Source organism: Callorhinus ursinus, unplaced genomic scaffold, assembly GCF_003265705.2.
Source record: "Callorhinus ursinus isolate GAN/ISIS: 27379988/994484 unplaced genomic scaffold, GSC_fseal_2.0 scaffold14, whole genome shotgun sequence".
NCBI lineage: Eukaryota > Metazoa > Chordata > Mammalia > Carnivora > Otariidae > Callorhinus > Callorhinus ursinus.
In genome coordinates this window covers 19,449,423-19,593,601 of record NW_027397076.1, presented here as the reverse complement: position 1 = coordinate 19,593,601, position 144,179 = coordinate 19,449,423, and the positions used below count along the sequence as shown (strand labels likewise).

The following is a 144,179-nucleotide window of genomic DNA, read 5'->3' as shown; positions in this document are numbered from 1 at the left end:
AATTATTCCATTTTCCTGGAGAAGAAACAGGTCCCAGAAGTTGAGTCCAAGCTCAGGTAACTAGTAAGTGGAAGAAGAGAATTCAGTTTGTCTGGGTCCCATGCCTACATTCTTTCCGGTAAGTCTCCTACCTTGCTTTCTATAACCACTTGATTGCTGTGGGAACTACCTGGATCTCCTTGTTGCAGCTTTTTTCCCACGGCTCCATCATACGTAGCTGCGTGTCCGTGCTCTGGGGCCCAGATACCTAGGTTTGAATCAAAGCTTCTTCTACTTATAAACTGTAGAGTTTTTGCTCAAATTCTCCCCCCTCCTTTTATTTTTTGCAAAATCAGCAATATCTGCTGCATACAGTGGCCTCATGTGCAATACATAAAGCAACCCCAACACAGAGTAGGTACGCGATATGTATCTCTTGGCCATTAACATAGAAATTTTTTTCTTCTGATAGCCACATTTAATTTCGCAAATACTGCCTCAGTGTGTAGTGTTAATCCACACAATAAAAAGCAGGAACTGAAACTCATTATGCAAGTAGCTGTAAATATTTTTAAGGATTATTTTAAAGTTTATTGGCCTCAAGTAAAATAGTGTATAGAACTGTAAACCACAGGTGTGTGAGGTTAAGATACGGGAACACTTCAGCTTTTGCCATTTTAAGTCTTGGAGTATCACAGCTACTTTTTATTTTGCAAAGCGTGTTCTTGTATGGGATCTCACTGAATTAATTCTTCCCATATTTACTGGCCTATAGACAATCAAAATCCCAAAATGGAGCAGGAGTTGATTCTGTTATTTACTACTTTGTTTGTTTTCATCGCTCTGTTTTTTATGTCCTTGTAACTCATCTTTTCCATTACCAATGAATAATTGTAGGCCTCAAATCTTTATTTTTTCTCTCCATCCTCCTCTCTCTCCTTGCATCCGTTTGAATGTCCCACATCTGTGCATATTGTGTCTGGGCACTATTTCACGACTTCCCCCTTGTTTGTTAACTGTGTCTATCATCCCAGAGTGTGCATACCATTCCTGAGATGAAGCAACAGACTAGATGGATTGTAAAATTTATATAACAATGACTGATAATCCCTGGCCTTCAATTCCAAAATCCGACGTGTCTCTTGCTTACTCTGGTAGCCAGGGACCAATCTGTTGGCCTTTTGGCATTTTAGTAGTAATTTTAGATATTCAGGTGTTTCTCCTTATCCTAGGTGACCTTACAATAAATGGAGTGTTACTAGTAAGTATGCCAAGACCATAGGTATGAATAGGGTGACCCCAAATCCCTTCTAATCCCCAAATCTCCCCAGCCATCAATAAAGGAGATAATATTCCAGACTAAGAATTTTGTGTTTCGACCTCCTCCATTTCTCTTGGCTATTTGTGTCCTTAAGTTTTTAAATCTATCATCTTTTAGCTACAGTCACAATAAAATTTAAACTCAGTAGTACCATTATAATAATCAACAACTCGTATAATTTGTAATTTCATTTGATATTTAAAGACACAGTGATAAAACTTACTCAGAGCAATTTTCTTTTAAAATTTAATATTTATAAGCCAGTTCACTGCTGCATATATATTCAGCTGAAATGTGTACACGTATTCACACATCAGTGTGAGAGTATTCGTAACAGTGCTATCTGTAGTAGCCCGAGACTGAAGATTATCCAAATTCCCATCAATAGTAGATCCCATAAATTCTGATCTGTTCACACAATGGAACACTATAGAGCCATGAGGATAAACACACACAACCATATGGGAGCCAGATACAAGTTAGTGCATACTATATGATTCCATTTAGACAATGTTCAGAAAGAGCTAAAACTAACCTCTGGCATTAGAATCCATGAGAGTGGATGAGGGGGCATGGGGGGGCCATGGAGAGACTTCAGGGTGCCATGGTAGAAAGAATCCGGGATTCTTCTGGGGGCTGGCTAAATGAGTGTCTTCAGTTTGTGAAGCTTGTGAAGGGTCCTCATGCTATATCTGTATGATCTGTGCCCTTTTAATATATGTCTTGTACTTTGACATTTCAAAGATAGACAATGATATATAATAACATAATCTTTATACCTATATAAATATTCCTTTTAAGAAAACTGGCATTACTTGTTTTATGATGTGGAGGCCAGCTTTTAACAGATGAAAAGGGAGAATGGAAATTTGAATAGATTGAACACACTAAGCAACAGTCACCAAATGTTGAGGGGATCCCTCTATAAATAAAAAAAATACAAAATTAAGCACAAATTGGGTATTTAGAACAAAAAAAATCATGAAGTGTGATAAAACATTTTTAACTGCCCAAAACACATTTATGAAACTTATTTTCACGTGTTATAACTGCAAATTCTTTCATTGCCTCTTTCTAGGATATGCTTTGTAATATTTTCTACAAGGAGACTACAAAGATTTCCCCCTCCCAATGTGATTGATTCAATACCTTTTTATTAAAAAGAGAGAGAGAGAGAGATTTCACATACATTCACTGTTTGTTGTGTTGCTACAAACTTAGGTTCTACAAACAGAAATTCTGATACATTTTATTTCTTGCAATTCCCATACAAAGGAGTGGTGCTTTTTATAATTTTACACCCCAACACCAGAGAACTTCCATTTGACTAGGAATTTTTAAGAAGTTAATCCTCCACTTGAAATGTTACCAAACAACCAGGAAGAATTTCCCATAGACTAGCCTCTTCTGTCCTCACTGCCTACGTTCTCACAGCCCCTGAGCACAGGACATGTTTAGAATGCAAACATCTTTGTGTTAAGGCGCTGAGTGAGTCTACCCAATAGGCAAGAGAGCTAGTCTTGGTTTCTCTGCCCCGGGACAGCTAGCAAGAACTTAAATACAGACAGAAGTGATAAATATATCCCACTAACTCCAAACTAAATATGCCCGAGTCAACTTCCCTCTAATTGGATCTCAGAAATGCCCAAGACCGCTCCAGTCCCCTCCACACAAGAAGTTGACAGAGACTAAGGTGGGGTGGGAAATAAGAGCAATCTTAACCACCTGCTGTTAAAATACTGTACTTCTGAAAATCTTGCAGAAGCAAATGACCATATGAACCCAAGTGCCATCTCCCTCTCTGATGCCTTGGAAGACACTGCTGCAAGCTTCATTTGCTTCTGTGTAAACCCACCTCGGCTTCCTCCTTTGCCTCCCTGGCTGCATTTTGCTTCTCCTGGAAGTGAGCTCTTCGTCTCTAATTACTGTCAAAACACTGCACACACCTACAGTTGGCTCCTTTGTCAGCTGCGATTGTTTTCCCACAGTCAACAATCTGTGTGGCATTATTAAAGTTTCTCCTTCAGTGACTTTTTATAGAATTTCATCTGCCTGCCCCCTGGGCAGCCCACTTTAGCTTAGTGGACAGCAGCTGGTGAGGTGTCCGGCTTTTGTTACCAACCATTGTTAGAAGATGACCAGCTAAGCACGGCTGAGAGGCAGCCAGTAAGCTTGGAGGCAGTCTGAACTGGCTGTTCTTCAAGGCCTAAATGGTTTGCTCTTGCCATTTGGTGCCGATTTGATGCTCGTGAATAGGGTGGAGCCTCTATGGATACACAGGCAGCAGCTGTATTTTCAGCCTTCACTCCGATTACACAATTACTAATTCAACTCATCACTTGCCCGGACAGGAACTGCTGTTATTTATTCATACTGACTCCTGACTCTATTTTACACCTTAAATAAGTACTCAGAGCTTTTATTCCCTTTCACCCCATAATGTAGATTTACTAATACGATAAACATTTGTGCTTGCCGTGGATTTTACAAGCACTTATCAGAGGAATAGTTGCATAGGGAAAATATTTACTTAATAAATTAATTTCTGCCATTTAGTGATAGTCTGTGCTGAGTATCTTCTTTCTCTTCAGCCTAACAAAGTATTTCATTATTCTAAATTAATATAAAGCATTTGCATGCAGCACTGAAATTCATTTAAACTATCAACACTGGATTAAATAAAATGAATTTTTTTTTATGCTAGCACTCAGAGAATCTTTAAATTATTGAATATGTCAACAGTGGCCATTGGAAGAAGTTTTTTGATTTCTAATTCTTCCTCTTGCTTAGTTGTACTAAACAAGCACTTGTGCTCAGTGTTGCACACATAGTATTTCATTTAATTCTCACAACAAAACTTTAAGGAAGGCAATATCGTCTATGTTTTAAGGAAACTGAGCTTTAGACAAGGTATAAACTTACCCAAATTCTCACTGGAAATAACTGGGGAATCTGATATTCAAACATGGGTCTGCTGACACAAGGCTGGTGTTCACACCACTTTTTATCTTGTAGAGTTAGTAGTTTGGTAAGCAAGAAGAAACCAGAAATAAAAGATCATTGTTTTTAACAATCCTCTCAAATCTAGAATGAAGTAGAATTATATTCCTACCAAAAAATATTAATTTATCATCTCCTAATTGTAAAAGCAATTTCATCCTCATCATATTAAACATGCCTTGAGTTACCATTCAATTGGGCTTGTACTTCTTAGCAAATTTATTTTATTTTGGCTATTCTAATACGTGTCAGGCACTTTTAGTCAAAGTGTGGTCACATGCCTGAACATGTTCTGAGATGTTTGTTCAAATGAGGAGTTCTAGGCCTCATTGCAAACCTACAGAATCATACTCACTTGTGCTAGGGTCAAGAAATCTGCATTTTTACACTAACAATTAGATTGCAATTCTGAAGAGCATTAAAAGTCTTTAGTGTTTGCAGTGGTTCATATTTCTTGACTAGTCACATATATGTTCCCTTAAGGTATTGATATGGACTCTCAATGTAATTGCTTCTCTGAGAAAGACTCCTCTGGTAGTCATTAGCCTTCTTCAAGGGTATCCTGATTCTTCTCTATCAAGGCACAAGATGAGATTGCATTCCCCCGCACCCTTGAAATCAGGTATAACATATGACTTCCACTGGCCAATAGAAATGAGGGGAAGTGATGTGTTCTCCCTTCCCTGGCTCCAGGAACCATCTACACGCCAGACAGTGGAGGCTTTATCAGTCTGCATTCCTGCATGAATATGAGATGAAGTAGAGCCCCAAATTGATCCCCAATGGATCTGGCAAAATGGAAGACTAGCAGGATATTAGTTCTTTTCCAATATCATTCTGCACTTACACCTTAGTTGTAAAAACACCAATTTTTTTGTCAGTCACATTACTTTTCATCTAAAAGATTAAAATTTCCAGTCTACTTTGTAGCTAGATATAGTTATTATGTTAAATACTGGCTATGAGATATAAGTGGCAATTATATTTCATTGCTAGCAAGTATCCTTAAAAGACAATGGTGCTCTCACCTTCTTTCCTTTTACAAGCTTCCTGGAATGTAAATATAATGACTAAAGTTCCTGCAGTTCCACTGAGCTATGAAGTGAGTTTTAAGATGCAAACCACATTAAACAGAGCAAAAAAGGGAGAAGGAGCCTGGGTCCATAACAATGTGAGGCTTCCATATTTCCCTGGAAAGCCTACCCCTGGATTTATTTTATATGACTGAGAAATAAACCTGTACAAATCACTATTTTCAGATCTTTATTTCCTACCCCAGAATCTTATTCTCTCTGGTACAAAGCATTATATCTACTTGTAATTACTTATTAGCCAGGACTCTGCCATTAACTAACTTTATGAGTTTGGGCAACTACTTCATAAATCTAGGCATTGTTCCTCACTTGTAAAGAAGTAATAATGAGTACTACAGCTGTATCCGATGTAGATGAGATAATGCAGGCGCTGCAGGTTACATGCCTTCCAGAAGAGGGATGTGATTCCTGTACATGTCAGCCAGGCTCCTAAAATGATATTCTGCATTTTCTGGACCACTTTGCCAGCTAACCCACAATCAGTGCAGCACTGCTCAGCATCCTGTCAAGATAGATGGAGTTTCTGAAGGATTGCTAGCCTTACTCAAAAACAGCTGCAGGAGTGATTTTGAACTCACCGAAGTGATTGAACTCACCAAAGCCCCATAAGCATTTCCTATAGGAACTTCGAACTAGCTGATGAGTACATTTATTTTGGCACTCATTTATTTAATGTAAATCATACTGATCAACTTCAAATGAAACGTTGCTGGTTTGCAGAACTTCTCTAATCAGCAGAATTCTGCTGTTGGAAGATTTAGAAGTGGCTGAGCTCAATAACTGGATTTTACATTTGAGGAAAATAAACTTCAGAGAGCAGACACAACGCGACTAATCAAGAGCCACCCAGCTAAGCTCAGGTACGAAGGGAGAGCTCCTGACTCTCAATCCATGTCTTTTTTTCTAAACTAAGCTTCCCCAATGGACACTGCACTCTCCTTTCCTCTGTCTGAACTTTTATCTTAGCTCCATAGCACATACCCAGCGATTAGCTGGAGTCTTTCAAGCTGAGTCCGAGTTTTGCATTTATTCTTGTCTTAATAACCTCTCCAGCATTAAAAAAAAAAAAAAAAAAAAAAAAAGTGTCCCCTCCTGATGTTTTTCTCCTGAATTCCTGAAGCAAATGGCCTCTCTAATCATTTGGGCATCTATACTCTCTCCCAGCCAGTTGCCTGCCTCCTCTTAAAATAGACCTAGTTCTTTTCTATCTTTACATAATCTATGGCTTTTAATGTTTTAAATAGAATTTATTGGACCATGTAAGCGTTCGAATTCTTCATTTTCTGGGCAGCTTTGTTCAGAGATTTTATTCAAGATATTTTGCCTCGTTACTTTGTCTTTTCTTTTTCTATCGTTTGTCATTCTCTGGTTCTCCCTTTTTCACCTCACCACATTACCTGTTGTTGATATAAATTATCTTCGAATCCCCAGCGGCTTGCAGAGTGCCTGGTGTATGTGGAGTATTCTGTAAATTTTTTGAACAAAGAAATAATAAATGGCTAAGAAGATCATGATAGTCACTAGGAAATCTGGCTGTTCATTAAATATCCTTCAGGTGGAACCATAGCTGTTTATACAAACACACTTGTGAATATACATACAAAGGAGGAGCTTGATAACTTAAGTGTTCTTTGTGCACCTGTCTCTGTTTTATGCACTGCACATGGTATTGCCTCACTTGATAATAATCATAATAGCAAATACAGATAGTGCTCCGGATGCGCCAACTACCTATTCAGATCAGTTTAATATGTATTAATTTATTTTATTAATATATATTCATTTATTTATTCTCACCAGAATTCTATAAGGTGGGCACTTTATTATCCTAACAAAGACATAGAAATAGGGGCGCCTGGGTGGCTCGGTCAGTTAAGCATCTGCCTTCAGCTCAGGTCATGATCTCAGGGTCTTGGGATCGAGCTCTGCGTCGGGCTCCCTGCTCAGTGGGCAAGTAGTCTTGTGTTTCCTTTCCTTTTAATAAAACTAAATTCAAGATTAGACACTGGGTGGCCTTTCTTTCTTTCTCTCTCTCTCCTTTCTTCCTTCCTTCCTTCCTACCTTCCTTCCTTCCCTTTCTCTTTCTCTCTCTCTCTCCTTCCTTCCTTCCTTCCTTCCTTCCTTCCTTCCTTCCTTCCTTCCTTCCTTCCATCTTTCCTTCCTTCCTTCTTTGATAATTTCTAAATATGCACTCTTAGGGTGCTAGCAGTTACATTGATTTCAGACGAACTTTAACGTTCATTTTGCAAGGCACTATCATAGAAAGAGAGCATTTGGAGAAGTGTGACAGGACACCAAAATACGGCTCTTCCTGTCTGGGGATTTAGACCAAGTCCCCAAAGCTGAGAATAACAAGTACTCCCTTGTTAGGCAAGATGGACCATTTATAAAGGAAGTGGCAAAAAATGGCTCTGCCAATGTGTATCAGAGAATTCAGTAGAAGGCAAATGATGGGAGAGTGAGGGTTATTTAAAGAAAGAGTTACTTATGCCTTGACTTGAGGAAGTCTTCTCAGGAGAGGCAGACTTCAGGAGAGCCATGAAAAGTACTTGGCCTGTGAGGTCTGAAACTAAGGAAAACATAGAGATTAAAATGTGGCTCATGTCTGGAGAAGTCAAACAACTGGCAAGGTTTGCCAAAAGTCAAAGAAAAGAGAGGATTTGAGTAGAAGCAAGGTGAATCTCCACATGAGATGAACAAAGGCATGTATTTTCTATGGGCCAGAGGTGGCCCATGGAAAGTAGGCTGCTGTGAGCCCTTTTCACAGGTTTTCCCCCAAAAAAGATCACTGGAAGGCTAACTACCAGCACCAGAGGATGGATTGCCAGAGGCCAGGGCTTGACAGAATCATATCTGGCTGGCTAGAGGAAATTTCACTAATGCCAGGGAGCAGCAATGGGATATTCCAGCAAGATAATCTCCAGGGACCCACAGAAGTATCTCATTGAAGAAGCAGCTGATCATCTGACATACCCAGGAGATATCAACACCTGATTACAGTCAAACAAGTCTAATAAGAAGTTGTCCATCCCCTTCCATCTCCCTCTTCCCCCTGCTCTAACACTGGAGAGTCTAGGGTTAGGAGAAATGAGAAGAAGAGCAAAATGAAGAAATAATGAAGAAGTCTATAACTCTGCTGCACAGCCTGGAGTAACCAGGGGAAGAGGCAAAGACATAAAGCAGATAAGAATGAGAAATTTAAGTTTTAATTATGGGTTGAACTGATTTGTTATTATATAAAAATGAAATTATGTTTTCACATCTGATAGGGTCCTAAAAGCTCTGGCATATTTTCTGGAGATTTTATCCACTATGAAGAAGGATGAGTCAACAGACTAAGTTTAATGGAGGATGTAGAGAAACAATAAAGTTGCCTTCCTCTTGAAGCCTACTGAGTGCGACTCAGTAAACTCATTAGAAATTATATAAATTTAGAAGGAAGAGAGCCAAAAACCCTATGGTTATATGAAAAAAAAATCAGTCTCTAAAACATCTCAATATTTCTTATCACATAGGTTCTCCATAAAATGAAGAAAATTAATTTTAGGAAAGCCTCTTTGAACTCTGAAGCTCAGATAAACTATTCAACCAGAACATTAGAACTGAAAAGTGTCATTAGCAGTCAGAGAATTTTGTGGTGGATATTAACTATAAAAATAGTGGATATCAAATAATCAATACTTATCACTTTGAATATGATCTGAAAATAGTCATGCATGAAACCAAAACATAGCAAAGAGTATATTAATGTTTTTATTTGTGTCCTGCTGCTGCCATGACAAATTTAGTGGCATACCAATACAGACTTTATGATCTCACAGTAGGTAGGAACTCTGATGAGCTTATCTGATTCCTCTGCTCCAGTTTCACAAATCTGAAATCAAGGTGCTGACAGAGGTGCATTCCCCACTGGAGGCTCTAGGATGGAATTCAGTTTGTTGTGGTTATAGGACCAAAATATTTGTTTTCTTACTGGCTGTTAGCTGAAGGCCATTCTCAGCTTCTAAAGAATGCCTCATTCCTTGGCTAGTAGCCATCTTGCTCTGTCTTCAAAGTCAGAAATGGCAGGGCAAGTTTTTCTCATGCTTCCAATCTCTCTATACCTTCTATCATCACATCTCTCTGTCTGTAGCTGGAAAGGTTCTCTGCTTTTAAGGACTACAGTGGTTAAATTGGGCCCAACTAGAAAATCCAGTATAATCTTTGCATCTCAAGGTCTATACTCATAATTGCATCTGCAAAGTCCCTTTTGCTGTGTAGGGTAGCATATCTGTAGGTTGTAGGGTTAAGAGTATGGTCATCTTTAGAGAGCCATTATTCTGCCTACCACAGTGTTAATGCCCTGACAACTTTTATTTTCATTATGAAATGAATGATTAAGGCATCCCTGGAGAGCAAATTAGGCAGTGGTGTAATGGAGAGAATAACATTTGGAATAACTAAGATGAGGAGTGAGAATCGGGGTAAATAGGAATTATTGAAAAAAAAATACCTGTGGTGGAGATAAGGGATTAAGTGAGGGCTAAGCACCGTTTGGCAACAAGCCATGCATAACGAGGAATCATGCAATTATTACACATGCTGATCTGAGAAAGCGTCATTAATTTAAAATTATATCTACTTGCTCTTCTTAGGGAATTTACTTGTGTCTGAGTAATTTTCATCATGAATTCTTAACCTTTGTTAAATGGTCAGACTCATTAACTTTCAATTAATACATAGCTATGGCTGCTGAAAAATGGAATTAATTATTTTTTCTTTTTTAATATTTTATTTATTTGAGAGAGAGAAAGAGTACAAGTGGGGGGCACGGGGAGGGGCAGAGGGAGAAGCAGACTCCCTACTGAGCAGGGCGGGGCTCTATCCTGAGCTGAAGGCAGATGCTTCACCAACTGAGCCACCCAGGCGCCCTAATTCTACTTTCCATTTGATAACCAGAGTATTGATTGTCAGCAGAAGGAGAAATAGTACCAGGGGTTGGGGGAGAACATAGGTGGAGTAGGAGCCTCTGAATCTTCAGAAGACTAAGAAGATTGAAAAATTATATTCAGTATGTAGTTTAATGTTATATTTTAGAAAGGAAAAATACTTATAAAATTTCTAATATAAAATTAGAAATGTAAAATATAGACTGGGGGGAGCCTGGGTGGCTCAGTTGGTTAAGCAACTGCCTTCGGCTCAGGTCATGATCCTGGAGTCCTGGGATCGAGTCCTGCATCGGGCTCCCTGCTCAGCAGGGAGTCTGCTCCTCCCTCTGACTCCCCCCTCTCGTGCTCTCTCTATCTATCTCATTCTCTCTCTCAAAATAAATAAATAAAATCTTTAAAAAAAATATATAGACTGGGGAGCAATTGAGATTCTTAAATTTATCAAAAAGGTTTTTTTTAATTGAAAAACACTGATTTAGAGAAGACCCCTTAGCTTTCATTAATTTTTGTTTATTTGGCTGGGAATATACAGGTCTCTGTAATGAGTCTGCATAAGTAGCCTAAAATCACCCTTTCCTGAAGTTGTGTGTGTGTGTGTGTGTATGTGTGTGTGTGTGTATGTGTGCTTACCGCTTATTGTTTTAATTTTTTAATTGTTTTATTTTATTTTATTTATTATATTATGTTTGTCACCATACAGTACATCATTAGTTTTTGATGTAGTGTTCCATGATTCATTGTTTGCATATAACACTCAGTGCTCCATGCAATACGTGCCCTCCTTAATTCCCATCACTGGGCAAACCCATCACCACATCCTCCTCCCCTCTAAAACCCTCAGTTTGTTTCTCAGAGTCCATAGTCTCTCATGGTTATTTTTTAAAATTTTCTGGAGCCATGGTCTTTTGTTGGGCCACAAGTTATAATTGGGCCTAATTTAGGATTGCCTTTGTCCACCCCAACAGATTTTCCTAAATTCAAATTGGAATAGTGTACAGCTAATACTAAAAGTTTCTTTAATCTCAACTACCCTGGACCCATAGTTTTAGTTTGATCAGTAATAGCTGACTATGGAAAAAGTTAAAAGGGCTATAAACTCAAAGTTCAATACGAGACACCACTGAACACTGGGCAGGGACCCAAACCGTCAGGTGAGCATCTCCGGCAATGGAATTGTGAACATGGTAGAGGGGTCTGAAGCAGCAAATTTATGTGGTATCCAGAAGCAATAGCCAGCTCTAGAAGACAGCGTCCTCTTATTCTATTAAAATATAAATTAAAGATGTGATATATATGGTGAGAACTAACAAAACAAAACAATGGTGCCATCATGATAAGGAAAATAGTGTAGACTCCCAAATGTTCCCCCAAACTTTCCTTATTTCCCAGCTCAGGATGAAAATGGTCACTTCTCAGGTTGTTAGGCATATTTCAATATTATGAATTGACTTTCTAATAAGATTTTTAAATCTTTATTGGAGAAAGAATCTCTCCTTCTTCATCTTCTTCTTCCCTCTCCTTACTTTCCCAAAAAGTTCAGTCCTAAAGCCATGAAGTAGGGTTGATCAAGGTGATGTCTATGCCAGAGTGAGCGGGGCTACAATGGCTCAGTATCATAGAGTGCAAGAAAGTGAGGAGGATTTCCTCATGGAGAGACAGCCTGATGCAATGTGCCAGAGCCCAAGCGGGATGAGGAGGATATCACACGGGAGGACATCCCGGAATAGGGTATCAGAGCATGAGCAATTTGAGGAGGTGTCCACATGGGCAGCGCTCAGGCATGGAACACTAGAGCCTAAATGGGAGTATCAAGCATGGTGCAAGTGTTCAGAGCCTCAGTGGGATAAGGAAGGCATCCACGTGATAGGGAAACTCAGCTTAGGTGTATCAAAACTTGGGTGAGGTCAAAAATGGTGTCTACATGTGGAGGTAGCCTGGCATGAGGTATTGGAGCCAATAGAGATGATAGAGAGTGTCTATGCAGGTGATCTGGTGTCAGGACCTAAGTAGGGTGAGGGAATGTCCTTACAAGAAATTATTGCAGCCCAATGAGGTAAGGAAGCTTCCTTACTGAGGGATATCAGAACCCAGGCAGGTGAGTTGGGTGCCCATCCAGGGATGGGGTCTAGTACAATGAATCAGAACTCAAAAAGGGTGAAGAGTGTATCCATGCAGGGAAGAGGCTGGTAGAAACAATGGGAGATATTACTTACTGAGGAACTGAACAAATAAGTAAATGTATGAAGATAATGAGAAGCACATTTCTCACCTTTGCAGAGGGGAATTCCAAGTATGGGAAAGGAAATAAGCTAGAAGGAACTCTTGTCTTGTTAGTTTAGAATTAGATGTATCAGTGTGAACTCATGGTTTTCAAGATATGTAGATAAAGAAATATGTAGATTTTAATGTGAGTGTGTATGTACGTGTGAGTATTGCTAGGGTTGAGTAGCAATGATATTTCAGTGGGCTCAAAGACACCTAGCAGCTGGATTTTGAATTCTAAATACCACTCTCCAGTATATAACTGACTCCAAGGCTGGGGCAGGGAAAAGAACAAAATGATTCTGGGACATCTTTTTCTGCCAGAACTCTGCTGGCAGAGTGATGTGGACATGTTAAAAGGAGAGAAAAGGTAGATTGAAGGGTCTCACACTGGCCAAATGGGGGACAATTTGAACATAAAATACCAATAACAGTATAAATCTTGAATAAAGTAGGAAACCATGAATCCACACTCTTGGATATCATCAGTCTCAAAGTAACTCTCTCCATAGAATGCTTATGAATGGCAAAGGGAAAATTAGTAATGCTACAGCGGAGAATTCTGGCAGCTATTATCTTAGCCAGGTGACCAGAGAACATGATCAACAAGGGGACAAGTTGAATTGTGTATCACCTGATAGGATGCAATGAGAAGAACACAGTGTTTCTTCTCTAATATTCTTGCCAAAGATGCATAACCTGACTCTAATTATAAGGCAACATTGGAAAAACCCAAACTTAGACTAATTCTATAAAATACCTGGGCTGTAATCTTCAGCTACAAGCAACGCAAAGCAAAACTAGAGTTTGCTAAAACCATTTGTCTCTGATAATAAGAAGCAAAGAAGTAGGCAGCCTAAGGCAGCAAGGACAATCACAGGCATGTTAGCTTCCATTCTTTATTGCTGCATCGCCACAAGATGGTTACAGGACATTGAGATTTTATAACCCTACAGACATGAAGAGAGGCGCACATACAGGGATTATAGAGCACACCAACTGAGTCTGTCTTTTCATTTTTTTAAAGAGAGCACAATTTCTCAGAAGCTTTTGTCCCCCAGACCTTTCCTATATCACTTTGATCAGAATTGAGTCACATAATGCCCCCGAGATAAATCACTGTGGGGCAGGAGAAGTGGGAAGAAGGATGGTATTACTATAGTTAATTCAGGTCGCTTATGATTTATCTTCCAGAACTGGGGCAGGGATCAGCTTTCTCAGTAGGACCATCCTTGATACGCTAGCTGAACACACCAGGGTTCTATTAGCAGGGAAGAGGAGGGGGAGATGTAGGTGTGTAGGCAATGGATGTTTTCTGTCACAAATGGCCACAACTGTTGGACAGTTACCTTAAAATGTAACATAACAATTTATCACCAGATCCTTCTGAAAATATCAACCTAAGATATACTAGTAAAATATGGTTCTAACCTGCTTATGATTTAAGCAATTATGAGATCTACAGAGTTTTTGTTATATATTGTTAGCATATTTTTAGACACAAATATAAAATATGAGCACATAGAATCCTTTCCTTGTTGAAGATGAGCTAACATCTATTAAATTAATCTCAGTTTGTGATTAAAAACTCTCAATCTTGGAAAGAAGGAAAAGTTTCCATTATGTAAGAGAGATGGGATTCCATATAAAATCTTTGAGGAACACAGGGGACCATGTTCCTGTCTTCATGATTGGGAAAGACCTCAAATAAGTAGAATATAAATCCAAAAACTATTTATCAATATGACCTTATAAAGATTATCTAATCTTGCTGCCTGTTTGCAGATAAGAAAGGGACGGATGCCCAGAGAGAGAAGATTAGGCATGTTGCCAGAAGTTGCTCAATTGTTAGGGGAGGTAGAACTTGAGCTCAGGGCTCTTTATCCCCATTCCAGTCTTCTTTTGTCTGTATCCTTCTGAGGCTGAGACAGTTCAATAATCTGGAAAAAGAAATGCGTAGTGAGTTGTTTTGATTTTTGTTGAAAAGAGAAGAGATAGGAAACTAGAGAAATTTCCTGGCTAATCTAACCTCTGGCTAGGAAGAGAGCACCAGAGCTGAAAGATTCTTATATCATGAACAGAGAGAGAAATAACAGAGATGAATGTTTGGTTTTATGTAACCAGCAAGTCTATTAAAACTCTAAACTTCTCTCCCCCTGCCTCCATATATATACTGAACACCTATTTTCTATCTGGCACAATAGGATATAAAATGAAGTCCTATCTTCCATACAAACTAGGTTTTCAAATCTGCCACAGGATTATACCCATGATCACAAAGAATCAAAATTATGGTTCACAGTCTACTAGGAATCAACTATATCACCATAGTCCAATGCAACTTGTTCTGCCTCCAAAATTAGAACGAATTTCTGATTTCTCAGATTAGCACTGGATGAAGCAGTTGTCTTTGGTTTAGGGGCCATGATTGTTAACAAATGCTATCTTTGCACACTTGCATCCCACTCGCTGTTGTGAGGCACATGCATGGTGTGACAGAAATCAAGGCAGACTCTGAGGCTTGAACACCAGCATCCATTCTCTCACCTTAAATTCCGTCCGAGGCCTGTGTTTATTGAAGAGAATGATGTGCAGGATTGTTATTTTTCAGTCTTTTATTCTTTTAAAATTATTCTTAGTAAAATGCATATATACAGTGTAGCATATGTACACTGCTAAATACAAATTAGTGTGTATATGACTATGTAAATATAGAATTATAACTCAATAGTTCGTGGGTTGCTAGAAATGAGTATCAGTTTAGATCCAGGGTGAGAAAGGGTAACAAGCAACTAGCGAGTAAATGACTGCCGAGAGGTCTATGGTGAGAGGTGACCATTTATTAGGAGAAGAGAACTGATGAGGAGCACCTCCTCCCTGCCAGATGTTTTACAGATCTCACTTCTTTAAGCTTCATAAAAGTTGCATGAAGTAACTTTTATTATCCCCAATGGAACAAAAATGGAACCGAGTCAAGCACTTCTCCAAGATCATATAGTTGGTAAGTGGTAGAGCCCAGATTTGAACTCAGTTTTGTATGATTCTGAAATTTGTGTTCTTTGGATAATAGTGCCCTATTCCCCAACAAGACTGCACAGCTTAAGATCCAATGCATGAAATCACCTCCTTTATGTCCAGGCCTAGGAGAACTATCCTTCCTGGTCTCTAGCCAGGAATAACTTTTTAAGAGTCTTATGAGCAAATGGTATGTTTTTAACTTGAGAGTACTCTGAGTATATCTTCTTATTCTGAGATTCCTGTTACAATCCTTAGCATCAAAACTGTGACTCATCTCTAGCAAGCTGGAGAAACTACTCTATGCCTATTTATTTTTCAAATGTCACTCTTGTCTTCACGTTAACTTTTCTTCTATGCTTTGTCCCACTTTTATATGCAATTATTTTATGCTAATTTATTTTATTGCACTGTAATGGAATAATTGCTTTAAATTCTGCCTGTAACAAGGCATAATCTTAAGAATGAAATAGAAACCCAAATATAAGATCATTCACAGACAAAACATGACTTTAAGACTGAAGGATTAACTTACAGATAAAGTCATAAGCTATAGAAATGTATTTTAACAACATAATTTACTTACTGTATTCTTCATTGTTGTTAATATGAACCAAAGCATTTCCCTGTTATGTGTTAGAAATGAGAGAAGCGCAAAGGAAGGAATTGTTTGTTTATGGGAATAGATACTCATTTTTCTTTTCACAGCCAGTAATATGTGGTACATGCCAGGCATCATGCTAGATGAATGAGACATAGTCTCTCCCCTTAGTTATAGATAACAGCCATGAAGAGGAATTAGTGCTATAATAGACACTTGTGCAAGACCTCCTGGCATTAATGCGATAAAATGACTAAAAGCTTAGCCTTTAAAGTCAGTTAGACCTGGATTTAAGATAGTTCTTTGCTGTATTACTTTCTTAGGGCTGCTATAATAGATTACCACACACCGGGTGGCTTAAAACAAGATAAATTTATTCTTTTGGTTTGGAAACCAGAAATCTGAAATCAAAGTATCAGCAGGGTTGTTTCCTTCTGGAGGTTTTTTTTTTTTTTTTTTAAGATTTTATTTATTTATTTGACACAGAGAGACACAGCAAGAGAGGGAACACGAGCAAGGGGAGTGGGAGAGGGAGAAGCAGGCTTCCCGCGGAGCAGGGAGCCCGATGCGGGGCTCGATGCGGGGCTCGATGCGGGGCTCGATGCGGGGCTCGATGCGGGGCTCGATCCCAGGATCCTGGGATCATGACCCGAGCTGAAGGCAGACGCTTAATGACTGAGCCACCCAGGCGCCCCATCCTTCTGGAGGTTTTGAGGGAGTATCTGTTCCATGCCTCTCCTAGTTTCTATGGCTCTCACAGTTTTTGATGTCTTTTGGTTTATAGATGCATCATTCGAATCTCTACCTCCATTGTCACGTGGCTTTCTTCCCTTTGTGCCTCTGTGTCTTCATATGGCCTTTCTTTCTTTCTTTCTTTCTTTCTTTCTTTCTTTCTTTCTTTTTTTTTTAGCCATTGGATTCAGAGTCCACTCTACAATTGCATCTGTAAAGACTCTCTTCACAAATAAGGTCATATCCTGAGATTCTGAGTGGAGATGAATTTTGGAGCAACACTGTTCAACCCAGTACATTCACCTACTAGTTACATTAGTTTAAATAATTATTTCTCCATTCCTCATCTGTAAAATAATGATGATGGTAGTAGCCATCTCCTAAATTGTTAGGATATTTAAATAAAACATAAAATATGCTGCATACTACTTGGCACAGAATAATTGCTAAATAAAGTACTAGCTAGTAGTGGTTTTGAGAACTGTTGAGTCCATTTTTTTTGCAATGCTAATGTTTTATTAATTAGTATTCAGGAAGTTTATTTTCCAAAATCTATGATATGCATCCATTTGAATAATTTAGATTATTTCTAAACCTTTGCAGTGGAAAACTGTCGTATGTGAGCAAGAAGTCTCTGAGGAGTATTGGTATGTCAAGCACTTTACGGACATGAGGATTGGAAATATGAAAGTCACGTATCAAAAATGTGTGCATTTGGAAATAGGTCACTTAAATTTGATGTTTAAAGAGGGTACAACTATTTTCAACATCTCTAGTAAATTTGAATTTACTTAAGCAATAGACTCTTTTAGTCCATGTGATGAGGTTATAAATAACAGAGTCATTCTGATCTCAAATATCCAATTCTTATTAAATCAAGACAATTATTTCCTGAATATTTTATCTTGTTTCTTTTTAATTGACCTTAATTTTAGAGCAGTTTAAGGTTCATATCAATCAATTGAGCAGAAGGTATGGAGATTTCTTATGTATATCAATATTGAGCAGAAGGTATGGAGATTTCTTATGTATTCCCTACCCCCATGAAGCAATACTCCTCATTATCAACATCCCCCACAAGACTGGTACATTTGTTACCACTGATGAACCTACACTGACACATCATTATCATCCAAATGTAGTTTGTAGTTTACATTGGGGTTCACTCTTGGTGTTTTACATCCTATGCAATTGGACAAATTTGCAGTAACATGTATCCACTATTATAGTATCACACAAAGTAGTTTCACTGCCCTAAAATTCCTCTGTGTTCTGCCTATTCATCTCTCCCTCTCCCCTCAAAGTGATGGCAAATAGTTATCTTTTTATTGTCTCCATAATGTTTCTTTTCCCTTAATATCATAGTTGGGAATCACACATTGTGTAGTCTTTTTAGATCGACTTTTCACTTAGCAATATGCATTTAAGTTTCCTCCATATCTTTTCCTGGTTTGATAGCTCATTTTTTTAAGTGTTGAATAATATTCCATTGTCTGAATATACCACAGTTTATCATTTACCTACCTAGGGACATCTTGGTTGCTTCCAAGATTTGCCAATTATAAATAAGCTGCTATAAACATCTGTGTGCAAACTTTTGTGTGGACATAAGTTTTCCTTTGGGTAGATACCAAAGGGCATGATTGCCAAATTGCATGGTAAAAGTATGCTTAATGTTATAAGAAACTTCCAAACTGTCCTCTGAAGTGGCTGTACCATTTTGCATTCCCACCAGCAATGAATGAGAGCTCCTATGGATCCACATCCTCACCAGTATTTAAAGTTACCAGTGTTTTGAATTTTGGCCATTCTAATAGGTATATAGTGGTATCTTATTATTGTCTTAATTTGTATTTCCCCAATGACATATGATTGGAACATCTTTTTTTTTTAAGATTTTATTTATTTATCTGACAGAGAGAGAGAGACAGCGAGAGAGGGAACACAGCAAGAGGGGGAACTGGAGAGGGAGAAGCAGGCTCTCTGCTGAACAGGGAGCCTGATGCGGGGTTCCATCCCAGGACCCTGGGATCATGACCTGCCAAGGCAGACACTTAACCAACTGAGCCACCCAGGCACCCCTGGAACATCTTTTCATATGCTTATTTACCATCTATATATTTTCTTGGGTAAGGGGTCTGTTCATGTCTTGGGCCCATTTTGGATAGTAATCCCTTCTTAGATGTGTCTTTTGCAAATATTCCCTGTCTGTGGCTTGTCTTTCCATTGTCTTGACATTGCATTTCACAGAACATGAGTTCTTAATTTTAACAAAGTCTAACTACCAATTCTTTCTTTCATAGATCATGCCTTTGGTGATGTATTTTAAAAAAAATCATCACCATTCCCAAGATCATCTAGGGTTTTTCCTATGTTATCTTCCAGAAGCTTTATAGTTTTTGTGCTCTATATTTAGGTCTGAGATCCATTTTGAGTGAATTTTTGTGAGGGGTATAAGACCTGTATCTAGATTCATTTTTTGCATGTGGATGATGAGTTGTTCCAGCAGTATTTGTTGTAAAAATAATCTTTAATCCATCGAATTGCCTTTGCTCCTTTGTCAAATATCAGCTGTATTTATGCGGGTCTATTTCCTGGCTCTCCATTCTGTTTCACTAATCTGATTTGTCTATTCTTTCACCAATATCACATTGTCTTTATTACTGTACCTGTAGCAAATTCTGAAAGTCAGGTACTTCTAGTCTTCCCATTTTGCTCTTCTCCTTCAATACTGAATTGGTTATTCTGGGTCCTTTGCCTCTCCATATAAAGATGTTATTTATTTATTTGACAGAGAGAGAGAGAGAGAGAGAGCACAAACAGGGGGAGCGGCAGGCAGGAGATGCAGACTCTCCGCTGAGCAGGGAGCCCGATGTGGGACTCGATCCCAGAACCCTGGGATAATGACCTGAGCCGAAGGCACACACTACCGACTGAGACACCCAGGTGCCCCATGACTCCATGTAAACTTTAGAAACAGTTTGTCCATATCCACAAAATAACTTGTGGGGATTTTGATTGGGATTTCACTGAATCTGTAAGTCAAGAACCCTTTGACAATATTGAGTCTTCCTATATATGAACATAGACTATCTCTCCTTATTTAGTTCTTTTATTTCTTTCATCAGAGTTTTGCAGTTTTTCCTCATATAAATCTTGTATATACATTGTTAGATTTATACCTAAGTATGTAATTGTTAATTGCTAATGTAAATGTTATTGTGTTTTTATTGTCAAATTCTACTTGTTCATTGCTAGTGTATAGAAAAGTGATTGACTTTTGCATATCAGCCTTGTACTATAGACAGAATGTTTGTGTCTCCTCAAAGTTCATATGTCAAAATCTAACTCCCAAAGTGAATAGAATTAGGAGATGGGGCCTTGGGAGGTGATTAGGTTGTGAGGGCAGAGCCATAACGAAAGGGATTAGAATTCTTATAAAAGAGACCCCAGAGTACTCCCTTACCTCTTTTAAGGGCAGAAAGGAAGACGGACATCTACCAGCCAGGAAGTGGACCCTCTCCAGACACTGAATTTGTTGGTGCTTTGATCTTGGACTTCCCAGCCTCTAAAACTATGAGAAATAAATCTCTGTTGAAATTAGCCACCTTGGGGCACCTAGGTGGCTCAGATGGTTAAGCATCTGCCTTTGGCTCAGGTCATTATCCCAGGGTCCTGGGATCAAGCCCTGCATCGGGCTCCCTAATCAGTGTGGAGTCTGCTTCTCCATCTCCCTCTGCCTCTCCCCCCATTGGTGCTTGCTTGTTCTCTCTCTCTCAAGTGAATAAATAAAAATTAAAAAAAAAAGAAAAAAGAAATTAGCCAACCAGCCTGTGGTATTTTGTTATAGCAGCCACAACAGACTAAGATACCCTGTATCCTATAATTTTGCTATAATAGCTTATTAATTCCAGGAGGCTAGTTTGCTTTTGGAAATTGATCTGAAGATCCAGTAAAGGGAAGGAAAGACGGAGGACAGACACAGTTACCACAAAAGCAGGATTCTTCTCAGTACAATTCTTTTGTGCTAATAGTCTATATGCTATCCAGTTTCATTTCCTTCTTGGCTATTATCTCTCAGTCTGTCCCTTCAGCACTGACTAATCTATCAGTAACTTTTTTTTAATGCACACATTGACACTTTTTTTTCACCTTTCTTTCTAATAATTTTCCAACAACCATAATTAATTTTTAAGGTTATGACTCATTTAATACCCTAGTTCCATTTCCTTGATCTTTACATTAATAATCTTTACCTCTAACCACTCACATGTCTGTCTACACCTCTAATATCCAAACCCTGAGATTTTTCTCTCTGAATGAGCACTCCACCTCTTCTACTTCCTCAATTTCAGTAAGATTGATTTTTGCTTTTGTTGTGATCTTCCCTATTCTCAATTTATTTATTATTAGCTTTCGTTTATTAGAATCTGAGCTTCATTTTCTGCTTAACCCCTTTCAACAAGAAAGTATGCCCCTGTTCCTTGATGCTATAAACATCCTCCAAGTTTATTGGATAACATGCCTCATTCTACTCCAACTCCCCCAGATTTCTGAATTTATCACTAATTTTCACATTTATAGCACTTTATTACTCTCTGAGCTTGTGGCTCAGCCCTGTATTTAGTGTTATAACTGTATTTTTCCTCTTGGATCATAGACTGGGCTTTCCCTTGTCTGTGCTGCCTATAGGCATCTGGGTAAGTATCTTCCCTGGAATTGTTCAATCCTGAATCCTAGCTTTGCTACAGCCTTACGGGTGAAGCTGTTAGTTATTCTACCCATCCCCGTGTGTATGATCTAGATAGCCCCCTACACAGGTGGAATCCCAGGCTTCATCCTGTCAAGTGTATGTACTCATTAGACCCTTTTCATTCTTTTACTCTCTTGACTGTTTAGTGGAGTTTATACTCCATTATTTCTAAATCTGGATCACCCTACTGATTCACATTCTTTAATTCCATTCCAAGATTTTTAAATACTCTTAAAGAAAATTGCATAATCATGTTGGTTGGGCTCATTAATGTTTACAGTTTTAAGCTTCAATAAGATAAGCAATTCTTTTAATCATTCTTAGTCAATCCCTTACACATTCCTTTTAGTAACTGTTCAAAACAAAACAAAAAACCTTTATGATTCTTTTCAAGCCCCTGATTAATAAAAATAACCTACTTTTTATGTAACCCTAGAATTTGCATATTTATAAGAACATCCCCAATTTCACTATCTACTCTTTCTCACATTTTCTTCTTCCATCATCATCTTTCTCTCTCCCTTCTGTATCAGCTAGGATGACACAAATGGATTCTCCCAAAACAAAAAAGGAATTCACCAGAAAGATATTCTCATATCATGTGTCAGATAATACTATCAAAAGGAAGTTTAGAAATGTGGATTTGGAAATTTTTGAGAACCAAGGAAGACCCAGAGGAAATTATGAAGCAGTCTCTTGGATGGAAAAAATAGTTTGGTGTTCCACTCCTGACCTCTGGGATGAATCCAGCTATTTCTAGTCTCTTGTTACTCTGCCCAGTATTAAACTTCTGGGAAAAGAACATCCAAGTGACTTAGTTTGGATTACAGAAGTTGCTTCTCGGCTAAGTGGAAGCAGGACTCTCAATTACACATCCACCAGACACTAACTACTGGAGAAGTGATACTTCCCCCAAAGGGAATTGGGATGCTATGAAGAAGGGAAAAATGAATGCTAAACAATCAAAACACAACAAAAATCCACTATCCTTCTGAGAAAGAATTGGTTCGACTCTTTCCTAATTCTCCCACCGGATTCTGATTCAATCCCTTGTGGTATTACCATAAACTTCCTCTCCAATATAACCCTTCGAATCCTGCTCCTCTTTGTATCTGTTGAAAACCATCATATGTTCCAGTCCTAAAAATTATAGACTTCAGAGTTATCTTTGTCTTTGTCTTTTTCCTATTACTTACCAACAATCATTCAGTTGACCAATGTTAAAGTTACATTGATAATATGTGAAAAATAGTTCTCCAATTAAGTTTCTTTCTCTTTACCTCAGTTGAACCTGTCATAGGCTATTACAACAACATCTTATTTTGTTTATTTTTTTAGGTTTTTTTTCTCTTTTATTTTTTTTCTTTTTTTCAAATTTTTACTTAAATTCTAATTAAGTGCAGTGTTGGATTCAGGAGTAGAAGTCAGTGATTCATCACTTACATACAACACCCAGTGTTCATCACATCAGGTGCCCTCCTTAATCCCCATCACCCATCTAGCCTATCCCCCACCCACCCTCCATCACCTGTCAGTTTGTTCTCTATCTTTTGAGAGTCTCTTATGGTTTGTTTCCCCCTCTCTTTTTTCTTCCCCCACCCTCCAATATGTTCACCTGTTTGGTTTCTTAAATTCCACATATGAGTGAAATCATATGGTATTTGCTTTTCTCCAACTGACTTATTTCATTTACTGTAATACAGTCTAGCTCCATCCATATCATGGCAAATGGCAAGATTTTACTTGTTTGATGGCTGAGTAGTATTCCATTGTGTATATATACCACATCTTCTTTATCCATTCATCAGTCAATGGACATTTGGGCTCTTCCCATAGTTTGCCTACTGCTGATAATGTTATGAACATCAGGGTGCATGTATCCCTTCAGATCTGTAATTTTTTTTATCCTTTAGGTAAATACTTAGTAGTGTAATTCCTGGATTGTAGGGTAGTCCTATGGTTAACTTTTTGAGGAATCTCCATACTATTTTCCAGAATGGCTGCAACAGTTTGCAGTTCCACCCACAGGGCAAGAAGGTTCCCCTTTCTCTGCATCCATGCCAACATCTGTATTTCCTGCGTCACTAATTTTAGCCATTTTGACAGGTGTGAGGTGGTATGTCATTGTGATTTTCCTCTGTATTTCCCTGATGATGAGTGATGTTGAGCATCGTTTCATGTGTCTATTAGCCATCTGTATGTCTTCTTTGGAAAAGTACCTATTAATGTCTTCTGCCCATTTCTAAACTGGATTACTTGTTTTTTGGGTGTTGAGTTCAATAAGTTCTTTATAGATTTTGGATACTAATCCATTGTCAGGTATGTCATTTGCAAATATCTGCTCCCATTATGTAGGCTGCCTTTTGGTTTTGTTGATTATTTCCTTCACTGTGCAGAGCTTTTTATCTTGATGAAGTCCCAATAGTTCATTTTTACTTTTGGTTCCCCTGCCTCCAGAGATGTGTCTAGTAAGAAGTTGCTATGGCTGAGGTCAAAGAGTTTGCTCTTGTGTTCTCTAGGATTTTGATGGTTTTCTGTCTCACATTTAGGTCTTTCATCCATTTTGAATTTATTTTTGTGTATGGTATAAGAAAGTGATCCAGTTTCATTCTTCTGTGTGTTGCTGTCAAGGTTTCTCATCACCATTCATTGAAGAGACTTTTTTCCATTGGATATTTTTTCCTGCTTTGCTGAAGAGTAGTCAATAGCTGTGGCTCCATTTCTGGGTTTTCTATTTTGTTCCACTGATCCATGTGTCTGTTTTTGTGCCAGTACCATACTGTCTTGATCACTACAGCTTTATAATATAGTGCGAAATCCAGAACGGGCAGGCCTTCAGTTTTGGTATTCTTTTTCAAGGTTCCTTTGACTATTCAGGGACTTTTGTGGTTCCATACAAATTTTAAGATTGTTTGTTCCAGCTCTGTGAAAAATGCTGGTGGTATTTTGATAGGGCTTGCATTAAATGTGTAGATTGCTTTGGAAAGTACAGACATTTTAACAATATTCTGCTAATCCATGAGAATGGAATGTTTTTCCATTTCTTTGTTTCCTTTTCAATTTCTTTCATAAGTGTTCTATAGTTTTCAGAGTACAGATCTTGTACCTCTTGGTTAGATTTATTCCTAAGTGTCTTATGGTTTTTGGTGCAAATGTAAATGGGATCAAATCCTTGATTTCTTTTTCTGCTGCTTCCTCATTTGTGTATATAGAAATGTAACAGATTTCTGTATATTGATTTTATATCCTGCACTTTTGCTGAAATCATGTATTAGTTCTAGCAATTTTTTGGTGGAGTCTTTCAATTTTCTACATAAAGTATCATGTCATCTGCAAATAGTGAAAGTTTGACTTCTTCCTTGACAATCTGGATGCATTTTATTTCTTTTTGTTGTCCAATTGCTGAAGCTAAGATTTCTAGTAATACGTTGAATAGTAATGGTGAGAGTGGACATCCCTGTCTTGTTCCTGACCATAGGGGAAAGGCTCTCAGTTTTTCCTCATTGAGGATGATATTATCTGTGGGTCTTTTGTATGTGGCCATTATGAAGTTGAGGTATGTTCCCTCTATCCCTACTTTGTTGAGGGTTTTTATCAAGCATGGATACTGTATTTTGCCAAATGGTATTTCTTTATCTTTGAGAGGATCATATGGTTCTTACCCTTTCTTTTACTAATGTGGTGTCTCACATTGATTGATTTGCCAATATCAAACAACCCTTGCAACCCAGGAGTAAATTCCACTTGATTGTGGTGAATGATTCTTTTTTTTTTTAAAGATTTTATTTAATCATTTGAGAGAGAGTGAGAGAGAGAGAGCACGAGAGCATGGTGGGAGGCAGAGGGAGAAGAAGACTCCTCGCTGAACAGGGAGCCTGATGTAGGGCTTGATCCCGGGACCCTGGGATCATGACCTGAGCCAAAGACAGATGCTCAACTGACTGAGCCACCCAGGCGCCCCTGTGGTGAATGATTCTTTAATGTACTGTTGGATTTTATTTGCATCCATGTTCATCAGGAATATTGGCCGGTAATACTGCTTTTTAGTGGGGTCTTTGTCTGGTTTTGGAATCAAAGTAATGTTGGCCTCGAAAAATGAGTTTCGAAGTTTTCCTTCCATTTCTACTTTCTGGAACAGTTTGAGAATAGGTAGTAACTCTTCTTAAAATGTTTAATGGAGGGGCGCCTGGGTGGCTCAGTCGTAAAGCGTCTGCCTTTGGCTCAGGTCATGATCCCAGGGTCCTGGGATCGAGCCCCGCATCGGGCTCCCTGCTCCGTGGGAAGCCTGCTTCTCCCTCTCCCACTCCCCCTGCTTGTGTTCCCTCTCTTGCTGTGTCTCTCACTGTCAGATAAATAAAATCTTAAAAAAAAAAAAAATGTTTAATAGAATTCCCCTGGGAAGCCATCTGGCCTGGGACTTTTGTTCGTTGGGAGATTTTTGATTACTGATTCAATTTATTTGATGGTTATCCATGTGTTCAAGTATTCTATTTCTCCTTGTTTTAGTTTTGATAGTTTATAGGTTTCTAGGAATTTGCCCATTTCTTCCAGATGGCCCAATTTGTTGGCATATAATTTTTCATAATATTTTCTTATAATTGTTTGTATTTCTTTGGTGTTGGTTCTGATCTCACCCCTTTCAATTGTGAATTTATTTATTTGGGTCCTTTCTCTTTTCTTTTTGATAAGTCTGCCTAGGGAGTTTATCAGTTTTATCAATTCTTTCAAAGAACCAGCTCTTAGTTTTGTTGATCTGTTCTACTGGGTTTTTCATTTGTTTGTTTTTCTATCATTTATTTCTGCTCTAATCTTCTTTATTTCCCTTCTTCCACTGGCTTTGGGCTTCATTTGTTGTTCTTTGTCTAGCTCCTTTAGGTGGAAGGTTAGGTTGTGTATTTGAGATTTTTTTTGCTTCTTGAGGTAAGCCTGTACTGCTGTATACTTCCCTCTTTGGACAGCTTTTGCTGCAGCCCAAAGGTCTTGGACTGTCATGTTTTCATTTTCATTTGCTTCCATGCATTTTTTTTATTTCTTCTTTAATTTCCTGGTTGACCCTTTCATTCTTTTTTTTTTTAATTAACATATAGTGTATTATTTGTTTCAGAGGTACAGGTCTGTGATTCATCAGTTTTACACAATTCACAGCGCTCACCATAGCACATACCCTCCCCGATGTGCATCACCCAGCCACCCCATCCCTCCCACCCCCCATCACTCCAGCAACCCTCAGTTTGTTCTTTAGTAGTATGTGCTTTAACCTCTATGGATTAGTGGTCTTTCCAAATTGTTTCTTGTGATTGACTTCAAGTTTCATAGCATTGTGGTCAGAAAATATGCATGGTATGATCTCAGTCTATTTGTACTTGTTGAGGCCTGATTTGTGACCTCCTATGCAATCTGTTCTGGAGAATGTCCCATGTGCCCTCGAAAAGAATGCGTATTCTGCTGCCTGAGGATGAAATGTTCTGAATATGTCTGTTAAGTCCCCCTGGTCCAGTGTATCATTCAAAGCCATTGTTTCCTTGTTGATCTTCTGCTTAGATGATCTGTCCATTGCTGTAAGTGGGGTATTAAAGTCCACCACTATTATTGTATTGTTATCAATGAGTTTCTTTATATTTGTTATTAACTGGTGTATATATATTTGGATGTTCCCAAGATGGGGGCCTAAATATTTGCAGTTGTTAGAGCTTCTTGTTGGATAGACCTCCTTTATTATATATAGGGTCCTTCTTCATCTCTTGTTACAGTCTTTGGTTTAAAATCTAGTCTGTCTGATATGAGTATGACTCCTCTGGCTTTCTTTTGATGTCCATTAGCATGATAAATGATTCTCCATCCCCTCACTTTCAATCTGCAGGAGTCTTTAGGTCTAAAATGAGTTGTAAGCAGCATATAAATGGGTCTTGTTCTTTTTTTATCCATTCTGACCCCCTATGTGTTTTGATTGGAGTACTTAGTCCATTTGCATTTGGAGCGATTATTGATAGATATGAATTTCGCACCATTGTGTTACCTGTAAAGTTGTTGTTTCTGGAGATTTTCTCTGTTTCTTTCTAGTCTATTGCTTTTGGCCTTTCTTTCCCACTCAGAGTCCCCTTTAACATTTCTTGTAGGCTTGGTTTAGTGGTCATGAGCTCCTTTAGTTTTTGTTTGTCTGGGAAACATTTTTTTTTTTTTTTTTTGAGAGAGAGAGAGAGCACACAAGAGGGGACAAGGGGTGGCAGAGGGAGGGAGAATTTTAAGCGGGCTCTGCTCCTAGTGCAGAACCCAGTATGGGTCTCAGTCTCACAAACCTGAGATCATGACCTGGGTGGAAATCAAGAGTCAGACACTTGAATGACTGAGTCACCCAGGTGCCCCTCTGGGAAATGCATCATCTCTCCATCTATTCTGAATACCAGCCTTGCTGGATAAAGTGTTCTTGGCTGCATATTTGTCCATTTCAGCATGTTGAATGTATCATGCCATCTCTTCTGGCCCGTCAAGTTTCTATGGATAGATCTTCTGCTAACATTATTTGTCTTTCCTTGTAGGTCAGGGATTTCTTTTCCTTTGCTGCTTTAAGGGCTTTTTCCTATCTCTGTATTTTCAAATTTAACTATGATACGTCTTGGTGTTGGTCTGCTTCTGTTGATTGTGGTGGGAGTTCTCTGTGCCTCCTGGATTTGGATGTCTGTTTCTTTCCCCAGATTAGGGAATTTTTCAAGTATAATTTGCTCAAATAAACCTTCTGCCCCTTATCCCCCTCTTCTTCTTCTGGGACTCCTATGATATGAATGCTATTATGCTTTATGGCGTTGCTGAGTTCCCTAAGTCTACCTTCATGATCCAATATTTTTCTTTCCCTCTTCTTTTCAGCTTCATTGTTTTCCATAATTTAATCTTCTATATCATTTATTCATTCCTGTGTTTCTCCCATACTTGTAGTCATTACAACCAGTCAGCTTTATATCTCGGTTATAGCATTTTTTATTTCAGCCTGACTAGTTTTTAGATCTTTTATCTCTGTGGTAAGGGACTTCCTGGTGTCTTCTCTGCTTCTCACAAGCCCAGCTAGTAGCCTTACGATCGCTGCTTTAAATTCTGGATCAGTAATATTACTTATATATCTTTTGATTAGATCCCTGGCCGTGACCTTTTCTGGTTCTTTTTTTGGGATGAATTCCTCCCTCTTGGTATTTTGTCTAGGTGGCTGTCTTCTTCTTTGTGTTAGGAAAGCCTGGTATGTTTCCTGTTCCTGAGCATAATGGTTTTACAAAGAAGAGGTCATACACAGTCCAGGGCCTGGTGCTTCAGGAAGTGTTTCTGGTGTATGCAATATTCACTCTGCTGCTGTGTTTTGGCTCTTTCCTTCAGGTCCTCTGCAGAGTTTGCCTACAATGGGGAGTGGGGAGGGTTTGGACCTTGTCCAGTTTGTGTTGAGTTTAACTAGGTGGGTTTTGGTCCACTTGTTGAAAGAGGCTAGGTCCTATTTCCACTAGAGCTAAAGCTTGGCAGCCCTCGATGCTCAGTAGACTTGGTGTGTGCAGGAGGTTTGTGCTGGTCTTCTGCAGAAGGGCCCTGCAGTTGCTCTGGCTCTGAGCACACTCATTCTGGTAAATAAGCACCTGCAGAGCACAGGCCAGTGAGGCTTGGTATAAGCAGCTCCAGCCTCCATTGAGGGTGCTCTGCTGCTCCCTGAAGTCCGTTTGTGTTGCTGGGTGGGGGAAACATGGTGTCATGACGGGGAAGTTTGGCCTGCTGCTGTTCAGGAAGCTCTCACAGAAGAGTGAGCAGTCTCTCCTCATGTGCCCCAGGCAGCCCTCAGATCCCTGCCTCCATCCTGTCTGTGTCCAGATAGGCTTCCCACCTGGTGGCACAGTGCTCCTGTGTTTTGTCTGAGGTGCGCTGGTTGGGTTTCAAATCTCCACGTTTTAGGGACCTGGCATGGCATGGACTCGCACTGATCCTCTGGGGGAGGGTTTTGCCATGCTGTGGCTGGTGCTGGCAGTCTCATGAGTGTGTAGGAGCTTGGGGTTCATGGTAAAGTACAGCAAGGAGCCGGTGTTCAGGTTAGCGGCCCTCAGCTGCTTTCTCTGCTGCTATGCTACTGAATGGAGCAGTGCAAGGGTGTCCACCAGCTGCTTTGTCCCCAGAGAGACAGTGCTGTCTCTCCCAAATTCACTCCCAGAAGGGGAACTGTCTCTCCCACTGTGACCCAGGGGATCCTCAGACACGCTGCTGGCTCCTGGGCCTCTCCCCTCCTTCTTCACAGGAATATGGCTATGCCCACCAGCCTCCACCCCAGCAATGAAGGTGACTTCTGAAACTTCAGTCTTTGAGCTCCACTGCTTGTAAAAACTTGCAATTATCAGCCCCTCTCGTTTTCCAGTCAATGGTTTTGGGGACATGTTTGTCTTGTGCAATCCCCTGTGTGCTGCCTTCTCTCTCTCTCTCTCTCTCTCTCTCTTTCTTCCCTCCCCCTCCCCCCATCATCAGGGCTCCCTCCCTCCACAGCACCCACAATTCTTTTCTCCCCCAAATCACATCTCCATACCTCCTACCTTCCACCTTTTTTCCCTCCAGTTGTGCGGTTTGTTCTCAGTCTTCAGATCAATTTCTTGTGGGTTCTGAATGATTTGATATTTATCTAGCTGTTTTCAGGGATGAGACAAGCATAGAGTCCACCTACTACTCCACCATCTTAACTGGTTCTACCAAGTTCTTTTATAGGCACCCAAACACAGAAATAAGCAAGCTGACAGAAGTCTCAGCCCTTGTACAACTTATTTTCTTGGGGGGGGGGCAAAACAAAACTAACCACTAACAAAATGGTAAGGTGTAGAATGGTTTGGGCAAAGAATTAGCATCGGTCTCTCCTCTCTCCCACCTCTCTCTCTCTCTCTCTCTCCCCTCTCTTTCCAGTTACTTTGTGTATGGTTTCTTTCTTTTCTTTTCTTTTTTATCAGAGTATAATTGGCATAATGTTACATTAGTTTCAGGCGTACACCATAGTAATTCAGTGAGTCTGTACATTACGCTACGCTCACCACAGGTGTAGCTACCGGATGCCACCATACAACGCATCTACGATACCATTGGCCATCTTCCTCTTCCCTAGGCTTTGCCTTTCATCTCCATGCCTTGTTCATCCTTCTTTTTTTAAAGGATCATTCTGCTTGTTGGACTGACGTTAGAGTTTGGGTAAACATTTATCACACAATTGATTATCAGTTTATCTCTGAGATGTCTTCCCCCTTTGAGTGCAAAAGCTCTATCTCATTTATCTTACTATGCTGTGACATGTAATTGTTCGAGAGACTTAACGGGTAATCGTATATTTGCTGAATTATTTCCATTTCCTTCACCAGGCAAAAGAGAAATGTTTGTATTAAATTCAACCTGAAAAGATTACATTAAGCTTAATTTCATAAGAAAGCAACACTAACCTGATAAAGGCATTTGAGTGTAGAAAGGGAAAAGAGAAGAAAGTTAAACCTACATGAAGGTAAATAAATATAGGGTGCAGTTTTAAAATAAGGAATAATTTGTCTTTAGATTTTTAAATGGATTAAGAGCTAAGGGAGTACAGAATTCTACCTTAATCAAATATATTAAGCAAACATCTAAAATGACACTAACTAGACTATAATGCTGTATGTCTCCATTAAAATCAAAGTATTGATAAAATGTTGGAAAATTAGTCATTCCTCAAATGGTTGTGTAACAGCAGCGTAGACCGCTCATCAGATAAATATCCCACAGTTAAATAAACTTGTCCCTTGAATCTAAATCAAATTATGTGTTTGAGGCATGTGTATTACTTCCAAATGCGATTTGCAACTTCATTCAATTTTCAGACACTTCCTAGGTTTCACTAAATGTATTCCTTTGCACCATCATTTGTCTGGTGTTTGAAAAGCTGTATTCACAAGTTCAGCTAGAAAATATTTATAAGACCTATGGTGCCAGGCATTGGCCAATGTCCTCTCTGGACATGTGCTGAAGGGAACAAGCCACACAACTGCTTCCCTCCCACATAATCCCTCTGGCTCATTGAAATTGGATGACCTTCCTGGGAACTCTTTACTGTGGCCTCCATGGGTGCCAAAAGCCCAAGAAAGCTTGCTGGGTTGTTCTCATTCAAATACCGAGCTTGCTGGGTTTTCATTCAGGCATCTTTAGACACACTTCCTTCTTGCTCAGCGACACTGCTAATTGGCACAGGAAACATCCCAGCTTTGTCCATTTTCTATAGAAGCTGGAAATGCTTCTACCTCACTGTGCTGACAGAATTATATTTTCAATGGTATGAATGCTCCAGACATTTCAATGATAACTTTGGGCATAAAATAAAACACATAAAGCCGTTAGTTAGTCTTACACAGACTCATGCCACAGAATAAGTGGTTACAAGCAAGAGTCCTCCAAAATTGGGAGCTTAAAAAAAAAATATGTACTTGGGATATAGTTATTTAACTTTGATAAAAGCTGTACCTAGTGACTTTGTGTTGCTGTGCTCTTTACCTTAATTGGCCTATTTGCACAATTACACATTTAATCTGTTTGCCACTAGTTATAAATAAGAGGCTGTTGTGGTCTGTTTCCAAGGAATTTTTCCATCAGTTCAAGAAAGCACGTTACAGTGCCAAGAGTGAAGAAAATTGTCCTTGTATTTTTCATTGGCTAAGAGCCTATGTCTCCCATATTTATTAATGGGGGGAAAAAACCTCTCTAATCTGTATTTTTAGGTCTTTCCTGCTTGTAATGGACTTGTGAGGAGTAATAGGCAGAAAGGAGATATAATTACTTGTGAGAGCGCTTGGGCTGGGTGTTGAAATTATCGAAAACTTTTTAAGCCAGACTTAACATTTTGTAAGTTTGTTTATGTCAAATTGCCAAAAGCTACCTTAAATTCTTTGCATATGTATATGCATATGTGTCTTTTTTGAATTCAAGTAGATGCATGAAGCTTTTGTAGAGTTTTTTGAGGCTAATGATGCTCTTCAGTTGTGATATTTCACATTAAACATATTGATATGAGCAAAATCCATTCAAAAATATTGTTAAATAAATTATTAATGTTTTGCTTTGTGTTTCTAATTGTGTATTGTAAGGTTTTGGAGTATTCAGTAAGAATAAGATAGCAATTCATGACATCACTGTCCTTGTGTTTAAAAGATCATGACAGGGTAACTGACCAGGTTACTAGTCATGCACAGAAAAATCCAGTCATTTCTAGTTTTTACTTCATGTATAAGAAGTTCATTCATGCTGCCTTTTTTCCAGTGCTGGAAGGTATTTGATTCACTGAAATTCTATGTGCCCACAAAATGTCTGGAACTATGATAAATACTTGAATGCATAAAAAAGAAGTCTCTTGGAGACCTTTTGTTTAGGTCCTCTTTGAATTATGATGTCTAATTTTGCCAAGTTGTTTTGTTGGAATTAACTTTTAAAGGATAGTTTCAAAGGATAATATTTTATGCCTCCCCAAATTAAAGATCCATCAGTTTGTGAAACAAAACTAAAAACAATTTTCAAGATCATAGTAAGTCAAAGAGGCTGATGCTTGACAAGGAACAAAATGATAAATAAAACAGGATTGACAATTCTAGAAATAGAGCCAAAATACACATAGGGATTTAGTGTGTGGCAATGCTGTTATTTCAAAGCAGTGGGGAAAGATCAATTATTTAATACAATGTTGAGACAGCCAGCTAGCCATTTGGATGAAGATCAAGCTGGATCTCTATACAAGAGCCCTAATAAATTTTTGGTAAAGTAGTTTTTAACGTAATAATAGGAACCCTAATAAATTAGGGAAAAAATTGAATACAACTTTTTAAATTTATTTAGGATCGTGAGATGGGCAAAGTGTGTTTAAAAATAAAGTATCACCTAAAATCTATAAAGAAAAGGAAATGGCAGAATTAACTGGGTAAAATTTTAAACTACCTATGCAGCAAAATGTATCATAAAAATGTAAAAAAAAAAACTGGGAAAAATATATGCCAAACATATAATAAGCAAAGGCTGATTTTCTAGATATGCAAAAAAAAAAAATACTCAGAAACCAATATAAAGATAACACCTGAAAGAAAACTGGCAAAAATATAAGCAGTGTTTATAGAAAAACATAAATGACCTATAATCATTCATGTCACAAATATATGCTGAAAACCTGCATGTGCCAGTATTATTCAAGGTACTTATATCAAAGAACAAAATAGACACAAATTCTTGTGCTTGAGTTCATTCTATCATGAGGGATGGTGGTAAAGAAGACAATAAAGAAGGGTACCTGGGTGGCTCAGTCGTTAAGCGTCTGCCTTCGGCTCAGGTCATGATCTCAGGGTCCTAGGATGGAGCCCCGCATCGGGCTCCCTGCTCAGCGGGAAGCCTGCTTCTCCCTCTCCTACTCCCCCTGCTTATGTTCCTTCTCTCGCTTTGTCTCCCTCTGTCAAATAAATAAATAAAATCTTAAAATAAAAAAAATAAAAGTAGACAATCAATAGTACCCCTAAAAAATAATTATATAATAAGTTAGAGTCGTGGTTCCTACACTATGTGCCAAGGCATCTTGAGGTACTGCAGCAAAATTCCAGAGATGATGCATACACGTTACCTACATTTTTAAGGGAAACATGGCAGCATCTATCAGAAAATGTACAAATTACTAGCAGGGATAGCTCAGAGTTTCAACATTAAATCATGCTATATTTCTTTTGGAGACATCATATCTTTTCAAACTTAGCTTTTCAGTGGTTGCTATAATAACCAGCAAATCCTGTACAAAAATTGGTGTGCATCAGGAAATGAAGATGGTGTTGTCCATTAAGATCCCAAGTGTTGACAAGCCATTCAGTGTCCAACAGACACACATATCCTATTAAGTAAGTAATTATGATGAATTAAAAATGAAATATAAATATTACTACTTTTTAAAAGGGCTAGTAAGTTGTTTAGACATAAGTGCTATTCAGTTGTTTGGACCTATCTATTTAATGAATGGAATTGTTAGATATTTTTTTTGGCTAGAGGTGCTGTGAACATTTTTTGAGAAACTAAGGGTACTGTGAATTGATGAAGTTTGGGAACCTCTATGTTAGAGGGTGATAAATGCTATGAAAAAAAATGCAGAACACACTAAAGTGGTTTGAGTGCTGAGGGTAGAAAGGGTGCAAGTTGCTCTTTGAAATGGGGTGTATAGGATGAGCTTCACTGAGCAGGTGACATTTGAGCAAAGCCTTGAAGAGGTAAGGGCGTGAACCATGTGGAAGGATGCCTGAAAGGAGAATGTCCACGTAGAGGACACAGCTAGTGCAAAAACCCCAGCATGGGAGTGTGTTGAGAACATCCGAAGAGTTCCGTGCAGCTAGAGCAGAGTGATCCAGGGAAAGTGGTCCAAGGAAAGGTCAAGTAGGGGTCAAGGATACATGTCACAGAGGCCATTTCAGAATTTTGGTTTTTGCTCTGAGAGAAATACAGAATTATTGCATTTTAAAATAAGCCTTTTAATATATTTACCTTCCAAATAAATAGTTTATTTAAAAAACAAACACTTATATTTGACTCTTCTGATATTTCAATAAACTCTTCACCAGGTAGAGTTGAGATATATATAGTTTGAACCTATCATTGTACATATCTCAAAATTCACGTATTTTTTTTAAGAATAAATGTATCTTTTTGTCTTCAGAAACTTAGCTTTCTATCTTTGAAGTGAATCACATAATGACATTATTGCTTAGAATGTAGAAGTTGTCCTTCAGACTGTTAGAGGCTATAAACATTTCATTCCCCACCCCATTTTCTCCATTCCCCACCCCATTTTCTCCTACAAAAGAAACACTTCCAGTGGTTAAGCCTAGAAGTACCCAATCTTAAATTTAAAAACACTTGTGCCTGAAGAGTAGAGGGAGATAACTTATAGTAGTTTTCATCATCAAACTTCTAAAGAGTTATAAATAGTTAATGAGTTATTTTTGAACAGTATTCTTTAAGGTTATATTATTTCCTGAAAACTTTTAGAGGGAGGGTTATGGTAACACATTTTAAAATATTTCAAATGACAATTTTACATTATATGAATATTACATGAATATGTTAAATTACGTACATGGTTTTCTTTTACCTGAGATGAAAATCCTGGAGAGTTTTTTTGACCAAACATAAATACCATATTTGAGTGAGTTTATTTCAGAATGAGAATTAGGGTATTTACAAACAAATAGGACTAAAATCACTGTAATATTCAGAAAAAAGCAATATACTTCATTGTACTTAAGTGACAGCCAAAATACTATTTGTGTAAAAATTATCCTATTGAATAAATAATTTCTGACTGTAGCAAGTAATACTAGTCATAAAACAATTTCAGTTAATAGAAGTATAAACCTAGTGTATAATTTTTAATATTTCTAAGACTTCATTTAGATAATAGCTACAAAGAACTCCTTTTAAAAATGTCAAGTTAAAGTTTTTTTGGATTTTGTTTTGTATTTTTGTAGTAAGATCAGAAGTTCAGTTTGGGATGTTAAGTGTGAGATTTCACTGACATCTAAGACACAAGGGATCTGGCCTGGATAAATTAATTAGGTGTACTTGCTACATCTGTGTTATTTAAAGAAAGTAGACTGAATGAGATCACCAAGGAATGAGTATATTCTAACAGAAGAGTTCCAGGGCCTGAGCCATAGAACACTTATTCATTGACAGGACAGGAAGATGAGAAAGGAAGAGAATAAGAAAGAGCAACTACGAAAGACGTCAAAACAAGACTCAAAAAGTGTACGAGGGAGTGTACAGCACATGAGGATTCTGAAATGACCATTGGAATTCATTCCATAAGAAATCTTGATAAGAGTAGTTTCAGTGGAAATGAAAATCTGAGTTTAACAAAGAATGCAAGATGAAGAGGATTTCCACTCTAGTAATCCCATAGGTAAACTTGATCAACACTTCAGATAAGGAAAACAAAATAGATAAAATGGGGAAAAAAATTTCCAAGGTACTAGAAAGGTAAAAACAACAACAAAAGCCTCAGAGAGATATGGAAGGCATTCAGGGACACCCTTTTCTTAGGGATACCCACTGATAATAGAACTGCCCTAAAGGGTTCAGAAGCTGAGCAGAATTTTCAACAACTCTCAGGGCTGATGAGCAAACATTGGACTCCGGGCTTGCCAAGTAGTATGAGCCCTGGTCAAAACAAAAACAAAAACCAACGAAACAAACAAAACAAAAAAAACCCCAAGCATTAGGTTGGGACCCTGAAGGTGTGAGAGGCAATAAATGGACTGTCCAGCAACCCAAATTTAATGTCAAAATATCTCAATTTCTGATTAGGTTAAGGCAGTCATGGGGAGGAGCCTGATTTTGTCCCTCAGAGGATGTTTGACCATACTGTAGACATTTTTTATTGTTACACTGGGGGATGCTGTTGGCATCTAGTAGGTAGAGACCAGGGATATTGCTAAAGATCCTAAAATGCACAGGGCAGCCCCCAAAACAAAAGATTATTTAGTTGACAATGTCAGTAGTGCTGAGGTCCAGAAACCCTGGATTAAGGTGATCTGGAATTGCTAGTGCCCCTAGCTGCCTTAGGAAACTAATAAAAAATCTTCTTAAGATAAAAATAATGCTATTCAGGGACTCAAGCTATATCTATAATTGGTTTTTAAATTTTTATTGATACATATTATATTGTAGATATGGTTCTTCTGTTCTCAGTGCTTTACAGTATTCCATTTTGTGAATATACCATAATATATCTGTTCCATTGTTAATGGGCATTTGAGTAGTTTTCAGTCTGGGAAACTATAAACAGTACCGGCTACGAACACTCTTGTGCTTGTCCTATGTTGAGTATGCTTCTGAGAATGTGTAGGTAGTAGAACTGGTGGGTCTTAAGGGATGCAGACACTCAGCTTTCATTGATATTGCTCATGAGTTGTTTTTTTTAAGACTGTAGTTTATTTTATTTATTTATAATTTATTTGTTTTACTTGCTTTCTTTTTTTTAGTTTCACATTTTTATTTAAATTCCAATTAGTTAACATACAGTGTAATATTAGTTTCAGGTGTAGAATTTAGTGATTCATCACTTACATACAACACCCAGTGCTCATCACAAGTGCCCTCCTTAATCCCATCACCCATTTAGCCCATCCCTCCACCCACTTCCCCTCCAGCAACCCTCAGTTTGTTCTCTGTAGTTAAGAGTCTGTTTTATGGTTTCTCTCTTTTTTTCCTCATGTGTTCATTTGTTTTGTTTATTAAAAATCACATTATGAGTGAAATCATACAGTAATTGTCTTTCTCTGACAGACTTATTTAGCTTAGCATAATACTCTCTAGCTCTGTTCATGTCATTGCAAATGGCAAAATTTCATTCTTTTTGATGGCTGAGTAATATTCCTCTGTGTGTGTGTGTGTGTGTGTGTGTGTGTGTGTGTGTGTGTATGTGTGTGTATACCACATCTTTGTCCATTCATCAGTCTATGGACATTTGGGCTCTTTCCATAATTTGGCTAATGTTGATAATGCTATAAACATCGGGGTGCATTTATTCCTTCAAATCAGTATTTTTGTATCCTTTGGGTAAATACCTAGTAGGGCAATTTCTGGATTGTAGGGTAGTTCTATTTTTAAATTTTTGAGGAATCTCCATACTAGAGGGTTCCCATTTCTACACATCCTTGCCAACATTTGTTGTTTCCTGTGTTGTTAAATTAGCCATTCTGACAGTGTGAGGTGATATCTCATTGTACTTGTGATTTACATTTCCCTGATGATGAGTAATGTTAAGCATCTTTTCATGTGTCTACTAGCCATCTGGATGTCTTCTTTGGAAAAGGGTCTAGCCACATCTTCTACCCATTTTTTAACTGGATTGTTTGTATTTTGGGTGTTGAGTTTGTTAAGTTCTTTATAGATTTTAGATACTAACTCTTTATCAGATATGTTGTTTGCAAATATCTTCTCCCATTCTGAAGGTTGCCTTTTAGTTTTGTTGATTATTTCCTTCTCTGTGTAGAAGCTTTCTATCTTAACGAAGTCCCAATAATTCATTTTTGCCTTTGGTTCACTTGCCTCCAGAAATGTGACTAGTAAGAATTTGCTATGGCCCATGTCAAAGAGGTTACTGCCTGAGTTCTCCTCTAGGATTTTGATGTCTTCCTTCTCACATTTGAGTCTTCAATCTATTTTAAATTTATTTTTGTGTATGATGTAAGAAAGTGGTCCAGTTTCATTCTTTTGCATGTTGGTGTCCAGTTTTCCCAACACCATTTGTTGAAGAGACTGTTTTTTTCCACTGGACATTCTTTCCTGCTTTGTCGAAGATGAGTTGACCATAGAGTTGTGGCTCCCTTTCTGGGTTTCTATTCTGTCCCACTGATCTATGTGTCTGTTTTTGTGCCAGTATCGTACTGTCTTGATAACTACCACTTTGTAATAGAGCTTGAAGTCCGGCACGGTGATGCCTCTGCTTTGCTTTGCTTTCTTAAGATTGCTTTGGCTATTCATGGTCTTTTGTGGGTCCATACAAATCTTAGGATTATTTGTTCTAGCTCTGTGAAAAATGCTCGTGGTATTTTGATAGGGGTTGCATTAAATGTGTAGATTGCTTTGGGTAGTATAGACATTTTAACAATGTTTGTTCTTCTAATCCATGAACATGGAATGCTTTTCCATTTCATTGTGTCCTCTTCAATTTCTTTCATCAGTGTCCTATAGTTTTCAGAGTACAGAGCTTTTACCTCTTTGGTTAGGTGTATTCCTAGGTATCTTATGGTGTTTGGTGCAATTGTAAATAGGATTGATTCCTTGATTTCTTTTCTGCTGCTTCAGTTGAAAATTAAACAGATTTCTGTACTTGGTTTTGTATCCTTCAACTACATTTCATTGGTGTATCAGTTTTAGTAATTTTTTGGTGGAGTCTTTCAGGTTTTCTACATAGAGTACCATGTCATCTGCAAATAGTGAAAGTTTGACTTCTTTCTTGAGAATTTGGATGCTTTTATTTTTTTTGTTGTCCAATTGCTGAGGCTAAGACTTCCAGTACTATGTTAAATAGTACTGATGAGAGTGGACATCCCTGTCTTGTTCCTGACCTTAAAGAAAAGCTCTCAGATTTTCCCCATTGGGGATGATATTAGCTGTGGGTCTTTTGTATACGGTCTTTATGAAGTTGAGGTATGTTCCCTCTATCCCTACTTTGTTGAGGGTTTTTATCAAGCATGGATACTGTATTTTGTCAAATGCTTTTTCTGCATCTATTGAGAGGATCATATGGTTGTTACCCTTTCTTTTACTAATGTGGTGTCTCACACTGATTGATTTGCCAATATCAAACAAACCTTGCAACCCAGGAATAAATTCCACTTGATTGTGGTGAATGATTCTTTAATGTACTCTTGGATTTGATTTGCTAGTATATTATTGAGAATTTTTGCATCCATATTGATCAGGGATATTGGCCTGTAGTTCTCCGTTTTAGTGAGGTCTTTGGTTTTGGAATCAAGGTAATGCTAGCCTCAGAGAATGAGTTTGGAAATTTTCCTTCCATTTCTATTTTCTGGAACAGTTTGAGAAGAATAGGTATTAAATCTTCTTAAAATGTTTAGTAGAATTCCCCTGGGAAGCCATCTGGCCTTTTGTTTGTTGGGAGACTTTTGATTACTGAATCCATTTCTTTGTTGATTGTCTATGTGTTCAAGTTTTCTATTTCTCCCTGTTTCAGTTTTGGTAGTTTATGTGTTTCTAGGAATTTACCTATTTCTTCCTGATTGCCCAATTTGTTGGCATTTAATTTTTCATAAAATTCTCTTATAATTGTTTGTATTTCTTTGGTGTTGGTTTTGACCTCTCCCCTTTCATTTGTGAATTTATTTATTTGGGTCCTTTCTCTTTTCTTTTTGATAAATCTGGCTAGGGAGTTTATCAATTTTATTAATTCTTTCAAAGAATCAGCTCTTAGTTGGGTTGATCTGTTCTACTGGGGTTTGGTTTGTTTGTTTGTCTATCATTTATTTCTGCTCTAATCTTCATTATTTCCCTTCTTCTGCTGGCTTTAGGCTTTTAGCTCCTTTAGGTGGAAGGTTAGGTTGTGTATTGGAGATTTTTTTTTTGCTTCTTGAGGTAAGCCTGTACTGCTATATACTTCCCTCTTAGGACAGCTTTTGCTGCAGCCCGAAGGTCTTAGACTGTCATGTTTTCATTTTCATTTGCTTCCATGTTCTTTTAAAAAATTTCTTCTTTAATTTCCTGGCTGACCCATTCATTCTTTAGTAGTATGTGCTTTAACCTCTATGGATTAGTGGTCTTTCTAAATTGTTTCTTGTGATTGACTTCAAGTTTCATAGCATTGTGGTCAGAAAATATGCATGGTATGATCTCAGTCTATTTGTATTTGTTGAGGCCTGACTTGTGACCTCTTATGTGATCTGTTCTGGAGAATGTCCCATATGCCCTCGAAAAGAATGCGTATTCTGCTGCCTGAGGATGAAATGTTCTGAATATGTCTGTTAAGTCCCCCTGGTCCAGTGTATCATTCAAAGCCATTGTTTCCTTGTTGATCTTCTGCTTAGATGATCTGTCCATTGCTGTAAGTGGAGTATTAAAGTCCACCACTATTATTGTATTGTTATCAATGAGTTTCTTTATATTTGTTATTAACTGGTGTATATATATTTGGGTGTTCCCAAGATGGGGGCCTAAATATTTGCAGTTGTTAGAGCTTCTTGTTGGATAGACCTCCTTTATTATGATATAGGGTCCTTCTTCTTCTCTTGTTACAGTCTTTGGTTTAAAATCTAGTCTGTCTGAAATGAGTATGGCTCCTCTGGCTTTCTTTTGATGTCCATTAGCATGATAAATCGTTCTCCATCCCCTCACTTTCAATCTGTAGGAGTCTTTAAGTCTAAAATGAGTTGTAAGCAGCATATAAATGGGTCTTGTTTTTTTTAATCCATTCTGACCCTCTATGTGTTTTGGTTGGAGCATTTAGTCCATTTGCATTCAGAGTGATTATTGGTAGATATGAATTTCGCACCATTGTATTACCTGTAAAGTTGTTGTTTCTGGAGATTTTCTCTGTTTCTTTCTAGTCCTTGTTCCTTTTGGTCTTTCTTTTCCACTCAAAGAGTCCCTTTCCATATTTCTTGTGGGGCTGGTTTAGTGGTCATGAACTCCTTTAGCTTTTGTTCAGCAAAAAAATTTTTTTTTTTCTGAGAGAGAGAGAGAGAGCGTGTGAAATGGAGAGGGGTGGCAGAAGGAGTGAGAATTTAAGCTGGCTCCATGCCCAGTGCAGAGCCCGAATATGGGCCTCATCCTCATGACCCTGAGATCATGACCTGAGTGGAAATCAAGAGTCAGACACTTGACTGACTGGGTCATCCAGGCGCCCCTGTCTGGGAAACTCTTTATCTCTCCTATTCTGAATATCAGCTTTGCTGGATAAACTATTCTTGGTTGCATATTTGTCCATTTCAGCATGTTGAATATATCATGCCATCTTTTCTGGCTTATCAATTTTCGGTGGATAGATCTGCTAACCTTACTTGTCTTCCCTTGTAAGTTAGGGATTTCTTTTGCCTTGTTGCTTTGGGACATTTTCCTTATCTCTGTATTTTGCAAATTTACTGTATGTTTTGATTTTGGCCTGCTTTTGTTTATTTGTGCTTCCTGGATTTGGATGTCTGTTTCTTTTCCCAGATTAGGGAAGTTTTCAGCTATAATTTACTCAAATAAACCATCTGCCATTTTTCCCTCTCTCTTCTTTTTCTGGGACTCCTATGATATGAATGTTTTTATGCTTTATGGAATTGCTGAGTTCCCTGTCTACCTTCATGATCCGATATTTTTCTCTCCCTCTTCTTTTCAGCTCATTATTTTTCCATAATTTAATCTTCTATATCATTTATTCATTCTTGTGTTTCTTCTGTCCATCAATTCAGTTTTTCATCTCAGTTTTAGCATTTTTTATTTCAGCCTGACTAGGTTTTAGGTCTTTTATCTCAGTGGTAAAGGACTCCATGGTGTCTTCTCTGCTTCTCACAAGCCCAGCTAGTATCCTTATGATTGTTGCTTTAAATTTGGATCAGGCATATTTCTTATATCTCTTTTGATTAGATCCCTGGCCATGACCTTTTCTTGTCTTTCTTTTGGGATGAATTCCTCTGTCTTGGTAATTTGTTTAGGTCTCTGTCTTCTTTTGTTTGTTAGGAAAGCCTTGTATGTTTCCTGTTCCTGAGAGTAATGGCTTTATAAAGAAGAGGTCAGATTCTTCCTTCTCTACAGGAGCACCACAGTGTCCTCAGGGCTCCACAAGGGCCATGATTTGGACCTCTAAAACTCCAGTCTTTGAGCCCCACTGGTTGTAAAAACACACGAATATCAGCCCCTCACATTTTCCTGTCCAATGGCTTTGGGGAAGTGTTTTGCTTGTGCAATCCCCTGTACACTCCTCTCTCTCTCACCTCTCTCTGTGACCAGGGCTCCTTCCCCACCGCCACACCTGTGATCCATTTCTCCCCCAAACCATGTCTCTGCACCTCATATCTTCTGCAATGTCACCTCTTCTCTCCCTCTAGTTGTGCTGTTTGTTCTGTCAGTCCTCAGATTAATTTCTTGGGTATTCAGGATGATTTGATATTTATCTGGTTGTGTTCAAGATAAAAGGCAAACCTAGGGTCCTCCTCCTACTCCTTAGCTCCTCCCCCATATATAATTGGTTTTATACAACATCTGACAAGAGGTAAAAAATAATCAGGTACATGAGAGGTAAGACAATGAGATCAAAATTAAATGAAACATATGACACAATGAAATTGTATCATGAACTTTATATTTTTAAGTTTCTCATTATGGAAAATTTCAAACATACACAAAACTAGAAAAATAGGGGTGACTGGGTGGGTCAGTCAGTTGTGCATCTGACTCTTGATTTCATCTCAGGTCATGATCTCAAGGTTGTGAGATTGAGCACAGCATGGAGCCTCTCTTTCCCTCTGTCCCTCCCCTCTGCTTGTGTGCACTCTCTCTCTCTCTCTCTCTCTCTTAAAAAAAAAAAAAAGAAAGAAAGAAAAGAAAAAAAAACATGATAGAAAGAAAAAGGAACACCTTTCTATCTATATCATCCAACTTTGTTCTTCTTTCTCAAGATGGCTTTGGCTATTCCAGATCTTTTGTGGTTTCATACAAATTTTAGGATTATTTATCCTAGTTCTGTGAAAAATACTACTGGTATTTTGAAAGGGATTGCATTGAATCTGTAGATTACTTTAGGTGTTATAGACTTTTTAACAATATTAGTTTTTCCAATCCATGAGCATGGAATATCTTTCCATTTGTTTGTGTCATCTTCCGTTTCTTTCATCAGTGTTTTACAGTTTTCAGAGTGAAAGTCTTTCACCACTTTGGTTATATTTATTCCTAGGTATTTGATTCTTTTTGTTGGAATTGTAAATGGGGTTGTTTTCTTAATTTCTCTTTTTGCTACTTTATTATCATTGTATAGAAAGGCAACAAATTTCTATATATTTTGTATCTTGCAACTTTACTGAATTCATTTATCAGTTCTAATAGTTTTATGATGGAGTCTTTAGGGTATCATGTCAACTGCAAATAGTCATAGGTTTACTTCTTCCTTACCCATTTGGATACTTTTTATTTCTTTTTCTTCTCTGATTGCTACAGCCAGGACTTCCTGTGTTGAATAAAAGTGGTGAAAGTGGACATCTTTGTTGTGTTTCTGATGTTTCAGTTTTTCACCATTGAGAATAATGTTAGCCATGGTTTTTTATATATGTCATTTTTTAAGTTTAGATATGTTCCCTCTAAACCTACTTTATTGAGAGTTTTTATCAAGAATGGATGTTGTACTTTGTCAAATGCTTTTTCTGCATCTATTTAGATGACCATATTGTTTTTATCCTTCTTCTTGTTAATGTGACTGACTGATTTTTGAATATTGAACCACACTTGTATCCCTGAAACAAATCCCGCTTGATTGTGGCGAATGTTTTTTTTTTAGTGTATTGTTGTGGATTTGGTTTGCTAATATTTTGTTGAGGATTTTTGCATCTATCTTCATTAGAGGTATTGGCCTGTAGTTTTCTTGTTTATAGTATCTTCATCTGGTTTTGGTATCAGGGTAATCTGGCCTTGTTGAATGAATTTGGAAGTTTTCCTTCCTTTTCTATTTTTTGGCATAGTTTGAGAAGAATAGGTATTAACTCTTCTTTAAATGTTTGGTAGAATATTTCTGTGAAGCCATCTGGTCCTGGACGTTCATTCATTGGGAATTTTTTGATTACCAATTCAATTTAATTACTAGTAATTGGTCTGTTCAAATTTTTTATTTCTTCCTGATTCAGTTTTAGAAGATTGTATGTTTCTAGGAATTTATCCATTTCTTCTAGGTTGTCCAATTTTTAATATAATTTTTTATAATCTCTTATAATTCTTTGTATTTCAGTGGTGTTGGTTGTTATTTCTTCTCCATTTCTGATTTTATTTATTTGAGCCCTCTCTTTTTTCCTTAATAGGTCTGGCTAAAGATTTATAAATTTTTTTTATCTTTTTAAAGAACTAGCTCTTGGTTTCAATGATCTTTAGGTTCTCTTTTTAGTCTCTATTTCATTTATTTCTGCTCTAATCTTTAATATTTCCTTCCTTCTACTAACTTTGGGCTTTGTTCTTTTTCTAGCTCCTTTAGGTGTAAGATGAGATTGTGTATTTGAGATTTCTCTTATTTCTTGATGTTGTCCTGTATCACTCATTATACATTTCCCTCCTAGAACTGCATCTGCTATATCTCAAAGATTTTGGACTATTGTGTTTTCATTTTCATTAGTCTCCATGTATTTTTAAATTTCTTCTTTTACTTCTTTGTTGACTCACTGGCTTATAATAGCATGTTATTTAGCCTCCATGTGTGTCTGTTTCTTTCTTTCTTTTTTTTTTTTTTGTAATTGATTTCTAATTTCATACCATTGTGGTCACAAAAAGATACTTGATATGATTTCAATCCTCTTAAATTTATCAAGATTTGTTTTGTTATCCTGGAAAATGTTCCATGTGTCCTTGAAAACAATGTATGTTCTGCTGTTTTTGGATGGAATGTTCTTTATATGTTTGTTAGGTCCATCTGGTCTAATATGTTATTCAAAGCCACTGTTTCCTTGTTGATTTTCTGTCTGGATGATCAATTCATTGATGTTAGTGGGGTGTTAAAGTCTCCTACTATTATTATTGTATCACTGTCAATTTCTCCCTTTATGTCTGTTAATACTTGCTTTGTATATTTAGGTGTTCCTGTGTTAGATGCATAGATATTTAAAATTATTATAATCTTTTGTTAGATTGATCCCATTATCATTATGTAATGCCTTTCTTTGTCTCTTGCTACAGTCTTTGTTTTAACATCTGTTTTGTCTGATACAAGTATCGCTACCCCAGCTTTCTTTTTTTGCTCTGTTTGCATGGTATATGTTTTTCTATCTGTTCACTTTCAATCTGTATGTCTTTAGATCTGAAGTCTCTTGTAAGCAGCATATGGATGGCTCTTGTTTTTCACCCATGCAGTCACCCCATGTCTTTTGATTGGAGCATTTAGTCCATTTACATTTAAAGTAATTATTGATAGGTAGGTACTTAGTGCCATTTTGTTAACTGTTTTTTTTTTTTAGAAGTAGCTACTTTTTATTGAATTATAATTAACATACAGTGTTATATTAGTTTCATGTGTAGAACATGATTCAACAATTTTATACATTACACAGTGCTCATCACAATAAGTATAGTCACCATCTGTCATCAAACAATGTTATTACAATATTATACACTATATTCTCTATGCTGTACTTTTCATCCCTGTGACTTATTTTATAACTGGAAGTTTGTACCTCTGAATTCCCTTTGGAATTCTTATCTGTTCTTTCCCCTTCTCTTGCTCTCTTCCTTTGTGGTTTGATGGCCTTCATTAGTATGATGCTTGGATTCCTTTCACTTTTTTTGTGTTTGTATTTATTATAGATTTTTGGTTTGTGGTTACCATTGGGTTCAAATATAACATCTTACATGTATAAGAGTCTGTATTGAGTTGACGGTCTCTTAAGTTAGAACACATTCTAAAAGCACTAATTTTTTACTTTCCACTTCACGTTTTATGTATTTGATGGCATATTTTACATCTTTTATTTTGCATATCCTTGACTAATTTTTTGTAGATATAGTTGATTTTACTACTTTTGTGTTTTAACCTCTATACTGGCTTTATAAGTGATTAGTACCTTTATATTTGCTTTTACCTGTGAAATTTTTTCCTTTCATAATTTTCTTCTAGTTATGACCTTTTCTTCTCACTTAAAGAATTCTCTTTAACATTTCTTGTAAGGCTAGTTTAGTAGTGATAAATTCCTTTAACTTTTGTGTGTCTGGGAAACTATCTCTTCTTCTATTCTGAATGATAACAGTATTCTTGGTTATAAGTTTTTTTCTTTTCAGAATTTTGAATATATTATGCCACTTTCTTCTGACCCACAAAGTTTCTACTAAAAAATCAGCTGACTGGGGCTCCCGGGTGGCACAGTCATTAAGCATCTGCCTTTGGCTTACGTCATGGTCCCAGGGTCCTGGGATAGAGCCCCACATCGGGCTCCCTGCTCAGGGGGAAGCCTGCTTCTCTCTCTCCCACTCCTCCTGCTTGTGTTCCCACTCTCACTATCTCTCTCTGTCAAATAAATAAATAAAATCTTTAAAAATATTTAAAAAATCAGCTGATAACCTTAATATGGTTTTCCTTCTGTTTTCTCTTGGTGCCTTTAAAATTCTCTCTTTATTCGGGCACCTGAGTGGCTCAGTTAATTGGGTGTCTGACTCCCAATTTCAGCTCAGGTCATGATCTCAGGGTTGTGGGATTGAGTCCCGTGTTGGGCTCCATGCTCGGTGCAGAGTCTGCTTTTCTCTCTCCTTCTGTTCCTCCCCTGGTGCTCTCTAAAATAAGTAAATAAAATCTTTAAAAAAGTTCTCTCTCTTTATTATTATTACTCTTTGCCATTTTAATTATTATGTATTTTGGTGTGGACCTCCTTGGGTTCATCTTTTTAGGGGCTCTCTGTCCTTGCTGGCCCTGGATGTCTGTTTCTTTTCCCAGATTTGGGATGTTTTCAGCTATTATTCTTCATATAAGTTGTCTGCCTTCTCTCTCTCTTCTCTTTTTGAGATTGCTATAATGTAGATGTTATCATACTTGATGATGTCACAGAGCTCCCTAAATGTATTTGCATTTTTTATTATTATTTTTTTCTTTTTGCTGTTCAGCTTGGTTACTTTCCATTACCCTATTGTCCAGATTGCTAATTTGTTCTTCTGCATTTTCTAATCTGTTGATTCCCTCTGGTATATTTTTTGTTTCAGTATTGAATTCTTCAGCTCTGACTGGATCTTTTAAAATATTTTCTCTTTTTTGAAGTTCTCAATGAGTTCATCCACTCTTAAGTCCAGTGAGTATCTTTATTACCATTGTTTTTGAATTCTTTATCCAGCATACTGTTTATCTCTATTTCATTAACCTATAACGTTTATTTTGTTCATTTTTTGGGACATATTCTTCTGTCTCAACATTTTTTCTCTCTGTGTTTTTTACTGTGTATTAGGTAGGTCAGTTATATCTCCTGGTCTTGAAAGAAGTGACCTTATGTAGAAGAGGTCATGTGATGCCCTATAGAACAATGTCTTCTGGTCATCAGAATGAGGCACTTCAAGGGTTTCCCCTCTGTGGGCTGCATGCACCCTCCTGTTGTGGCTGAGCTATGGTTGCCTTCAGCCCAGTTAGCTGCAATGATCTCCTTTGCTTGCTGTGGGCACACTGGGCAGGTGTTGCTCCCCACATTATTGAGAGACCTGTCTGTGGCCCATTTGGGCTCATTGGTGTGTGGGGCAGGTGCTCACCCTAGTTCTCTGCAATTAGCCTCTCTGTCACAGCAGGAGGTGCACCAAGGCAGGGCTTGCTCCCTGCTAGGCCAACAAGAGGACTAGCTATAGGAACTACAAGTGCACTGGTGTGTAGGGTTATCTTCCTGCACCCTTACCAGGGCATGAGTCACTCTGGTGTGGTGCCAGTCATGGCTGGGGCTGCCTGCCAGGTGCAGTGGGTCAGAAGCTGATTTGGAGGGATGCCTGTTGAGACAGGCAGGTTGGATGCAGTGGGTTCATAGGGGAATACTGGGGCAGGTCATGTGGTTCTAACAGGATAGATGGAGGGTGTTAGCACTGGTTCCAGGAAGTGCCTAGCTGTCTTGGTTGGGGGATGGGAAAACAAATGGCATCCACCGGCACCTTTGTTCCTGAAGAAATCTCCTGCAGATCCTTGCATCTCCAGCAAATGTTCTAAGATTATTCAGTGAATCTCCTTCACATATACCCCAGGCACTTTTCAAACTTCTGCTTCTGAACCATGTGTCTTGGGCCAAATTATTTAGTATGCTGACTTTTTAAGGGCAGTGACTCAGTTTTCTACCACTCTCTGGCTCTCCTGGAATTAAACCTGCTGGTTTTTAAAGCTGTTGGCGTTAAGCCCCACTGATTTTTAAAGTTCTCAGAATTAAGCCCCGCTGTTTTTCGAAACTAGATGTTATGGGAACTGTATTTCCAGTGCAGGTCCCCAATGCCAGGGGTGCTCATTGTGGTGCTCTGATCCTCTTGTTTTTCCATACTTGTGATGTCCTTCTTGTTTGTGGTCAGTCCTGCCAGGCATTTGGTTCCCAGCTATGTCTCTATCCCTCCTACCCTTTTTGATGTGGCTTCCTCTCTATGATTAGCTGTGAAAGGTCTGTTCTGCCATTCTTTAGGTGGTTTTCAGAGTTACTTGCATGGATGTAGCTGTGATGTATGTGTGTCCATGGGACAAAGTGAACTCAGGATTCTCCTACTCCACCATCTTCTTAAAACTCCTAGGTTTTTAATAAATAAATATAAAGATTACAGAATCTTTATATCCATTTAGTATATTTGAATTAGGAGTTTACAATTTCTCAGTTGTTTTTATGAGCTATTCCAAAACGTGTTTCCAGATTGGAGTTAAACAATATGTCTGAGTTTTATCACTTTTTTTTCTAATGTGTTTTGAGTTTTTAAAACTATATGTTAGATGTCCTTAAAAGTCAGAAGTCCTTAAAATGTCATTATTTTCCAAAAGCCTTATGTTGGGGAGACCATCTTGTTACACAAAACCTCTTTAGAACATTTTAAAGTATGTTTAAAGAAATGCTTGAAGCTGCTCTGTGAAAGACATTATTAGGAGAATGAAAAGCCACAAACTGTAGCAAATATGTACAGAACACATCTGACCTAAGATTTGCATCTAAAATATACAACCTTTTAAAATCCAATAGTAAAGAAACAACCCAATTTAAAAATGGACAAAAGATTTGAAAAGACATCTCACCAAAGAAGATAAACAGATGGCAAGTAAGCTAATGAAAAGATGCTCACCATCATTGGTCATTAGGGAACTACAAATTAAAACAATAATGATACACTATTCCCCATCTATTAGAATGGCTAAAATCCAACAAACTGACAATAAAAATTGCTGGAGAGGATGTGGAGCAGCAGGACTTTTCATTCATAGCTGCTGGGAGTACAAAGTGGTACAGTCACTTTAGAAGACAGTTTTGTGTTTTTTACAAACCTAAACATAGATGTACCATATAGCCCAGCAATAATGCTCCTAGGCATTTACCCAACTGATTTGAAAACTTATGGCTCCCCAAAAAATAAATGTTTATAGCAGCTTAATTCATAATCACCAAAAAACTGGAAACAACTAAAGATGTCCTTAATAGGTAAATGGATAACCAAACTATGACACATCCAGACAATGGAATATTATTTTATGATAAAAAGAAATGAGCTATAAAGCAGTGAAAATATAGATGAACATTAAATGCATATTGCTAATTGAAAGAAGCTAGTCTGAAAAGACTACATATTGTAGAATTTCAATTATATGACACTCTGGAAAATGTGAAAACTGTAAAGAAAATAAAAAATCAGTGGTTTCTAGAGGTACAAAGGAGGGTAGGAATGTTGAATACATAAAGCATAAGAGATTTTTTAGGGCAATTAAACCAATTCTGTATGTTCTATAATGGTGGGTGTATGACACTACACATTTGTCAAGACCACTACATTGAGAAGCCTAAAACATGTGTCCTTATATATAGATTTTCTGGTTCTATAAACATAGCAATTTTAGGGGTGCCTGGGTGGCTCAGTCATTAAGCATCTGCCTTTGGCTCAGGTCATGATCCCAAGGTCCTGGGATCAAGCTCCGCATCAGGCTCCCTGCTCCATGGGAGGCCTGCTTCTCCCTCTCCCGCTCACCCTGCTTGTGTTCCCTCTCTCACTGTGTCTCTCTCTGTCAAATAAATAAAATCTTTAAGAAGAAACATAGCAATTTTATTAAATTCTATTGTGTTTCCTCATAATTAAGAGGAAAAAAATGTATGGTTTTGTTTATACTTATATTACTGAGCATTTTCTGGTTGGGGAAAGCTACCAAGCCTTGACCAGGCATTAATGAAACCTGGTTCTTCCACTTACAATATTACACATCAGGTGATTGTGATGATTGTGAGAATTTTCCACAAACTGGCTTCTGCCTCCATTCATTTCAAACCTTGTTTCTCATCCATCACCCACATATTTCTGGTACCAGGTCCATAAGACACATTTACTAGGGCATCCTGATGCAGCCTCTGCTCACACTATTTTGGGTCATGGTGTCCTAGTGAATTGGTGCAGTGGTCAGTGGGAGTGTTTCTAGAAGCCATTTCCACACCAGAACACTAATACCTTAAAGATAAATGGAAGTGGCTGCAAATTTTACAATATATTACTACATGAATACATTGCTAGCTCCTTCCTATGATGTATAAAAGACCTACAATGTGTGAGGACCAGAAATTTAAGTTTCTTTAGCTTCACAGAAAATCAGCTTCCAGGTGTTAAGGAGCCTTTGGAAGTTCTCTTTTATTTTTTTTTCAGTTTTCAAGGTAAAATAGCCATCAAGATTATGAGCTAAGAGTGAGAATGGGGAATGCAGTGGGGGGTTTGGGAGACAAAATAATGTATAAAATAGCTATGAGAATGGAAAAGCAAAAAAGACTAGAGGAGAGCAATAGACTAGAAATATAATTGTTGGAGCAGCATTAAGACCTACTTGACAGGAAGGAATCTAGAGAAACTAGTAGGTATGATAGTGTATTGTATACCAGTCATGTTTAGCCATACAAGCACAGATAAGGAGTGGATGGAGAACTGTACTTGAGCAGGGGTGACAGTTACCAGGCAAATATTAGGAACTGAGAAGGATCAAGAAGAAAGTATATGCAAGAGAATGATTATAATGCTGGACTGTGGATTTTAACCCATTTAAGGAGAGAGGACATCAAAGATTGACAGTTAGTGGAAAATGGTAGAATTATAGATTGACAGGCCCACTGGATCAAAGGGAGTAAATTGGAAAGATACAAAGTGGTGGTCAGAGATGGAATATAGGGAATTGAGATATGAATGCGTTACACTTAATGGAAATGATAAAGTCTATAGGAAGACCATCAGACTAAGTGGCTAGGGTGGTGTTGAGAACTGGCTCATTAGGAGAAAAGTTCAAGGACCTGAAAAGACAGGATGTTGAAAGGATCACTTATGTGCATATCAAAATCCCAAGAATTAAGACCGGAATACAAATGAATTGAGTGACAGTGAACCCAGGCCTAACACCATCAAGAAATGAGTGAGTGGAACCTAGGAGTTATGCATGGAAGCAACAGTGAGTGGCAGTGGATATATAGTCTAATAATATGAGAGTCAAATCTGGGAGGGCTTAGGGAGGAGAAAATAAAACAGAAGCAGTAATGAAGAGCAGAGTACCCACTTCTGGACCCAGTGACAGTTATGGAGGAAACACAGCCACTAACTGAGAGGCCTGAAAAGGTAGATATATCCTCAGAAGAGATCCTCATTTTGAGTAAGATGATGAAGGAAAAGTTCTGAAAGTACATTGGATTTTGCTAAGTATGGACTGGAATTCCAAAGGGTGCCCATTTTATTACAATCTCAATGTCCATCTATAATTTCCTGGCCATAATGGCACAGTGGATAAAGCCTTATCTGGGCTGATCCAGAGTGTTACACATTCTTCTAATAAATGGAAAAGGTAAGGTTAGAGAATAGTATTATACATATTATATACATACACACATATACATACATAGACACATATACGATTTGCTCATGCCAAAAAGTTCTGGAAGTTAACACAAAGTAGTTAGTGGTGTTAATCTCTGGGGGAACGAAAATTCAATATTAAAGGGAGACTTTTGCCATTATATTATACCCTGCTGTAGTGCAATACTGAAATGTACAACGATGTGAGACAATTGACATGTGAATACTTACTGACTCTTTAATATTAAGGAATTCATTTTTCTTTGGTGTGACAAGTGTACTATGGTTATGTTTTAAAAAGTTATAATTTATAAATACACACATAAATATTTACAGGTCAAATATTTTTAGGTATTGACCTACAAATAATATGAAAAGGGGAGTGGAGAAGGAGTATAGATAGGAGGCTTAGAAAAAACAAGATCATTCAGTAGTGAAGTCAAGTTGAAGCTAAGTTATGCTTAGATGGGGTTTCATTATACTACTCTGCCTACTATTGTAAATATTTCAAATTGTTCATAAAAAAACATTATAGAAAATAACTTACCAGACATTAGGTAATATCTGTTCACTTCAAATTTTGTTTCAATTACACACTTTATTATTTGTATTAAATTTGGGGAATACAGGTGTATAAATATTCATGGTCCTATACCTCACATTGTTCATGGCTTAAAGGGGAAAGAAATCAATTACCAATCCCCCCCAAAAAATTATGAGATGGATCAAGGAGGGCCTTGTAAGCCATGTTAAGGCATTTGGGTTTTCTTCTGAAAATAATGAGAAACCATTTAGGTGTTTTAACCAGAGAAAAATAACATCAGATATCCCCATATTATTATTTGCTCTAACTTAAGGAACTGATTGAAAAAGGGTGAGAGATGTGTGATCAGTTAGAAGGCTATTATAGTTGTCTAGGCTTATACTGGTAAAAGTTTGCAATATAAACATTGAGCAGAGGAGGCAGAAACAGCAAAGTTGAAAAGAAATGGGTGAATAAGTATTGTGTTATAATGGTAGGGGATGTTGTCTCAAGAATCAAAAACCAACCAGAGGTTAAGCAAGATAACAATTTATTGCCTAAATCACATGAGCCACCATGGTGTTTGATCTTGCCATTCTTCTTCTCAGAAACACGCAATGGGAATTTTCCCATGGTCCCTAAGAATATTTACCCTCAGGGCGCCTGGGTGGCTCAGTTGTGTAAGCGACTGTCTTTGGCTCAGGTCATGATCTCAGGGTGTTGGATCGAGCCCCGCATGGGGCTCCCTGCTCAGCAGAAAGCCTGCTTCTCCCTCTGCCTCTCTGCCCACTTGTGCTCTCTCTCTCTCAAATAAAAATCTTAAAAAACAAAAAACTACCCTTCTTGTGGCATTCAAGAAGGCTGTGCTCTCTTCTCTCTCTATATCTCTTTTTGTATTATATGCTCAGGGCACACTGGTTTGTTCTGATAGAATAAGCTAAGAAATTTTATTGCTTCTTGCTTTGGAAAGTGTTGCTCAAACTGGGTATAATTCTCCCGTCAAAATTTTTCTCACCCCTGTAAGTCTCAGCCCAAATACCAGCTCCTCCCTAATCTCACCTAGTCTATATCCATTTCTCCTTCTTGCATGCTTTAAGGACATGCTCTAAGCTTTGCACTTAGGTAATTACTTCAGTGTGGTTTTATGCATAGTACAGTGGTTTTCATGTATTTTCCCCATTAGAAACCTCTTGAGATCAAACAATGTTAACTTAATAGGTCAGGTCATCAAAGACAATTTTAGTAACCAGTGAATATTTATTGAATTAAAATGATTTATCTCATGTCCATATGACAAAATCTAGATTAATGAATTTCTGTAGAAAAATTTGATTTTAGCTTAATAAATTGCTCAACCATGTTTTTTTTTAAAATTTATTTATTTTAGAGAGCACGAGCATGAGGGGGAGGGAGAGAAAATCTCAAGCAGACTCCTTGCTGAAGGTGGGCTCAATTTCACGACCTGAGCTGAAACCAAGAGTCAGATGTCCAACCGATGTGCCAGTCAGGGGCCCCCTCAACCATGTTTTAAATATGTGTGATAATCCTGAGATATCAAATGACAGGGCAAACTTCTGAGAGTGCATAAAATTCTTTATTTAGAACAATAAAGTATATGTATATATAATGTAATTTCAAATTCAACCTGTATAAAAAGGGGTCAGGACATATACCTAGTTTAAAAAGTACACATATAGTATATACACATACACATCACATTTTACAACCTTTTTTATTTAATTACACTTCAGTCATAATAAACTAGTGTTGACATACATTTACATTACAATATGCAAACTCCAATCTATGACTGAACTAGCAATATATCTATGCATCCATCTAAATGTCTGAATACTTTTCAAGTCCATCAATTTAAAAAATAGTGACAAGTGGACACTATAATCACACATTAATCCTTAGAATATAGAATAGGATATTCTTATTGAAAATTCTTGAGTCTTATAACTGAGAAATCAAGTAATTGAAAATACTATGGTTTTTAGGTTAAACAATTATCTTAATTTTATTTTTAAAAATGACATCATAAGGATGTAGTTGGAGATGGCAGTTATAAATTTACAGTGCTTAGGAAACATTTTAGGATTATGAATATCCACTTTAATATAAATTACTTCTAAAACATCTTTTAGGAAATTAAAGTACCATTATTTTATCTGTAACAAAGGCATTTCCAGACTTGTTAATGGAAAGCAGCAACACCATAAATTGTGATCAAACACCATAAATTACTAGAATTTCAATTTGAATGTTTATATTTTAATGCCAATTTCACAAAATAATACTGTTTCAAAGACAAGCTGGCTTAATTAAAATTCTTATCCCACTTTCTAATTTTAATATGTAATTTATGGATGACCCCTTTCCAAATGGATTATAAATTATCTTTTGGCACTCAAAAACTTTGAGCATCTTATATTTTGTGCTCTAGGCTTTTAATAAAATGAGAGCATTTAAATAAGCTTAATTTGGTGCATTTCCAAAAGTTACACATATCTTATAGTATCTCTTTCTAAAATGTACTTGTGGTTTTCATTCTTCAGAGGCAATCCAAAAACATTTACTTAAGCAAAGGAAAAAGCCATCTCGTGTAAATGGTTATCCAATTCACCCTACATGAGATTTAATTTTACTTTTACTAACGGATCCTATTTACATTACAAACAAGAACAGCAATGACTTTTTATGTTCAAATTGCTTATTCACAGAGATCAGAGTTCAATATTTTATATGGAATAATTTCAGATCTATTTTATTATCTTTGTCAGTCATATATCAATAGGTTTCACACCTAAGGATATGTGACCTCCAACTTCACCATAAAGGTGAATAAAAAATTGAGATCCAAAGAGAAGTGACTTACCAGTATTAGTTAACAACAGAGTGGAGGCTTCTGACAATTTCCCCCCCCATCCACTTTGCTATGCCAAACTGTCTTTTTGAAAAATATTTCTTAAAGAATAGATGGGAATGGGAATGGCTAAATGCCTCATGTTGGAATTACATTTTGAAACCAAAACCTAGCTGCACAAAAACATTAAGAGATATCAATGAATTCTGAATGGATTTTTCTGTTACTTTCAAACCTCAGTTGAATTAGAATACCAAAATATGCCACAGAGTTTCCCCAAAGTACTTTAATACTCAATTAAATGTGTTTAATTCTTACTAAAAGCAAACACTGCATTATAAACACATACTTTCTCATACATTTTCATTCTTCACATACTTAATCCTTTTTAAAGAGAATAGGGTACTTATTCTATTATCATATTGAAAAAAAATCAATTTGTCTCTGACTCATTAAAAAGTGTTAGTGTGGTAAGCACATGAGATTATAATACAAAATCCACCAACACTTCAGTATCACTGAGCAGGCACCATTTATCACAGAGCCAGTTTCTTTATGGGCTTGTGTTCTACCAAAGAGGTACAAAGCTCTTAGTATAATTTAGAATCTGCAGACTTCTGAGATCATTTTAAAAGGCAATTTTGAAATGTTACATAAGGTAACTATCAGGTACATGGCACCAATTTAAAAGGTGATTTCATGGTTTATAGTATCATTTGTGAGTTTTCCATGATTTCTGAGGGATATTTAGGACAAATATTGGATAAAATAAAGCAAAGATATATATGTATCTATATATATCTATATCTATTTATCTCAAAGCAGATATGACAATTCCCAAGCAGCTAGCATCCAAAATAATGTTCAGCCTTTTTCTACTGTTCATGCATTTTATCGAACTTTAGTGTTTTCAAAAATTGGTAATTCATATAACTCTCAATGAACCAATACATTTAATTAGGCAGAATATATTGCCCCTTGCCTATCATGCCATATTTCATAACTTGCTGAATTTGTTTATTTAACTCTATTGATTAGAACCATGTCCTTGAGTGTTAAAACCCAGCTCCTAGCTTTGAGAACAAAAGTGCATTTATTGTACTCTCAAGCTCATTAAACAGCATTTTCTCATGCCTAAGAGAATCGAAACCGCTGGTGAAATAAGTCAAATTATTAAATTGAGAAGTATCAATCTTCTCAATCTATACCTGACCTGCACACATAACTCGTACTAATTTATATCTCTTTTCCTCAAAACAATCAATATCACACACTAAGAGAGGTCCTTTCAGCAATTAAACTGACCTCTGATTTTATTACTAGTGTTGATTGTATCAGGGGATATTTAAGGGCCTGAATAAGTCAATGCAGCTTCCCAAAGCACCTGGGTTATATCTTAGAGAAATGACTACCTTTTAAGGAACCCCAGCACTTTAGAGAAGGAAGGGATCATAGAAATCATCTGGGCTCTTTGGTACAAAAAAAGAGCAAAGGCCACTTCACTCAAGTTTTATTTGGATCTGCTTTGAACATAATCTAAAATCCAACTATGCTAGAAATTCTTGGACTTTTGAAATCAAAGGAAAGCTCGCAGTTTTTCATGCCCTCCCTTTTTTTTAAATCACAACACTGAAAATGGTCATCTGAGGGGGAAGAACATGACAATAATGTTTTAACAAGAATTAAGTTATAATAGAAAGCTTTGGGTTCCTTTATGTATGTGTTCATGATATAATAAAAGAATCTTCATCAAAATAAACCACAAGAAATCATTTTAGTCAGATGTTTCTTTGCGTATAAAAAAATTGGTAATGGAAATTCACATAATGTCTTAACAAGTTTTAGTTTAAAAGCATGATGTCCATCTTGGGAATTCTTACCAAATTCACTCTTAATAGGACAAACGCAGTTACACATTTTAAATACAAACGGACATGCATAACTACATAAAGCTCGCTATTTTTAATTCATAAACATTAATGAATATACAGTGCCTGATTTTAAATAAATGGATCCTTTAAACTGATAATGGTGATTATATGAGAAATAACTAAAATTTCCTGATTCCTTGCTGCCTTATAAAAGCCAAGTAACCTAGTTTTCAATACCCATATTACCATGTGAGTGTGGTTTTCTAATTTTAGATACTGAATATCATTTATTTTTACTTTCTCTCATGATGTAAATTGGAAATGGGACTGTCACATATTCAGCAATTTCTCTTACGTCCCTTTACATAACTCTGTAGTTTTAGAATATAACCATTTCATAATATATTTTGCAAGCACAATTTATACACTCTTATAGTGGCAGGGGAAAAGGGTGTCGAATGTGCTCCTCAGTGACTGTCTTGCTGTTCAGTGTTCATAGCTTTGGGCCATAAGTCTTTTGGAAAGTCTCCTCTCTGCAAAGGCATCAATATTTTGGGGTTTTTTTGGGGGGGGGCTTATTATCTTTTTTTTACCTTTTTATTCAACTTAAACTAAAAAACAAAAAAACCTAGTTCATCCATTTATTCCCCCACCCCATCCTGTGCAACAACCAATCTTTCCTTTGTGTCTATGAGCTTGGTATTTTTAATTTTTTTACTTTTATTTTTTTAGATTCCACATATAAGAGAGAGATATGGTTTTGTTGTTCTGACTTATTTCACTCAGCATAATGCCCTCAAGGTTCATCCATACTGTCACAAATGGCAAGATTTCATTTTTAGAGCTGAATGATAATCCATTGTGTGTGTGTATTACACATACATACACACACACACACACACACACACACACCCATCTTCTTTATCCATTCATCCATTGATGGACACTTACATTGTTTCCATATCTTGGTTACTATAAATAATACAAATAACATAGGGGTTTATACTTCTTTTAGAATTAGTGTTTTCATTTTACTTGGATAAATACTCAGAAGTAGAATTCCTGGACAATATGGCAGTTCTATTTTAAATTTTTTGAGGAAACTCAAAATTTTCCATAGTGACTACACCAATATACATTCCCACCAATAGTGCACAAAGGTTCCCTTTTCTCCACATCCTCACCAATACTTGTTATTTCTTGTCTTTTTGATTTTAGCCATTCTGACAGTGTGAGGTGATATCTCATTGTGGTTTTGATTTGCATTGCTCTGGTGATTGATGTTGAGCATCTTCTCATCTGTAGGTCTTTGGAAAAATGTCTATTCAGATCTTCTGCCCATTTTTAAATTAGATTTTTTTCTATTGAGTTGTAGGAGTTCTTTGTAGATTTTAGATATTAGCCCCTTATCAGATATATGATTTGAAATCATTTTCTCCCATTCAGTAGGTTTTCATTTTGTTGGTGACATCACTGTTCTAATTCAATACTGGCTCCCAGGCATGATTAGATCCAGCTAACCATGTCCATTTGTCTAGTGGGATATAAGTTTATGTTGAGAAGAGACTGAGATCAGACCCAGATCATTAATTAGCATCTACAAGGCTAACATGTCACCCTACTCCAATTATTTTGTTTCCACTGCTTTCTATATGTAGAGTTGCTGATGCTATTGAGTTTTTGTTTTTAAAATTTTTTCTAGATCTCTTTGAGAAAAATTATTACCCCCCCCCCCCACTATTCAGGATGAAATCTACTTGCAGAGACCAAGATAACTATGAACTGCAGGTTGTAACTGAAAATAAAGCTATGTGGCTTTTCAGCAATTAGACATTTCTGGAGGCATGCAAAACGGTGCATGCAGTCTGGGACACGTGCTTTCTCTCCCAACATCAGTTGCAAGTTCTAAATGAGACCACAAGTCCCCCAGGTCCTTAAAATAGAGTCCTGCTCCATGCAAGTTCTTCTTTATAGATGATTAATTCAGTGCCAGTTTCACAGTAAAACACTTTGTTCCAATTTGTGAATCATCCATATAGAGTCATGGGTAGCAAGAACAGATAAAAATGCAGTCTGTCACTCCAGACAGAATATGAATTTGTTTAAAGCTACTTCATTTATGAAGCAAACATGAACTGTTACCCGCCTAGAGAGGAAAGAAAAGAGAGAGGTTATGGTGTATCTGCTTTCTGCCTTCTTTTCATTCTCAATAGCTGAATTCATAGGACTACAGATTGAGTAATAGACTTAAAATAAATGCTTCATTTACACAGCCTAAAAGAACTTGACAAATCTTTTCCTAGATGCAATGGCTAGTCACTCCCTCTCTGATCTTCCTGGTAATATTTAACATTATCTGAAATGATCTTAGTGTTTGAGTCCCTCCTCCCATTAGAATGTATGCTCCATGAGGACATAGAGCTTTGTCCACCTTTTTTTTTTTAGTATTTTATTTATTTATTTAGAGAGCGAGAGCGAGCAAGAGGGAGGGGCAGAGGAAGAAGCAGACTCCCCCCTGAGCAGGGAGCCCTATGTGGGGCTCGATCCCAGGACCCCAGGATCATGAACTAAGCCTAAGGCAGACACTTAACTGAGCCACCCAGGCACTCCTTTGATCTTTTTTACTGCTGTACCCCAACACCTAGAACAGTGCCTGACACAAAGGAGATACTCAGTAAATACTCCTTGAACATATGGATGGATGAATGCATACCCGGGGGCTTTCACACCTGTTTGCATACCACAGATTGTTCCCATTTGTGGTACGAGGGTTATCTTGTAGCCTTGAATTTCTCTAACCAGGCTATGAAAAGGTGGTGGGTAAGTGGTAAGGGGAGAGGCTTTGAAAGACAAAGGCAGTGTCTAGAGAGAAATGGAGTAGCATGAAGGAGATAACCAGCGGAGAAGTTGATCAACACCAACAAATAGCAGCCTTCTGGCCACTGAGCAACGCCAGAGTTTTGACTGCCGAGCCAGGTTCAAGCCATCGCTTCTCCCAGCTGAGGAAGAGCTGCAACAAGATCGCTTTCAATACTGTTAGCCAAGAAAAGAAAGACAGAAATCCTGGCACAGCATCCTGACAAAGCCTCTGGGGAGGTTCATTTGGCCTAACAGCTTATTGTACTTGAAACATGAAAGCCAGACATTTTTCCATTTCTTCAGAGCTGGTGTTAATCCACTGAGTTTTGGACTCGGCTTTAGGATTTTCAATTTTCAAGTATCTATACTTCCTTAACTGTTTTTGTGTCATAACCCCTAAATAAATGTGTATATTGCTTTTTCTTCCCTACTCAATACTCTTTGTCCTTATCAATTCCAGAGTCTCAGTTTTTAAATATTTGAGATCAATGCAGAGGTTAAATATAAATTGTGTAAAATTCCATAGTATAAGTGATAAGAAGTGCAGTATTTTTTCCAGTCTCTAAATGAATATACCAAAAACCATATTACATGACAATTTACCAAACAGAGAACTCTAGAAACTAGAGAACCTACATCTGGGAAAGGAGAATTAAATTCTGAAAGAAAAATTAAGAAACGTTAAGAAAACTTCAGAAATCCAAAATATAGAGCAGATATTTTAAAATAAAGCTTGTTTAAAAAAGCAAAAGGGAATCACAAAAACAAAGAAAGCAAAGGGATATATTTTTTAAAAAGCTAGTAATAGCTTAAAATTCTAAACTTAAGTAGAGAAGCAAGATTGGAAATCTATTTCTAGTTTTGTCCCCAGGTCTCTTAGCAAAGAAAATAAACTTGGAAGGTTTGACAACTGTTTTCCCATAGAACAAAAACTACAATTTTTATAATGATACCCTAGATCCTAGTAACAACCTCATGAAATGAGCAGGGTGAGTCATATTATCCCCCTTATTATCTCTGAAAAACCAGGGATTAAAAGACAACGGACTCATCCAGGAACATACAGCTTAACTAGTTGCAGAGCCAAGGCCTGAACCCAAGTCTAATCCCTTCTAATCCTCTGTATTATAATGTGTACAGAAGGAGTTCAAAGACAAATCCTCCAAAGCTCCAGAAATTCTTAGGAAGCATCTAGTAAAGAGTCACAGATCTTGCCACAGTCCTGTGTGTGTGCTCAATGACCAAACTTGACTCAAGGTCATCCATATTCCAACTCTAAGATCTATTATCTTCTGTCTTAGCTCAGGTCTGCAGGAAATGTCCAGGTTGTGTTTCTTTTGTGAATCTCTCCACCAGCCTAATTGTAATAAGAATTATTAAATAATATATTTATTTATTATTATTTTCAACACTTACCCATGCTGGGGTGTGTCAGTCCTAGTGTCCACAAACTCATGCTATTTATGGTCAACCAAACTGGGCCTTCTCCGTGACGATGCAGTCCTTCTCCCAAGGTCTCAATTAAAATTCTTTGTAGCTGACTCCCAAACCCCAAATCTATTATTTCCAGCCCTGACTGTTCTTTGAATTTCCAGGCTAATGGATTTGGTCACTGGTCAGTATTTCCTAACAGCTCCTTCCCTTATTTTTTTTTTTTTTTAATGGCACCACCACCTGGTTAGTCCCATAGGCTCTAAATCATCCTTGAGTACTACTTGTGATGTCAAGCCTCACATTCCATCAGTAACTAGAATGTGTTGATTCTTTTACTGCATATCTCCAAAGTGGTTCATACTTTCCTATTTCCATGGCCATGACCTTAGTACAGGTCATCCTGTTTGGAAGATTGGCCTCTTAAGTGGAACTCCCTGACTCCAGGTCACTGCTCCCATCCATGTGGTCTGGCCTCACCAACATCTCATTACTTTCCTAAACCTTGGATTTGATTGTATCACTCACATCTTTTCTAAGCCCTCCAACATCTCCTTACATTACTCAATATAGTATACGTCCTGTACTTGGAATTTTTCAAACCAATCCCCACACCCTTGTTTCTCAGCCTTTTAACCCCTCATGTATGACTTCCCCTGGAGTCCAACTGTACAAAGGGACTCTTGAACACTCTGCACTTTTGGCCTCCCTGACTCAGTTTATGCCATCTGCAGTATCCGGATTACTCCTTCCCTACTGCTATTAAAATTTTACCAACCATCCAAGATCTGGCTCAGTATATATGCCACCTCCATCATCTACATTGTGATGAAGCCTTTCTCCTGTTGCTAGTGATTTCTCTCCCTTCAGATAAGGCAACTGTATATGGTCTGTCCATACCACACCTATGTCGAGGACACATCCTGTACAACCATAAGCAGTGGTCTTGCCTTTGATCTCTTATTGCATTTGCCTTGTCAGCTCCTTTCATTGCTTTTTTAACTTCATAAACTTCTGGTTTCCTTTTAAAAATAGGTTATTATGCATATGCCTTATTTCCTTCTGTAGGTTATAAGCAATTTGAGGACACAACTAGGTTATATTAAGCTCTGCATCTAACAATCTACCTACTAGAGTGTGTTGGAACCACATTTGTAGGAAGAATGAAGAGCAAAATTTTTCTATAAATATTTTATTTCTTTCTCAAACTGCTACACACAAGCTAATAAATGAAAAAAATTCTTGTGGGATGCCAGCTATGAATACTTGGCATTAGCTCATTGATTAAATCAATTTTTAACTTTTTGTATAGGTATTTTCATGTTTGGTGTTAAATAAACACCAATCTAGTATATTTTCACTTAGAGCCAATTTCTTTTGTTTCTAGCTCATTACCTTGTAATCCTTCCATCTTCTTTTCTTGTTTTTAAAATATCAAACCATCCTTTTCTTCATTTTCCAATTATGGGTTATTTCATTTGAAGAACTAACTATTCCATTTTCTATTCTAGTATTCCAATATTTGTCTTAATTTTAGTTGGTGAAACTTACACTTCAGGGAGAAATTCCTGCCATAAATCTGAGTCATTCCCTGAACTTTCCCCTTCCTTGTAAACCAAAAAAATGGCTATAATCCAAATTATATCTAATTTTTAAAATATATAACAACTGCACATTACATTTCCATCTTGGTACTTTTTATTATTATTTTATTTCTTGGCAAATTTCCTTTCCTACCACGTCATATTCTGCTCTCCCAAACCTTTTCCTTTATCACACCCCTCTCCCCAAATTATACTTAAAAGTTCCTTGGCAGGTTTTATTTTATTTTATTTTATTTTTATTTTTTTAAAGATTTTATTTATTTATTTGAGAGAGAGAATGAGAGAGAGAGAGCACGTGAGAGGGGGGAGGGTCAGAGGGAGAAGCAGACTCCCCACTGAGCAGGGAGCCCGATGTGGGACTCGATCCCGGGACTCCAGGATCATGACCTGAGCCGAAGGCAGTCGCTTAACCAACTGAGCCACCCAGGCGCCCCCTTGGCAGGTTTTAAATCTCTGCTGGTATTGGGACAAGCAAAAGGCTTTACTCTACATAACTGGTACTCAGTAAATGACTACAAATGATATCTATATATTTTGACTTTGGGGTCTGTAGATTCATGATGACGAGTGGATCCTTTGTCTTCCTTTTTCCTATCCTTCCCATGTCTATTTTTGTTTTTATTTTCATAAATTTTATTCTCTCGTTAATGCAATTCTGAGATTCTTCTCCATTTTTTCCCCAACAAATATTTATTCATCATTTGCATGAACAAGGTATAAGCTATATAGTTTGATGGGATTACAAGATCAAATTCAGAAACAAATCCTGTCCTGTAAGAGCTTATGGTTTAGCAGAGGACACAAAATGTCTATAAAAGTATTTGTGAAGTCTTATTAATGTGTATTACATTTCATATGAAATGTAACATGAAATATAATTAGAGGGCCATAAATTTGGGAAGTCAGCTTTTTGGAGGTAGCGGTATCTGAGCTGAGTCTTGAGAGAGAGATCCTTGCAGACATGATGAGTTAAGGTGCTTTACAAAGGAGAAAGCCACTTCATATTACTTATCCATTTCACACTGACTACTCATTAATGTGTGAGGAGTTTATTTCTAAACAATCCCGAGCTTCTTTTTAAAGCTAGGTTAATTCATTGTAAACATGAACAATATTTCACATTTTAAGAAAAATAGTCATTTCCCATGACTCTCTTTCCCCTTGCTTTGGACGCTTTACTTTCCTATTGACCCAATTCAGCAAATTATGTGTGCGTGCACACAAACACACATGCGATAAAAATAAACCCAACTTCACTTAAAGATTTTTAAAAATTTATTTTTTTGAGGTAAGAGATCTTACCCTCTTTCCACATATTTAAGTACACAATATAGCACTGTTGACTATGGGTGTAATGTTTTACAGCAGGTCTCTAGCACTTATTCATCTTGCAAACTAATAAAAACCCTACTTCAGAAGGACTGTCTTCCTTACCAGTGGTTAAACTTTCATTCAGGGTTTATCCACTCTGTCACACTCATTCAACAAGCATTTAGTGAGGGTCTACAACACATAGGCAACAAGTGAGCTGCTTGTGAAGGAGACACAGTAAGAACCAGCCAGGCTCAGTTCCCGTCCCTGACTGTTCCCTGACTACATACAACTACGCCTAAGTTGCTTGACTATGGTTGCTTTAAAATGCAATTATTTTCCCTCCTAAACAGGTGCCCTGAGTTCTCCCAGCATAATCCATTTTCCAAATGTCACAGGACAAATGCCACAATTAAAAACCACATGATTAAAGACCTGTGTGCCAAAACAGGATTCCAGCTATCAGTGCAGTCCAAAACCAAACAGAGGACATTACTTGAGACTTGAAGACTCCATTAACCATGTAGTGTGTGGTTTGTAGATGTCTAGCTTAAGGGAACTGAAATGGCAGAGAAGCAACAGTGAGGCTCATGCTGGGATTGAAGGGCAGAGAAATTATTTTTACTAGAAACCTATAGTTTCAGCTTGCAGAGTATTGCTCCAGAAAATAAAAAGTATCAAGTGAAAGGTTTATTTGTTAACATGATTTGACAGAAACATGAGCTTAGAGAGAAGGTAAGATGGTGAGCAACAACAACAAAAAAAGTGCTACTTATGCTCTGGATATGATCAAGGGTCATGATTAAAGGCCTAAATGAAGTCCGTGTAAATAGCAGGGTCAAAGTGTTAGAGAAATATGTGACATGATTATGATATCATGTTACTTGGGGCTGTTGAGAAATGTTTTCCAACTACCAAAGTGAGGCCCTGGAGGAGCTAAAAAGCTCTCTGACCCAGCTTCCCTGGGGAAGGTTCAGTCTGGAGATAAATCTCTGAATCTGACCTATAAAGAAAAGGCAAAGCTCACCACAGACCATCTATCTAATAGCCCCAGAGAGTAAATGATCTTCTGACAACGCGGGAAGGCAGGGAACAAACTGAAGACTGAGGAAGATGCGAGGACATTCATGCTCCGCTGGAATAAATGCACTCGAGAGCCCATGGCCATGAAAAAACCAACAGCCAGTTGGTAGCTGAAGTGGAAATGAGCAGAGCAGGAACTGATGTGAGGTCAAGTTAGCGCCATTTCAGGTGCTCGCCCCCCCGCCCCTCCCCCACCCTGCTAATCTGGCGTCTGCAGCTTGGCCCCGAGAAAGTAGACAGGAGAGGAAATAGGAGCATCAGTACCTCTGGGGCCGTGGTTTCTTGCTCTCTTTTCTCCCACAAGCCCTCCACAGACCCACACTATCTGTTTCTGGTTTATGTTTACTGCATCCTGGGCTCTGGACTGTGATGAGGCACAATTATTACCAGTCATGTGGCAGGTGGCACTTTACCTTGACAACTTTTTTCTCCTGATTTCTAAGATATTTTGGTCCTTTCTCTTTTTCCTTAAAATAGCAAGGAAACATTTTTGCCATTCACTTGTTTCAGCATCTAACAATTGAGATACTTTTTCTATTATGTTATAGTAGTCACACCTAACTGAAAGGGGTTTTATTTACTCTTCCTCTATTAACATTATTTTATTTTAGTCCTAATTTGTTCTTTCCCCTTGTCTAATTTTTTTCTAGCCTCAAAATTGTAAACACTCCACTGTTAATTTTTTGTATACCTCCCATACAAGATGAATCCACTAATCACTGCTTGGCCTTTCAAAATGTCAGAACACACATAATTGAATTATGCATATCTAATTCACTGTAACAGCTTCAGTTAGCATACTGACATCAGTTTAATAGTCAACTTAATAAATTTTGTTTCTAAATTTTGGCATCTAAGATGCTGTATCGTTTTTTAAAAATCTTTCATCTTGAATTCTAAAAACTTACCAAGATACGAAAGTAACAGTGTTGATATAAGCCACAATTACACCTCTTGAAACTCTCTCTCTTTTTCTTGCAACATACTGAAAAACAACAAGAAAAACACTTTATTTGTTTTTGGAAAGAGATTCTGAAGTACACCATCATCTGGACATTTTATAAGGCAGTTTTTCTGAAAATACAGTAACAAAAGATGGCAGAATTAAGTGGAAAGCTTACCTTCATAAACAATACTAAAGAGAAGAAGGAAGACGTTATCTGCTTCAAGGAGTCTTCCCAAGGAGTGTAAAAATTCTCTCTGCATATGCATATACACATACTAAAAATGCCTATCTGTACTTAATATGTGTATATGTATATACAAAGGCATGACAGAAGAGAAAGTAACATGCCAAATGAAACTATAACTGGAGGTAAATCCAAGTAGTAGTGTTCAGGCAATATGGGGTAAGGTAAGAAGTGATCAGCATCAGCTACAGTAACCTTAAAAACAATTTTTGTGTTTGGCTTTGGAGAAAATACTAAACAGATTGAGAATAGTTAAGGGCTCCAAAACCTAGAGTGAAGTCAAATACATCAAGTATGCAAGAGAAAGTCACTGCAAGTATCCTGACTAGGAAGTAACCTTATGAACCGGGGTTCAAGGGAGAATGAGACAAAGGTACAGTTTAGAGGGAAGGAAAAGCAAGATTCTGTGGCAGCTCAGCCAAGACATCATAAAGACATGAGGATGTTGACTACTGCCAAAGAGCTAAGAGACACAGAGAGGAGGAATCAGTATATCCTGTTGGTAGCATGGACATGAAAGAGAATATGCAGACATGCCTCCAGAGCCCCATGACTGGGCATCTACGCAAGAGTCTGCTGCTTATACAAATGGAGCCGAGATGACCTCTACTGATACCTTAAGATAGGTCATGAAGACACCAGTGTGAAGGTCTTCTACAGGTAAGTGGAGATGTGGGACTGAAGCAAGTGTGAGAGGCAGGAAATGTGGATAAAGACCATCAATATGCATCGGGAGCTGCCATGGAGAGCAAACAACTTTTTTTTTTTTTTTTAAGATTTTATTTATTTATTTATTTGACAGAGAGAGAGAGACACAGCGAGAGAAGGAACACAAGCAGGGGGAGTAGGAGAGGGAGAAGCAGGCCTCCTGCCGAGCAGGGAACCTGATGCGGGGCTCGATCCCAGGACTCCGGGATCATGACCTGAGCCGAAGGCAGACGCTTAACGACTGAGCCACCAAGGCACCCCAGCAAACAACTTCTTAAAGACATATGAGCATGCGCATGTTCGGTGAAATGGCAACATCAAGCTTACTTATGCACATATTGAGCAAAACAAAGTACCTTATTTCATTATCCTCTTCATTAATCTGTATATTTTCAACTGTCCTTGTGAGATTTGGTTGTCTCTTCTGGGTAAAGAACAAGGATACATATTATAAAAATATCAATAAATGGTATAATATTCAAGAGGTTAATGGTCTCTACTTTTATATTTTATGTCAATAACTCCAATATCAGGGTTTTCCTTTTTTCCAGCATGCAGCATATAAAATACTTTTGCAATAAAAAAATATGAAAAATGCACCGTATTATTGACTCAACATTTTTAGGGGGCTGGAGGTGAAAAAGTAATGAAACTGAAAGATTTAAATGGTAATCAAATTCAAAAGACATTTCAGAAAGTTGAATCACAATGATTTAGCACATTTCAAAATTTTAGACAGGTCTCTGTGAGAACATAAGAACAGAAATCCAAAATAGCAGATAATACAAATGGCATTTCTACTTGGCTTTAAGCACATCATATGATTTGCGGCATATTTCTTCCTTTTTATATTTAGTGCAGGCTATTAAAACCAGTTCCCATTTCTTAAGTGTGCATTTTCAGTGGGAGGGGTTGTCTCCTAAGCATGATAAGGAATAAGGGGAAAACCTTAAGATTTAGAGTCCGTTGAGACTAAGTTAAGGTAGGACCTTTTCTCAGAAAAGGGCAGTGTGGTAATCGTTTATGTAAATATAGTATGCACAAATAAATACCTAAAGTTCACGAAGTTTTGATCAAGAAAAAAAAAAAAAGGAATAGCAACACTTACCTTCCAGTATAAGGCTCCAAAAGCAAACCCGATTACAAGAGAGAAGAATGCTGGCAATGCCATGGCGGCCCATTGTAAGTTGGAGTCTCCAATGGGGTTTGAGGCCTTCCCTGTAATTAAAACAGTACAGTGGTGAACACAGCATATCCCTGCTAGAGGTTTTCCTCTTATGCTGTGGTTGTTCCCAACTGTTTCCATAATGTATTCTTGACCTAGCTCTGTTTAAAATATTTGAAATGCTGATTTTTCTGCTGAGTATTGTTTTGGGACAGCAATACAAGTCCATGTTGTCTCCAAAATATGTTAAGTTGAAAAATAAAAGAAAACCCACAGAAGGATATCAGACGTGGCTGATGTTGACACATATGGAACGCAGACGACATATTCCTAAAAGTGATTTTTACTCTCAAGCAAATCCATTTTCTATGACTTTAAAACCTTTTTGTTTTCTCACTCTTCACACCTTGCCAAGAAATTGTAAAGAGGGCATTTTGCAACCTGGATTGAGGTCGGTATGCATTTAGCTGTTCTGCCTGCCGCAAATAATAAGTCATTAAATGTACTTAGTGGTTGAAGTATTTCTAGGTACCTCATGCTTAGAGTCATGGCCTTTCCTCATCACATCTGCAGTATACGTTTCCTGGATGCCAGAGAGTGCCCAGCTCTGTGCTAAGAACTAAAGATTTGATTTTTTCAGACCTTTTATGTTGGAAAGCCTGAGACCATTAAACACTAAAGAATGGCTGAAAGCACCAGTATCTTCTCATTGCTTACTCTGCTTACTTTAAGCGACAGTGAGAGACAAAGACAGAGACAGAGAGAGAGGGGGGAAAAAACATGTGAGATGAACTTGGGACTCCTTTTGATCTGCTCAGCTCCTCCGTGAGCAGCAGAATGATTCATGAATTAAACAAAACACATCTACCACAAGGGTTTCTTCTCTCTGTCTCCTTACAAGGAACAACCTGGTTGTTTATAAGAGACACAGACACATGTGCCAACCTGTACAAAAAGAACTGAAAATCTTCAGTTTTCTTTTTATGAAGGAATACATTTAGAAATTATATATTTTCAGCAATTATAGGATCAAAATGTAAACTAATCCAAGGTAAAGTGACTATTTTGGGCTATAATATTTTGCAATATTTGGGATACTGTGTCAGCCTATAGTCACCTATTTAACATATTAAGTACCTAAAGTACATAATATAAAAGAACCAAACCCCTGTATGTGTATAAACATTTACAGGGAGAACATGAACTTAGATTTAACTTGAGAGGCAAGAAACAAATCTTATCTACTGCAGAGAGAACAGGAATTGCCTATTTCCCCACCATTTGTAAACTGGGAGCAGGAAATTCACTAATTCCAGGACTCCTTTCCAAAGGGCTTTAATAGGAAGTTTGTGTGTATGTGTTGGGCGGAGGGTGAGTCATGGGTGCCCCTTACACTTAAGGAAGGGCGATGGGGATGGAAGTGGGGTCTTCCATTCATATAACTATGAATCACTTCCTTGAGACTAGACTAGCGTATCTTCTGACCCACCCCCCATCCTACAGCCTCGTGGGAAATAAGTTTTAGGCATTTTAAAGTAGAATTCCAACGTGAATTCTTTCATCACAATAAAGCAGAGTTACAACATGGAATTTAGTATAACTTAAGTGGTACTACAATTATTGTAATAATATAGCTATTTTAAGAGTTATATAAGATTGTGTATACTAATCTGGGATTTAACTACCATTTATAAAAGTGTTTTCTCTCAGAAAATGGATTCAGAATTATAAGCAATTCTTGCCATTTTGGGAATTTTAACACCACTATCTGTACATAACTTGGCTATTTGCGGTTGTATTCTAGCAGCAAGTTTGAATTCTCCTTCATGGCCACTGGCTATATTGATGAAGAATAATAATTGGAAGGCAGGCAGGTAGGGACTTGCCCCAAGAGGAAACCACCATTAAAAGGATTTTACACCGCCCTGGAAGGAGCCCTCCACCCTTTCCCATGTGACAAAAACCTGATTGGATGACAGGCTAAGGGAGGTTTAATCAGATTGAAACAGCCTGTCAACAAGCCCATAAAAATCCCTAGACTTAGAAACTCTGGTGGCAACCCCTTCAGGTCCCCTCCCTCCTTGGGAGCTTTGTACCATCACTTTGCTACCACTCAGTAAAGTTTGCTTTGCTGCCCACCACTCTGTCTCGTCTACCTCTTCTTCAAAGTGGTGTGACCAAGAACCGTGGGCACAGAGAAAAAAATCCTGCAACACTATGGCCCACAGCGTCTATTGGGACCGCTGCGTGGTTATGATAGATTTGACCAGGTGACCTCCTGGAGGGGTGTCCTCATGAAGGTATACAGAGAGAACAAAGGAACCTATTGATATTTTTGTCCCCAGACTCCAATGGAAAATGAATGAGCTACGATGATGCTATGGAGAATTCTATTACATATGTTTGGGTAGCCAGATGCCCTGGAATCAAGGCGGCCAACACCCTATTCTTCCTGTTCTTTCCAAAAGCCAAATCTTGACTTGAACCATTCAGACCACAGGAAAGACAGGCCCATTAGCAACAAGCAGAAATGGCTTACTAGAGAGTGAGATATTCTGGGATTCCCCACTCACAATCTTTCTCAGGTAGGACAGCCCCTAAAGAAGGTGTTCCAAACAAATCCATGCTGGATGAGAGACCTAACTAAAGAGAACTCACTTCACTCTTCCAGAGTAGTGACTTTTTAACCACTTTAACAGTTCCATCCCCAGGACTATGGCCCCAAAGTCCTAGAATCTGACTAACACACTGCAGCAGTCCACCTGCAGGAGACAGGGAGGGAGGGGTCTGGTAAAGACAGGAGGGGAAAGGGACCAGAGGAACTGAGCTTCACCTCCTTGAGGGGTCAATGTTAGCTTGCTTTTGTTATTTCTCATTAATGCAAAGAGTTTAATAGCCAGCCTTTGGTTCTCTCCAGTGATACTGTCATCCCTCTCACAGAGAGAGAAAAGGGCCTATTCATACCTCCAGTGCATGACCCCCCAAGAGTTTCTACTGCTGCTATCTACCAGGGATCAATGAGATTTAAACTGTGTGCCTCAAGGCCCAAGTGGTGGGTATTTGGCGTGGATGCCCAATCTAGTAACAAGGCTTTGCTTTTATGTAAAGATTGCCATGAAAAACTTGTAGGGTGAGGGAGCTCATCTGGACAGGATTTGAGTAATCCCAAATCCCTGGGTTGTTGTCATAATTGTATCTCATTATTATGAATGTCCAAAATTTGTGGGAACTGACTTGTTTGGTTTGACAAATACCCAACATCTGTTCAAATATAGAACATGTAAAACTGTGCTACAATTTTGCTGAACTCTTTTTCGAATGATTTTGCTTATAGGCATCACCATGCCTGTGAACATGGACCTCCTGGTGCTTAGAAAACCTTCAACTCAGTACTCCTCCTTAATTCAGATTCAAAGCTCATTGTAGGCTTGCCACAAGTACTGACCCACAGCCTTGGTACACCTACTTGACCTAATAATGATGAACACATATCATGCATAAGGCATGGCTCCACATTCATGCATGTTAACACATTTCAAACTCAGGAAACTCTATGAAGGAAGTACTATCATCCTTCATTTGACTGGCAAGTCCAGAGAGATAAAGTAACTCACTCAAGGTCACATAGTTAACCAAAGGCTAACACTGGTATAGAAGCCCAAGCAGTCTGAGTCATAGACTGTCTTTTTAGAAGATGTATAACGTAATGTCAAAGTAAGGACTTCTTCTGTAACATTTAAATACCGTTTGCAAGGATCTTAAACATGCTTTTAGCATGGTATAAAGGAAATTACTATTATTTTGAAAGCACAACTCCTTTAGTAGATAACTTGAACACTTTTATAAGGGAGATTCATGGGATAATATAAGATACAGAGAGGACACTCACATCTCAGGACTCCTTCATAAACATTGGTCCTCCACCTAGCATGGCCACTTTTTGGGATTTTATCCTGCAAACCAGCCTGGTCACTTCAAATTTCCTTGCCCATATCCCCCCCCCCCCCAAATCTTACCTCCTTTATGCTACAACTAAAAACATTTACATGCTTCTATTAAAATACATATTATAATATATACACAATATATATGATAAAATACAAGGACTGTTTCTCTTACAAAAACGTAAGCTCTACAAGAGCTAATCTTTGCGCATGGGTATCTAAGTGCCATATTGATGAGTGATGTCTCCTGACAAAAAGCAGCAAATTATGCAAGACCCATACTTTTCTACAAAAAGGAAAAAAAAAGGAAAGCAAAACAAAGAAAAAAGAAGGCTGACCATTCATTTTGTAATAAAAAAAAATGTATGTGTTTTATATTCATTTGTCTTTTGAGGTAAGTAGAAAAGACTTTTGCTTCCAACCATGATAATAGCAGGTTAGCCTCCCCAACCTAAATAATTATTATACTAGACAAATTATTTGAGGCAGTTATTTTCATTCATTAGACAACAGGTAGCTCAAAAATGTAATCCCTAAGAGAGTAAAAACACATGGTGAGGCCCATGATTGTCTTCACTTTCTGGCTGGGAGGTATGGAAGATAGAAGCCAATTAGGGTTCAGTGGTCTCACTGAGATAGGGAATCAGAGACTGAAGTTCAGGGATGCAGATGTGGCTGGAGTTTGTGGGGCAGGGTTACTGGTGCTATGCAGAAAAGGAGCTATGCAGAAAAGGAGCACCAGAAATCTCTGGAGGAATCTCCTTGTCATTGGTTAAAAAAAATAAGCTGTACAGGGAAATCCTGGGGCCAGCGGGTTTCAGTCCTCCCCTCTTATCTGCCAACAGAATCGGGCCAAGAGACGCCTGCGGTACGGGAGGGAGGAAGCTCCACCTCCCAAGAAAAGAGCAAGTGGGCAGGCAGCTGCCGGGCGGAACCGAACTGTGTGCAGGGTGTTTAGAAGTCGGTCCTGGTCGGCGCCGCTGTCCTCGAGGCCATGGTGCAGGCGGAGCTCTGGGCGATACCCAGGTGAGGGCAGCGGCTCCGCCCGGGGATTCCACCGCGGAAAAGCTGGGTAGATGCGGGGCAGGCAAGAAAGGATGCTGTCCGCACTGCTCCCTGGTAGCACCCTGAGCAGCCGCAGTTGCGGTAACAGCAGCAGAAAGCACAACACGGGCCGAGGAGGCAACTCGAGCTGCTGGTAAAGTCGCCCAACAGCTGTTTCTCTGTAGCATGCGAGTTGACAAAACAGCCAAATAACAGGGCTCCCCATGACAATCTCCTTCGAGCTCTTTTTCCTTGCTACTTGGAGCTGATTTATGCTTGCACTTGTACCTGGAGGAACTGGAGACAGTGGATTCGACCTTTAGTGGTGGTCATCTACCTGGTGTCCATAGTGGTTGCGGTTCCTCTATGCATGTGGGAATTACAGAAGCTGGAGGTTGGAATACACACCAAGGCTTGGTTTATTGCTGGAATCTTTTTGCTATTGACTATGCCTATATCACTTTGGGTGATACTGCAACATTTAGTATATTATACACAACTGGAACTACAAAACAAATAATAAGGATTCTTTGGATGGTACCCATATACAGTTTAGATAGTTGGATAGCTTTGAAATATCCCAGCATTGCAATATATGTGGATACCTGCAGAGAATGTTATGAAGCTTATGTCATTTACAACTTTATGGGATTCCTTACCAATTATCTAACTAACCGGTATCCAAATCTGGTATTAATCCTTGAAGCCAAAGATCAGCAGAAACATTTCCCTCCTTTATGTTGCTGTCCACCATGGACTATGGGAGAAGTATTGCTATTTAGGTGCAAACTGGGTATTTTGCAGTATACAGTGGTCAGACCATTCACCACTATTGTTGCTTTAATCTGTGAGCTGCTTGGTATATATGATGAAGGGAACTTTAGCTTTTCAAATGCTTGGACTTATTTGGTTATCATAAACAACATATCACAATTGTTTGCCATGTATTGTCCGCTCCTATTTTATAAAGTACTGAAGGAAGAACTGAGTCCAATCCAACCTGTTGGCAAATTTCTTTGTGTAAAACTGGTGGTTTTTGTTTCTTTTTGGCAAGCAGTAGTTATTGCTTTGTTGGTAAAAGTTGGCATTATTTCTGAAAAGCATACATGGGAATGGCAAACTGTAGAAGCTGTGGCTACAGGACTCCAGGACTTTATCATCTGTATTGAGATGTTCCTTGCTGCTATTGCTCATCACTACACTTTCTCATATAAACCATATGTCCAAGAAGCAGAAGAGGGTCCATGCTTTGATTCCTTTCTTGCCATGTGGGATGTTTCAGATATTAGGGATGATATTTCTGAACAAGTAAGGCATGTTGGAAGGACTGTCATGGGACATCCTAGGAAAAAGTTTTTTCCTGAGGATCAAGATCAAAATGAACATAAAAGCTTGTTATCTTCATCCTCACAAGATGCAATTTCTGTTGCTTCTTCTGTACCACCTTCACCCATGGGTCACTACTAAGGGTTTGGACACACTGTGACTCCCCAGGCTACACCTACTATAGCTAATATATCTGATAAAATATGTAATGATACTACAGAAGAAAGAAAAGAACTTATAGATAAATCCATGGCCTCCTGAACAGTGTGCAAAAGCACACTGCTCCTGCTACCATGATTTCATTACCTGGTATCCCATTGCTCAGGATTTTGTGCTTGGGACAAGCCATAAATGATGGAAAATTTCAACATAAAGAAGGTGAAAGCCAGGTACAACTACTGGATTTATATAACTGACTTGAGTTTTGTATATCACAAATAATCAGTCTAAATATCCTAGACTTAGACTTGATTTCTCAACATTAGAGTATCACGTACTCAAATGGTAGAAAATGACTCTACTAAATGTTCCTAATGTTACACTGCTTTATCAAGAGGATGGACATTAAAAAAAAAAAAAATCAATGCTTCCTACCACTGCTGAATGAATATAATGCTCTGGATTTAGCAGAAAGTATAATTTGGAAATATGAATTAGTGGAACTTAATCATAATCAGGTGCCATATATGCCCACCTAACAATTATTTCTCTATTTCTCAACTGGATATCTTTCAATAAATAAGAATTTATCATTAAAAAAAAATAAGCTGTACATCCAAAGGAAGAGTCTTCATAAAACCTGGTAATAAACAATACCTGGGAAGCTATGACCTTGACAGTCAATCAGAGACAAAGGGGCTCTGACAAGCAAGAATGGGGAGATTTTCTAGGCATTCAAGAGGTATCTCAGAAATTCCATGCCTTAAAATAAGCCTACTCTCCCCCTTCCCTCTAAGAAAGCTTAAAAACAAGATTGGGAAGGAAAATAAAGATAATCTGCCACTAACTGAACTGCCCATCTGTACAAAACTCAAAAGTCTCTAAAGTAATGCTACAAAATCTGCATTCTCATAAACATAGTATCCACAACATCCAGCATGTATTCAAAAATTACTACCCATGTAAAGGAAATGTGACCCATAATCAGGGGGAAAAAAGCAGTCAATACACACCAACCCTGAGATAACCTAGATGTTGAGATTAGGAGACAAGAACTTCAGAGCTTTAGTACTACAGTTGACCCTTGAACAATGCAGAGGTTAGGGGCACCAAGCTCTTGCACAGTTGAAATCTACATATAACTTTGACTCCCCTAAAACTTAACTACTAATAGCCTACTGTTCACTGGAAGCCTTACCAATAACAATTAGAACATATTTTGTATGTATATCTATTATATACACTGTATTCTTAAAATAATCTAAAGAAAATGTTAAGAAAATCGTGAGAAAATACATTTATAGTACTGTAAAGATCTGTTTATAAGTGGACCCACATGGTTCAAGCCCTTGTTGTTCTAAGTTCAACTGTATATCCAGGGGCCAAAAAAGAAAATATTATCATAATGAATATGCAGATGGAAAATCTCAGCAGGAAAATATAAAAAGAATTAAATACAAATTCTAGAATATAAAATACAAACTTAGCAATGAAAAAATGTACTAGATCCAAACCCACAGAATCTATAGCACCAAGAGTGAACCCTATGTAAAATAGGTACTTTGAATGGCTATGATGTGTCCATGAAGGTTTATCAATTTTAACAAACGTACCTCTCTGTGGGGGATGCTGATAACAGGAGAGGATGCACATAGGTGTGGGCAGGGGGTGTGTGGGAAATCTCTGTACCCTTCCTTCAATTTTGCTATGAACCATAAACTGGTCCAAAAAAAAAAAAAATTAAAAACAGCAAAAAAAAAAAAAAATGTATGGATGAAAAGTTCAGCAGCTTACAGATGGCAGAAGAGCCAGGAAACTTGAAAACAAATAAGTAGAAATTATGCATTTTGGTGAACAGAGGGACTAGGGAGAGGGAAAAAAATCTGAACAAAACCTCTATGATCTGTGAGACAATATTAAACTACCTAATATATGTGTGATTGGTATGTGTGTGATTAAATATATTATGTGTGATTCCTGGAGAGGAGAGAAAATGAAGAAAAAAATATTTGAAAAAGTTATGGAAAAATTTTCTCCAAATTTTGGGGTAAATGCACTTATATATCAAAGAAGCTTGACAAAAAGCAAAGGAAAAAAAATACAAAAAACCCCAGTCCTAGGTACACCTTAGTCAAACTACTACACAGGAAAATTTTGAAAGGCAGAGGGAAAAAAATGACCCAGTACATATTAGAACAAATATAAACTCTGAATGCCTTTTTGTCAGAAACAATAAAAGCAGGAAGACAATTGAGTGACATCTTTAAAGGACTGAAAAAAAATTCTGTGAACCCAGAATTCCATATCTAGTAAAAAGCACCTGCAATACTGAAGACATGTTTTTTTTTTTTTTCCTTATGTAGGCTTCACACCCAGCACAGAGCCCAATGTGGGGCCCGAACACATGACCAGGAGAGCAATACCTGAGCTGAGATCAAGGGTCGGCCGCTTAACAGACTGAGCCACCCAGGTGCCCCTAAAGACATTTTTTAATTAAAAGAAAAAAAAAAAGATGTTACCAGTAGATTTACACTACAAGAAATGCTAAAGGATCAGCCTGAAAGGAATTAGTACTGGATGGAAAGTTGGGTTTACAAGAGGAAATGCAGAATTTAAGAAATAATATATGGGTAAATATAGAAAACAACTATATTCTTTTGCTTTTTAAAAAAGACATAGGATAGTTTAAAGCAATAATTATAAGACTACTGTGAGGTTTATAACCTAGATCTATATGTTAACATAGCACAAAAGATAATTCTCACATTTTTTCTTAAGTGCTACATTAAGTAGAACATTGCAAGATATATATTGTAATTCCTAAAACAACCATAAAACAATGCAGAGATCTGTTGAAAATAAAATGAAAAAAAATTAACCCAAAATCGACCTGGAAAGGATAAATAAACAAATGAGGCAAATAGGAAACAAAATGGTAGGCCCAAATCCAACCATACCAATAACTATATTAAATATAAATGGATAACACACTCTAATTGAAAGTCAAAGACAGCCTAGCTAAAATAGCAAGGCCCAACTATATACTGTCTACCAGAGATGTTCTTTAAAAATAAAGACAGTAGGTTGAAAAGAAAAAAGGTATACCATGAAAACAGGAAGTATAAGAAAAACTGGCTCCACTATTGTAGACAAAATACACTTCAAGACAAACTATTCTAGCAGAGGTAATGACAAATATTTCACTAACAGTATAAAGGTCTGTTAATCAGGGAACCCATAACAATAATTATAACCACCTTATAATACAGCTTCAAAATATATAAAGTGAAAACTCATAATCAAAAGGAGAAATGGCCAAATTCACAAGCAAAAGATTTTTAATGCTCTTCTCTTAGTAACTGATAAAAAATTAGACAAAAATTTAATAAGCATATAGAAGATCTGAACACTATCAGCCATTTTGATCAAATTTGAGAATGCTACGCTCGATATTTGAATGATACACATGTTTCAATAAATTCTGAAATATTACAGTGCATATTTTCTGACAATAGAACTTAGAAACCAATAAGTTATCTAGAAAAACCACATATTTTTAGACATTAAATAATCCACTTTTATATTACCCATGAATCAAAGAAGAAATCACATTGAGAATTAAAAAATATTTTTAAAGAAATGATAATGGAAACACAACATATCAAAGTGTGTGGGATGCAACTAAAGTTGCTTACAAGAAAATTTATAACTTTAAGTGCTTATATCAGAAAATTAGAATGGTTTAAATCACTAATTAAATTTTTCTACCTTAAGAACTTCAGCTACAACTTAGCTGAACAAACTAAACCCAAAGTAAAAAGAAGGAAATAATAAAGATTAGAAATCAATGAAATATAAATTAAGAAGCCAAAAGTTGCATCTTTGAAAAGATTAATGAAATAAAATCAGTAGTTAATAAGAAAGACCTTAACTGGCTAACACACAGTCCCTTTTTAAAACTTTTCAGATCTGATGTGTTTTGTAATTCAGAATTTCATATTTTAGAAGGTTCTGTCTTACAGATATTGTATATAATATCCTCAGTGAAGTCTAGGTAGCACACTGTAATCAAACACAATATTTCTGTAGTGAAATCTATAAATATTCACTTTTAGAAGGAAAAAGACGATAAATAGCCTTATCTCAGTTTAGGTCAGGTCAGGTTTTGGTGGCAAAAATTCCAAAACAAATGGATTTTAGAGGTTTTTAAAAAATTTCTGAATTGCAGAATTGCTATTGTGGATTTGTACTAAACTGATCACTCCTTTTTATAGGTAGGTCCTCTATGTCCCTGAACATATGACAGTGCCCAATTACTAAGTCTTCAGGGATGACATTCTTAGCTAAGATCATAGGATGAATTTTTTTCCTTCTATAGCTTCCATGAAACTAGAGGATCAGAATATTTAGTAAAATCCAATGACCTTTATATAATGACCTTGCCTGTATTTGAAAAGGGGACATTAGACTTCCAGGAAATTGGGTTCCTAGTCAAAGAAGACAGAAATTTCAGGCAAAGAAGCATATTCTCCTCTATATAGTAAATAAAATCATCAGACATACAAACACATAATAGTAAATACTGATATATACAAAACTGAAAATATCCTTGGAATTCTATACAACGGACATCTATACTTTCAATTTTCAAATTCCATTTTTGTCAGGCAAATTCCACAACAAATATATTAAGTTGACAATGAATAAAGCTTAAATTATATTTCTAAAAGTAATTATATGACTTATTTAAAATAATCTCAGATTTCGACCCAATTTTCTAGAGATCGTCTTGAGTTGTAGGGAAACCCATTTCTACAAAGCTAATATTTATTTATTTAAAAAAATTTTTAAAGAAGATTTATTTATTTATATTAGAGAGAGAGAGAGAGCACACAAGTGGGAGGGGCAGAGGGATAGAGAATCTCAAGCAGACTTTGAGCTGAGTGAGGAGCCCATGTGGGGCTCAATCTCACGACCCTGAGATAAGGAGCTGAGCCAAACCAAGAGTTAGATGCTTAAGAAACTGAGCTACCCAGGTGCCCCCAAATTTTTATTTAAATTCTAGTTAGTTAACATATAGTGTAATACTGATTTCAGGAGTAGAGTTTAGTGATTCATCACTTACATACAAACCTAATAATTCTCAGGAAGACCATAACAGGAAGAACAGTAACAGAACAGTATTAATAGTAATAATTGCAGAAATTTCCTTCAAAGCCCATGCAATACTCCCATAGGTGCTAACTGGAGCCATGCATGCATTAAATCAGACGTATGTACTTACTATTACTGCTACTGCTGTCATTCCTAAGGGAGCTGGCTGCAACAGGGGGTAACATAAATGGTTTTGTGACACTGACTCTGGAATCTAAATAGAAAGCAATAATGTGTCAGTGTTGCATGGTGATTTACATAAATTACAGAGTGTGCAAAAGGTTGAAGTGCAATACCAGTGTACTTTCAAGGTCTGCTTCCCCAATTTTGATTATTCAGATCCTATTTATTTCTTACTGGGTCCTGTTCTATTTTTATTAAGAAATTCATCACAGTCACCTTATAGAACAAAGATTCGTTGCCTACATATGTTAATAAATCTAAGTAACACAAATTGTTGGTAATTAGTCTTAAAAAAAAAAAAAAGCAATGGAAGTAGATTTTGTACTACAGGGACCCAGTGGGATAAAAGGTCTCAATACAGAGTAACTGGTGAAGATCAGAATTCATGACTCAGAGGTAGACCTTAAGGAAAAGATTTGAAAAGGGGACATTAAGAAAACTGAAGATGAAGAATAACATACACTACACAATACTAGCAAATTATCAGATAAAAAATGAGTCACTGTATCCCATATTGTTTACCCACACAAAATTCGTATATTTGAAAATGATGAGTGCTGCTTTGGTTTGAAAACCAACAAATCAACTGATCACTTCTTTCATGCCATTGATATATGTCTTTGTATTAGACATATGCACATACATCTTTCTCTAGCTACACATATATTTGAGTCAGAGGTAGATTCTTACCTACACATACAAGATTCAAGCTTGCTTTTGGCATTTAAATTGGAAATGCTTATATGTCTTACCTTTTTCAGGACTTAATGTTGAAGAAACCACACATTCACTAGTTTTAGATGCCACGGTCTCCAAGTCCTTGAGGGCATCAATGGATCTATTAAAAATTCTGAAGAATTCTTCAGGGGTAAAATGCCTGTGTTCTGGGCTCTTAGGTGTTTTTTTTACATTCTAGAAGAAAACAGGATTATATTTTTCAGATAGTTTACAGATTTAACTGATGTCAAGGTAATAGACTATAAATACATTCCCCAAAGATTCAAGTAAAACTAACACTTTTAGACAACTGTTGTATCACACATAATTCAAATTGGTACTACAAGATAGTGATCCCATCCAGTTTGGTCTGGGGCTCAACTCTAGATAAAGGAATGGAGTGGTGGTGGGGGTAAGGTGAATAGAACATCAAAACAAAATAATGTTAGCAAGAAATTAGAGACACTGTTCTTTAGAAATGCTCATTAAAATAATTATTCCTCATTAAAAAAAAAAAAATACCTCTCTATAACACATGCTCCAAACAGCCCAAAATTAGAAAGTCTGATGATACTAAATATTGGCAAGAATATGGAACAAAGGGGACTCTTATATACTGGTGGAATGATATAAATTGGCGCATTTGGTATCATCTGGTAAGATTGGACATGTGCCCATTTTGTAACCCAGAAATTCCACTTTTAGGTGAATACTCTATAGAGAAGCTCTGGCACATATGCATCAGGAGACATACAAGAAAGTTCTTAGCAACAGTGTTATATAACCCTTCCATCAAACAACAGAAGAGTGGTTAAATCATGAGAGACTCTTAACTATAGGAAACCAACTGAGGGTTGCTGGAGGGGAGGTGGGTGAGGATGTGTTAACTGGGTGATGGGCATTAAGGAGGACATGTGATGTGATGAGCACTGGGTGTTACAAGCAACTGATGAATAACTGAACTCTACTTTTGAAACTAATGATGTACTATATGTTGGTCAACTGAATTTAAATGAAGAAAAAAAAGAGTGGTTTAATAAATATTGGTATATTAAGTCCACTCTATAAGCAGGAAAAACTTAATTTCAGCTATATGCCTCAAAGTGGATATATCTTATAAACATAATGCTGAGCAAAAGAACCAAGTTATAAAAGAATAGAGAGTATGATTAATTTCTAGAAATTCCCCAAGAAAGCAAACCAGACTATATTTTAGGAATTCATACATGCATGATTATCTATAAATAAAAGTAGGTAATAATAACACCTATGTAGCATTTGCTATGTACTACACTAAGTGCGTTATACATATTAACTCCATCTCCAAAACAACAAAGAAATACCACTGGGTTCTAGCCACAGTGCCCTGATTAGTAAATATATACTCTTCAGTATTTGGGATGATCTTCTTGACATCACCATTTACCTAACACTTAACTCATCTTTCAAGCCCCAATGGGCGGATTATTTCCTTCATGACACTGTTCCTCATATGCCCTACTTTTTGTGACCTCTACCTCTTATCATTGCCATCAGAACACTATTTGTACTAATATGATATAAAAAGACATGTTAACTCTAAGATGTCATAGACTGTAAGACACACCAATTTAGAAATTAAAAAGTAAAGCAACAGAAGTGATGAAATGTAGTGAGGAGTCTCTTAGTACAGTAAGAATTCTGAGTTTGAACACACATGGGATGGATATTGGGTCTTAAAGAGAAATTGAATTTGGATGAGAAGGAAGTATTTAAAAGTACAGAATGATATTTAAAACCTTAGGTTTAAACATCTAGAAGGCCTGTAGGGTAGACACTGAATTGTGAACTCTATGCTAAAGCAAGTCTCCCAAGATCTATTTTGTGGTATTCTAAAATAATAATAAAAATGTTTATTAGGATTTATTTTGCCAGACATGGTACCAAGGCACTAATCACAAATCATCTAATGTCAACTCCATGAGATGGATCCTGTCATTGTCCTCATTCTAGGCATAAAGAATGTGAACACAGAGAGGTTAAGTTCACAAAGGTAACTAGTGACAGAGTCAGGATTTGAACTCTAACACCTCATTCTTGATCTCTATACACTGCCTTGTCAATAAAGTTCAATCTCACAGCACTGCCACGCCCACATTCTGAAGCTGGTAACAACTAGTCATCAAATGACCTGGAGATGTTAAAATGCACTTCATTGTTGTGACATGATTACTATGGATAGGAGATCTAAGTGTTCATTATAGATAATTTTCCATTTAAATGTAAATGAACATTTGTAACCTAAAAGGTGGGTTATGAGGACTTCATTCACGAAATAAAGGTCTATTTTTTTTATGTTTAGTGGGAATAAATTTAATTTTTATATTAAATGACATCTAAGCCTTTATGTATGTTTCAGTATTGCAGTGTGACCACAACCACCTATTTTCCGTGCTCATCTTAAAAAAATTTTTTAATTAAAAATTTATAAATTAAAAATTTCACAAATAAAGATATTGCCACCCTTGCCTAGGTCAGCATAGGTCTTAGAGAAGAGTAGTAAGAAGCAATCCCAAAGAATACAAAGTTACCTCAAATGAGTGTTCTTCCATGCACTCCACAAGGTCATCCACTATTTTCACAAGTTTGTCTATGATAGAGTAATTACTCAAGCCTTCAGAAATATTTGAAAACTTGTCCAGAAGATCAGTTAAGCTGACTGACAACTGTTCCACCATCACGCTTATCCAACAATGACTAGGCTGCAAGAAATTGAAAGAAAGGAAGATAAAGGCATCTATTGTAAATACAGTAAACTTGGAGTACCCTTCTTTAAAGACATCAATGTTTCAGTCCCTGCTGGACAAAGAATTTCCTTATATCAGAACAGGTCAGTTCTTGTGTTTTGTTTAACTCAGATTTAACATCTGCTTCAAAATTTGCAAATGAATAAAGACCTGAACAAAGTATTGCTGGTAAAGAATGTTGCTCTTCCATGGAAGTAAATTAAATACAAAGCCAAGTCTTACCCTTGACAAGGTTTACTTATTTTACTCACAGCGTTTTTAGAAAAGCTTTATGCAGAGGGAGTTACCTAGCCCTCAAGGACTCACAGTCTTTTGGTGAACTGGAATATGAAACAATGGATTAAAATAGCTTATTTTTCCAAAGTGCTTGATAGATTTCAAGGCTTCTTCATAGATAAATTCATGTGGATGTCTAAAAAACAAACAAACAAACAAAAGCCCTGGCAGGAATGTGGTCTCTGAGAGAAGCACTTTTGCCTTAGCAGCAGGACCAGCTACATAATTTGTGGAGCCAAGTGCAAAATGATAACATATTTATTGGTTCAAATTTTGTTCAAGAATGAATGATTACAAGATGGTAACAGCAGAGTAGTAAACCAATCACGGAGCCTTGCCCATGAAGCTAGCCCTGCCCATTGGTTAGAAGCTCAAATCTGTACAGTCAGGTATAACTGGGTTCGATTCTGGCTAAGAAACTCCAGACATCTGCATAAATTCTCTGAACCTCTCTGTAGAATGGGAATAACAGAACAAGGTAGTTGTGAGGAGATAATGTACATAATTTGAATGTAAGTTTTAATGAAGGCACTATTTTTTTTTTTAATATGGCCTAGAACAGTGTCTCTGGCATGTGAAAGTTGCTCAGAAACTAATTGTTGAACAAATGCATGAGTGAATAAAAAATGAATGAGAAAAAAATACTCTGTGTCAGGGGTCTACACTTTCTGTAAAGGGCTAGATAATATTTTAGGTTTTGCATGCCAAGAGGCAAAAATAAAGGATATTATGTAGGTGGGCATTTATACAGAGAAAACAAATTTCTACAAAACTTTTATTATAAAATTAAAATGTAGTAATAATAATTGAATATAATGTCTTTTGCAGAATAATCAAATTTAATCTTTTGTAATATAGGTCTACCAATAAGAATGGAATTCTTTATTTTGGTTCAACATTTTGTTTAGCTGGGTTTCAAAGTATTCTCGATTATCAGACTACAAATGTTCATCTGTAAAAACCAATCTCAGCTGGCTGGCCATATAAAATCAGGCAGTGGATTGGATCTGGCCTACAGGGTATGGTATACCAGCCTCTGTTATAAATGGCTCTGGGCCAATAAAGGTTTAGATTATCAGGAAAAAGATCTCCTTGATGTATTATTAAATTCTACTTTTTAAATTAGTGTAACATTACTTAAAATAAGTTCATATACTTTGTATACTTTAACATGTTTTCTTACATAAACATCTTTTAAGTAGAATCTCTGATTTTTTTTTAAACTTGGCTAAAATGTAACAAGTGAGAAAAATAAGATTGGGGATAGCTATAATTGCCATGGTGTATAAGATCCTAAATAATTTAAAATAACTTCTGCTGTAATAAAAATATTATAATCATAGGGTGTACCTGATGCCATGTAAAATTAATCAAACCACTAAACTTGATTTCTCTTCTTACTAGCAGAATATCTCTATGGGGGGAGGCCAAGTGATTTATCCTAAATTATACAAGGGGGCCGTCTTCTATTCATTTAACAGAACAGTTTTAATTAATATAACACAGCCAAAAAGGAAATGGGTTTATCTACAAATTGGTAAGCCCCAATTCCTGGAAGCACTAAATGTCATTCAAAACGTTCAGGAGTGTTGGCTCTGGCTTCAGAAAAGTATAATAAACAAACCCCCAAATGGGAATTAGTTCAATTAGGCCATTTCACTCAACTCATCAACCAAGTTCTCAAAGACTATGTGTTTCCAAAGTATGTTCAGAATGGATTCTTTGTTTTGTTTAATCAGTGCTTATCTCAAGCACATGTAAGTTCACATTTGCATCATTCACAGGTCTCTTTCCAAAATGTCAGTCTTTCCTTTGGGACTGAATCGCTCTCCAAGTCTCCATCCATTTAAACAGTGATAATTCCCTTTCAGATAGTCAGCCCTGTCAGCAAGGGGCAGATTTCCTAGAATCTGGGATACAGCACATACTGCAAATACTGTTTGAAGAGTATTTATATGGTAGGGCAGCCTTCCCCAATTAATTCATTCTGTTGTAATGGTGCAAATTTTTCTGTGGCAAGCTGATTCTAGGTGTCAGTCTCTTTAAATTCTGTCTTCACTCCACTTTATAAACATGCTTGCCTATCCTTTCCTCAGATCTTCTGACATAGAAGAACCAAAATCAAATTCCCTTATTCTGAACTAAGGTACTCCCTTTAGCTTCTGCAGTATGGGTGCCTTAAGTGAGCAGGTTTTTTTTTTTTTTTCCTTTTTTGTGGTTAAAGTAGAAAAGATTTTGTTTATAGGTTTCTTATTTTTAACCAGGGAACTCTGGGGTGCTTTACTACCACCACTTCTGTTTATCTCTATTTTCAGCTGAACTCTATGTTTGTATTCTGTATTCAAGTTCTTATTTAGCTATGACGACTCTCTCACGGCCACCCATGGTCCCCGTCCCCCACGGTCCCCAACTTTTATATACCTAATCAACAACTGAAGCAATCAACATTTCCTAGCAAAATTCTCAAGCCTAAACTTCTAACTTCTTACAGTTAAATCCTGGAAATCTCACCATCTAATCCTAGCCCAAAATTTGCCCTTTAAAAATTATGAAGTATTCATTGCTAGCTGATATGAGCTTCTGTACTACTACACTGCTGCAAAACACATTTCTAAACATCTTGTAAATTATATTTCATTCATTATTCATTCTTGCCAAATTTCCTTGGAAAAAACTATATAATCAATTCAGAGTTCTATCTTTTCATTAATTTGCTTAAAGAGTTACATGTTAGCTTTTTAGGATTCTTGGACTTATTAAAGATAGATCTGAGGCTGAAAAAAAAATTAAATATCAGCCAGTTTTGACCTGTCTGCAAGAGAGAAAACCAGTTTTGACTAGATCATCAAGCAATTTCATATTTTCCTTTTAATTAAATATAGTCAATGATTTGCAAAGAGAATGAAACACAGGAAACTCAGTATTTCATTTGTGAGATGATAGATCTGCTTCTTGACTCTTCCAAGATTATGATTAGGAAACGAATGATTGAAGGCTATAAGTTTCCAGAATATAATTTTTCCTTTTGCCTTCATAATAGGCATTATTATCACTATTCCTTAGCTTTAGACCATTTTAAGCTTAAATAGTTCTGTATAAATATCAACTCACAACATTCATCAGAAGAATGTAAGATACAAATAATGTTCTCTATTTTAGGAGAAGAATGTGAAGAATTAGGAAAGCTGATAAAACCACACAGGAGGCCAAAGAAGTGAGGTAAGAGGTGCCTCTCAAATTCTTGAAGTACATATAATTTAATTTTCCATTCACCTATATATACCTACAAAACAAAATATACTCCTTGCTTTGAAAGGGAAAATCTGTCTGGGTTTTCCTTAACTCCAGACTCTCAATTTCTTATCTTCTTTCTTGGTAGCCTCCGTCCTACATTTTCTGGGTTAATTACAGCAACTCTGGCTAAGACTACTGGAAAAACATGCTTTCAATTCCTATGTAACATGTATCATTCTAGAATGCTAACTGAATTAATGCATCGGTAATTCTTGACCTGCCACCATGCCACCACCATTGAAGATTTGTTTAAAAGCTGTAAACTTCCTAAGGGATTTTAAAGCACCATGACCAAGTTAATGATTTAACTAAATGATTAAATAAAAGACATAAAAACTCCTATACTTAAAAGCATTCTAAACATAACTAGAATAGGACTGCTTCCAAAGACCAATAATGGAAATATCTTTGCACATTCTAAAACCACACATAAATTTAAAATAGGTCATATATGAGTATATAAAATACATAATATATGATATGTGATATAACACCTCTGCAGCCCCAGAACTGATACATTTGAGACCCTGGCTGAAACTGTGTGCTTTACAAACATCCTGGGGACTTGCTCAGTCTGTCATGCTTTTCTCTTCTTCTATCCCCTGCTTCATTCAAGAAATTGTTCTGGTTTATGAGCTGAAAGAATTTGACACAATATTCTGCATCAGTCTTAGATGCAGAGGGAGTCTCTAAGGGCAGTCACCATTAGCTTTATGGGATTAGAGGCTGAAACTGGGCAAAACGACAATGACATTTCTTCATGCACACACTTGGCGCTACTCTCCATTTGGTACTGTAAGTATAGAGATACCTGTGTACTTCCTTAGTGGGTCCAAGGTAGGTATCTACATTGTGAGAGCTCCCTACAAAGGAGTTGGGATAATGTATCCATTAGAGATTTTCAGGGAGAAAAGCACTGACTCATAAAACCATGAGCCCTCTGAGGAATATTCACAAGCATGCATCCTGTCTTCTAATCCAACTAATCTAATTACCAGCATTACTGCCCAGTTAGATTGTTTTTGTATTCTTTGCTTTAATGTGTGTGTGTCAAACTGAAGTCTAGCCAGAATTAGAGGTATGAATGCCCAGGGCATAAAGCATTCCTTTCCTTCCTCTTGTGCTTCCAGCATTTACTTCCTGGCTGAGAAATCAAAAGAACCTAGAGCCATGCCATTGAGAATCACAATAGTTTAGATCTGGAAGGAATACTGAAGACCACCTGCTCCAGTCCCACCAATTTCATAAATGGGAAAACCAAGACCTAGAGCAGGGAATGCTTTGTTCAAGGTTGTACAATAAATTTAAAACAGAAACATTAGAACACCAAACCAAGACTCACCTAGTTCTTTTACCAGTGGTACAAAGCACATACAGCTGCAGTATTTTTTCTGCCAGGTTGACCACGAGTCTTGTGGTCTCAAATCTGGACCAGGCATATTGGTCCTTAGATTCAACTAGGAGAGCTCTGGGGAACGGAACTGACTCTTTCTGTGTCACTTCAGTAAGTTCAGAGTCATACTGATGAAAATAAATTTCTCTGAGCCAATTGTCACAACCAAACAGCAAATGCCATCTGCCTTTAGTGGACTTCCTTTACTCTCCTTCTAGTATTTACTCTTAGGGCTGGAGAAGAGACACTCCCCTGCTACTTTCAAACATTCCATGGCAGGCAAATTTCAAACATATCTATAAAAGCACTTTGCAAAACAGTGTGTGCTCACAATCCTGGTGTGGAATCTCTAAAATCTTAACTCCCTTTTGGAGGAGCTGGGTTTTGTTATGATTTATTTTGGTCTTCTCCCTAAACAATTAATTTGGGTTTTCAGTATTCACTTTAGGCATCTAACTTTCATTTTCTTGCTTGAATTAAAGTGATGTAGAAACCTCAATCTGATTAAGATGATAATTAGCCCAAACACTATAAATATATGTTGTTTCCCAGGGCAGGCCTATAAGTGGTCCCTGAGCCAGACACAAAATAGCACAGTGAGGAAGGAACAGCATGGCAGGTAAGGGCAGAAATGATGAACTAGAATCTCAGTGTCTAGTCCCAACTGTTAACACGCTTTGTGATTTTTGTCAAGTCACTTTATCTATTCAGAGCTTCATGTTTCTCCATAAAATAATGGGGTCTGTCTAATCTGTGCTAGCTAATATGGGGCTATTAGCCCCTGTGGCTACTTATCACTCAAAATGTGGCTAGCATGACTAAAGCACTAAAATTTTAATTTTACGTACGATTCAGTGACTGGAGAAAGGTTTTTTTAAAGAAGATTTTATTTATTTAGAGAGCACGTGCAAGCAGGAGGAGGGGCTGAGGGAGGGGAGGGAGAGAATCTCAAGCAGACACTGTGCTAAGCATGGAGCCCCACATGGGGCTCGATTTCACAACCCTGAGATCACCACTGGAGCCCAAATCAAGAGTCAGATGCTCAACCTATCGAGCCACCCAGCTGCCCCATGCCTGGAAAACTTTTTAAGTGTATTTGGAAAAACTTAGATATATTAATCTGCACTATCAATTGTAAATTTTATGAAAATCTAAATATGGAGTAAATATTTCTGATGAAAATTTAATGTCTGCACTGAAGTATGCTATAGGTATGAAATACACAGTAGATTTTGAATATGAAAAAATTTAAAATGTTCCATTAATTTATTTTGATAAAGTAAAATGTTATTTTGGATATACTGCAATAAAAACTATTTTACTTATTCCCATGTTCCTTTTTACTTTTTTTTAAATGTGGTTACTGAACAATTTTTAAGATTACATATATGGCTTCCACCATGTTTCTACCAGACAGTAATGGTCTAGATATTCTGAAGAGTGTCTTAATATAATCACTTATTAAGATGGGCCCTGTACTTTGAGTACACAAAAGAGCCACTTAAAAATAGTATTTAATGTTCTATTTTATTCATTTAACATTTTATACTTACTCGTTTTAAATACATACTTTATTATATAGGAGGTAGAAGTAGATAAGTACAGTGTCTACTTGGCTGATTTAATTTATTTCTATAGGAAGTACTTCTAATCGTAGGGGTTGAGCCTTAGGTATGGATCCTATGAACTTGCCCTGTGGCCCTAACTGATTGGATAATGGCAGATCCCTCAGCCAGCTGGACCAGTTGGGAAGTCTCCCCCACCCAAACCTGTAAGGTAATAGAGACTAAACAGTCTCTGAGCAGCTCTACAACTGCAAATATATAAAGCTGGGAGTCTGGGGTAGCTACATTTCACCAGGTGACTGCAACACAAAGAAATTCTGCACAGACAGAACAGAATAAGGCAGAGATGCAGAGACTCGGAGAGAGGAAAAGGAAAACCCGGTAGTTTTCCAATCCTGGCAGAGTCCCTTCATGAAGCCTGGCCACATCCTCACTTTTTTACTAGAATGCTGTTCTTCAGCATTCTTATAACTGGAATTTTTCTTTCTTTCTTTTTTTCTTTCTTTCCTTCTTTAAATTAAGTTTCAATTCATTACTGTTAGTGAGAACCAAAGAACTCTAAACAAATAAGATGGACTCCTTCAAGATTTGGAAATCAGGATATTTTTTTGCTAACAGTTAAATGTTTATTGGTAAGCAGTTTTTGAGTAACACCTACTTGAATGGCGAAGAAATACAGAGTGAAAGATTTGATCCCTAATCTTTAGATAAATAAGATACAGTAAAAAGAGAAAACATAACAAATAATGATAGCATCTGACAAATGTATATATTCTATATCTTGGGCTTTTCTGATCTTAATTATTTCTCACAACACTTTGAGACAAATACATAACATATACAATTTTAAATAGCTCTGTAAGCAATATATGATCAGGTACCCAAAATGAATAGCTTCTGGACAAATTCTATAAAAATTCAAAGATGATGAGCTAAAAGGTAAGGTCCACAGATCAGATACCATGTTGGTGTTACCAACCGCCATGTCTCCCGAACCAAGCAGAGCAGGGGTAATGCTAGTTTTTACTGGCCAGATGATACAGGGAAGAGAGTACACTCTTGAACGGTAGGAAATGGGCCTGGGGATAAAGTGGGATCTCATCCTGACCTTGGATGAGAGGACCATGAGGTTGCCTTCAGCTACAAGATATTGCATGATTCTGCAGGTAGAAATGGGATGAGTGGATGGAAGAGGAAATGGCATTCGTGGCAAAGGGAAGTAGCACTGAGCAAAGTCCTGGAGTTGAGAATAAGCACGGTAATTTTAGGAGGCAGGGATGCATCTTGCTGGGGTGGCGGGTTTGTGTTGGGGAGTAATAGATATTAAGATGAGCTGGTTAGGATGAGGCAAGATTATGAAGAGTCATGAACATCAGATTCAGGAATTTGGCATTCAGCCTTTAGTCACTGGAACAATGAGAAAGTCCTTGAATATGGAAATGACTCAATGAAAGTAGTTTAACAGGAGCCTCAAGGAAACCATGATTCCTAAAAATTGAATAATACTTTATACATAAGATTTTTAATAAAATGTACATATATCTAAAAAAAGATAGCAATAATGTTGTGCAGATATTGTTTGAGGAGTTACAGGCACTCAATCAATACAACAATCTTGTGGACTCTATTCAGGTCAAATTTGTGCCTCGGGGAAACAAGAGATTACATGAGAACTTTTCTCCTTCCTTCTTCACTTTCTCTCAGCAGATATTCATGAAGTGCCTATCAGTCATTAGGCACTGATGATATAAAACAGAGCAAACAGAGACAATCCCTGCCCTCATGAAGTCGACAGGTTTAAGTGGAAGGTTATCAATTAAATAAATCCACAAACGGAAAACTGCTACTTTGAAGAAGGTCACAAAGAGCGTTTCCAACCGGCGGATTTGGTTTCATCAAGGAGGAAAGGGAAGGTTCCCTTACACAAGTGAAAATGAAGCCAACAGTCTGGAGTTACTGGTATCAAAGGTCCAACTAGGTATAGAGGAAGCCACGCACAGAGGAACAGGGGCCACAGGGAACAAGTGGGAACGTGGGGCTGGAAGAGGATTTGGAAAGGTGCCACCTTATGAGGGTCTCGGGGCCTTGTTTCAGGAGCAACTTTTTCTGCTGGGAGAGGGGCAGAGGGAGAGGGAGAAGCAGACTCCCCGCTAAGTAGGGAGCCCAGGCTCAATCCCAGGACCCTGGGATCATACCTGAGATGAAGGGAGACACTTAACCAACTTAGCCACCTAGGCACCCTGCCTTTTCCAGCTTTTGGAGACCACCTGCATCCCTTGGCCCGTGGCCCCTTGCCCCATTTTTAAAGCCAACAGTGCAACATCTTTTAATCGATCTTTCTGGCTCTCACACTCCTGCTTCCCTCTTACAAGGATTCACAAGATTAGACCATGCCCATCTGGGTAATCCCAGATAAACTCCCCATCCCCAAATCCTTAATTACATCTGCAAGTCCCTTTCACCATGTAAGGTGATATATTCACAGCCTAGGACATCTTTGGGGAGCCATTACTCTATCACACATAATATCAAAAATGCAAAAACCATTATCCTAGACTGGATCTTGTACTGGAGGAAAAGAAGTACCAAAAAAAAAAAAAAAAAGAAAGATAAATTTTGATAAACTGAAATACAGCCAATAGATTTAAATATTTGGGTTATTGATAAATTTATTGAAACTGACAATCATACTGTGGTTACATAAGAGAAAATCTTTTACTTAGGAAATACACACTTAAGTATTTAGGGGTAAACAGCCACTAAGTATACAAGTGACTCAGTGAGTTTAGAAAAATAACAACCTGTGCACAGAAAGCAAGAATTTAGTAAAGCAAATGAGGCAAAATGTTAAAAATAGATGAATATGGATTAAAGAGTTTGTGAGTGTTCTTAGAATATTCTCATAACTTTTCTGTAAATTTGAAATTATTTCTGAATAAAAAGTTAAAACTGATGAATCTAATTAAAACTGAAATGTCTTTTTTACTCAAATACTATAAGCAAGTCATAGTTTATATCATTTTATAAACATTAGAATGACTAGATCTGTGGCACAAATTCAGCAACCCAATTTTTGGTCTTCCTGTGGTAACATTACTGGTAAATAGAAGGATCAGAAATGTTTAGGATTTTTATGGTTGGTGATTTAAAATCCTAACAGTCTGGCAATATTATAGTTTCAAAGAGTTTAAAATAGAATTGGTAATTATCGTCAGATTTAAGTACCAACTGGTTGGTCACATCCTGCTATTTGTGAGAGAGAATCTGCTAGGTAATTTTCTAGGACGTCTCTTGGAAAAGTAGTGCCCACCCCCCAGGAGTATTTAGCAGATTTTTAAAGCAAAAGCATGACAATGAACTGTATTCTATTCTAGAGCCTTTTTTTTGCCTGGTGCCTCAGGCAGAATTTTATTGCTTTGGCCCCAAAGAATCTTTCTGGTACCCATTCTGATTCCTACTCCGCCCTCTATTGTTTAGAAACAAAAGATAAGGCAGCTGGGACTCTGACCACTGACAAATCATCACTGGCCTCTCCACTGGGAAACTCCTCTGGTCTTGGCAGAAACTCATTTTAAAAATAAAGGTAAAACAAAGCCTACGACCAGTTTCTGCCCAAAGCCTTCTGCACGGGCTTATTTTTCTTGCCAATTGTGGTAGCCAAGAACAAAGTTTCTCCAGTTGTGCCAAGACAGTATGCCAAGATCAAATAATAGTGAACTTTTCTCAATTACAGAAACACACAAAAAAAAATGTGGCAATGAATCAGCTTTATTTTTACAAGTTTGGCTCTTGCTACCACCAGCCCATACTGAAATCTGTGATTTAGCACAATCTATGATTATACCAGCACAAAATAATCTATTTTGTTATTTTCAGTTTAACATTAAGAGCTGCATGATTTCTTTGAGTCAGTTTGGCAATCACACACCTAAATGCTTCTCCAGTCAGGGTCAGGGTACATCTTTATTACTTGAATGTTTCACTTAGAACACCTTCCTCTGGGGCGCCTGGGTGGCTCAGCTGGTTAAGCGTCTGCCTTCAGCTCAGGTCATGATCTCAGGGTCCTGGGATTGAGCCCCACATCTGGCTCCCTCCTCAGCAGGGAGTGTGCTTCTCTCTTTCTCACTCTCCCTCAGCTCTCCCTCTCTCTCAAATAAATAAATAAAAATCTAAAAAAAAAAAAGAAAAAAAGACGAACACCTTCCCTTGCTATTGTAATTATTTAGATACTCACATTCTGTAACCCAAGGTTAAATGTCAGATGACCTAAGGTTTTTTTTTTTAAGACTGTCACTTTTTAGTCGTATAACCTTGGGTAAATACTTGTAAACCTCAGTTTGTGTCATTTGTAAAACAGAAATCACACAAATCACAGTAGCTATCTTGCCTTCCTGGAAGGGTTTTTCTAATCATCCAAGGAGATAAATACGTGAAATCATTTTGAAAATTAAAAAAAAAAAAAGCATTATATAAAGGCCCGATCATTCCCCCACACCTAGTTATTATTAAAGTCTTTTGCACATAAGGCTATGTGATGTGTTTGTTTCTTAAAGTATCTGGTAAGGTGCTGGCTCCATTATTTTTTCCTAAACAAATACTGTACTTGTTCCCTGAGTAATTGAATGATTAATTAACTTCCAGTCTGCTATGATTTTACATTCCTATTTCCAGAGAACTCCCCTAATTCAATGGGACAGACACTGACCTAGATTTCAGGATATCTGGTTCAACATGAAGAGCAATGTTCTAAGAAACTTTAGATAGTTCATGCTAACTAAAATGCTTACTTTCCTAATGAAAAGAAATAGGCCTTTGACATTCTCTTGAAATGATAACCTTAGTCAGTCTTTGAAAGACTTTTTAAGCACAAGCACTTTGGGATGTGCTTAACACACTGAAACTGGTACTAATTTTGATTGACTAACCCACAAAAAGTACTCAAAGCTAAGACAGCTTACACAAAGTGGATCTGTAATAAGAACTTCAGAAATCATGGAAAGATGTCTACTTGCAGAGTCACCCAAATGATTTTAAATTAACTCAAGGAACACAATACAGCAGTTAAAATGAATCAACATGGATCAACACATGTCAAACGTGTGTTGCAAAACATAAGCAAGGTGCAAAGTGGTATATACAGTGTAATGCTATTAAGTCTGCAAAAAATACAGTAACTTACTTATGTGTTAGTACAGATTTTCAGTAAATGGAAAAGAGCAGGTGGCGTTACTATGTGTTGTTGCACTCAACACAACCCCAAGGGATGCTATCCCCATGCCAAGCCTTGAAAACATGCAGTGGAATGAAAAATTCCAGCGCAGAAGACTTGTTGCTAATAGTCAAATTGTCTATAAGAGACAAAGTGAGGACCAGTGGAGAAAGAGGCAATACAGGGGTCTTTAATAATATTTATAATGTTTCATTAAAAAATATATTTGAAGCAAGTATTGCACCATGGTAAGGTTTAACAAGCTATGTGGTGGGTACATAGGCATCTCTATGCTTGCAAGATTTCTTCATGTATGAATTCTGATAACTCGTAATCAGGAAAATAATTAAAATTTCTTGGTTGCAGTAATAAAGATGTATTTATAATCATAACCTCGTATTTATATTGTAAGTTTCTCAGAATCTTTTGACTAATAAATTCTGAGATAAAATACATGGTGGTCTCAAATTAAATAGGAAAGAGGCTTATAAAGGACCTTTCCAGAATATGCAAAAAATTTGCCCAATTTTACACTCAAGCGTTTTTTAGGAGGAAGCTAAAGGAAAGAGAAATCTGTGGCTAGCTCTAAGGAAGATGATCTTATTCACTTTAGAATTAACAGGTCTAAGACACATGTGCTGAAATGCTTACCTGTAAGTAAAGTTTAGCAGTTACTTGAGGATAAAACAAAAACAAAACCATCCAAGTTGAATTCCAAGGATACTTTCTTCAAATACTGACAATTAGCTAACTCCTAAATGGCCCATAATTTCCTGTCTCAATAGAATGATCCCATCTCTTTTGTCAGCTACTAAAAAGGAACTCAGAAATGTACAGTTTACTTACCAAAACATCCATCCCGGGGACATATTTGAGGGCTATCTTATAGTCTTTCGGAAGATTTGCCACCTACAGAGACCAAAAAAAGAAGAAAAAGAAAGGGGGGGGAATCCATGAGAAAATTCATACATAGCAATTAATCATACTGTTTTTAATGAGAGAAAAATACATACAAACCTGTTATATTGTTTTTAAGTTGCCACTGCATTTCAATATTTACATAGTGATTTTCCATTCTTGATTTCCTTTTGTAATCAAAAGCCCTCTCCAAAAATACAGTAATAATACAAGTCTTTTAGACTCCACATTCAGTAACGAGTATTAAATATAATCCAGTGAATTTTGGAAACATCTAAATTTCAATTTCTATCTGTGGTCTTGGAATTCCCTTCCAGGACTGTTTTCCTACTGTTTCACCAAAGAATCAATAATACAATGTTCTGTTTTGGTTTTTTTCATCAATCATTCTCAAAGTGATGTGTCAACATCACCAAGGAACTGCTAAAAATGCAAATTCTCAGGCCACATCAGCCCTACTGAATCTTACTTAAGTCCTCCAGGTGATTTTGATGCAAGTTTGAGAACTTGTTGACCTTAGAAAAAAATGTCAGTGAAACTCAAAAGAACACTACTACTCATGAAAAGCAAATGGTTTCTAATTAAATAATTTGTAGAGATTCAATTCTGTGAGATAACTTAATCTGTTTACATAGGCCTGAACATTGGAAATGTGTCAAGTAGTCTGCCCAGCTTCTTTTAAAGGCTTTTAAAAAATATCTAATACATCTCCATCAGTCACTGTGGCATGTGTTGAACAAACACCTTATTTGGAACCAAATCTAAATTCTGTACTTTGGTTTCTTTCTCTCATCTATAAAATGGAGATGAAAGTACCCATGTCAAATAGCCAATTTATGAACTGTGATAACTGAATGTGCCAAACACATCATAAACAATCCATATTCTATATTGAGGGATATATTGGCAACTGACTTCCCAGGTATGGATCCTGGGGTTCTAGGTTCTCTTATCAGAGTTCTAGGTTCTAGATTTCTAGAGTTCTAGGTTCTCTTATCTCCTTTCCTACATACAGCACCACAGAGTCACAGAGTTCTAGGTTCTCCTATCTCCTTTCCTACATACAGCACCAGCTCTGTCATACCACCCTGAGTACAATTTCCAGCTAAATATAGCCAACAACTGATTTAGACCATGAGTCTTAAGACAATATACGGTGTAAAAAAGTGGTTTTGCACTATTACGTCTTCAGTAGGTCTACCTTACTTTTGCAGATTTTCCCCTTCATCCTCTCTCTGAAATCTTTGCTCTTCCCCATATTAAGGTAGGATCTTGCTCATGTTTGCTGGACTAGGTCACCTCTGACAAGTCTCCCACAACACAATCTGTAGGTTTCTTCCTGGCCATGCCAAAAGCTTCTAGAATCTGAGAACAATTTGGTGAGAAAGGAATATAGGCAAAGGCCTAAGTGAGTCAGAAGGGAGCCAAGGTAGGAACCGATCCCTCTAATGGTACCACCTCACACTCATCTCAGTCTCGAGGCTGGTATTTGCTCAGTATGTGCCAGGTACTGTGCTCACTAAGGGCTTATATTGCATGATCACATCCAATCTTCTGATCCCTGTGACATATTATCTCCCTTGAACAGACAAAGAGCTTGAGGCTCAAAGAGGTCAAGTAACTAGACCAAGGTCGCACAGTTACTGGGTATCAAGTATGGACTAAAACTCAGCTCTCTGACAGTGAAACCTCCCTCGCCACTGTGGTTCTACTACACATTTCATCCACTCTCTGCACATCTGTCCTGGGTACTTTCTTCCTCTTGGTCAAATTTCCCATCAGGCTTCTAAAATTTCTTTTGTCTTTGGATCTTCATGCCCATTTTTGAAGAGCAAAATGACCCATTTTATGTAAGCTCTGCTGGCAAAGACACAGCTGACACTTTTGCAGGTAGAAACACTGGAATTAGACTGAGCAGCAACATTTTACTATGTTATGAACCAACCATGTCAATTAAAGCCATTCCAGATGGAGAAACATGACAAGAAGTGGCAGGTGTTCTGAACACAACCTGCTTGACAATCTAGCCCCTCCCTAAGAATAATTTACATTATCTGTATCTATCTACCTATATAAAATTGACAGAATTAGTATTCAGAAAACTTAGGACCGGAGTATATACATAAACCTAATGAGCAGAAAAAAATGTAAGGGATGTGGCCAATTCCATTTTATTAGTAATTTATATATAAGAATCAGCTGAAAGAAGTCAAAGAAACCTTACTGAAACACACTGAAATCTCCATACCTTACTACTTGGGGGCGGTCTATAGTAATAATTTCTGTCTTAAACCGATTTATGGAGATTTAGTTTCTGATGGGATGAAAATTCTATTTTTGAAAAATGCTTGCAATTTATAACAAGTTTTCATATACAGCCTTTGCCACGATCTCATGAGATATATACTATTAAGCCTGTTTTATAGATGAAGACATGGAGGCTCCAGGGGGCTAACTCAGGCATCAGGAGTTCCTGATGGAGGGAGGATACAAACCCAGCCCTCCATGCTTTGCTCAGCACCATCCTCTACAGAGCGGTCTCCCTTTATTACTCTCTTGGCTGACATTGGTTCCTTTCCAATTACACTTGGAAGAGAACTTGGGAAGTCAAGGTGTAGATTTTTATGGTTGCTTCATGAATTATTGTATAACTTTCTAAACACTTGGGAGTGTGTTGAAGAGCACTCAGCACAGATACTTTTGTGATAAATTCAGCTTCTTTGATATACATTGATCATTATAGAAAGTCGGACAGTGCAGAGGGAGGGAGCCTCTGGCCTGGAATTTAGAAGATGTTAGTTTGATGGAGGAGTCACAGCACAGGTTCTGGCGACACACTGTTGGATCCAGGCCCTCCTGCGTGTTAACTCAGATCTTGGGCAAGTTACTTAATCTGCTTTAATTTCGACATGTGTAAAATGGGAATCATAAAAAAATCTAGCTAGTGAATTTATAAACACTAAATAAGGACTAAATAACTCATTTAAAACACCTAGTGCTTAAGCATGGTATGTACATGAAGATGAGTTTATATTAATTGCAAGAGAGTGGGACATTCTAGATAGAGGAGGGGTCATATGCAAAGAAAAGGAAATGGGAAAGCACAGGTGTGTTTGGGAGACCACGGACAGATAAATCAGGCTCCAGCAAGTAAGAGAAAGGAAATATGCCAAGAAAGCCACATTAGAGAAGGACTTGAATGTTGGGCTAAGGAGGCCCAGTGGGAGGCAGTGACTCTACCACCAAACCCTATAAGCAAGTCACTTCTGCCTCATTTCCTCTCCATAGAACTTCTACCACTTGTCTGTAAAATAAAGGGAACTAGGTAATTACTAAAAATGTAGTCAGATCTAAGTTTCTCATGGAAGTAGTGGTGCTACAACGGACGTGCAAACAAGGAGGGATCAGGATAGTAAATTCAGGAAGACAGGTTTGGAAGGTATGGATTGGACCAAGGATAGAACAGAGACCAGGAACAGTTTAGAAGACCACTAGAAAAGTGCTGAATGTGTATTAAATATTTATATAGAGATTGGAAGATGAAAAAACCAGAAATGAGGTTTAGATTCCAGGGCAGTAGCCTGATGATAGGGTTAAATGGATGAGTAATCAAAACTATAGATTTTGAAAACAAATCAATTCTAGTAAAATAAGTTCAGGACAAAAAAAAAAAAAATCCCAAAAAACAAAAAAAACAAAATGGAACTTAGTTGATGGAGAATTTTGCCAAAAGCCAAATTATCCCAATGAGCTTTTGTGGTTTGGCGTTTGAACATGTCAATACTATGCCAGATTGTAAAATGCATAAAACTGCAAAAACAAGTCACTTTATGATGGGCTCGCTCTACTAGATGGGTCCCGTTGGGTGTCTTTAGGATTGACCACACTCAGTGACACTGGGAAACAAAAACAAAACCAAATGCATAAGGGAACAGCATGAGGAAACGCTGAAAACTCAGCCAAGAAAAAGTCTTTTTACGCCAACAGGCACTGGCTGCATACCAGGTCCTAAAGGTATTTGGACTCAGAAGAAAAAAGAACTCAATGTTAGAACGCTTAATGCCCTCTCTAGATCACTAATCTAAAATCTTTGGATCTCATGATTCAAATGTCATCGAGGTCTCTAAAGCTCATGAAATCAGTGGCTTCTTGGACATCTTTGCTGAAACACTTGTCTCAGTTGTTTCTCCCTGGTGCAAGGCAAGAATCAAAATGCAGTAGTAGTAATTCCTGATTCCCTTGGTACTGTACATAAAATGTTTTGCAAAAGTGAACGTCTCTGGAGAAAGGGTTCACAGTTTCCAGAGTCTCATCAGACCCAGAGAGTTGAAGAATCACTGCTATGGGAGGGGGGGTGGGAATCTATGCTTATATTTAAATATCCCAACTCACTCATGTATAGCAGCTTAGTATAATGCTGGTTTTCAGAAATAACACAGGAGAAAGCTTTTTGCTTTTTTTATTTTTCCTTATAAGTCATCCCCTGTTAATACTAACAAACCCACCAGGACAACTGTCTTTAGTGTTCAAAGGTATTTGTTTTTTGATAATAACTCAGAGATTAAAAAAAATAATAATAAAATGACAACTTTACAAGACTTTTCTGAGTCCTCTTTTCTCAGTGAAAAATACCTAAATAGAGGACTCATCTCCCTCCAAAAAATAATAAAAAATTAAAAAAAATTTAAAAGAGATTAAAAGAAGATCTACAACAGGACCACTTCTTAATCATAAGGTGACTACTACCTAGGAAATGAGATTCAAGAGGTTACAGTGATAATTCTTAAATGGCAGTTGACATTTAAATCTTAAATTAAGACATTGTAAATTATGAACTAGGTTCATGTGTTCCAGAGAAGAGACAGGTAGTTATGGGTTTGAACTTCTCCACTCAGTTTTCTATTTCCAGGTAAGGATGGTCAAATTACTTGTCACTAGGTCTCAGCTTCCTAATCAATAAACTGGGGGTAAAAATAATTACCTCCTAGGTTTGTAATGATTAAAGGACAGAATTCAAATAAAATGCTTTGCATGGTTGCTGGATACTCACACAGTAACTTGCTTTAAAAAGTCAAGGACAAGAGCTATAGAACCTAAGTGGTTCATCCTATAAAGGAAGAATGATTTTTTTCTTCAGAATAAGACTGCCACGTTTGGTAACATAGCAGGGCATTTGTCAGTTTTTACAAATATTATTTCCAATATACTTCTGTCCTTTCTTTGAATACTGCTAGTCCAAAATTTAGTTTTAAATAGAAGAGGAAATTTCTACCGACTGCAGGAGAAGAAATTAAAATGCTAAGTGTAGCAAACTAATAAAAATAAACTTTAAAAATTATCCAGCTGTCAAACCATTGTTCTTCAAAGGTCCAAAACAGAAAAAGGAAAACCCAACCCCAAATGAGTGTAGGAGATCTCTGCTTTCATTTATTTATTTATTTATTTTATTTATTTATTTTAGAGAGAGAGAGAGAGAGAGCATGCAGGCACAAGTTGGGGGGGGGGTTGGGCAGAGGGAGAGGGAGAGAGAACCTTAAGCAGGCTCTATGCTCAGTCTGGAGCCTGACACAGGGCTCAATCTCAAGACCCTGAGATCATGACCTGAACCGAAATTAAGAGTTGGATGCTTAACCAACTGAGCCACCCAGGCGCCCCCATGAGATCTCTGCTTTTATTTTTTATTTTTAAAGATATATTGAGAGAGAGAGAGAGAACACAAGTGGGGTAAGGGGGGAAGGGGGAGAGAGAGAATCTGTCAAGGGCAGGGCCAGATGTAAGGACTGATCTCATGACCTTGAGATCATGACCTGAGCTGAAATCAAGAGTCGGAGGCTTAATTGACTGAGCCACCCAGGTGCCTCTGAGATCTCTGCTTTTTTTTTTACTAAAAGATGTTTTAAAATTTTTATTTATTTATTTGAGAGAGAAAGAGAGAGAACATGAGCAAGGAGGAGAGGCAGAGGGAGCAGACTCCCCACTGAGCAGGGAGCCTGACACAGGGTCCTGGGATCATGACCTGAGCCACTTAACCAACTGAGCCACCCAGGCACCCCTGAGATTTCTGCTTTTAAAGAGAAGACATGCTTAGAAAAGCTCAGAATTCATCTAGAAATGGAAAGACTCAGAGACTCCAAAACTTTATTTTAATGCAGTGGTAATTCTATTTGAAAAACATTGTACTTGAAGAAGAATAAAAATCAGGATTATTCAAAACTGTCCAAAGTGAAATTTATTTGAGATATTTTTATAAACTCCCATTACGTTACACTCTAAGAGTCATGTGTTAAAATAAGTGCCTATCATAAGACCAGGAAAACCATGAATTCCTGAGATTTAATTCTATTCTGATTTGTAGACTGACTTGGGAAAGACAGAGTAATTTCACCTTTATAAGATGGGGCTGGGAAGCAACCTGCCTTGAACATTTTGAGGAAGACAAATAATTACTCAGTAGATATTTTAAAACAAAAAGGTTTTTAAAAAGCAACATAGTCACATTTAAATTCCCCCGAGTGAAAGAAAACTATGATCACAAACGAAGGGAACAGTATGAAGAACAAAAGAGGTAAACCAATTTGAACTATTTCAATATTTGGAGGCCTCCTTCTAGAACACAACTGTTAAAAGCTGCAGCCTAATTGTCCCAGAGATACAAGTGTTTAAAGTTTGTTTCATCCTCTTCCCAGATACTTGACCCTTTCCTTAGGTAGGTCTGAGTTTGTCATTTAAAACAAGTCTTGCAACATTTTTTAGAAACAAAGCAAAATGTTCCGTAAATAGATGAACTATTCTGCTGAGCAAACATGCCAGAAGGATTTCAGATGAAAACCATGGGGACTATAGTGGCAGCACAAAGTGTCCAAGAAGAAATTAAAAAACAAAACAAACACACACACACACACACACACACACACACAAAAATGACAGCAAGGTCATAAATCATGTGCTTCTGTGACATGAGAACCACCCCAAGGAAACAGACTTCAGATCAGTGGGCACAGGATCAGTTGCACCTCACGCAGAGGAGGAACTGGTAGAGACTGCAAAGAAATGTTTTCAGTCAAAGAGATTACTGGGATCACAAGGTAAGAAAAGTGGTACTGTCAACTTACTTTGTTTCTCTCAAATTGAATGTACCAAGGTTGCGCCTGTAAAGCAAATCCCTCTTGTTCTATGTAACCTCCTCAAAGCAGGAGGCACGGCATTACTGAATTATTCTAACAGGTGCAACCTGACAAAGTATCGTTATGGAATTGCCCCACTGTACTTCAGAGAATGGCCGTGATTCTCTGTATCTATATAACTCCGAAGTCCCTCACGTTGCTGTCTGAATTGGTCAAATTAATGAGCTTTAGGCTAAGGATAAGAACACAGTTTTGTTTTTGTTCTTTTTTTTTTTTCCCCAAAAATGAAAAAACCCCAACATTAGAAGTATGATCACCTAAGCAGTTCTGGCACTTCCATGCAAATCCCTATCACTTACGATGCTAGTTGGAAACACCCCATCCTCACAAGCTGACCCTCAGTATTTCTGCAGCGGGAGCCCTGACAGCTGTACTTTTAATAAGTATCCTAAAACGTGGTAATTGAATGATTCTCAAATGATATCCTACAAATGCTGGTTTACAGCAGTGACTTCCAACATTTTTTCAGCTCAATTCTTTTTTCCACATCAAGTCTTATTTGGACATCCAGATACACAAATGAAGGCAGAGTGGCTGTGTGGGCGCTAGGAGCCAGTTTGAAAACTACTGTTTTAGAAGGCACAGTGCTGGTAATGGGACCCAGAGCTGGGCTTCACCACTCCTGGGTCTCAGTTTCCTTATTTATTTATTTACTTTTTAAAGATTTTTGTCAGAGAGAGAGAGAGAGTACAAGAGCAAGTGAGCACAAACGGGGGAGTGGTAGGCAGAGGGAGAAGCAAGCTCCCCGCTGAGCAAGGAGCCTGACATGGGGCTCGATCCCAGGACCCTGGGATCATGACCTGAGCCTAAGGCAGAGGTTTAACCGACTGAGCCACCCAGGCGTCCCTCAGTTTCCTTATTTATAAAACAGTTTGTCCAGATTGTCTCTAAATTCCCTTTCAGCTCCAGTACCCTCTGATCCCACCACAGCACTACTACCACTTCTAATAGCTAATATTTAGCAGGCACTTGCTGTGTTCCTAACACTGTTCTACTGATTCGATCCTTATAATCACTCTATGAAGTACTATTAATCTTAATACTTATAAGGAAACTGAGGCCCAAAGAAGTTATAGGACAATAACTGTGATAAAAATAAATTTACATATACATTCTCTTATTTAATCTATAAGATAAAATTGAGAAGTAGAAACAGATTTAGAGAGGTTAGTTATTTACGGTCAAAAAGCTGGGATTTAAATTCAGGTCTACCAAATTCCAAAATCCATTCCTTAACCAATATATTGGCACAGGTTGGTCCTACATGAAATCTTTTAAATGGCATCCATGTATGTGTTGTTATTGTGGTATTAATGATATGCATTCATATTTTTATGGAGATAATTTATCTCCCAAACTAGATCATGAACATTTTGAGGTCAGGGATTATTCTTCTATTTCCTACTCTATGAAATACGGGTTGTGAATTATGTAGGTCTTTATTCAGTAGGAAGTAATCTGAGTCCTATGTTTTTGGTGGCGGGGAGAGAGAAAGAGAGGGGGGAGGCATAGAGAGGGAGAGAGACTCCTAAGCAGGATCCACACCCAGTGTGGAGCCCAACATGGGACTCGATCTCACAACTCTGAGATCAAGGCCTGAGCTGAAAACAAGAGTCAGACACCTAACCGACTGAGCCCCTCAGTCACCCCTGAGTCCTATTTTTTACTAACTTGATTTTTTTTCAATAATCCAAAGTAAACACACTAATTTCCCTAGATCAACTCTTGAAATTAAAAAAATTTCCCTGAGTCATTTGCTGGAAGGGAGAAAAAAAACCTCTTTTTTCAGTCTAATGATTTTACATTTGCTTTCTTGGGGTGAGGATTTATCTTTTAGTGTCAATATTAATAAATATCTCTTTTCCAGGCTCTTCTTTCTCAGTAATGCTTCTTGCCATTTTTCATTGTATCAGCAGATAGGTACCAGACTGAAAATAAACAGATGGTCAAAGACAAGGACGGAAAACCTTGGAAGGTGCTTGTAATACCTACTTACACCACTTGAAAAAACTGGTTCGACATTTCACAGGAAGTAATGCTCATTAAATAGTTTTCCTTAAACACTTTGCAAGTAATAATGTGTATAAGTAATTTTTCTTAAATACCATGTTAATTTTGGATATGCTTGGCCTGTGGTCAAATATACCATCATCTTCCAACTATGATTCATTGCCAATATACTTGACATCTGCTCCTTAGGACCCCAGCAGATCTCCACTGATCATCCTCAGCTCCACAGTTACACCAGCAGCCCCATGAGAGCTGTAACTTCCCAGCTGTGAACTACTTTATGCATCATATTTTTGAGACTCATGTTAATCTGACATCCATATAAATTTATGTAACATAGATAAAGCTAGTCATAATAAGAATTGGGACTAAATTAGGATCAAGACACTTTGGTCTCCAAACTTTGACTGAACAGACCATCTAGAGCAGTAGTTCTTAAATCTTCTTTCAGAAATTTCTTTAAAATGTAGATGCCTGGAGCCCTTCCTCAGACCTATCATTGTATCCTTCTCTTAGAGTGCAGTCCAGACACCTGTAATTTTAATAAGCACCACAGGAGATCATGATGCTTACCACAGTGAAGCACATTAGGTCTTCATTCACTGAACGAACGTTTTTTACCAATGAGTGCCTTTTACCAATATAAAATTTATAATATAAGCATATATTTTCTTTTTAGTATAGTTTCTTGGGTCACAGATTAATAAGCAACTTGAAGAAGAGGTTTATGTGTACATTCTTTGAAAAACAAAACAAAACAAAACAGGGGTGACTGGGTGGCTCAGTTGATTGAGCATCTGACTCTTGGTTTCAGCTCAGGTCATGATCTCAGGTTTTGAGCCCCGCATCGGGCTCTGTGCTTTGTGCAGAGTCTGCTTGAGATTCTCTGCCTCTCCCTCTGTCCCTGTGCTTGTGCTTGCTTCTTAAATAAATAAAATCTTTGAAAAACAAACAAAAACTTTCCTCACCTCATCCTTAATACCTAGCTGGGCACATAGCAGGCAAATGCTACCCTGTTTTGATCACCAGCCCCTCAAATAAAATGTGTTGATATATCTTCAGCTACTGCATCAGAAAATTCTTTTTAAACCTGGACCCTCTAGACATCCTTCTAAGGAATCCACATAAACTATGTGTGTGTGTGTTTGTGTGTGTGTATGTTACTAACTGTATTGAGGCTAAGCCAGAAAGACTCTGACCATAGAATTAAACTTCTGTTTTGAAATTTGGCAATAAACCCCAAATAAAACATAAACCAGGAAATAAATACAAGAATAGGGAAAACAAGTATCTCAACAAATATAATTTTCTTTCTTTTCTCCATTTCATGACCCTTATTTCTTCCCTATGCTCGTATCATCTGTTCTCTAGAGAATTTTGAAATAAAAGAATGCCATTTGGCGATTCTGAACCACGCACTTACAAAAAATGCTTCTCAAAGTTTGCTCATCCTGAAGTCATACATTGTAGCTCAAATGGGCATGTAAAATCTCCCCTAGATCAGGAGAGCTGGGTAGAATGCATTCCAGATGCTGTATTATCTCTCTCTCCTTGGTACGCATTTTAAGAGAATCATGGCATGAAGCTAGCCATGACCAAGGGGCACTGGTGTAAAATGGCTTTTGCTGAGGGATGAGTTCCAATGTGACAAATGTGGGAGATGAGTCTGTTCAACATTTGGGTAACAAATCACTTCTCCAGCTATGTTCCCAGAGGGAGCACATACCCACCCACATGTGATGGGGTCTTCATGCTGTTGGAAACGGAAGAATGGCTATCTCAGCTTTTTTTTTGTTAGGCTTGTTAGAGAAGAGAAGGAAGGCATGGAGGGGGAAAAAGACACACTAAGAAACCCACTACAGAGATAATGGGGAACAAGCTAGTGCTGCCACATCAGCACACAGAGAACTCCAGTGTCCTTCGCTGTCTGTGACGGAGATGAAAAAAATGAGCAAAGAAACAAAGTCACTGTGTGATATTACCAATTTTACCAACAGATTCTCCTTGATAGTAATATCTCCCTACTTGCTCACTATACACCCTTTAGAATAACTCACTGATTTTTTTCTTTGTGATGGAAAAATACTAACCTGGGACAAGAAAAAAATGAACTCTTTTTCAAAAAAACACAAGGAAAAAAAACCCCACAGCTATTGAAAGCATTCCTTACTTACCAATTTTGTAACGTCTTTCACATCATCAGTTACACGGTTCCTGCAGATCCCTTTAGTTTTGACCAGAGGATTAAATAGGAGTAGTTGAAGATAAATGCAAGTGATAATCCAAGTCTAAATGAAAACAGAAAAATTGCTGGTGATGATCAGTTAACATCTGCAATCACTCAAGCTCTTACATCTTTTATCTTAATGTGGAAAAGACAATCTACATTAAAAAAAAAAATGCTACCAGCTTAAATACAATTCAATCTTGAGTAATTGAAGTATGCTCACCAAATTTTTAAAAAATTGTCCGTTAAAATGTGGTTTGGGTTTTTCATTTCTATGACATTACTGTTTACTTTTGTCAAAAGCATTCGAGAGCCAATTTCTTAATGGGAATTAGGAATGAACGTGCAGCAACACATAAAGGATCTACCACTTGAGGTGTTTTCTAAAAATTAGGAATGCTTAAAATTCATACCTCAAGGCACTAAAAGAAACTTTCTCTACTTTAAGTGTAGACTGTTTGGCAAGTAGCAGCAAACCTGAGCAGTGCTTTAAATCCAATAGTGTAGGACAGTACACCAAAGTGAGGGAGAGAGATGTATTTTTAGATTTAGGAGAGAATTTAACCTTTTATGAGACATCAAATGAGTCAGTTTTTAATCACAGCTTTTTAACCATTTACTATGGAAGAACATTTCTTAGTGAATAGGAAGAAATTCTTGAACCCTAGCGTGAGGTAATCACCTACACAACGTGCACTTACACACATCTCTCCTTGAAAATAACACAACCATGTTTTATAGTTACTTCTATGCAGGACTTGTTTTTTCTTATTATACTATATTTGAGGTTTTTAAGAAATTGGGCATCCAATTCTCTTTTTTTTAGTAACTTGAGAGCCCATAACACAGCACCTTGCATATTAAAAGTTCTTAATAAATATTTGCTGGATGAATCAGTGACAAAGGTAAAAATGATCTAATGCTTCAAATTCAAATCCATTTTATTGACCAAATATTATGAGATAGGGACTGTGACAGTCACTAGAGAAACAAAGGTGATGAAGGTGCCTTTGCAACTCAGAGGCAGGTACATAAATAAAATGCATACTCTATGATAAATGCTTTGGGAACACAAAGGAGGAAGCAATTAATCAATTAACCTCAAGGAGGAGAACCTTGGCAGGAAGACCATGCCAAGAAAAGCCAGTGAGAAAATGTGACTCTGGCTGGCTTTTGGAGGATAAGGAGGAGTTTGTAAGAGTTGACAAGGAAGGGATGAAAATTCCAGAAAAGACAAACAGCATGAGCAGAGGCATGGAGATGTGAAGATATTTTAAAATATCAGAGTTCTTTTATGAGTTAACATTCATTTATGGCATCTTAAAATTACACAAAGTCCATCTGCGCATGGCTAGAAATCTTCCCTATTTATGTAGCTGCCATGTATTAAAAAAAAAAAACAAAAACCAACTGGGGCGCCTGGGTGGCTCAGTCGTTTAGCGTCTGCCTTCGGCTTGGGTCATGGTCCCAGGGTCCTGGGATCGAGCCCCATGTCAGGCTCCCTGTGGGGTGGGAGGCCTGCTTCTCCCTCTCTCTCTCCCTCTGCTTGTGTTCCCTCTCTCGCTGTGTCTCTCTCTGTCAAATAAATAAAATCTTTAAAAAAAAAAACAAAACAAAAAAACAAACGGATTATTTTCCACTAATACCTGCATGCTAACTAGATATTACACTGGACCAGATGATGATTACCATTTACTGAAATTTCTGAGACTACAATGCGACCTACCTGGCTTGTGAAAAAATTCAAACTTTTTTATTGTTTTACCAATGTGATCTATTTTAGCAGTAATCCCGGTTTAAGTTTGGTTAAAGCTCCTTTCAGCACTGTGGGGTCACACTCTTCATAGCACCCTCTCCCTTGGACTGAAATGAAGACTAAATTGTGCAAATGATTTCTTGGAACCAACCAGGATGTTCTTCGGTAAGTGGTAAATAAACTGTGGTATATTGGACGATGGAATATTATTCAGTACTAAAAAGAAACCAGCTATCAAGCCATGAAAAGACATGGAGGCAACTTCAATGTATATTATTAAATGAAAGAAGCCAATCCAAAAAGGCTACATACTCTACGATTCCAACTATTACGACATACTGGAAAAGGCACAACTGTGGAAATAGCAAAAAGATCAGTGGTTGCCAGAGGCTGTAGGGGGAGGCATGAAAAGGTGGAATACAGGATTTTGGGGGCAGTGAAAATACTCTGTATAATGGTAGGTATGTCATTATACATTTGTCCTAACTCACAGAAGGTATAACACCAAGAGTAAACCCAGTGTAAACTATGAACTTTGGATGATTAAGATGTATCTGTGTAGATTTATCAATTGTAACAAATATACCACTCTGTAAATGTGTAGGGGCAGGGAGCATAGGGGAAATCTCTATAGTTTCCTCTCAGTTTTGCTGTGAACCTAAAACTGTTTAAAAAAAAAAAAGGGCTTTTAAAAAAAAAAGTCATGTTGAGGGCCCCTGGGTGGCTCAGTCCATTAAGCATCTGCCTTAGGCTCAGGTCATGATCCTAGGGTCTTAGAATCGAGCCCCACGTTGGGCTCCCTGCTCAGCGGGAAGCCTGCTTCTCCCTCTCCTCCCACTCATGTTCTCTGTCACTATCTCGGTCTCTTTCTTTCTCTCAAATAAATAATTTTCTTAAAAAATCACTTTGATTGCTGTGGTGAGAACCAACTTTAGGGTAGCAAGAGGTAGAAACAGACCAGTTAGGGGCTCTTGTTATAATCCAAGCAAGAAAGGGTTGTAGCAATGCACTGACCAGAAGTGGTTAGATTCTGGGTATCTCCTGTAGGCTCAGCCCCAGGAAGATTTCCTGAGAGTCGGAATGTGATTTGAAAGAGTCAAAGAAGACTCCAAGGATTTTGGCTTGAGCAAATGGAAGGATGGTGTTGCCATCAACTGATATGGGGAAGGCTCAGGGTAGAGAAGGCCTGGAGGGGAGATCAGGAGCTGAATTTTGAGTGTGCTAAATTTGAAATGTCTTTGAGATACCTTAGGGAGGATATTAGAGGTCATGATATTTGAATCTGGATTTAGAAGGGAAGTTTGGGCTAGATATATAAATGATAGCCTTTGATGTATAAATGGAATTTATTCATCATTCAAAAGAGTGGATGAGCCCATCCAGGGAGTGAGGACAGACAGAAACAAGAACAAAGAATTGAGTCCTATGCTGCTCTAACTGGAAGAGGTCTGAGAGAAGATTTAGAACTCACAAAAGAGCTGGGGAGCTTGAGAGAGAAGCCAAAGGAGTAGGAGGAAGCCAAGTTTAAAAAAAGGAAAAATTACCTGGAGGAGGAGGTCAAACTATGTCAAATACTTGTAATAGGTCAAGTAAGAGGAGAACCGAGAACTGACCCCTGGATGTGACAGGATCCAGCTCCCTGGTGACATTAATAAGAACATTTTTACTGAAGCAGTTATGGGAAAAAGCCAGTCTGCAGTGAGTTTAAGAGAACATAAGAGAGTAATTAGAAACCGTGAATGTAGATAGCTCTTTTAAAGAGTTGTCCTTCAAAGGAGAGCAAACAGACAAAAGAATAAATAAATAAAAACAAAGTGGGGTAGCAACTGGCAAGGACTTGGGGCGAGGGGCGAGTTTTCTCTGTAAGCTGATAGAAACATCAGGTTGTCCATATGCCTGTGTGGATGATGCAGCAGGTGGGTGTAACTGGCGACGTGGATTAGAAGAGAGGCAACTGCTTGAGCAATGGTCTTGAAAAGGCAAGAAGAAGTAAGATCTAGCTGTCAATCCTAGGGCCTGGCTTTAAATCTAGCTGTCAATCACAGGGCCTGGCTTTAAATAAGAGCATGTACAGTTCATCAGTACTATCAGTCAAGATGCTGAAAAATTGAGTGCAGATGCTGGTGTTGTTTCAACAATACAGTGAATAATGGCTACCATTTACTGAACATTTATTATGTACCAAACACTTTGTATATCTTATCACAAACTTTAAGTTTCATATATCCTAATTATTTTTTTATTTAAAATTTTTTTTTTAAGATTTTATTTATTTATTTGAGAGAGTGAGAGAGAGAGAGAGAGATCATGAGCAGGTGGAAGGATAGAGGGAGAAGCAGACTCTCCTCTGAGCGGAGAGCCTGATGCGGGGCTCGATCCCAGGACCCCAGGATCATGACCTGCGCTGAAGGCAGACGCTTAACCCACTGAGCCATCTAGGTGCCCTTTTTTTTTAAAAAAAAATTTTTTTAAGATTTTATTCAAATATTGTCATTTTAAAGATGAAGAAATTGAGCTACAGAAAGATTTGGGACTTCTAAGTGATAAAAAACAGATCTGTCCAATTCTAAATCCTGCCCTCCATCCGATACCGTCACAGCATTACCACAAGGGCGTCAGATCACTGGCCAGGGCTCCAAACAGCATAGCTCCAAAACTTCAGTAATTTTTCAGATATCATGCATATGAAGACAAGTGTGTTCCATAATCCATGCCACAGCAGAATAGTCTACATTTTTCAGGATACCATAATTTTTAATATATGTTCTATCATAGTTTTAACAAATATTCTAATACAGACATCTATAATAATTGCAAAACAATCTCACCAGGGTAGCCTCCATATCCTTTTTTGCATCAGTTATATACAAACACCTGTAAAGATAGGATTTTGCTCATTTTATAGGAATCTATTTGGCTAGGGCTAAAATTAAATCTGTTAATACATTCACACATCTCTGACAAACTATTTCTTGAAGCACTTCATTTAAAGCTGTTACATAAACTTGTAATTTATTTTTGTATATACTTAGCTAGTAGTATGGGATATTCGCCTTTTGTAACAACTGAACAATTCACTCTGGTGTAACTAAACATTAGAACAGAGGAGGAGTCATGGGAATAATGTCCCTCATCAGTATTCATGTGAGAGGAGAGGGCTGAAATGCAGAGCTTACTTCTTTATATGGAAAAGTAATTTTTCAGTATTAGTCTATATAGATTATAGACATTTTTCTAATATATAGTACACACATTTCCTTTATTTCTTAAACAGTGGGTAGAAGTATTAAACCTTGCTTTTTTTGATGATTCAGGTTCATGAAATAAAAGGCTACGTGAAATAAGCCAGACGTAGACAAATATTGTATGATCTCACTTACATGTAGAATCTAAAAAGAAAGGAAAAAGAAAAAGTAAGTAAAGAAAAGTAAAGAAAAGTAAAGAAGAGAAAAGAAAAAGTCAAACTCATGGTAACAGAGTAGAATAGAGTGGGGGTTACGAGAGGCTGGGGAAGATCCAGATCAAAGGGTACAAACTTTCAGTTATAAGATGAATAAGTTCTGCGGACTTAATGTACAACACAGGGACTATAGTTAATAAGACTATATTATATACTTGAAGTTTGCTGAGAGGAGATCTCAAGTGTTCTCACCACACACAGAAAAAAAGGGTAACCATGAGGTTATAGTTGGATTGTAGTCAGTTTGTGATGTATACTTATATCAAACATCACACTGTATACCTTAAATATATATATGATTTTTGTCAGTCATACCTCAATAAAGGTGGGTAGGGGGAGAAAGCATTTCAAGTGTGTAGTTGTGACCGCCCTCCTCTAAGTAGCTCCAAAGTACAGTATTTGTTTGAAAGATTGTTTTTAAAATTTTATTTTTTGTTGGTTTCTCACTTTACCTGTTTCTCCCAGGCTGTCAGGTCAATATCTGCAACATATTTTACTGCTAGTATGCCTACTTCTAGCCTCCTGTAGTCTCAAGAGCAACACACAACACATGGCCCATGTGGGGTGGGGTGGGTTTGATAGGCAGAGTAATGGCAAAAAGATGGCCAGGCCCTAATTTTTGGAACTTGTGAATTTTTTCCTTGTATGGCAGAATGGACTCTACAGATGTGATTTAGCTTAGGACCTTCAGGTGGAGAGACTACCCTGGATTCCCTGGGTTCAAACGAATCCTATGGCTCCTTACAAATAGAACCTTTTCCAGCTCTGGCTAGAGAAATGCAATAAGGGAAGACGGGGTAAGATGTGACATGATAAAGACTTTACTTGCCATTGCTGGGAAGGGGCCAGGAGTCCAGGAATGCCAGTGGCTTCCAGAAGCAGAAAAAAGCAAGGACCAAAGTCTACCTTAGAGCCATCAGGAAGGAATGTAGTCCCACGGACACCTTATTTTTAGCTCAGTAAGCCCGCCAACTTTGGATTTCTGAATCCCCAAAACTGTAACCTAATAAATTTCTGTTGTTTCATAAGTCACTAAGTTTGTGGTAATTTGTTACAGCAGCAATAGAAAACTAAGAGCTCAAGAAAGTTTTGAATGAATTAATGGATGAATGGCATAGTATTGTGATGTCTAAGCTTTCCTGGTAAGGAAAATAAACTGCCCCTGTCAGTATTCTGGGCCCCCAACCCCTGCTTTAAGCAAAGCAGCTTGGTGGTTTTTTTTTTTTTTTTTTCTGTTTTATTTGTTCATGCTTCTGGGTCAGATTTTATTTGAACAAAGGTTTCCAAGGGCAAGAAAGGAAAAAAAAAAAAAAAACTCATGCTTTTGAAAACCGGTGGTGGCAGAGAGCAGAACGTGGATCCTGGAAACCTCTTGAGCCCCTTACCATGTGACCTCAAGAAGCCAATTAGTCCTTCGAAGGATCTGTTCATCAGTGTAGAAGATGAGAATAAGAATAATTTTTGCCTTACCCACTTCATGGAGCAATGGTGAGGATCAAATGAAAATTTTTCAAAGTACAGGTGCTGTGCAATTATTTGTTGTGTGGTTTATGGGTTTTGGATCGTCAAGTAAACCAGGGAAACAAGGACTTTTCAAACCGAATAAAATAGGGAAGATGACTTTATAGAGTCAATCTTCCATGAACAGAGTATGACCTTTAGTATGCAGATATTTTGACACTGATTTTGGATGCAGAAGCTTTTTTCAATTCATTTCTTTGTTCTCAACTATGTTTAGTGTAGCATCAGTTAACAAATGACTTCCAGTTGAGTAAGGTATTTCCGTGTATCACCAAAATATTTATCTTTGTTTTCTCTCTCTTCCTTTCTCTAATTTCTGGAAACTCTAACAAGGGTATACAGGTGCCTAAATGTGGGGGGGGGGGGTGCTCGCGCACACACCCTATCGGAGATAGAATGCTGAAGCAAAATGTCCCTGTGTTTGTGACTTCTGCTCTAAAATGTATCTTTTCAGTTTGGGCAATCATCTCACTGTTCTTTTTTTTTTCCTCTCACATTCTCTGCTTCTGCCTATGACATTTTTCTTTGGCTACTTTGTTTTAGCATCGTACAACTTTTCTCTCTAGGTCACGCTCATTGTGTGATAACCTCTCATTTCATGATAACCTTTCATTGCAGACACACTGAACTAATCTTATTGTCGGCAGTTCTAGATGTTTTTATTTAGAGGCGTGCGTCAAAAGTATTGACAAAAGTATTCCCCCACATACTCCCCACATCACACGCAATTCCAATAATCCTTTCACTGCTAAAAATTGCCTTTACATTATTTACATGATAAAAAAAAAAAAGACTAAGAAATGTGGTTGTGTTGTTAGAACTAAGCCATGACAGAAACAGTTTTGGTAGAGGGAAGAAAAGTGACAAACATTCATACTCCATTATGAATGACAGATACAGCAGATCTTTTTCTGGGAGGTTTTAACAGTGGCAGACAGTACTAGAAAAGATACTTTGAAGAAGATGGGGGAAAGCTACAGGAAGATGAGGCTGGAGACCCTGAAAGGCAAAGGTCTTACCGATGGCTCATGTTTGTTGAGAACCAGTCTCGGCAGACCCCAGTGGGAAATTTCACCGAATCATCAATTCTTTCTGAACCTAAGAACCTTCCTTATAATAAAAAGCCACATGCCAGGAAAAGGAGCTGCAAAGTCCCCCTAAAGCAAACTATTTACTTGATCTGAACATGTGTGTGTTATCACAGAAGTTGCTTTGCACACTTCTTTCCTTTAGTACAAACGGACATGCAGGTAGCCCAAGTACATCAGGATAACAAATGCTGTTTGAGAAATCAGAAAATTCCAAGCTTCTAAACTTGGAGGAAAACAACAATGACAAAAACCAAACTTTTCTATGAACCTGAGAAGCGATTTTAAAAATATGCATTGCCAGGGCCCACATTACACACTTCCCAAAGTCGGAAAGGTAGTGGAGTGTCTGTGTAGCTTGTTTTCTTTATGCACAGACCTACAGAGTGGTATTAGGTCTGCCCCAAACAAAACAGCAGCTGCTGCCAAAAACAACATTCATCTTCGCTTTAATCTTGAATGCCAGGCTAGCAAAGCAAGCAGTTAGTTCACTTGTAGCCCAAATGTGCTCTGGAAGCGGGCCAACTGGCTTCACTACCCAGAACCAGGAAAGCAAGTTACCAAGACACAGGTATAGTAATTAGTCTTGAGTTCAGGTCTTTTGAGGTCATATGAACAACATCCTTCAAAAATAACCTTAATGTAAACCAACAGCAGATTCTGTTTCAGGGAAGAACCATTTAATTCTATGTGACTTCTTCCTTCAGATGTTTAATTTTTAGAAAATATACCGTTACACATTATAGAGAAAATACCTAATCATCCCTACACAGGCTCAAATTCTTCTCTAGTGGTTGTCCAATAAGCTCAAAGGGGCAAAGGAAACATGTAATAGTAAAGTTGAGAAAAAATAAATCTGCTACCAGGAGATTGTTAACAGGATAGCTAAGTGAAACTCAAACCAGCTTCTTCAAGTCCAAATTGTTGCACTAAAATCTTGTGAAGATACACGTCCATATCTCTCCATGTAGATCCTTTTGTGAGGTGAAATGAAAATATCCTAAAATATGGATGATCACTACAATCTGTGGTGAATATGCTCTACTAACGAAAACTGAACAACCTAGAAATAAATGGTTTAATATAAAAAGATAGGCAACGGCTTTAATGTAAACAGTAAATACAAGAATTTCAATGGGAAAAAAATGAGAAAAATTACCCTTGATGGTCAGTCCTTACTCTAAATGTAAATGCTGTTTAAAGGGAAAATGACTCACACATACTGACATCTAACTAAGGGCCACACACAGGAGGAGCAGTTCGCAGATATTATTACATGTAACCTTCCCACCAACCAGAGTTTGCAGGTGAGTAAGACACGCTTCAGTGGGTTTAAACCAAGACCTATACTATATATTAGGAAGAAAAATACTGGGCCAGTCAGATAATAAAACTGACTTCATTTATATTTAATGAACTATTCAATTTTATTTAAAATACCTATGCAGTGGACGGCATATAGGTCCATTTGGCTGAATCAGTTTTTGATTGAAGTCACAGTGTCAAATTATTACTAGGCTGGGTAAACACGTAGTACAGGTAAATCAAGCTATACTTCACGATAGCTTTTTAAAATTTTCATAGCTAGAGGGAGAGGAAAAACAACAAACAAAATAAAGTGTAAGTTGTTCCTTCTGGTAAAAACAAAATTGAGTACTTTTCAGACTTCTAAGAGCTACCTATACATTTAACAAACATTTATGGAACACCTGATAAGTATATAAGTGTATAAGATAAAGACAAAAGATACTGATTTTGGCCTCTGGAACCTCAAACTACTAGGGAACACAGCAGGGAGCCGGGCAGAGAGGGGAGGGTCCCAGGAGGGACAGCTAAACCTGACTTTGGGAAAGGGGAACTGAAGGAAGGGCTCAGAGAGAGCTCCTGGGAGAGGGCCTATTCTTCAAAGGTGAATAGCAGTTAACCCAATCAAAGAGAGCAGGGGTGAAGACCCCTGACAGAGGAAAGAGCAGGTGCCCACAGAAGTGAGAAAACAAGGCATTTTCATGGAACTTCACAGTGATGATATGACTGGAAAATGAGTTTCAAGGAATAAACAATAAAATAGATGTAGCTAGAGAGATAGGCGGAGGTCCTCCCAATTCTGCTAATTGATTTGGATTTTATCTTAGAGACACGGGGAGCTCTGGAAGGACTTTAAGAGGAGTATCAAGATCAGATCTATTTTTGAAAGGCTTATCAAGCATCAGCATGAAGGACAGACTGGGGCATGGAGGTCACTGAAGTCATCAACTGGTGCAGAGGCAGTGGGAGTGGAGGGAAATGGTTAAGTTCAAGAGGATATGGAAGTAGACAGGGATATGGGTGACTGACAAAGTGGGTGGGGTAAAAAGGGGAGGAGTCACAAATGACCTCAAGTTCCAGTTTAGGTGACTGGGTAAGAAGTAGTGCTTTTCACTGAGCCAGGATATGTAAGAGAAGTGGCAGCTGGAGATTGCACGTTATCACCCAAAACCCTGCAGGACACATACCACATCTAAGGAGGAAGAGCTATCTGCACAGATGTGACAGTGAGAAGCCAAGCACAGGAGAGGCAAATCAGTTGACTGTGGGATCTGACGGTTGCCGAAAAACACCTCATGGAGTTGGCACTGACAAGGATCGTTTCTGTGGTTCTGACAGAACTAGGAATCCATCCACCATGGGTTCACAGGGGTAAAGGAGTGTGGGGAATCTCAAGGACCTACCAGGAGAGCTTGAAAAGGAAGGAGAGCAGGTAATTCAGAAAGGCTAGAGCATTAACTTTGGTCTTAGTAGAAAAGAAGGCAGCTCAAGAACAGTGGGGCTATCGTGATAAGCTCAGCCTTCCTCTTTCTTAAATGGTCTGTGCCTGGGAACAACTCACCTGTGGCTACTGAAAGCCAGGTGAGCTCAGAGGCTTCACCACTGTGTGAAATCCCATGCAACGAACTACCTCAGGCTAGAATCTAGGGCCTAGATGTTCAAGTTTTATTATTCCTATTTTGTAAGACACTTACATGACAGAAGCATTTATGCCAGCAGCAGACATTATTTCATTAGAAACAAGGGTAATATAGGTCATTAGCTCTTCAAAAATATAGCAGTTCTATAAAAACACAGGGAGAGACTTCCCCTGAACAGTATAATCCACTGTATTTTAGGGAGATACTGATGACTAATTCTAATCAATTTTATGAGGAAGATGTGTAACAAACCAAACTACTCTGGAAAACTGGTGGGTGCTAGTTTAATGTTGAACCTAGATTTACATATTTGTTGCCAATTCTTTTTGCGAGTAAATATATTTTCAAGGAAATAGGAGATAGGCCCCCAAAACTGGCCAAAGTATAGAAACATAGCAAAAAAAAAAAAAATCATGGCAGTTCTGAAATGCACATCTCCACCTTCAGTACTCTACAGGCCCTGGTTCTTTTTGGATGGCGTTGTTCACTATTATGTCAGTTAGTTGCTCTTAAAATTAAACCACAATATGCATTCTTGAGCGTTGAAGCTTTCCAAAAAGAAAAAAAGGGGGGTATAAAAACATAAATTCTGATTTATACTCTTTCAACTACATGACTCACTTCCAAAAGTGTAATCTCAGGTAAATCAAAAAGCTCTGCAATTTTTCAAAATCCACAATGTCTTGTGCATTCCGAACAACTGAGAGATGGAAAAATGAATGTAGGTTCCAGTTGCTATCTGATCCCATGTACTGAATCTGGACTGAAGGACTGAAGTTCCTAGAACATCTTGTGTTTTTTGTTCTTCTATGGTTGCAATTAAATGCACTCAGATGTCTTGTCAGATCAGCTACCAGGAGTCTGACAAGTTTTGTTTCTCAGGGCCTTTTAAGTTTTAAGAAAACTTAATCTGAGGAAGCAAGCTCAGGAAATCGCCAAAATTCTTTTCCCTACCTAGGCTTTTTTTACTACATTAAAATAAACTAAATCTTCGTACTCTGATTCCAAACAGTATCAGAACCAATGGGGGTTAAAGGCATAAGCTAAAGCACATTCACAATCTTGATCATTTTCTACATCACCTCAGATGGCAAGCCTGATTTGCAAAGGTCATGGCCTAAGCATTCCTGATTACTCAGTGTGTGCTGGACACACCAACTGCCTTCGGTTAAGTTGAATAAACTGTTGAAATGTTCCCCCCCTTTCACTCAAAGTGCTCTAACTGAAACAGGGAGTCAGCTGTCTTTCCTTTAGATGAAAGTGTGTAATCATCTGGTGTTTAGGGGTGTTTACTAAGATTGTAGATTCCTGAGCATCATACAGAATCTAAATTTCTGTACATCTCAGGAATATACACTTTTAACAAGCCCTCCATGTGATTTTTAGGTATCCTTTAAAGTCTGAAACAGGCTATTTTAGGCTGTCCTAGCTCAGGGGTACTATATCATTAGGGAAAACAGAAAGGTCTAAAAAGGTATACAAAGCTGCATTTGGTTCAAGGGCTACATATTAGAAGCTCCTGATTTAGATCAACTTGAAAGAAGAAAAGTGAAATGTAATGAACAGTGTAGGAGTAGTGAGTGTAGAGGATACTGTGGATTGGCTCTTTCAAATTCCACTCCAGCCCTCTCCTAGCATATTCTCCACTTCTGCTCCCTTGCAATTAGCTACAGTTGCAGAGGCGACTCAGCCAATCAGGTACAACCCGGCAAGACTGATATGGGAAGGATATTCTTGAGAAAAAAGCTGGATGCTGGGCATGCATTTTGCTCACATGGATGGTAGTGGGAGCAAAGAGTCCCTTCAGTCAGGAGCAGCAACAGCTTCCTGCACTAGCTGTAACAGTTTTAAAGGAAGCAGTGGACTTAACTGGGTTCTAGGTGACCAAAGGATTCTGGAAGCTCAGCCTCCTCTTCTGGCCCCTCCAGTGGTTTTATAAGCCATCAGATACACTTCATTATAACTCCCCTTCTGTTTAGCTAGAATGGATTATACCACATGTACCTAAACCCTAAGTAATACTAGGAGAAAAGAACCCAAGTTATTAAGCAATTATTTCTCATAAAGCTTAGTCTAAACTTTCCTTAGGAATTTTGCACTAGTGTTCCAAAATTCAAATTGTAAGATAAGCATCACTTTAAACTTAAAAAAAAAAAAAGCAATTTTTTGCTTGGCAATCCATGTTTCAAAACATGAAAATGTTAATGTCATTCTGCTACCTAAAGCACAACAAAGCATTTATCCTTGACATGCCCAGAACATGTTCCTTTGGTAACAAGACACTTCCAACTGCAAGTTCATTGTTGATGGAGATGATGTTTAGAGCAGAAGAACATCAGCAAAGACATGGATTCAAATCCTAATTCCATCACTGACATGCTGTAACCTCTGTGAGCCTCAGTCTTCTCTCTTGGGGATAGCACTTCTTTGGGTTTTTGAAACGATTAAATAAGAGTGTTATGTAAAGCACCCACCCATGCCTGGTACTGACAGATCATGACATGACTGCCATAGTTATTTAATCATTATTACTAATCCTTTAGATGTTGAAGTCAAAACTAAGAGTTGAAGGTCACATTCCATGTATGTTCTGCTCCCTGTAGATTAAAGATCAGCACCAGAAGAGGATAAAGAGGTTGTGAAATTCCCCCAGGGCTTGGATTTGGATCAGCTCTCCCAAAGCACGCAGGCCCATCTTGACCTGGTGTAAAAGTGAGGCTGAACTGTTTGGGTAATGAGTGAATGTTAATCTAAACAGCAGAGTTTCAAAAGTCAACCAGAGCTTCAGTAATAAATTCAAGACAGTTTTAGAAAACATTCGTGTTTACTCATGCACAGAGAAGCCCAACTTTGAATCTCTGCTCTGCCACTGAACAGCTTTGTGGCCTCTGAAAAGTCACTTCATCTTTCTCTGCTTTGGTTTCCTCACCGGCAAGATGGACCTAATTGTAGAACCCATTCCCAGGCTTGTTGAGGGCAAAAAGGAGTTTTAGTTGGAAAGCACCTGGTATAGTACCAGACAAATTGCACACCCCCATCAGTTCTTCCATGGTTATTAACGCTGCAGTCTTTCCAACCACACTTAGCACAAGCACCCCCAAACTCGAAGCACTGTGGTTCAAGCCAAAACCCTGGGCCCCATCCTTGATTCTTCCTGTTCTCCTATTTCCACATTCAGGCTGTTACGTCCTGTTAGTTCTACCAGCAAAATAAATCTTGGAACATTCACCTTTCTCCCTCTCCTCCTGTACTGCTAGAGTACGAGCTCCACTCCTGCCCAGAAGGCTTTCAAGGGCCGCTAAATAGCCTCCTTTGCTTGCATGCTTGCTACTTAACAATAGCGTGGTTCTCTGGGAATATTAAACAGCACTTGCTGCCTGCTTAAAATCTCTGAATACCTACCTTTCTATTCCATTTACAGCAACATGCAAGCTGCTGATCAAGGCCTATCAGGCCCTATTTAACGTAAACTTGCCTACCTCCGTGCTCATATCTTAGCACACAACCCTTTCTCTCCCCACCAGACCCAACAGCCACACCGGCCTCCTTTCTGTCCCTGAAACACCTGAAATATATTCCTGCCATAGGCACTTTGCACTAGCTGCTGTGAGCTTTCTCCTCTTGGGCTCTGCAAAGGCAAGTCCTTCTCATCATTCAGGATTCAGTGTGAACATCACCTGCTCAGAGAAACCTTCCCAGGTGACCTGTCTTAAGTAGCCCCAAACGTTCTCATACCACAGTTTTATTTCCACTGAAGCACTTTTCATCGGAAATTATTTTCATTATCCAATTAGTGGACTTTTTGATCACCTGTCCCTACTGAAAAGAATGTCAATGGTGTGAGGATGAGAACTGTATTATTCTTGTTCTTCACTTTTATCTCCAGTACCTTGAGCGGCTCCTCACTCATAGTGTATGCTCCTTCACATTTGTGGATTGCATGCAGTGCAAATTGCCACTGAAGCACCCACAAAGTTCAAATCCTCTCTTATATAGAACAGGCCATGATGGTTACAGTACAAGTTTGGGTTTAGGAACTGGGGCACAGATGAGGTCTGGATAATGTAGGATTCAATTGTCAGCGGATGGTGTCCACATTCACACAACAGAATTGCAACATCACCCACCAGTTTTGCTTATAATTTGTCTCCGGCACTTGAGCTGGAGCACGATGAGGCCAGTACTTTTCAGTGCCTCACTGTTTTATCCAGAGTGGGTAGGGCAGTGCTGAGCCACAGAGAAGCCTCTCATAAATATTTTTTAGATGAATGAATATAGGATAAACAGAAGAGTTTTACTCATCAGTTGGCCATAAACCATTGTTGCACTTCTCCCTCTAGGGTCCAATAACTGCTAAATCCTAACGACAAGTTTGAGTAATGTTGCAACATTCTCTTAATTATTCAAAACAGGCCATTAGCTAAAGGCTTTTTGGTTTGAACTTTAAGTCATTTTCTCTGTGCCTTTAAATACTTCTCTAGCTCCATGCAAATGGTAAATTAGGATATAAAACCAAAGGTAGACTGTAAGCTCCATGAAGTACAGCAACAAGATAATTTTTGCTATTATATTTCTAGCCTCTAGCACAGTGCCTTGCAGTAAAAATACTAGATAAATCTTTAAAAAAAAATTGTTAGAGAGAGCTCACACACAAAGCGGGAGAGGGGCAGAGGGAGTGAATCTCAGCAGACTCCCTGCTGGGCATAGAGCCCAATGTGGGCTAACTAAACAATTTTTAATGAACAACTAGTAGAAAAATGCCTTTCCCAGCAGATGTGGCCAAAGTAGGATAATAGACCAAAGTGCCGACCTTCCTGTAAAGTCCCCAGAATCCCCCCTCTAAAGGAACTAGGCAAGTTCAATTTTGGAGTTACTTTCCCTTATTGACCCAACAGGTATTCAACAGGTATTAAAACCATAACAAAAAACTCCCCACAAATCTGGAATATAGGTACTTTCCTGTAGTAAGTTCAGTGGAAGTGTCTGAGCATTCTACAACTCTGGACTTCAATTAGAATTCAGAATATGGCAACTATAAATTTCTCCCTGTCTCCCCAATGAGTTGCAATCCATCAAAATTTCTAAAGCAGCCAATAAAAAAAAAAAAAATTATTCATGGGGATTCTGCACTGGGAACACCTGCAGAGAAATGGATTTCACTCGGGAGAAGACATGTTCAGAAGTGATGACATTAGGTTCAGCTTTTAAATGCTAATTTTATGGCTTCCCAAAGCAATGGTTGACTTATACCTACTAAAGCAGCCCAAAAAAAGTTCATAGAACTGAATGGGTTTTTTTTTTTTGTCATCCAGATCCATTCCTAGTTTGACTAAAGAGTAAAAACGGTACCTTTCTTCAGAGTAACTGAGGCATACTATTACTGCTCCTCTCTCACATGACCTGGATGTAAGAAACAGAAAGTTGCATGCCAGAGGACTCATCAGCTGACTCAAATGACACTCTCTGCCCGCCCCCCAAAAGGCTTTAGGTGTACCTATTAGTGTGAAAATGCAATAATAAGTGGCAGGCTCTTTTATTCCGATTTTTCACCATGATGTTCATGAAATTATACTTAGCATTTTCCATAATACCACTATGTAGAAGGAGACTCCAAATCCAGTAAAGAAAGGAAGATGTACAACAGAAATTAAAAAGAAGATCTTTTCCAGTGTAACAGGATGTAAGTATTGGCATCACAGATTTTTAAAATTTTTAAAAGGGTTCTGAGTTCATCTTCAAAAGAAATGTAAACTGTAAACTATTTTGTGTTCTAAAATTCTCCCTCAAGTTGGATTTGGAAGCTTACTTGATAATATTCCCTGGTTAAAAAAAAAAAAAGAATATGAAAAAATATTTTAAACCCTCAAGTTCTTACTCTAAATAATGCCGGGAGGAAAAAAAAAAAAAAAAGGAACTTTCTTCTTGGGTCAGGAAAGAGGGTGAGTGGGTAGCCAATTGCAAGATAATCCTTTGGGCTTCTTTTCAAAGCAGCTGCTTTGCTGGGGAATCAAAGCAGCATGGGGGAATAAATGTAAACAGGGGACTGCTTGGGTAGCACAGAGACTCTCTCACCACAGGGGGGAAAATGGGGATCTACTTCCTCAGGAAGTAAAGAGAGGCCTGTGTGAGCAGTGCGTCCAGCTAAGTGAAATTTAAAAGATATGCTTCAGCTGCCGTAGGATTAAGTGCCAAATCTGCACAAATAATTTTGCACATCTGCTTGTTTAATTTTTGTGTGTTAGCTCTCATTTACGGTACTTTTTGGAGCTTTCACTTACAAATTAGGGCAGGAGGTAGACTTTGCTCTTTGTGATACAGTAATTACTTAAAATCTGAGAAGTTTTATAGATTCCAGAAATGTTAACTTTTTTTGTTCTCTCCCCCAAACTGAGCTAACCTGATTTAAGAAAATAAAAAAGAAAGAAAGAAAGAAAGAAAGAAAGAAAGAAAGAAAGAGAGAAAGAAAGAAAGAAAGAAAAGGAAAAGAAAGGAAAAGAAAAGAAAAGAAAAAGAAAAGAAAAGAAAAGAAAAGAAGAGAAAAGAAAAGAAAAGAAAAGGAAAAGAAAAATAGGCCACACTACAAGTTTACCTACCTTTAAGACTTGGAAAACTTGGCATCAAAAGAGTTTTAGGAAGTTTTTAAAGTTGCACTACACATCGCTGGTCTGGCAGCAGCTGTATTACCTCTCTGGGTCACTAACAGGGTGGATTCTCGCCACAGAAGAAATGTGAAAACATCACTTTTTATTACTCCTTCACCAACCTTCCTCCACACGTAAATAGATCTTTGATCTTAAGTACTGAAACATCATTTTTTTGCTAAATTCCTTAACCACACCTGTCTTAAATTCTTAACTACTCAAATGGAACCGTCTAAAGCTTCTACTGTCATATTTGTCTTCCCTCACTTTCTTAGATAGAGATTACACACATCAGTGTCTGAATCTATAGGACACCCTGTCCTTGTCTACTGCACTGGCTAACTATCAACTAGCACAGACGATGAAAAGAAAATCTAAAAGGAAGCATCTTGAATGCGGGCAAGATGTGGAAGAAGAATCCGTTTACTCTATTTAGAATAGTCTTATTATTATTATATATCAAGAAAAACACCCTATCTAGGCAATACAAGATGACAAAGACTGGTATGAAGCAAAGGCTTAGGAGCAAACAGACCAGGTCTGAAGACTGACGAGATGTTAAGATGTGGAGTAAGTTGCTCAATCTCCCCAAGCTCATATTCTTCTTCTGCAAAGAGGAATATCCACACTACCACTCTCATAGATGGTGAGCACTGGGGCAAGATAAAGTGTGTATTTTCTTCATCAGCAACAGCATTAGGCCTAACATCTTTTCTGGCTCTCAAACCTACTATACATCTTAAATTAGCAGACACTCACTGGACTTGCCGTTCAACCTATTGTATTATTTCCTAAAAGACGGCCAGCAACTTGCCCACCTTTTTTTTTTTTTTTTTTTTTTAAATCCATGGTCTCCATGCTCTTCTAACAAACCTAAGTGGCCCATTTCTCTCTCCAAACAGAATTATGTTTGAACAATGTATGTTTGTGCGGGCCTGTGCTGCAGGTATGTTATATGTATTTCTTATCGACATCAATGTATAATAGTAATGTTCTAAAGTTCTTCCTACCTTCCAAATCACTCTCCTTATATCAACTGAGGTCAGACATCAACTGAGGTCAGCAGGCATAAAGATGATAAATACCCAGATCCACTCTTAGAATACTGATAGGTATTTGGAATGCTACATCTGATCACACTTTGGTTCAGAAAATCTTTACCAAAATTTTGGTGCTGAGCCACTAACTGGAGATACAAATACGAGGCACTTTAGCCAGGTAGACAGATAAGTAAGAAGATAATTTCAGTACAGTGTTTTCACACTATCTCATTTTATTTTTTTAAAGATTTTTTATTTATTTATTTGAGACAGAGAGAGAGAGAAAGAAAGTACAAGTGTGGGGCGGGGGGGCAGAGGGAGAAACAGACTCCTCACCAAGTGGGAGCCCAGTGTGGAGCTCAATCCAGGACCCTGAGATCATGACCTGAGCCAAAGGCAGACGCTTAACTGACTGAGCCACCCAGGTGCCCAGTATAATTTTTTTTAGAAGATTTATTTATTTTAGAGAGAGAGAGAGAGCACAAGCATGTGAGTTGGGGGGAGGGACAAAGGGAGAGGGAGAGAAAGAATTTCAAGCAGACTCCCTGCTTCACATAGAGCAGGATGCAGGGTTTGATCTCATGACCCTGAGATCACAACCTGAGCTGAAACCAAGAGTCAGATGCTTAACCAACTGAGCCACACAGGCGCCCCCATTTTTTTTTTTTTTTTTAATGCAGGGTAAGATCACTAAACACAAGGGAAGTGGGAGTGAAGAATAAGGGCAAACAAACATCACAGGGAGCTTCTGAGAAGAGAGACTGTCTCAGTTAGACAAACGGTGGATGGATAAGGAAGGGCCCACAGCACCTTCAAGACCAAGTGCAGTGTGGTAGGTACATCACCGTACCACTGTACATTATTAGATGACACTGTAATAAAACGCATCACTCAGAGTGGTGGAAATAAGCAACAACCAAATCAGAGAACTCTGTATAGTGCGTTGAGGGTTTGGACTTTATCTTCCTCATAATAAAAAGTCAGGGGAGGATTTTAACCAGAGTAGTTACATAGTAAGACTTCCTCTAATTACTCTAGATTGTGTGCATTAGAACTTTTGAAATGACAGAAATCACCATTTGTTTTGTTGGATAATGAAATGGACACCCTTAGAGAGACTAAAACACCAATGCCACATAGTTAAAACCAAGACATGATCTTCAGTGTTAGCAAATTCTTTGTTCTGATGTTCCTGCAGAACCCCTCAAATGCCAGGACACAAATTTTCAGGGAAAGATGCAAGTACAAGATCCCTTGTACTCCAGCTCTCCTCCTAAATCACTTAAAAAATAATGTATGTCAGTGATTCCATCCCGTTCTCCTTTGAGTTTGAAAATAATGAATGTTGTATATATATAAGCATTTAAAAGAAATTTTGCTCCTTGGTTTCACAGTCTTGGTTCAAGTTTCTGTGTTAGACCTACTCTGAACTGAACTCAAAATTACTTCACACATTCCTAGATTGGTAATTTAATCACAGAGGTAGCGATGATCAAAGATTCAGTCAAGAAGCCTCTAGACACGGCCTTAAGATTATACACTGTCAGAAAACAGGAGCTGTTTTTAGTCTTTCACAAATGCTTTGAACAAGTCAGCACTCCATCAAAGGAACATAACGGTTTCATGTTCTGTCAGAGAATGTAATGCTTGTTTACCCGAAGCATTTGTCTTGATTGACACAAAACTTACTTGAAGATTAACCTGGACAATCAAGCCCTTACTCTTGAAACACAATTACCTACAAGAAAATAAAACCTGAATTCATATTGAAAACACTCTCAAACTGTTGATTCTGACACAGGTATTAAATTCAACACAGGAAAAAAAAAATGTTTTGAATGCAAAAATGCATTTTGCTTGAAAGCAACTAGCATTTACCTGGGTATTTGGCTCATTTAATCCTCATAACCATCTGAGGAATTAGACACTATTATAAACTTCATTTTACAAATGAGAAAAAGAGAATGTTACAAGAATTAAGTGACTCAAAGTCATCCAATCTGAAAAGGTGACTCCAGATCCAGGAGTCTCCAAAGCTATCACTACACACTATACATAAAGTTGTTTCAGGCTTACTCTGGAAGACATTAATAAACGCAAAGCTTTTAAGGATTTGGAAAGTTTGAATTTTTTAATCACTCAAGGCTTAGAATAATATGACCCTAGGCCCCTGAGTAGAACAGCACAGTCTACAGAGCACTACTCTAGTAATTACCTCTCTCTCACACACACAAGCTTGTGAGGTAGTCAAGACCTATGTCAGCATCCTTCGTTACAAAGGAGGGTGCTGACCCTGATCCAGACCACTTACCAATCTCAGTTTACCATTGCACAATCTTACTTCCCAAAATCACCCATAATCTCTGCTTTTCAATGACAACAGATTTTTAAATTATGATAGCCACCACACAAATGGAATAAACCAAAGCAGTACATAGTCTGATGTATACTGATATTTTGCTGGTAAAGTACAGCCCCAAAGATTACAGATACCATCTATCAAACATCAGTTCTGGGTCAGCCAACTTCCATATATTATCTCATTTAATCTTTGTATTCTTCCAACTGCATACTATTACCCATAATACTCCATTATACCTATGAGAACATCAAGGCCCTAAAGAAAGAATGTTAATAACATGCACACAGTCTTGGTGAATAACAGAGCTAGGACTTGGGCCTCCTTCTAACCCCAAAGTCTGTGCTCTTTCACGTATCTTTGAGGTCGGTGAGTCAAGCACTTTTGCACAAACATATAATTTTGTGCTTAACAATACAGTAGGAAAATGTGTTAGGCCTGAAAATTATTTATAATAGTGTAATTCTGAGTGACAATCACAAAGCAGGTACACAACATACTGTGTCTACGTTAAAAAAAGTACGGAAGGGGGAAACAAGGAAAGGATGGGGGTTGGAAGGAGGAAAAGGGGAGGAGAGAGGCAGGCAGGAAGGAAAGCTGCTAAGAATTATTATTTTATGGAAGAGGAAATGCTGGGTAGGAAAAGGTGAAGCAAAGCTGAATAATCTACCTAAGATCCCTCAGCAAGCTAGAATCAAAAGCCAGAGGGAAAGCTTTAGGAGCTCGGATACAAAACCTCTTTCCACTCTCCCTTGACAAATGGCTATATTTCTGCTGATGCCGAAAATGACTTCCCCTCCCAGACAGGGAAAATAGGAAATCACTCACCAATTCATGGAAAGGACTCATGTTCTGTCCCTCCAGTTTCAGGTGTAGCACAGAGTTTAGGAATGCAGACTCTGGTTCCAGACCGCCTGGTTCATAGAGCAGCTCTACCTCGTATTAGCTCTGTGACCTTGGGCACATGATAGAAAGAAGTAACTTTGCTCCTAGGTAAACTATCTTGCAATTATAATTATGCACATTTAGCTCCTTCTCCATTTTCGTTAAAGTAGGGAACGAAAACAATCAAATTATTCAAGACTAAAGTGAATCTGAAGCCTGACTTATCTGGATGGATGGCTTCAACCTTCCCTTCCATGCTGACCGTGGAGACTTTGCAATTAAGTCATGGATAGTGATAAACTTACCATTTGTTTAATGCCCATTATAATAGCAAACGTTTGATTTAGTATTTCCAATGTGCCAGGCACTAGACTAAGGGATTTTTGTGGATTATTTCATTTAATCTTCATAACCACCTTTGAGAAAGGTACGGGGAAACTGAGGCCCAGGATTACATGCTTAGCCAACCAAAGCAGGCCATCTAACTGGTGTCTGTTTGGTCCATCACACCTCTGTTCTGTTGTCTCCTTCACCTGCTCTCAAGTGATTCCTTCTAGCTAACACTTTCATTTTCAATAAAGTATTACTAAGTTACACAGTGATACCGCTCATAAGGGTATCCGGACAGTCATTTGTTTAAACAATCAAAACATCAAGGTAGAAAATGATTTTTACTTAAAGTTCATGCACTGGACTGAACTGACAAGGAATTACAAAGCAAAGGTCACAACTTAGACGGCTGATGGTTTTAAAAGCCAGACATAAGCATAAGGACATTATTACTAGTTTTCTAATATGATCACAGCCACTTAAAATTGTCTTCAAAAATAGCATGAAAGAGGGTCAGAGCAAACTGATTGAAGTAATCCCTGATGCATCACTTTTTTCCCCCAAGAAATTTTTTGAAACACAATTTTAAAATATTTTAAAATCTGCCCTCTGCCAAAAACAGTATCATTTTCTTTGAAAGACAACAAGGATTTGGCAGTAATTCTTAATTCCAGAAAGTAAAAGGCATTTTAGAGTTTCTAAGGGGCCTCCCTCACAACAGATGAGGCATGCATCTGATGGCTAAGACCACAGAGGTGGAAGAGGCTGGGCTCTTCCAGGCTCCCTGACTTGTGGGAGTCTTGCTGCTCATCACAACCATTCACACTCCTGGGTAGTGCTGAGGAGGTGGTGGTCAGAAGCACTGGTCCCTCATGCAGAAACTCAACTTTGCCTGCTCTCAGTCTTGCCTATATAAGATTAAAAGACATCATCTACACACACACAATCTCAAGTCCTTCAGACCGCATGGATATGTACATTTATACTTAAATATGGGTGCATTCTATTGCAGTGGTTAGAAGGAATCTAGTCTTTAGAATTAGATAGGCTTGGTTTGAAAACCAAGCTCTTCCACTTACTTGCATTTTTTTTTTCCTTTTAATCTTGGGCAAATTTTCTTAATCTCTCTGAACTTTAGTTTCCTTTATGTGTTTAAAAAAATCAATATCTCCTTCTTAACATTTTCTTTCTTTTCTTTTTTCTTTTTACTAGAATCAAATAAGATATACCTGTGCAGTTTGTGGCATGGTGCCTCATCCATGGCGAGCAGCCAGATATTAACTTATTAACTAGTCATATCATTTCCTTATTCAATAAGCTATTCTTTCTCTTGTTAAGCAGCTTGTCTTTTGGTCTATTTTGTATAACTCTTTCCTTTCTCAGAAATGGAAGTAAAGGAGATCAAATTGGGGGAAAATTTTGTTGAATTTACCAAGAGTGCTATGAGTGTTAAAAAAAAAAAGTAGCTAATATACAAATAAGGCAGTTAAGGCATTAATCTCTAAGGATTATTTTAATTCATTTATTCAGAATGCAAGTCTTATAGCCAAAGCCAGGTATATTACTAGTTATGAATTTATTCCCTACAGAATGTGGATTTGAGGTAATGCTCCATGATTCACTATTCTAGCAGAGAATGAAATGATTATTTACTAAGTGCAAGTCACTGTACTGTTAGACACTATCTTACTTAATCATCACATCAGTACTATAATAGGTAGTTATTTCTGCACCCATTTTAAAGATCAGGAAAGTAAAGTTCAGAGAAAAACACTACAAGTCATACAGATAATAAGAGGCAGAACCAATAATATATTTGATCTAGAACTCAATCCAATGTTTTCTACTTTCTTGCATGGACTCCTGTTTCGGTTAGTAAATGATACTGCATATTCACTGAAAATTAATGCTGTAAATGGTGAACCAACTAGCCCTTCCACTCATCAACCAAACACATGTTTGTGTAATAGACTCAGTATGGTAATTAAAATTTGCCTTCTGTTTAAAAAAAAAAAAAGCTTCTTAAAAATATATCAGCACCTAACAACATGAATCAGGTATCTATTCATTCCACAACATTCAATATGTATTTACTAAGCATCTAGTATATACAAGCCACTCTGCTAGGCAACTAGAATCATGAAATTTTTGTTGTCCAAATTTTTGTTTTAAAGATTTTATTTATTTGACAAAGAGATAGCGAGAGCAGGAACACAAGCAGGGGGAGTGGGAGAGGGAGAAACAACCTTCCCGCTGAGCGGGAAGCCCGGATACGGGGCTTGATCCCAGGACCCTTGATCCCAGGACCCTGGGATCATGACCTGAGCCGAAGGCAGACGCTTAAGACTGAGCCACCCAGGCGCCCCTGTTGTCCAAATTAATATCAATGGCAGCTGTTTTAATATCTGAACTGCTTTTCTTTTTTGATTCAATGTTTCTACAAACAGAATGTGTATCTTTGGGGTACTAAATAAGCCTCATGGATACACTGTGGTTGGGCCAGCTAAATCTCTTTGGGTGTTAGTGTTGGCAATAACCACTTGGAGTTGGCAGAAGAAAGACCTTATCTCAGCTTCCTCATCTGCGAAATGGGATTTGAAAAAATAGTACCTACCTCCCAGAAGAAAAGTTCTATGAATTAATTGATCTTGGAACAGTTTTCTACTAAGTGGCATTTTGGCATGAACTTAGCATGAGGGTGGTTTGATTTTATAAAACAGTGACGGAAGCTATTTAAAACAGCCACACATTTAAATGTCAAACACTTTTGACACAGAACTACAGTAAATTTCCTTTCTTCAAGCTGAATCATTTGTGTGTGGCATTTGTACAGAAGTACAAATAATGGTCAAATCAGTTTGGGATTTAAAAGTGTACTGAAATGTTTAGGAGTAAAAAAGATCCAAGTTTCAAAAAGTGGGGGGATGTCTACTATTTTCTAAATATTGTTAAGACATAGTACTATGGTCATGGAACATTATAAACAAACATGTACTAAAATCTTAAAAATATTTCCCTGGGCAGGGGTTAAAAAAATGAAAAATTTCAAAACTTAAAAAAAAAACACACACACACACACAAAAACAACCTGTTACAATTACTGCCAAAACAAGAATTATAGAAACCCTGTTTTGTGGCCCTGTGGCTTTCCTACATAGAATTTATTTCATCTAATATTAAAAACATGCTAATAACCTGCTTTTCATTTTTCGTGAATGTTTTCAAGCTCCCTTTTTATTCCTGCAGTTGAGTGCCCATTTTAGACCACCTGGAGGCGGAAAACACCAGCCACCCTCCTCTACTGTGATAATTTATCTTTCTAACAAGCAGTCAAATAACGTGTTGGTCCATCCTCTACTTAATGGAACAACACATCAGAGATGTCTGGGCAGGGCTAAATAAATAGAGCAGTTTTCTAAAATCACCAGAAGATCCAAACTAAAGCAATCACAGGAAGCTTTAGTTGATCATCAAAAATGTAAATCCCTAATGTGTTGACTATTTCAGAAGCATTAAAGTGTAGGTTGACACAGAACCCTAAATAATGATGTGTGACTGCCAAGGCTGTTTTGCAATCCTTGGGTTTTCGAGATCACATTAGAAACCATTTCATATGAAACCTTGCCACCCTTCCTCCCTCTGCTCTCATCTGAAGGTCTGCAGTGAATATAAATGTTGATAGCCATCCATACGGACAACACATCCCAGGAGGGGCGCAAGGCCTTTATAACACAACCCACTTTCTCTGCAACACTCTTCTTCGAAATCAAGGAATCTGTGTGTTTTCACAAGGCAGTTGCTTAGGAGGGCATTGAGAAAGGGACCGCAAGAAGTAGTGGAAAACTCAGCACAAGAGGGACCCTTACAATAGATAGCCACTATTAAATTGTCATTTCTATAGGTGAGCTGGTTATTATACCGTTCAAACGCTTGTATGAGGAGAAACAAGCCAATTAGGAGAGGAGTTTCCGTCCTGGAGTTTAGTCAAGGCACTTAAAATGGAAAGGTCATTGGCTTCAGAGATTTTACGTCGAGGTAAAAAAAAAAAAAAAAAGGGAAAAATTCTCAGCACCCACGGGGCTTTTGTTCAGAAGATGAACTTTTGCTCCGGAAAGGGCGACAGAGTGTGTGTATACAAGACAAACATAAGGGCCCCTCTGGGCTGTGCTCTTGCCTCCCAAGTCTGCAGGGGGAGGCACATTATGCAGTGGGGACCGCCCTTTCTGTAAAGGTGAAAGAGACCGAGGCTTGCTCTTTCAAGTGAGCACTGGCAGTGGGTTTGCTCTTGCTCTTGCCCTTTTCCACGGGAGCAAGGCATTCTTTGCAAGGCAACTGCTGGATTTTTGAGCTGCTGGTCTGGGCACCAGGAACAAAGAAAAGGAACCCTAACTGCCCCCATCAAGACCACATTCTAATCCTCAGCACTCAAAGCCCCAAAGCAACAGCTATACCTGCAAAGTCAAGTGCTGAATTCCTGCATCCAGGTGGCTGGTATATAGCTACTGCTACATGTTTAACTCTCTGGATCTCTGCCTCTTGTTTTGTCTGTTTTAGTAGGTAGAGCTCACTTGACTCTGCAGGCATTTAGAGTAGAAGAGCCTTACTGTCATTGTCATGACCATATTTTCTGAGGAATCCATGGTCCCTTGTCGGGAGGAGAGGTCCAACTGATCTTCGAATATTCTCATGTCAACAAGAAAAGGACTGTCATGGCTCCTGACTGCTAAGGAAAACCTCTTGCTGGCTACTAGGCTTGCCCCAAACCTCAGCTAATGTTAGTTTTAGAGAGAAGCTAAGGAAAGAAGGCAGGCGGACAGGCGAGAGGTGTTCCAGAGACTGTAGCAGATCTGCAAAAAGCCAGGGCAAGGAAAGACTCAGCCAACGGTCATCCACAGAAACTGTCTTTTCCCTCAAGCAAAAGGGCTGCTCCCTCTTTTTTCAGCTTCTGTGAATCCAGCTACAGACCCCTCCTCTTCACTATTTTCTCAGGATTAACTCTAGGGTGCAATTCCCAGTAATACTACTACCACTCAGAGACTTGCCTGTGACTTGCCCATGACTTGCCCAAGACTTGCCCAAGATTTGGGCAAGACTGGAGCCAGATCCGCACTGAATAGGACCCATTCCTCTGATACTGCCCACTAAGACTTCTCCTGCATGACCAGATTCTCTCCATTTTCTACTTCCTGCACATAGATGCTGGAGACTGCAGGGGTAGCAAAGAGAGGCAAATACTGGGAGGCATTCATTACCTTTTGTAAGCCTACCTCCTCTGGCTGTCTGACCTTGCCTTAGGATTCTTCCTCCCCTAGAGAATTTAAAGGTAAGAAGAGAGAAAGATCCTCTTCAACTATGGATATTGCTAAAATAGGAAGTATAAATATCATTCTTATTATAGAGAATTATCAAGTAGTAAGTGAAATGGCTAAAAGTACAATGTCCTATAACTTAAATCTCTTTCATTTCTCTCCATTGACTGGTTCATAATCATAAAACAATGGTTATAATTTGCATTCACACCAAACCAAAGCATTGGCCACATAAATCTCCAAATCAAAGGAAGCTTAAATGTCATGTAAATGAGAGGTTCAAACCTCTATTTTACTGGTATCTTAGAAATTGAAAATTTTAGAACTGGAAGGCGCTTAGAAATCACCTACTCCTACCTTCTCACGTTACAGTTGAGGAAATCCAAGTTGGAAGAGATTAAAAGGCCTTCCCAAGTCATACAGCTTAGTATCTGGGCTAGTAAAAGAATTCCATCCCCTAATATCCAAGTCAATGTGGCAACCTAGAAAAATAGTAAAATGTAGCCAAAAGAGAAAGAGCTACATAAAGAACAGTCTTTCTTTAGATGACATACATTGTGATTTTAAAAAAAGAACCATGAGGCCTAATTATAAGAAAATCACCCACCCCTACCCATCTCCTTTTTTTCTGGACAGAAGGAAATAGGTAGAGATGAAATAATGACAATTTTCTCAAACTCTTAACCTTTGTAAACAGTTTTTAGTATACACATACTTAAGTGAAAAGGCAAAAACATCTTGCTGCATCTATAAATTTGTAAGGCTATAGTCAATGGTTTCTATGAAATGAAGTCTATACAAAATAACTCTGAAAACAGCATAGATTATATAAGCATCCTGGTGTTCCCTCAATTTGTTTTATAAATTGTTCTGACTACACAGGTGACTAACACCAGAAGAGTCTCTTGCAGCTGCTCATGATTCATGTACTGGAAAACAAAGATAAAAGATCATTCCTCAGATTTATATCCAAATGCTTTACACCCTAATTTACAAAAGGGCACATTAAGGTAATCGAGAAAAGAAAAAAAAAAACCTTACAAACTTGCATAATGAAAAAAAAAAAGTTACTGCATGTTGCCAGGTAAAGGACACCCTGCAGAAATGAATGCATGGCCTCCCTCAGAAAAGCAAGTATCTTTAGTCTACAATAAACTCTCAGAATCATACCGAGGCAACTTAGAAAGCAAGAATCTGGAAGTATGGAAGCGAATCAGATATGGTAACAATATTTTTATTTCCAATTCTAATGCTCTTATTTAGTTTTACCTTTAAAGAAAAACTTGAACAGTGCTCATGCCACACAGTGCCTTTGTTTTCACACAATCCTAGTTTGATGTGTGTTAATCACAGTCTATAAACAGATAACAATCTATAATGGGAGGCACTGAATCCATAGATCCAGATTTTATAAAAACTTGATCTCTCTGCTTTGCTGGTTAAGCATCATTTAGACGCAATAGCCAGTTTTTCACTGGCTTATAAGTTGCTGGCAAGGCGATTCTCTTCTCAGGGACAATAAATTCTGATTGTAACTAACAAAGTAAGCCACTGTGCTGGGATAAAGACCTATATAAAATTTTGTTTAATCCTTTACAATCAACACGTGAGAAGAATCTTTATAACTAGTTGATAATCATCATACAGATTATAAACTGAAAATCCTAAGAAGTTTAACCATTTGCCTGAGGGTCATTTGTCTTACCAGTGGTAAAAAAGAAATCAGAATTTAAGTCTTCAAAAGCAAGAGCCTAGGATCTTTCCATTATAGCTTAGGTACTTCCTAGACATGGATGGGGAAGGCACATGCAGTGGGGTTCAATGGACCATGCAAGAAACTTTCCTCCAATATTCTGACTAGCTATTTGGGCAGGGATTTTTTTTTATGTTATTTATGGTGATGGAAGAATTTCAGTCACTTATCATTAAAGAAAAAAATGTGACACAATCACTATCTTCAAATTGGTAGTTAGACATAAATAAAATTTAGCAATTTTAACTGGTTTGGCTCAGGCCCTCAGATTTCCATATGGTTACTTTCCTTGTTTTCTATTAAATGTAACTGACTTAGCACTTGACTTTTAAAGTCTTGGCAGAATGTATCAATTAAAAGTATATAAATTAGAATTATTCAAAGCATGCATTCCAAATTGAGTGACTTTAAGGACAAAATTTAAAATTGCTCTTTTCATAAATGTTAAATTTTTTCTAAAAACTTGCATCATCACACAGATGACAAATTTCATAAAGACAAAAGAGGATATTTTCTTTGGAATAACATAAACAAGCATTCTATTTATTTCTTTTCTGAGAACTAATGTGTGCCTAAAATGGCCTTTCTACACTGTTTGCAAGATGAATTTTTCCTGTCTTAGTATTTCTAAAACTGACAGCAGTCATGAAAACTCTCACAAACCATTTCAAAACTAAAATATAAGTACAACATTGATAAACATGGCACAAGGCCCATTAAACTGACAGCTCTTTTCTAATTGGTCTTGCCAAAAATGCTGCACAATTGTTATTTAATATACCAGTATATCAGAGCATTACATTGAAAAAAACGACTACACATTGAAATAGATGTTCTTTCTAAACCAGTGCCACAATTCTCTTCAGAAACTGTAAAACCACACAACATGAATAAAATACAATCAGAAAGATGCAAAGCACATTCATTTCTGTAGGCTCCTGACTCAATTTATTGTTACAATTGCTCCTAAGGACTACTGCCCGTGTAATTGTTTTCCAAATACTGAAGTCCATCACCCAAGCTAAATAAATGACAGAATCATTTATCAAACCCCAAGTGGTTGTTGATGGAATTTCCACACTCACTTGGCTTGAGTGAAAAGCCAGAATGCCTGTGTGTCTCTGGGATTCTTGAAGAATTTATAATTCAAGTTAAAACTTATTATTCTTATTACTATTATTAAATTCTCATTTTGTATCGTCGGTAATGGAAACGTACAGAATCATTTGCCTTATGATGGAACTCTGGTTTGATGCCATATTTATAAATGATTACTTAAACTGTTGAACATTAATAGACATTCTTCCCTGGCAAGGATAACATTAGATGCAGTAGAACAAATGACCTTACTTATTAATGTCTAATTTCCTTATGCTATTCTCCATCCACATAGAAACTGCACAGAAAATTTCTCTCTAACTTTTGGATTAGGAAATTTAACGATTTGAAGGAGGATCTAATCCCCCTCCCCTATTTCCACGATTTTATTGATTTCCTACTATTTCCAAGTGTCTTCCTTTGCAGTGGCAAGAATGTGGAATTGCTAGAAGTATCCTTAAAGGAAACCTTGAAGGTCATTAGATCCCAGGCAATGAATGCCTTCATTCAACAAGGGCACTGCCCTCCTTTGCCTGCAAACCCTTTAACATCAGCAAGATCCCCCAAGGGCTTGCACTTTAACTTGGTTGGAGCAGGTCACATTTCTAAAATATTTAGCAGTCTCAAATGTCCCTGGTCGGCAGCACTGAGTCACAAACGCCAGAGCGTTTCAGGCTAGATCAACCTCTTTCTAGTTTTCAATGGAATTATTCCATGTAATCCGATTTACACAGCCATATAATCAAAGCGAGAAAGGAGATTACAGAGCTCACATTTGTTTTGCAAAGCAAGGGTGCAAGGATCATCAATCCTCCTGACTCTCAAAGTGACATGGTAGTACATCGTCTCCCTTTGGAGTGTTGGACATTAACCTGATCTGTCTCCTGTGTTCTTGTTTAAATAAGAAGGTTTAGGCTTTTTTTTTTTTCCCCCCGAACTAGAAGGTAGCGGTTTCTCCACCAGCTCTCACCACTACCATTCAGGTGAGATGCTACTGTAACAAGAATTGGTCCCCTGCCCTTATTATTCCACAAAGGAAAAAGCTTGTACAAGTCAAATAATTTCATTAAAACTTTTTCTTTCGGTGCCAGTCTCTAACATTCACATTTCAACAGCACAGTGTGGTGATCCTGGGTGTGGTGTTCAATGCTTTGCCTATAACCTAACCTTCTTGCCCCAGGAACCTGTGCTCCCCTCCTTAGTCTTGGGCAGCTGCCCTCCAGACTGCACAAACCTCCTTTCTGCCAGGAAACGTCCCTTCCCCCTGCCTTTTCCACCTGTGCACTGGGCTCCATTCTTCCTACTTCCTTCTGAATGTGTACATTTCCCAGGCCCACACATCAATTTAAAATAGGATAGGAAGCAATTCATTCAGTAAAGCATCTTCAGCACATGGATGCCTTCATTCTAAATAGACGATTTGGACAAAGTCTCAATTTCCTTTTACCCCCACCACTTCCACCCCCTCGGAATTGCAGTCTCTGATAGATCCTCTTGGGGGGTGAAAGGGCAGCTTTACCCAACTCGGGGCAGATACACAGATAAATTCCTAAGGGGAGAAGTGGGAAGAGGTAAGAACTGCAATGGAGAAGGGAACTCTGGGTGGGAGTACCATGGCAGCCCTTTCCAAACTATAAGCCAGATATCTGCTTCAAGGGGGAAAAAAAAAATTCTAATTGTACCCCTGGGCGGTGCTTTACTCACAGTGTTTATGTATAATGCACAATTTAGCTGCCCTGGGAAATTACCTCAATAACTATCATTAGAGGTGCCTATTTAAAACAAAAGAAAACAAAATAAAACAACAAACTTTTTTTCTCTTCTGTACTGGAAGAAGGTGGGTGCAATGTGGTGGTATTACCCCCCATCTATGGCTCTCTAGAAACTCACCCAGAGCCGCAAACCTGGCAAAGACCGCGCAGAGCCAAGTTTCCGGGGCTGGCCGGGCAGGTTCTCCGCCCCGCGGAGCGCCGCTGTTAAGGGGCAGCTGCACCCCTGTCCGCACGAGCCCCGCGCCCACCTCGGGGCTGCACAAAAACCTGGGTTCGAGAGTGAGCGACCGTGGTGCGCTGGGAGCTGTTTTGTAATCTCCCGGAATCCACGGGAAAATATCTCCCGTGCAAAGAAATGCCTTCTCGTAGTAACTTAACTCTCCGGCCAAAGAACGGACCCTTCCATTTTACAGGAACTGCGGTTCCCGACTGACAGCTCCAAACTTAACGGCAGCGGCTCTAAACTTGACACCAGCTCCCTCTCATCGCTCCCACTCCTTCTCTCTGGCTCACCCGGCCAGGGCGGCTCCGACTCGCACGCCACGCCCGCCTCCCTCGCAACCTCTTGGCTCGTCCCGCGGGCACAGCCCCACACGCCCCGGCAGCCGGTGCCGAGACGAGCCGGCCTCCCCCAGGCTCCGGGCGCGATTTTCTAGGAGAGCCGGCAAGCTCCCGGCGCGCCCTACTCACTTGTGTCTTCTTCATAAGGAAAGGCAGCGCGGTGATCCAGCCCAGGCAGCGGTGTGGCGACTCCGTTTAGATGTTCTGGAGCTCCAGCATATTGCACGAGCAGCGGCTGCAGCTAGTCCACGCATTGGGTAGCCCGAGCGCAGCGCCCTCTCCACGGCCCGTGCTTCCCGCGGCGCTCCTCGTCCCGGCGCAAGGCGGCAAGTGAAGCCTGGGCCGGCGGGCCGCCAACACTTTTATACCGGTCCCTCCCGCCTGCTCCGGACACGCCTCCTTCCCTTCCGGAGCCCTGGGGAAGCTAGACGGGGCAGGGGCGCGGGGGGGAGACCCGAGAGGGCGGCCAGAGCGCGGCCAATGCCCCCGAAGTTGAACAAATCAGGCCAAGCGCTTCCCCTCGCCTGGCCGCCGCGAGCGCACACCAGAGAGAAGCCACGGGGGCGCCAAGGGTGAAGCTTAACCTGCAGCCGCCTCTCGCGCCGCGTGCCGGGTGTGGCGAGTCCCAGCTCGGCCTCTCAGCTCCGCCGGGGTTCACCTGGCACCGCCCGGGGACAGACGCGCGCTAGCGAGAGCTGGGAGCTCCCCCCTTTGACACTGGGGCGGTTCGCTAGAGGAGTTCACTGGGTGCCTAGCAAAGAATTCAGCCCGCCCCGCTTTGGGGGCGGGGGTGGGGTGAGGGAGCTTAATTGGAATCCGTAGTTAGGCCATTGTCTTATCTCCTCTAACATAATATTTTTTAATAATTTAGTCAATGAATGAATATTTATAATTTAAAAAAAATTGTTGACTCAGGGTTAAGTATTGCTAAGGGAGATGCTATTTTCAGAATGGTTTACTGCTGCTTTAGAAATTAACATTAAAAGAGAAGCCATAGATTATTAAATGTGCAGGTCGATAACAGCAAGTGTTTGAAAGTTGTACTTTTTTGTTAGAGATATTTTCGAAACCAGAAAGATAATGAAAAAACAGTGATAATAGCTAACGCCATTATGTGATGCACTTAATTACATACCAGGTGTCATGCATAGGACTTTTGGTAGATTCTTTTGGTAAATCTTTTCCTCAAATTTATTGTACAGGTCCTATCATTTTTATTCCCATTTTTATGGATGATGAAACAGAGGCTTAGGTCAATTTTCCCAAACCACAGCTAGTAAATGGTACAGCTTAATTTGAATTCAGAGCCCTCTGGCTATATGGCCTTTAAAAAAATACTTAGAACAAGTATTTTATTGCCTCTCCAAAACCCTTCTATTTTTGTTCTTGTAACTGGAGACCATTAAAAAGAATTGTATTAATTTTTTAGAAGAAAATGTTAACCAGACATAACATCAATAATTTTTGGGAACAAGAATAATGTATAAATTTAGGAATTAGGTATTTTAATGAGAGTAGGATTCCAAATTTGCATAATTAGTTCAGTGTGCCTTTGTTAAAAAATAAATATGCCAAACTTATAACCATGAAAGCAGAAACTAGGTAAAATTTGAAGTTCACTGGGTTAGTTTTCTATGGCTGCTGTAACAAATAACAACAAATTTAAGGGCTTAAAACAACACAAGTGTATTATCTTGCAGGTTGGAGATTGGGAGTCCAAGATGGATCTCACTGGACTAAGTGTTAGTGGTAGTGCTGCACTCCTTACAGAAACTCTAGGGGAGAATTCCTTGTCTTGCCTGTTTCAGCTTCTAGAAGCTGTCCACATTCTTTGGCTCATGGCCTCCTTCATCTTCAAAGTCGGCAAAGGTGAGCTGAGTTCTTCTGACCTCAAACCACTCTGACTTTCCCTTCCATCTCCCTCTTCTACTTTCCTGGATAATCCAGGAAAATCTGCCTATTTTAAAGTTAGCTGATTTACAATAATAACTCCATCTGCAATCTTAATTCCCCTTTGCCATGTAACATAGCATATTAACAGGTTCCAGGGATTAGGATGTTAATGTCTTTGGGGGGGTCATTAATCTGTGTGCCACTTTCACTTAATAGCAAACAAATTTGGGTATTTGGTATGTCACTGTGCATCCTTTAGCAAGTGCTTTGCTCCACGTGGCTGGAGCTCCCAACTAGAAGACCACTTCCCTGTCCATAGTTAATGAAAATAAATGTTTGAAAAAAAGAACCACAAGAAAAGTTCACAGTATTAAATGACTGTTATTACTCTCAGTCAGAATGGTGCTGCAAACCACTTTAAGCAGAAGTGGAAAGAAGCCTGAAAACAGAAGTAAGTATGACAGTATTGGAAAATCATTTAATTAATGACTCCACTCAGGTAATCCCAATTTTAACCAGCCCTTGGGGGTAATTTTGCTATGCCAAAATCTTCCAAACACTTCATATATATACAAATAATGCATAAAGGATCTATACTCCTGAAATGCATTACTATAATAGAAAGGGAAATGAGTATGAGAAAGGTTGTTTCAGATTCTGCTGCAGGCTCTATGACCTTGCCTCAAATCATGGGTATAGCAGTGTGACATGCATAGCTGTAAAGGTTCCCAGGATGATTTTAGGTGGTGCACAGATTAATATTTTGTTTATTTTATCAAATGAGTATGAATTAAAATGTATGTATTTTTATATAATATGCATATATATCACATCAAACAGATGATTCCAAGTT

At 38.0% G+C, this 144,179-nt stretch overlaps 1 protein-coding gene across 3 annotated transcripts; it reads right to left on the bottom strand.

The window, feature by feature from the left end:
- Positions 1 to 55,017: 55,017 nt before the first annotated feature.
- Positions 55,018 to 142,154, bottom strand: KITLG (KIT ligand). 3 transcript variants are annotated; one of them, XM_073900534.1, is made up of 11 exons: positions 141,563 to 142,154; positions 113,500 to 113,545; positions 108,863 to 108,976; positions 97,423 to 97,485; positions 84,624 to 84,794; positions 82,089 to 82,248; positions 81,284 to 81,367; positions 69,470 to 69,579; positions 68,718 to 68,785; positions 67,372 to 67,448; positions 55,018 to 60,321 (listed from the first exon to the last, which is right to left on the bottom strand). In XM_073900534.1, exons 2-10 carry the CDS (start codon positions 113,512 to 113,514, stop codon positions 67,409 to 67,411), a joined length of 825 nt encoding a protein of 274 aa, XP_073756635.1. In that variant the 5' UTR covers positions 113,515 to 113,545; positions 141,563 to 142,154; the 3' UTR covers positions 55,018 to 60,321; positions 67,372 to 67,408. The 3 variants fall into 3 exon arrangements, with proteins under 3 accessions (XP_073756635.1, XP_025738390.1, XP_073756636.1); XM_025882605.2 differs by lacking the exon at positions 113,500 to 113,545 and having other exon boundaries at positions 141,563 to 142,148; XM_073900535.1 differs by lacking the exons at positions 81,284 to 81,367; positions 113,500 to 113,545 and having other exon boundaries at positions 141,563 to 142,151.
- Between the last annotated feature and the right edge of the window lie 2,025 nt (positions 142,155 to 144,179).

What these genes read in the sequence shown, in the direction of transcription:
- KITLG (XM_073900534.1), bottom strand. An exon ending in AACATTAAGTCCTGAAAAAG is followed by an intron (nt 81,368 to 82,088) that starts GTAAGACATATA and finishes CTTTCTATTTAG; the next exon opens with ATTCCAGAGTCAGTGTCACA. An exon ending in TTGGAGCCTTATACTGGAAG is followed by an intron (nt 68,786 to 69,469) that starts GTAAGTGTTGCT and finishes TTCTTTACCCAG; the next exon opens with AAGAGACAACCAAATCTCAC.